General features: G+C 39.6%; 1 protein-coding gene across 1 annotated transcript; it reads left to right on the forward strand.

Moving 5' to 3' along the window:
- Positions 1-41,218: 41,218 nt before the first annotated feature.
- Positions 41,219-121,258, forward strand: ZNF627 (zinc finger protein 627). The gene is given in 7 exon segments (XM_059919168.1): positions 41,219-41,317; positions 47,075-47,200; positions 48,124-48,185; positions 48,723-49,367; positions 49,369-49,540; positions 120,270-120,611; positions 121,235-121,258. Coding segments are annotated over 7 exon segments (1,470 nt in total).
- Positions 121,259-121,896: the final 638 nt, after the last annotated feature.

The raw sequence follows: 121,896 nt of genomic DNA on the forward strand, positions 1-121,896 counted from the left end.
TGTTGGGGTTTAAACAAAACAAAACAAAACTCTCAACCTCACAACTCTTTCTGAGGTCCCTCTCTCCCTCAACTTAGGTCAAGCAGAAAGGCTAGAGGAGACTCAAGTTAGCAATTTCCCCTATTGCCAAAAAAACCTTGGCTCTCTGTGCACTGATACTGAACAGAAATATGGAGACAGAGTTTTTGGAGGAAAAGAAAGATAGCTTTTAATTCTTTGCCAGGCAAAGGGGAAAACACAGCAGGCTAGCGCCTCAAGAACTGTGCCCTCAGTTCCCGAGGAATCAGAGGAGATCTTATAGGTGGGGCTCGAAGTCCGGGGGTGTATGATAAGGATCGAAGTCATGAAGGTCTTGCATTTTTCTTCTTCTTGCATTATTTCAAAACAGTCACATCTGGCGTGTGGCGGCCCAACCCGGTAACTGGGCCTGTTTGTCTCTGGTTTATTGGCCTGTGACCTTCTTTCTGAAACGCAAAAAGCGACAAGGGGTGACTTGTTACAAGGGAGTGCAGGGAGCTTAAACACCAGGTGCAGGATGTAATTTACATCACACAGAGTTAGGGGGTGATAGGTGCAGGATGTAATTCACATAGTGTCAGGTAGTGATAGGTTAGCTTTGTGAAGGACAGATCTAGTTACAGACACTACAGATTAGTAACAGTTAAGATATAGCTAGGAGTGATTAACTCTTTCAGGCCTGTTGGTTTCTTCTCTAGGCTGATCACTGTTCCCTTTACTTTCCTTGTTCTCAGGAGAGGAAAAACTTCATTTCTATTTTTGCTGCAACAAATTCCCCACTGCTAGTTCATTCCCTCCGTATCAGTGGAGGAAGGGAAACGGGCATCATTCTTGTGTGGCTGAGGACAAAACTTCAGTTGACAAACACCAGCTGTCTGGCCCAGGGGCCCATCTATCTCCTACTTCACCCTCCCACCATGTCAGTTAGGCACTGGTAAAACAGAATCTTTTGAGGACAGGCATTGTTAAGAGCAGAATATTGTGGGCATATTTCAAAATTGCTATTTCACTGTCTCTCCAATTTTGGAGACAGCAGTCGGCCCTGTGATGAATGGTTTGGTAGATCCGAGTCGTTAATTTTAAGTTTGTTTGCTTTTTTCTGGTGAGGATTATAGGAATGTCACCTTCTAAGCTCTTTACATGCCAGATGAGAATCTAGAAGTCTGACTCCATTTTTTAATGTTTGACTGCTGACAACTTTTAAAGCCTCATCCTTCCTTCTCCTGGTGCCCCACATCTGTACAAGATGACAAAAGCCCTGGGTGCTTACTTCTTTGGTGCTGGTAAGAGATTAGATCCTTGGTAGCCCCTGCCTTTGTGTGCAAAATCTCACACTAGCCCACCTCGTAATCTCAATTAAAACAAACAAATAAACAAATGAAAAAACCTCAGGCCAAAATTTGCAGCAACATGGATGGACCTAGAGATTCTCATACTGAGTGAAGTAAGTCAGACAGAGAAAGACAAATATATTATATCGCTTATATGTGGAATCTAAAAAAATGGCACAAATGAACTTATTTATAAAACAGAAATAGAGTCACAGATGTGAAGAACAAACACAGTTACTGGGGGGAAAGGGGGGTGGGGAAGGTTAAATTGGGAGATTGGGATTGACATATACACACTAACATATATAAAATAGAGGGACTTCCCTGGTGGTCCAGTGGTGAAGACTCTCCACTTCCAATGCAGGAGGCACAGGTTCAATCCCTGGTCTGGGAACTAAGATCCCATGTGCTGCGTGGTGCGGCCAAAAATTTTTTTTAAATTAAATAAAATAGATAACTAATAGGGACCTACTATATAGCACAGGGAACCCTACTCAGGACTCTGTAATGACCTATATGGGAAAAGAATCTAAAAAAGAGTGGATATATATTTATGTATAATTGATTCACTTTGCTGTACAGCAGAAACTAACACAACATTGTAAATCAACTATATTCCAATAAAAATTTAAAAAACAAAAAACTCAGGCCAGGCTCCTTTCCTTGTTCTGTCAAGGCACTCCCCACCTACTTAAGAGGCCTTCCCTGCCCTCCCCAGACACTTCCATTATGGAAGTAATAAACTCTTTCATACGTTCCTGGCAGTAATGTGTTGTCATTCAAACCTAGGGTAGGGACCCACCTAACACAGTAGGTTACCATAGCAGTTATAGAAGGGGTAAGGTATTGTCAACTGAAAAAAAATATTCACAGCCTGAAAACTGAGAGTTGTGTTTTCTTCAGTGGACATACTGAGGACTTCAAGTCCGGGAGGCAGCATTTCAAGTAACCCTGAGAAAACTGCTCTGAGGAGGCGAGGCGGGGAGCTAGGATATATAGGAGTTTTGCAACAAGGGGCAGGTAGTAGGAACAAAAGATTACTGTTAATAAAAGAAAACTAGGTACAGTAAGTCCCCTACATAAGAATGAGTTCTGATTCTGAGAGCACGTTTATCAGTCCAACTTGTTTGTAAGTCCAACAAAGTTAGTCTAGGTATCCAACTAACACAATCGGCTATAATAGTACTGTACTGTAACAGGTTTATAATACTTTTCACACAAATAATACATAAAAAAACAAAGAATAAATAAAACATTTTTTTTTAAACATCTTTATTGAAGTATAATTGCCTTACAATAGTGTGTTAGCTTCTGCTTTATAACAAAGTGAATCAGTTATACATATACAATATGTTCCCATTTCTCTTCCCTCTTGCATCTCCCTCCCTCCCACCCTCCCCATCCCACCCCTCTAGGTGGTCACAAAGCACCGAGCTGATCTCCCTGTGCTATGCAGCTGCTTCCCACTAGCTATCTATTTTACATTTGGTAGTGTATATATGTCCATGACACTCTCTTACCCTGTCACATCTCCCCCCACCCCCTCCCCATATCCTCAAGTCCATTCTCTAGTAGGTCTGTGTCTTTATTCCCGTCTTGCCACTAGGTTCTTCATGGCCTTTTTTTTTTTTTTTTCCTTAGATTCCGTATATATGTGTTAGCATACTGTATTTGTTTTTCTCTTTCTGACTTACTTCACTCTGTATGACAGACTCTAACTCCATCCACCTCATTACAAATACCTCCATTTCATTTCTTTTTACGGCTGAGTAATATTCCATTGTATATATGTGCCACATCTTCTTTATCCATTCATCTGTCGATGGACATTTAGGTTGCTTCCATGTCCTGGCTATTGTAAATAGAGCTGCAATGAACATTGTGGTACATGACACTTTTTGACCTATGGTTTTCTCAGGGTATATGCCCAGTAGTGGGATTGCTGGGTCGTATGGTAGTTCTATTTGTAGTTTTTTAAGGAACCTCCATACTGTTCTCCATAGTGGCTGTATCAATTTACATTCCCACCAACAGTGCAAGAGTGTTCCCTTTCCTCCACACCCTCTCCAGCATTTATTGTTTCTAGATTTTTTGATGATGGCCATTCTGACCGGTGTGAGATGATATCTCATTGTAGTTTTGAGTTGCATTTCTCTAATGATTAATGATGTTGAGCATTCTTTCATGTGTTTGTTGGCAATCTGTATATCTTCTTTGGAGAAATGTCTATTTAGGTCTTCTGCCCATTTTTGGATTGGGTTGTTTGTTTTTTTGTTATTGAGCTGCATGAGCTGCTTGTAAATCTTGGAGATTAATCCTTTGTCAGTTGCTTTATTTGCAAATATTTTCTCCCATTCTGAGGGTTGTCTTTTCGTCTTGTTTATGGTTTCCTTTGCTGTGCAAAAGCTTTTAAGTTTCATTAGGTCCCATTTGTTTATTTTTGTTTTTATTTCCATTTCTCTAGGAGCTGGGTCAAAAAGGATGTTGCTGTGATTTATGTCATAGAGTGTTCTGCCTCTGTTTTCCTCTAAGAGTTTGATAGTGTCTGACCTTACATTTAGGTCTTTAATCCATTTTAAGTTTATTTTTGTGTATGGTGTTAGGGAGTGTTCTAATTTCATACTTTTACATGTACCTGTCCAGTTTTCCCAGCACCACTTATTGAAGAGGCTGTCTTTTCTCCACCGTATATGCTTGCCTCCTTTATCAAAGATAAGGTGACCATATGTGCGTGGGTTTATCTCTGGGCTTTCTATCCTGTTCCATTGATCTATATTTCTGTTTTTGTGCCAGTACCATACTATCTTGATTACTGTAGCTTTGTAGTATAGTCTGAAGTCAGAGAGTCTGATTCCTCCAGCTCTGTTTTTTCCCCTCATGACTGCTTTGGCTATTTGGGGTCTTTTGTGTCTCCATACAAATTTTAAGATTTTTTTGTTCTAGTTCTGTAAGAAATGCCATTGGTAATTTGATAGGGACTGCCTTGAATCTGTAGATTGCTTTGGGTAGTAGAGTCATTTTCACAATGTTGATTCTTCCAATCCAAGAACATGGTATATCTCTCCATCTATTTGTATCATCTTTAATTTCTTTCATCAGTGTCTTATAATTTTCTGCATACAGGTCTTCTGTCTCCTTAGGTAAGTTTATTCCTAGATATTTTATTCTTTTTGTTGCAGTGGTAAATGGGAGTGTTTTCTTAATTTCACTTTCAGATTTTTCATCATTAGTGTACAGGAATGCAAGAGATTTCTCTGCATTAATTTTGTATCCTGCTACTTTACCAAATTCATTGATTAGCTCTAGTAGTTTTCTGGTAGCATCTTAAGGATTCGCTATGTATAGTATCATGTCATCTACAAACAATGACAGCTTTCCTTCTTCTTTTCTGATTTGGATTCCTTTTATTTCTTTTTCTTCTCTGATTGCTGTGGCTAAAACTTTCAAAAGTATATTGAATAATGGTGGTGTGAGTGGGCAACCTTGTCTTGTTCATGATCTTAGTGGAAATGGTTTCAGTTTTTCACCATTGAGGACAATGTTGGCTGTGGGTTTGTCATATAGGGCCTTTATTATGTTGAGGAAAGTTCCCTCTATGCCTACTTTCTGCAGGGCTTTTATGATAAATGGTGTTGAATTTTGTCAAAAGCTTTCTCTGCATCGATTGAGATGATCATATCGTTTTTCTCCTTCAGTTTGTTAATATGGTGTATCACGTTGATTGATTGGCGTATATTGAAGAATCCTTGCATTCCTGGAATAAACCCCACTTGATCATGGTGTATGATCCTTTTAATGTGCTGTTGGATTCTGTTTGCTAGTATTTTGTTGAGGATTTTTGCATCTATGTTCATCAGTGATATTGGCCTGTAGTTTTCTTTCTTTGTGACATCTTTGTCTGGTTTTGGTATCAGGGTGATGGTGGCTTCGTAGAATGAGTTGGGGAGTGTTCCTCCCTCTGCAATATTTTGGAAGCGTTTGAGAAGGATAGGTGTTAGCTCTTCTCTAAATGTTTGTTAGAATTCACCTGTGAAGCCATCTGGTGCTGGGCTTTTGTTTGTTGGAAGATTTTTAATCAGTTTCAATTTCAGTGCTTGTGATTGGTCTGTTCATATTTTGTATTTCTTCCTGGTTCAGTCTCGGCAGGTTGTGCATTTCTAAGAATTTGTCCATTTCTTCCAGGTTGTCCATTTTATTGGCATAGAGTTGCTTGTGGTAAACTCTCATGATCGTTTGTATTTCTGCAGTGTCAGTTGTTACTTCTCCTTTTTCATTTCTAATTCTATTGATTTGAGTCTTCTCCCTTTTTTTCTTGATGAGTCTGGCTAATGGTTTATCAATTTTGTTTATCTTCTCAAAGAACCAGCTTTTAGTTTCATTGATCTTTGCTATCGTTTCCTTCATTTCTTTTTCATTTTTTTCTGATCTGATCTTTATGATTTCTTTCCTTCTGCTAACTTTGGGGTTTTTTGGTTCTTCTTTCTCTAATTGCTTTAGGTGCAAGGTTAGGTTGTTTATTTGAGATGTTTCTTGTTTCTTAAGGTAGGACTGTATTGCTATAAACTTCCCTCTTAGAACTGCTTTTGCTGCATCCCATAGGTTTTGGGACGTCGTGTCTCCATTGTCATTTGTTTCTAGGTATTTTTTGATTTCCCCTTTGATTTCTTCTGTGATCACTTCGTTATTAAGTAGTGTATTGTTTAGCCTCCATGTGTTTGTATTTTTTACCAATCTTTTCCTGTAATTGATATCTAGTCTCGTAGCGCTGTGGTCAGAAAATATACTTGAATATGATTTCAATATTCTTAAATTTACCAAGGCTTGATTTGTGACCCAAGATAAGATCTATCCTGGAGAATGTTCCATGAGCACTTGAGAAAAATGTGTATTATGTTGTTTTTGGGTGGAATGTCCTATAAATATCAATTAAGTTCATCTTGTTTAAAGTATCATTTAAAGCTTGAGTTCCCTTATTTATTTTCATTTTGGATGATCTGTCCATTGGTGAAAGTGGGGTGTTAAGGTCCCCTACTATGATTGTGTTACTGTCAATTGCCCCTTTTATGGCTGTTAGTATTTGCCTTATGTATTGAGGTGCTCCTATGTTGGGTGCATAAATATTAACAATTGTTAAATCTTCTTCTTGGATCAATCCCTTGATCATTATGTAGTGTCCTTGTTTGTCTCCTGTAACAGTCTTTATTTTAAAGCCTATTTTGTCTGATATGAGAATTGCTACTCCAGATTTCTTTTGATTTCCACTTGCATGGAATATCTTTTTCCATCCCCTCACTTGAAGTCTGTATGTGTCCCTAGGTCTGAAGTGGGTCTCTTGTAGACAGCATATATATCGGTGTTGTTTCTGTATCCATTCAGCCAGTCTGTGTCTTTTGGTGGGAGCATTTAATCCATTTACATTTAAGGTAATTATCGATATGTATGTTCCTATTCTCATTTTCTTAAATGTTTTGGGTTTGTTATTGTAGGTGTTTTCCTTCTCTTGTGTTTCTTGCCTAGAGAAGTTCTTTTAGCATTTGTTGTAAAGCTGGTTTGGTGGTGCTGAACTCTCTCAGCTTTTGCTTGTCTGTAAGGGTTTTAATTTCTCCATCAAATCTGAATGAGATCCTTGCTGGGTAGAGTAATCTTGGTTGTAGGTTTTTCTCCTTCATCACTTTAAATATGTCCTGCCACTCCCTTCTGGCTTGCACAGTTTCTGCTGAAAGAGCAGCTGTTAACCTTATGGAGATTCCCTGGTGTGTTATTTGTTGTTTTTCCCTTGCTGCTTTTAATATGTTTTCTTTATATTTAATTTTTGATAGTTTGATTAATATGTGTCTTGGCATGTTTCTCCTTGGATTTATCCTGTATGGGACTCTCTGTGCTTCCTGGCCTTGATTAACTATTTCCTTTCCCATATTAGGGAAGTTTTCAACTGTAATCTCTTCAAATATTTTCTCAGTCCCTTTCTTTTTCTCTTCTTCTTCTGGGACCCCTATAATTCGAATGTTGGTGCGTTTAATGTTGTCCCAGAGATCTCTGAGACTGTCCTCAGTTCTTTTCATTCTTTTTTCTTTATTCTGCTCTGCAGTAGTTATTTCCACTATTTTATCTTCCAGGTCACTTATCCATTCTTCTGCCTCAGTTATTCTGCTATTGATCCCTTCTAGAGTATTTTAAACTTCATTTATTGTGTTGTTCATCGTTGTTTGGTTCCTCTTTATTTCTTCTAGGTCCTTGTTAAATGTTTCTTGCATTTTGTCTATTCTATTTCCAAGATTTTGGATCATCTTTACTATCATTATTCTGAATTCTTTTTCAGGTAGACTGCCTATTTCCTCTTCATTTGTTAGGTCTGGTGTGTTTTTACCTTGCTCCTTCATCTTCTGTGTGTTTTTCTGTCTTCTCATTTTGCTTATCTTACTGTGTTTGGGGTCTCCTTTTTGCAGGCTGCAGGTTCGTAGTTCCTGTTGTTTTTGGTGTCTGTCCCTAGTGGCTAAGGTTGGTTCAGTGGGTTGTGTAGGCTTCCTGGTGGAGGGGACTAGTGCCTGTGTTCTGGTGGATGGGGCTGGGTCTTGTCTTTCTGGTGGGCAGGTCCACGTCTGGTGGTGTGTTTTGGGGTGGCTGTGGCCTTATTATGATTTTAGGCAGCCTCTCTGCTAACGGATGGGGCTATGTTCCTGTCTTGCTAGTTGTTTGGCATAGAGCCCCCAAAACAGCGGCTCCTTTAACCCTGTCCTGTGTGAGTGAAGAACGGACGCCCTCAGGCGACCTACACACAGAGGTGGGGCCACATCCAAAGCTGAACCCCGGGAGCTGTGCGAGCAAAGAAGAGAAAGGGAAATTTCTCCCAGTAGCCTCAGAAGCAGCAGATTAAAGCTTCACAATCAACTTGATGTACCCTGCATCTGTGGAATACCTGAATAGACAACAAATCATCCCAAATTGCAGAGGTGGACTTTGGGAGCAAGATATATTATTTTTTCCCCTTTTCCTCTTTTTGTGAGTGTGTACGTGTATGCTTCTGTGTGAGATTTTGTCTGTATATCTTTGCTTTCACCATTTGTCCTAGGGTTCTGTCCGTCCATTTTTTGTTTTGTTTTGTTTTGTTTTTTACTTAAAAAAATTTTTTTCTTAATAATTATTTTTTATTTTAATAACTTTATTTTATCCTCTTTCTTTCTTTCTATTTTTTCTCCCTTTTATTCTGAGTCATGTGGATGAAAGGCTCTTGGTGCTCCAGCCAGGCATCAGAGCTGTGCCTCTGAGGTGGGACAGCCAACTTCAGGACACTGGTCCACAAGAGACCTCCCAGCTCCACGTAATACCAAACGGCGAAAATCTCCCAGAGATCTCTATCTCAACACCAAGACCCAGCTTCACTCAGCGACCAGCAAGCTACAGTGCTGGACACACTATGCCAAACAACTTGAAATCATTCCTTTGATATGCATCTCAGCTGTTTGGGGCCAGTATCCTGTGTTTTCACATCCTGAGTTTCCTCCGGGCTCACCAGCTCTCTGTTGCGATGCTGCAATTGCTGATGATTGTGACATCCTTTACTTACTGATATGGCAGGCAATATTTTATTTCTCAGTATCTTTATCAATACACTTTGCTTAATTGTTCTATTGATAAATACTCCAGATTTTTACGTATCAATGCATGCCACCCTTTATTTTTAAAAGGTACATATGATGATGAATTTATGTAATCCATTTTTTCTAAATATTGGGTTGGCCAAAATGTTTGTTTGGGTTTTTCCATAAGGTGGAAAAACCCAAACGAACTTTTTGACTAACCCAATAGATACATGGCTTGTTACTGTGGATGAAAAATGCTGCCTGCCATATCAATAAACAAAGGATGTGCAGCCATCAAGTCATCAGCCATCAAGCCACCCCCAACTGTGCACCCTGAGGGGATTCAGGGTGGAAAAAAGGATACTGGCCCTAGATAGTTAAGGTGCATATCAAAGGAATGTTTTCAGTGAGCCCAGATTCTCGCATCTTCCCACGTGTAGAAAAGCGCCAAATTCATTAACTTGAGATATCTGGTTTTCTTTAATTAACAGTAATCTTTTGATGTTCCACTACCTGGTTTTTATCTCAAAACTCCTGTATATCCTGGCTTCTCCCTTACCTCTTTGGAGCAGTCCCTCAGAGCTACCAGAGAGACAGCCTCCCAAGCTTGAGTCCTCAGAAAGTCCGCCAAATAAAACATAATTCTCAACTTTTATATTGGGCACTTTTTTCAGTCGATATTACTAATTTTTGCTGCCAAAACCATGAATGAAAACTCAGATTGCCACCTTACAGGGCAAACAAACATATACAAATTATGTTATTTTCCAAACTGAATTTCTTCTTCTTCTTCTTTTTTTTAATCAGTCACCAATTTTATACACATCACTGTATACATGTCAATCCCAATCGCCCAATTCAGCACACCACCATCCCCACCCCACCGCAGTTTTCCCCCCTTGGTGTCCACACGTTTGTTCTCTACATCTGTGTCTCAACTTCTGCCCTGCAAACCGGTTCATCTGTATCATTTTTCTAGGTTTCACATACATGCGTTAATATACGATATTTGTTTTTCTCTTTCTGACTTACTTCACTCTGTATGACAGTCTCTAGATCCATCCACATCTCAACAAATGACTCAATTTTGTTCCTTTTTTTGGCTGAGTAATATTCCATTGTATATATGTACCACAACTTCTTTATCCATTCATCTGTCGATGGGCATTTAGGTTGCTTCCATGACCTGGCTATTGTAAATAGTGCTGCAATGAACATTGGGGTGCATGTGTCTTTTTGAATTATGGTTTTCTCTGGGTATATGCCCAGTAGTGGGATTGCTGGGTCATATGGTAATTCTATTTTTAGTTTTTTAAGGAACCTCCATATTGTTCTCCATAGTGGCTGTATCAATTTACATTCCCACCAACAGTGCAAGAGGGTCCCCTTTTCTCCACACCCTCTCCAGCATTTGTTGTTTGGTGATTTTCTGATGATGCCCATTCTAACTGGTGTGAGGTGAAACCTCATTGTAGTTTTGATTTGCATTTCTCTAATAATTAGTGATGTTGAGCATCTTTTCATGTGCTTCTTGGCCATCTATATGTCTTCTTTGGAAAAGTGTCTATTTAGGTCTTCTGCCCATTTTTGGATTGGGTTGTTTGTTTCTTTAATATTGAGCCGAATGAGCTGTTTATATATTTTGGAGATTAATCCTTTGTCCGTTGATTTGTTTGCAAATATATTCTCCCATTCTGAGGGTTGTCTTTTGGTCTTGTTTATGGTTTCCTTTGCTGTGCAAAAGCTTTGAAGTTTCATTAGGTCCCATTTGTTTATTTTTGTTTTTATTTCCATTTCTCTAGGAGGTGGATCAAAAAAGATCTTGCTGTGATTTATGTCAAAGAGTGTTCTTCCTATGTTTTCCTCTAAGAGTTTTATAGTGTCCAGTCTTACATTTAGGTCTCGAATCCATTTTGAGTTTATTTTTGTGTATGGTGTAAGGGAGTATTCTAATTTCATTCTTTTCCATGTAGCTCTCCAGTTTTCCCAGCACCACTTATTGAAGAGACTGTCTTTTCTCCATTGTATATCTTTGCCTCCTTTGTCATAGATTAGTTGACCATAGGTGCGTGGGTTTATCTCTGGGCTTTCTATCTTGTTCCATTGATCTATGTTTCTGTTTTTTGTGCCAGTACTATATTGTCTTGATTACTGTACCTTTGTAGTATAGTCTGAAGTCAGGGAGTCTGATTCCTCCAGCTCCGTTTTTTTCCCTCAAGACTGCTTTGGCTATTCGGGGTCTTTTGTGTCTCCATACAGATTTTAAGATGATTTGTTCTAGTTCTGTAAAAAATGCCATTGGTAATTTGATAGGGATTGCATTGAATCTGTAGATTGCTTTGGGTAGTATAGTCATTTTCACAATGTTGAATCTTCCAATCAAAGAACATGGTATATCTCTCCATCTGTTGGTATCATCTTTAATTTCTTTCATCAGTGTCTTATAGTTTTCTGCATACAGGTCTTTTATCTCCCTAGGTAGGTTTATTCCTAGGTATTTTATTCTTTTTGTTGCATTGGTAAATGGGAGTGTTTCCATAATTTCTCTTTCAGATTTTTCATCATTAGTGTATAGGAATGCAAGAGATTTCTGTGCATTAATTTTGTATCCTGCAACTTTACCAAATTCATTCATTAGCTCTAGTAGTTTTCTGGTGGCATTTTTAGGATTCTCTGTGTATAGTATCATGTCATCTGCAAACAGTGACAGTTTTACTTCTACTTTTCCAATTTGTATTCCTTTTATTTCTTTTTCTTTTCTGATTGCCGTGGCTAGGACTTCCAAAACTATGTTGAATAATAGTGGTGAGAGTGGACATCCTTGTCTCGTTCCCGATCTTAGAGGAAATGCTTTCACTTTTTCACCATTGAGAATGATGTTTGCTGTGGGTTTGTCGTATATGGCCTTTATTATGTTGAGGAAGGTTCCCTCTATGCCCACTTTCTGGAGAGTTTTTATCATAACTGGGTGTTGAATTTTGGGAGAATTGGAAGAATTGAATTTTCTGCATCTATTGAGATGATCATATGGTTTTTATTCTTCAATTTGTTAATATGGTGTATCACATTGACTGATTTGCGTATATTGAAGAATCCTTGCATCCCTGGGATAAATCCCACTTGATCGTGGTGTATGATCGTTTTAATGTGTTGTTGGATTCTGTTTGCTAGTATTTTGTTGAGGATTTTTGCATCTATATTCATGAGTGATATTGGTCTGTAATTTTCTCTTTTTGTAGTATCTTTGTCTGGTTTTGGGATCAGGGTGATGGTGGCCTCATAGAATGAGTTTGGGAGTGTTCCTTCCTCTGCAATTTTTTGGAAGAGTTTGAGAAGGATAGGTGTTAGCTCTTCTCTAAATGTTTGATAGAATTCACCTGTGAAGCCATCTGGTCCTGGACTTTTGTTTGTTGGAAGATTTTTAATCACAGTTTCAATTTCATTACTTGTGATTGGTCTGTTCATATTTTCTATTTCTTCCTGGTTCAGTCTTGGAAGGGTATACCTTTCTAAGAATTTGTCCATTTCTTCCAGGTTGTCCATTTTATTGGCATAGGGTTGCTTGTAGTAGTCTCTTAGGATGCTTTGTATTTCTGTGGTGTCTGTTGTAACTTCTCCTTTTTCATTTCTAATTTTATTGATTTGAGTCCTCTCCCTCTTTTTCTTGATGAGTCTGGCTAATGGCTTATCAATTTTGTTTATCTTCTCAAAGAACCAGCTTTTAGTTTTATTGATCTTTGCTCTTGTTTCCTTTGTTTCTTTTTCATTTATTTCTGATCTGATCTTTATGATTTCTTTCCTTCTGTAAACTTTGTGTTTTGTTTGTTCTTCTTTCTCTAGTTCCTTTAGGTGTAAGGTTAGATTGTTTACTTGAGATTTTTCTTGTTTCTTTATGTAGGCTTGTAGAGCTATAAATGTCCCTCTTAGAACTGCTTTTGCTGCATCCCATAGGTTTTGGGCCGTCGTGTTTTCATTGTCATTCCTCTCTAGGTATTTTTTGATTTCCTCTTTGATTTCTTCAGTGATCTCTTGGTTATTTAGTAACGTATTGTTTAGCCTCCATGTGTTTGTGTTTTTTACATTTTTTTCCCTGTAATTGATTTCTAATCTCATAGCATTGTGGTCAGAAAAGATGCTTGATATGATTTCAATTTTCTTAAATTTACTGAGGCTTGATTTGTGACCCAAGATGTGATCTATCCTGGAGAATGTTCCATGCACACTTGAGAAGAAAGTGTAATCTGCTGTTTTTGGATGGAATGTCCTATAAATATCAATTAAATCTATCTGGTCTATTGTGTCATTTAAAGCTTCTGTTTCCTTATTTATTTTCATTTTGGATGATCTGTCCATTGGTGTAAGTGAGGTGTTAAAGTCCCCCAGTATTATTGTGTTACTGTCAATTTCCTCTTTTATAGCTGTTAGCAGTTACCTTATGTATTGAGGTGCTCCTATGTTGGGTGCATATATATTTATAATTGTTATATCTTCTTCTTGGATTGATCCCTTGATCATTATGTAGTGTCCTTCCTTGTCTCTTGTAACATTCTTTATTTTAAAGTCTATTGTGTCTGATATGAGTATAGCTACTCCAGCTTTCTTTTGATTTCCATTTGCATGGAATATCTTTTTCCATCCCCTCACTTTCAGTCTGTATGTGTTCCTAGGTCTGAAGTGGGTCTCTTGTAGACAGCATATATATGGGTCTTGTTTTTGTATCCATTCAGCAAGCCTGTGTCTCTTTGTTGGAGCATTTAATCCATTCACGTTTAAGGTAATTATTGATATGTATGTTCCTATGACCATTTTCTTAATTGTTTTGGGTTTGTTTTTGTAGGTCCTTTTCTTCTCTTGTGTTTCCCACTTAGAGAAGTTCCTTTAGCATTTGTTGTAGAGCTGGTTTGGTGGTGCTGAATTCTCTTAGATTTTGCTTGTCTGTAAAGCTTTTGATTTCTCCATCAAATCTAAATGAGATCCTTGCTGGGTAGAGTAATCTTGGTTGTAGGTTCTTCCCTTTCATCACTTTAAGTATATCATGCCACTCCCTTCTGGCTTGTAGAGTTTCTGCTGAGAAATCAGCTGTTAACCTTATGGGAGTTCCCTTGTATGTTATTTGTCATTTTTCCCTTGCTGTTTTCAATAATTTTTCTTTGTCTTTAATTTTTGCCAATTTGATTACTATCTGTCTCAACGTGTTTCTCCTTGGGTTTATCCTGTATGGGACTCTCTGCACTTCCTGGACTTGGGTGGCTATTTCCTTTCCCATGTTAGGGAAGTTTTCGACTATTATCTCTTCAGATATTTTCTCTGGTCCTTTCTCTCTCTCTTCTCCTTCTGGGACCCCTATAATGCGAATGTTGTTGCATTTAATGTTGTCCCAGAGGTCTCTTAGGCCGTCTTCATTTCTTTTCTTTTTTTTTCTTTAGTCTGTTCCGCAGCAGTGAATTCCACCATTCTGTCTTCCAGGTCCCTTATCCGTTCTTCTGCCTCAGTTATTCTGCTATTGATTCCTTCTAGTGTAGTTTTCATTTCAGTTATTGTATTGTTCATCTCTGTTTGTTTGTTCTTTAATTCTTCTAGGTCTTTGTTAAACATTTCTTGCATCTTCTCGGTCTTTGTCTCCATTCTTATTCCGAGGTCCTGGATCATCTTCACTATCATTATTCTGAATTATTTTTCTGGAAGGTTGCCTTTCTCCACTTCATTTAGTTGTTTTTCTGGGGTTTTTTCTTGTTCCTTCATCTGGTATATAGCCCTCTGCCTTTTTGTCTTGTCTATCTTTCTGTGAATGTGGTTTTTATTCCACAGGTGGCAGGATTGTAGTTTTTCTTGCTTCTGCTGTCTGCCGTCTGGTGGTTGAGTCTATCTAAGAGGCTTGATGGGAGTCTCTGGTGGTGGGTAGAGCTGACTTTTGTTGTGGTGGTCAGTGCTCAGTAAAACGTTAATCCACTTGACTGTTGATGGGTGGGGCTGGGTTCCCTCCCTGTTGGTTGTTTTGCCTGAGGCAACCCCACACTGGAGCTTACCTGGGCTCTTTGTTGGGGCTAATGACAGACTCTGGGAGGGCTCACGCCAAGGAGTACTTCCCAGAACTTCTGCTGCCAGTGTCCTTGTCCCCACGGTGAAACAGAGCCACCTCCCACCTCTGCAGGAGACCCTCCAACACTAGCAGGTAGGTCTGGTTCAGTCTCCCCTGGGGTCACTGCTCCTTCCCCTGTGTCCCAATGCACACACTATTTTGTGTGTGCCCTCCAAGAGTGGGGTCTCTGTTTCCCCCAGTCCTGTCAAAGTCCTGCAATCAATTCCCACTAGGCTTCAAAGTCTGATTCTCTAGGAATTCCTCCTCCCGTTGCCGGACCCCCAGGTTGGGAAGCCTGACATGGGGCTCAGAACCTTCACTCCAGTGGGTGGACTTCTGTGGTATCAGTGTTTGCCATTCTGTGAGTCACCCACCCACCAGTTATGGGTTTTCATTTTACTCTGATTGCGCCCCTCCTACCATCTCATTGTGGCTTCTCCTTTGTCTTTGGATGTGGGGTATGTTTTTGGTGAGTTCCAGTGTCTTCCTGTTGATGATTGTCCAGCAGCTAGTTGTGATTCTGGTGTTCTCGCAAGAGGGAGTGAGAGCACGTCCTTCTACTCCGCCATCTTGGTCCCTCCGAATTTCTTCTTTTTTAAAAATTAATTAATTTATTTATTTATTTATTTATTTATTTATTTTATTGCTGTGTTGTGTCTTCCTTTCTGTGCGAGGGCTTTCTCTAGTTGCGGCAAGCGGGGGCCACTCTTCATCGCGGTGCGCGGGCCTCTCACTATCGCGACCTCTCTTGTTGCGGAGCACAGGCTCCAGACATGCAGGCTCAATAGTTGTGGCTCTCAGGCCTAGTTGCTCCGCGGCATGTGGAATCTTCCCAGACCAGGGCTCGAACCCATGTCCTCTGCATTGGCAGGCAGATTCTCAACCACTGTGCCACCAGGGAAGCCCCTGAATTTCTTCTTAAAATTTTTATCATAAAACATATTCAGGGAAAAACTGTACAAAATGTTTTGTGGTAAGACTTAGTAATAATATACACATCCTTAGAATCATCCTGAAGATTCTTAAATGGCCTGTGGGCAGTGATGAGAGTGTCCGGACCTTCCCATCCCTGACTCATCTCCATCCTGCCCCATTCATGACCACTGTCCTGATATTTCGTTTATCTACATACCCTTACCATCTAAATATTATTTTTCACTCAGCAGTGTTCTTTCAGTTTTACCTCCTTTGACCTTTCAACAAACGAGTATTAATGGAATTCCACTGAAAAGGTTTTCCGGTGGTTTCTCTGCCTGTGTTTCACACATGCTAGTGTCTGGAGCTTCAGGGCTGGCCTAGGACTGTGGGGTTCATCCTCCCACCAGAGCCAAGTGCCCCTGAGGCAAGGGGACTTTTTAAAGAACCAAATGAGTGGGGGTGGGGAGGGAGGGACAGAATTCTCCTGGAGGAAATGGTGAAAGATGAAAGTGGAACAGTCTTTTTTGGGGGTGGGGTGGGGAGGGTGGGAGCTGCTCTGCGGGGCTTGTGGGACCTTGGTTGCCAGACCAGGGATCCAACCTGTGCTCCCTGCAGTGGAAGCACGGAGCCCTAACCACTGGACGGCCAGGGAATTCCTGGAACAGCCTCATTATTACCGAATAGTGAGGACACAAAAGTGTCCATGTTTGTGAAGGGTCACAATTCTGTGCCAGGCCTCAGTGGCCTTATGGTTTGACGCTGGGTCCTTTGAGAGAACATTTCCCACCCACTGGCAGGACAAGGTCGGCTCAAAGATGTGACTTCCGACCTCCTGTCACTCAGGCATGGGAGGGCGGGGCCCTGTGAACTGTCCAATCAGGGGAGTCGCCGATTATTTTATGTGGCGGCGCTGCTCCAATGACGGCGGAGGCGTGGACTGCATGCTCAGTGCCACTGGCTCTGGCAGTGGCCACATCAGCTCCTGCTGCCCTTTAAGGCTCCAGGTGGTTATGCTGCATTCTGTGTCACTGTGACCGGCACTTGCCGCGGCGGTCATGGGGTGGACAACCGGAAACTCCAGAAACCGAAAAATGGTGAGTGTGCGGGGTCGGTTGTTGGGAGAGGGGGTCGGTGGGACTGATGGAACCGGGCCTCCCACGTGGCCAACTCCAGAGTCTGCAGACCCGAGTCAGCCGGTGGTGCGCCACACAGCCTAGGGGCTGGGTCGACAGCCGGGACCCCCGGGTGTCCTGTCCTGTCCCTGTGAACCTGTGTCACCCCCACATGGCACAGTGGCCATAGGGAGGGACTCGGGGCAATCCTGACTTGGTCTCCAGGGTACACGCGTGGGAACAGCTGTGGTCTGGGGGTGTCTGTTTCCCCCTTTCTCTCCAGGGGAGTCATTTTACTCTCACTTTTTAAAATGTTTGAGGAGCAAGATCTCAAATCCACGACCCTGTCCCCCCAGCCTAGCTCTTCCTAGGGCTGGCAATAAATCCCTAAATTTACAGATGTTTCCCTGCATTCCCAAATGCCATCTTCCCCTCTGCAGTTCATAGTATCACTATTAACTGTTTTTCTCCATGGTGCGTTTCAAACCGATGCAGTACTTTAATTGTTTACTCATTTATCAACAGAGCCATGGATGGCTCTTTAATTTAAAGATTTATTTTTATGGCTATTTTACTTGAGAGGAAAGCAGAGAACCACCACCTGGAATATGTTATATGGAATGCTTGTGCCTCTCCTCTCAAAATCTTTCTTGGTCATGGACAACCTATGGGAAGACCTTTGGGTGAAGGGTCCTCTTGAGAAACTTTCCTGGGTGATCTTTTTTCAGCACTGCCTCTGTTCCTGAGTTTCTCTCTTTGAAAAGATTTATTCACTTATTTGAGACTCAGTTTTTCAATAAATGTAAATTTTATTTATTCAGTAGACCTGGGGAGACAGTATAAAGTTTTTCCAAAGAGGCAAGAAAGGTGAATTTCAGAAAAATATTTCATTATTACATCCTGTGTATTAAAATTTTTGTTTCCCCCCCTTTTTTTTTCACCCTGAGCGGATGTAGTAATATTCTGAAGTCTTTTGGGTGATTTCCAATGGCATATCAGGACTTAGACTTGCAAAATCTAGAAGTGTTCCAATACGATTGTTTACAAATCAGTTTCTTTTTTTGGAAATAAGTCATTGACATCTTCATTTTCCGATAGGAATAGATGTTTGGGGATTTTCCTGTTGAACAAATAAAATTGCCTTACAGTCTTCTCTCTTCCTTTACACATAAACACTGGGTTGAGTGATTTTTCTGGATTATTGAAACACTGGGTTTATGTCATTTAAATTATCAATGGTGATCCAAAGTATTGTGACTGGAGCAGAGGCCTGAGGCCAGTGACTCCAAACTAAAGTTCCCATCTGGAGCCGGCAGTGGGGGGGGTTTCTTTGGCCTAAATGTTTTATGTTTGAGTTCTGCATCCATGATATAGGTGCACTCGGAGTGTATTTTGTGTATTAAAAAAGTCTGTGGTCAGGAGTTCTGTCTCCTGGACAAAAAGTTTACGAATTTGGGAGTTTGAGTCAGATCTTAAACTGAATCTGCCTGAGAGTTTCCTCACTTGTGAGAATGTGAGTAGAGTTCTCTCCAGTGACTGCTCAGGTGTCCCTACCCTCCTTCATCAGGGACTGACCCACCTTAGGGGTTATATCTCAACCTGGGTATCTAGACCCCAAGCTTGGAAATGTGTTTAACTTTCTGAATGTGGGTTTTCTTTCTTTACTGTGGGCAAGCAGGCTTCTTATCTGAGCTGATTTGAATATCTGTGTTTCTTTTCTTTAGATGCCTTTATCTATTGGATATTTCAGTCCTTTAACTCTAGTTTCCCTTAGCAGTTTGAAATTTTATTTCCTTGGTGAGTGTATATAATTTTTGATTTCTTAGGCTTTGAAAAATATAAGTTGATTGAAAAATATGTGTGTAAGGCAAGAAAATCCTGGAACCAAACAGAATTTCTGCTCCTTTTAGCCAACAGAATCTTAAGCTGTGAGATGGGTATGTTTAGGTTCTCAGGCACACTTTTCATTTTTAGATCAGTTTTTGTATGTGCTTGTCCCTAGAGAACTTTGATATTTAAAAGGCTGTACAATTCTTAAGGCAAGTGAATTTCTATTTGTATTGATGAGTGAAAAAAACTATTGAATTTCTGTTTTAATTGATATGATAAAAACTACTCAAACTTAGGGAAATCTTTGAAAATCCTAGTAGGTTTCTTCATGGATTAAATGCAAACCCCTAATGCATTATAATATGGTACTCATTCCTGACCATATCCTGAGTGTGAAATATAGCGGAGGGACAAACTATGATGTCATTTGTCCTTTTAGTTAGAAAGACATTTGAAGTTTTTCACTTTCTACAGTTTGCAGTTTTATACCCAATAGTGTTTAAAGAATTAAATTTAGAATGATTTCCTATGTAGAAAAGTTAAAATTAATTTAAAAATAAATTTAAAGTAGCAAAAGTTAATTAAAAACAGACTACTAGGTAGGAAAGTATGGTGTATATAAATTTCTCTTAATTTTAAATAATGGTTATAAAGGATTTATAAAATTGTAAGATATGAAACAGTGAGATTTCCGGTTTTTTAGAACATTTTAGGCTTACAGAAAAAGTGATCAGAAGGTACAGAGAGTTCCCACTTGACCCCTCTGCATCCACACAGTTTGTACTATTTTTTTTTACATCTCATATTATTATGGTACATTTGTTACAATTGATGGATCAATATCGATGCTATAAAGTCCACTGTTTATATTAGCCTTGACTCTTTGTGTTATACAATGTAGGGGTTTTGGCAAATGTAGAATGACATGTGTCCATCATTTCTATATCATATAGAATAGTTTAACTTTGCTAAGGATACCCTGTGCTTCAACTATCCATTCATCCCTCCCTCAAACCCCCAAATCTTTCCCAAGCAAAGATCGTTTTACTGGCTCATAGTTTTATCTCTTCCAGAATATCCTATACTTGGAATCATACAGTATGTAGCCTTGTCAGAGTGTCTTCTTTCACTTAGCGATATGCTTCTAAGTTTCCTGTTTCGTTCAGGCAAATTATGCTCAGAGACTGAGATTGTCTTTGCCAGTAATTTATTTAACACAGGTTCACTGCGGGAATTATAATTTGTAATATTTCACAAGGCAGTAGCAAATAGGATAATGTCTCTTAATAAGCCAGTAAAGAAATAACATACCCCAAACCAATGATAGTTTAATTACACCGTTGTTCCAGCCAAAGGGAAGATGAAAGAAATAAAGTCCAAATTTAGTTAGTTGCACCTTTATATGAATTGGTTCTTGATAGCGTCAGTCCTTCCAACTAAAAGCTGGGTATCAGATGTCCGCTTAGGTCCCTCCCTGCTGGACAAAGGCACTAGTGTTGGCAGGCAAGGTAGTCTGCTTGGTCTAGGGACCATTTCATGGCTTGCACCACTGCCTATGAGGAGTAGGCTCGCCAAGGCAGAAACAAATATGTCCCTTCTCTTCCTGAGACTGCTGCTTGGTTTAACTCCACTGCTATCCAAGAGTAACCTGGCCACAGCAGGAGCAAGTGTCTCGTGATCTTCTGAGAGCTTTTTAGATTAACAAAGAGTAGCCTTACCCAGACTGAACACTCAAATTAAGTCCTCACAAATTCTTGCTATTTAACGTTTAAATGTCCATCACATGATTGTCACTCCTCCACATGTTCATAATGATAAGCACAATTTTGATGGCATCATCCTGACATGGCCTCCCAAAGTAAACAAATTCACTCTTGGACCAAAACATCTTTACTTGAGCCATAAACAAGTAGATCAAAACAACTTCACTAAAGCCATAAATGCGTAAATTTAAAATTATAACAAACCAATGAACAGCAATTTCCTCCTTGTCTGTTCATGGCTTGATAGCTCATTTCTTTTTATCACTGAACAATATTTCATCATATGGATATACCACTGGTTGTTTATTCATTCTACTATTGAAGGATAGCTTGCTTAACTCTAAGTCTTGACAATTATGCATAAAACACCTATAAACACTGATTTGCATATTTCTGTGTGAAGACAAGTTTTCAACTCATTTGGGTAAATATAAATACACAAGGAGTATAATCTAGGAGCTAGATCCTATGATAAGGGTATGTTTAGTCTTGTGAAAAAACTGCCTGTCTTCCAAAGTAGGCATACCATTTTCCATTCCCATCAGCAATGAGTAAGGATTCCTGTAGCTTTACATCTTCATCAATATTTGGTATTCAGAGTGTTTTGAATTTTACCCATTGTAATAAGCGTTTAGTGGTATCTATTTGTTTTATTTGCAATTTCCTAATGACATTTGATGTTGAGTTTCTTTTCATATGCTTATTTAACATCTGTATATCTTCTTTATTGATGTGTGTGCAAATCTTTTGCCCATTTTTTCCCCCATGTTTGGGACTTTATTTTTTTTCCCCAGGGATTCTTGCTTTATTTTCAATTTTTCCCCTTTTTTGTTTTTGGCTGTGCCACACAGCATGTGGGATCGTAGTTCCCCAACCAGGGATCAAACCCGCGCCCCCTGCATTGGAAGCGTGGAGTCTTAACCACTGGACCACCAGGGAAGTGTCCCGAATTTTGCCCATTTTTTAACTGGATTGTTTGTCATCTTACTGTTGCATTTTAAGAGTTCTTTAGACATGTTGGATACCAGTCCTTCGTCAGATAAGTGTTCTGCAAAAATTTTTTTCCCAATCTGTGACTGTCTTTATATTCTCTTACCACTGTCTTTTGTAGCACAGGGGATTTTAATGAAGTGAAGCTTATTGTTTTCTTTCTTGGATCTTGCTTTTGGTGTTGTATCTTAAAATTCATCAATTAACACAAGGTAACCTTGATTTTCTCCTACGTTATCTTCTAGAAGTTTTTTACTTTTGCATTTTACATTTAGAGCTATGGTCTATTTTAAGTTTTGTGTAAGGTCTGTGTCTAGGTTTACTTCTTTGTTTTTTGCATGTGGATATCCACTATTTCCAGCACTGTTTGTTGAAAAGACTTTCTTTTTTCCATTGAATTGCCTTTTAGTCCTTTATCAAAGATCAGTTGGCTATATTTCTCTGGGTCTATAAGAAAGCAGTTGACTTCTGTATTCTCAGTCTTTCTATACTCTCATTAATTCCTGGAGTGATCTCTGGTGTTATGGTTTCTTTCAGATATTTTACATAGAAAATCATGTCATACACAACAAAGACAGTTTTATTTCTTTCTTCCCAATCTGTATACATTTTATTTCCTTTTCTTGCCTTACTGCATTAGCTAGGTCTTCCAGTACAGTGTTGAATAGGAGTGGTGAGAGACTTCCTTACCTAGTTTCTTATCTTACAAAAAAAAAAAGCATCTAGTTTCTCACTATTGTGATGTTGCCTACAAGTTTCATGAAGATGTTCTATCTCAAGAGCCTGAACTCCCCTCTATTCCTAGTGTGTTATCATAAATGGACGTTAGATTCTATCAAATGCTTTTCCATTTTACTTACACTCCTTTCATTCCTGATATTACTAACTTCTGTCTACCTTCTTTTCTCAGTTAGCTTGACTAGACCTTTATCAATTTTACTGATTATTTCAAAGCACACCAGCTTTTGGTTTTGTTGACAGTCTGTATTCCTGCAATTTTTATGTCTTCCCTAATTATTTCCTTTTTGGTCACTTTACTTATTTTTATTGAGATATAATTGACATATAACATTACTTTCAAGTGTACAACATAACGACTTGATATTTGTATACATTGTGAAGTATTAGCACAATAAGTCTAGTTAACTAGACTAACATCATCACACATAGTTACAGTTTTTTTTTCTTGTGATGAAAAATTTTGAAATTTCCTCTCTTTTCAACTTTCCACTATGCAATAAAGTATTATTAATTATAATCACAATGCTGCACATTATATCCCCTGACTTATTTTATAACTGAAAGTTTGTAACTTTTGATCTGCCTTCACCTATTTCACCCACCCCTTGACACACACACACCCCCCAACACCTTCACGTCCCACCTCTGGCAACCACCAATCTGTTCTCCATTTCTGTGAACTTGGGTTTTTTGGTTTGTTTGTTTTGCTGCGTGGCTTGCAGGATCTTAGTTCCCTGAACAGGGATTGAACCCAGGCCCACGGCCGTGAAAGCACCACGTCCTAATCACTGGACTGCCAGGGAATTCCCAGGGTTTTCTTTCTTTGTTTCAGATTCCATATATAGGTGAGATCATATGGTATTTTTCTCTCTGACTTATTTCACTTAGCATAATACCCTTAAGGTCCATCCATGTCACAAATGGCAAGATTTCCTTTTTTATGACTAATATTCCATTATATGTGTGTGTGTGTACATTTTTAAAATCCATTCGTCCATCATTGGGCACTTAGGTTGTTTCCATGTCTTGGCTATTGTAAATAGTGTTGCAGAGAACATGGGGGTGCAAATATTGGGTTGGCCAAAAAGTTTGTTTGGATTTTTTAATTTTCTGAGGAACCTCCACACTGGTTTCCATAGTGGCTTCATCAATGTACATTCCCACCAACAATGCGCAAGAGTTGCCTTCTCTGCACTTCCTCACCAACACTTGTTAGTTTTTGTCTTTTTGATAATAGTCATTCTAACAGGTGTGAGGTGATATCTCATCGTGGTAGTAGTGTTGAGCACATTTCGTGTACCTACTGGTCATCTGTATGTCTTTGGATAAGTATCAGTTCAGATCCTCTGTTCATTTTTTTAATCAGATTGTGTTTGTGCAGTTGAGTTGTATGAGTTCTTTATATATTTTGGATAGTAATTCCTTATCAGATATGATTGCAAGTATTTTCTCCCACTCAGTAGTTTGCCTTTTCATTTCGTTGATGGTTTCCACTGCTGTGCAGAAGCTTTGTAGTTTGATGTAGTCCCACTTGTTCACTTTTGCTTTTCTTGCCTTTGTTTTTGGTGTCAAAACCAAAAAAATCATCTCCAAGACTGATGTCAAAGAGGTTACTGCCTGTGTTTTCTTCTAGGATTCTTATGGTATCGAGGCTTATGTTCAAGTCTGCCATTTAAAAAATTTTTTTTATTGGAGTATAGTTGATTTACAATGTTGTGTTAGTTTCAGGTGTACAGCAAAGTAAATCAGTTATACACATATCCACTCTTCTTTAGATTCTTTTCCCATATAGGTCATTTCAGAGTATTGAGTAGAGTTGCCTGTGCTATACAGTAGGTCCTTATTATCTTTTTTAAAAAATAAATTTATTTATTTATTTTTGGCTGTGTTGGGTCTTTGTTGATGCACGTGGGCTTTCTCTAGTTGCAGCGAGCAGGGGCTACTCTTCGTTGTGGTGCACAGGCTTCTCATTGCAGTGGCTTCTCCTGTTGTGGAGCATGGGCTCTAGGCGTGCAGGCTTCAGTAGTTGTGGCACGTGGGCTCAGTAGTTGTGGCTCATGGGCTCTAGAGCACAGGCTCAGTAGTTGTGGTGCATAGACTTAGTTGCTCCGTGGCATGTGGGATCTTCCCAGACCAGGGATGGAACCTGTGTCCCCTGCATTGGCAGGTGGATTCTTATCCACTGCACCACCAGAGAAGTCCTCTATTTTTTATACATTATTGTGTGTATGTCTATCCCAGTCTTCCAATTTAGTTAATCCATTTTAAGTTGATTTTTGTGTATGGTGTAAGATAGTCGTCCAGTTTCATTCTTTTGCATGTAGCTGTCCAGTTTTCCCACACTGTTTATTGAAGAAACTGTCCTTTCCCCATTGTAAATTCTGGGTTCCTTTGCCAAAAATTGATTGACCATATAAGCATGGGGTTTTTTCCTTAGACTCTTTATTCTGTTCCACTGATCTATATATGTCTGTTTTATGCCAATACTGTACTGTTTTGATTACTTTAGCTTTGTAATGTAGTTTGAAATCAGGAAGCATTATGCTACCAGATTTGTTCTTTCTCAAGATTGCTTTGGCTATTCAGGGTCTTTGTGGTTCCATACAAGTTTTAGTATTGTTTGTTCTATTTTGTGGAAAGTGCCACTGAAATTTTGATAGGGATTGCATTGAATTGTTCATTGCTTTGGGTAGTATGGACATTTTTCCAATCCATGAGGGCAAAATATCTTTCCATTTATTTGTATCTTCAATTTCTTTCATCAACACCTTATAAATTTCAGTATACAAATCTTTCACGTCCTTGGTTGTATTTATTCTCAGTTATTTTATTCTTTTTAATGCAGTTGTAAATAGGATTGTTTTTTTTTTTGTCACTGAAGTAGAGAATTTTTTGTTTTTTTTGCAAAAGATAAAATTTAAGTTTATACTGATGTTTCCACAGGACTACAGGATTTTAGTCTCTCTAGTAAATGTGTATCTCGTTTCTCTCAGACAGAAATTCCTGGTTTTCAAGAGTTTGATCTAATCAGAATATGATCTGATTTGCTAATTACTAATTTGCTTTTTTAAAAAAATTTAAGTATACTTGATTTACAATGTTGTGTTTCAGGTATACAGCAAAAGTGACTCAATTATATATTATCCTTTTTCAGATTATTTCCCATCATAGGTTATTACAAGATATTGAATATAGCTCCTTGTGCTAAATAATAGGTCCTTATTTATCTATTTTCTATATACTAGTGTGCATCTGTTAATACCAAACTCCTAATTAGTATTGTTTTCTTAATTTCTCTTTTTGATAATTCATTGTTAGTGCATAGAGATAGATTTTTGTATACTGATATTGTATCCTGCAGCTTTACTGAATTCGTTTATTGGTTCCAACAGATATGATGGAGTCTTTAGGGCTTTCTATATATAATGTCATGTCATCTGAAAATAGTGACAGTTTTACTTCTTTCTTTCCAATTTGGATGCCTTTTGTTACTTTTTCTTGCCTAATTGTTGTAGCTTATCATCCAATACTATGTAGTGGGCATCTTTGTCTTGTTCCTAATCTTAGAGGAAAAGCTTTCAGCTTTTCTGTATATTAATTTTGTATCCTGCAACTGTATCAAATTCATTAATGAGCCCTAGTAGTTTTTTGGTGATGTCTGTGGGATTTTCTATGTATAGTGTTATGTCATCTGCAAAAAGTGACAATTTTACTTCTTCCTTTCCAATTTGGATTCTCTCTCTCTCTCTCTCTCTCTGATTGCTGTGGCTAGGACTTCCAATACTATGTTGAATAAAAGTGGCAAGAGTGGGCATCCTTGCCTTGTTCCTGATCTTAGAGGGAATACTTTCAGCTTTTCACTGCTGAGTATGATGTTAACTGTGGTCTTGTAATATATGGTCTTTATTATGTTGAGGTACATTCCCTCTATACCCTATATAGATGTTGGATTTTGTCAAACGCTTTTTCTGCATCTATCGAGATGACCATGTGATTATTATCCTTCATTTTGTTAATGTGGTGTATAACATTGATTGATACACAGCTGTTGAACCATCCTTGCATCCCTGGAATAAATCCCACATGAACATGGTGTGTGATCCCTTTAATTTGTTGTTGAACTTTGTATAATAATAGTTTCTTCAGGATTTTTATATCTATGTTCTTCCTGGCTTGAATTTTCTTGTGGGGTCCTTGTCTGGTTTTGGTACGAGCAGAATGTTGGCCTTGTAAAATGAGTTTGGAAGTGTCCTGTCCTGTTTTTTGGAAGAGTTTGCAAAGGATTGATCATAGTTTTTCTCTAAATGTTTGTTAGAATTCACCAGTAAAGCCAGCTGGCCCTAGACTTTTCTTTGATGGGAGGTTTTAGATTACCGATTGAATCACCTTACTAGTAATTGGCCTGTTCACATTTTCTATTTCTTCATGATTCAGTCTTGATAGGTTGTATGTTTCTAGGAATTTCTTATAGGCTGTCCATTTTGAGGGAGTGTAATTGTTCATAGAAGTCTCTTCTGATCCTTTGTATTTCTGTGGTACCTATTGTAACATCTCTCATTTCTGATTTTATTTATTTGGATCTTCTCTTTTTTGTCTTCGTGAGTCTAGCTAATATATTTTTTAACATCTTTATTGGAGTATAATTGCTTTACAATGTTATGTTAGTTTCTACTGTATAACAAAGTGAATCAGCTATACGTAAACATATATTCCCATATCCCCTCCCTCTTGCGTCTCCCTCCCACCCTCCCTATCCCACCCCTCTTGATGGACACAAAGCATGGAGCTGATCTCCCTGTGCTATGTGGTTGCTTCCCACCAGCTATCTGTTTTACATTTGGTAGTGTATATATGTCGATGCCACTCTCTCACTTCATCCCAGCTTACCCTGCCCCCTCCCCGTGTCCTCAAGTCCATTCTCTGTGTCTGCTCTTTTATTCCTGTCCTGCCCCTAGGTTCATCAGAACCTTTTTTGTTCTTTAGATTCCATACATGTGTGTTAGCATACGGTATTTGTTTTTCTTTTTCTGACTTACTTCACTCTATGACAAACTCTAGGTCCATCCACCTCATGACAAATAACTCAATTTCATTTCTTTTTATGGCTGAGTAATATTCCATTGTATATATGTGCTACATCTTCTTTTTCCATTCATCTGTCGATGACACTTAGGTTGCTTCCATGTCCTGGCTATTGTAAATAGTGCTGCAGTAAACATTGTGCTACATGACTCTTTTTTTTTTTTTAATTTTATTTATTTATTTATTTATTTATGGCTGTGTTGGGTCTTCGTTTCTGTGCGAGGGCTTTCTCTAGTTGTGGCAAGCGGGGGCCACTCTCCATCGCGGTGCGCGGGCCTCTCACTATCGCAGCCTCTCTTGTTGCGGAGCACAGGCTCCAGACGCGCAGGCTCAGCAATTGTGGCTCACGGGCCTAGTCGCTCCGCGGCATGTGGGATCCTCCCAGACCAGGGCTCGAACCCGTGTCCCCTGCATTGGCAGGCAGATTCTCAACCACTGCGCCACCAGGGAAGCCCTACATGACTCTTTTTGAATTGTTTTTCTCAGGGTATATGCCCAGTAGTGGGATTGCTGGGTCATATGGTAGCTCTATTTTTAGTTTTTTAAGGATCTTCCATAGAGTTCTCCATAGTGGCTGTATCAATTTATATTCCCACCAACAGTGCAAGAGGGTTCCCTTTTCTCCACACCCTTTCCAGCATTTATTGTTTGTAGATTTTTTGATGATGGCTATTCTGAACGGTGTGAGGTGATACCTCATTGTAGTTTTGATTTGCATTTCTCTAATGATTAGTGACGTTGAGAATCCTTTCATGTGTTTGTTGGCAATCTGTATATCTTCTTTGGAGAAATGTCTATTTAGGTCTTCTGCCCATTTTTGGATAGGGTTTTTTGTTATTTTGATGTTGAGCTGCATGAGCTGCTTGTATATTTTGGAGATAAATCCTTTGTCCGTTGCTTTGTTTGCAAATATTTTCTCCCATTCTCAGGGTTGTCTTTTCCTCTTGTTTATGGTTTCCTTTGCTGTGCAAAGGCTTTTAAGTTTCATTAGGTCCCATTTGTTTATTTTTGTTTTTATTTCCATTTCTCTAGGAGGTGGGTCAAAAAGGATCTTGCTGTGATTTATGTCATAGAGTGTTCTGCCTATGTTTTCCTCTAAGAGTTTGATAGTGTCTGGCCTTATATTTAGGTCTTTAATCCATTTTGAGTTTATTTTTGTGTATGGTGTTAGGGAGTGTTCTAATTTCATACTTTTACATGTAGCTGTCCAGTTTCCCTAGTTCCACTTATTGAAGAGGGCTGTCTTTTCTCTGTTGTATATTCTTGCTTTATCAAAGATAAGGTGACCATAGGTGTGTGGGTTTATCTCTGGGATTTCTATCCTGTTCCAGTGATCTGTATTTCTGTTTTTGTGCCAGTACCATATTGTCTTGATTACTGTAGCTTTGTAGTATAGTCTGAAGTCAGGGAGCCTGATTCCTCCAGCTCCGTTTTTCTTTCTCAAGATTGCTTTGGCTATTCGGGGTCTTTTGTGTTTCCATAGTAATTGTAAAATTTTTTGTTCTAGTTCTGTGAAAAATGCCAGTGGTAGTTTGATAGGGATTGCATTGAATCTGTAGGTTGCTTTGGGTAGTATAGTCATTTTCACAATGTTGATTCTTCAAATCCAAGAACATGGTATATCTCTCCATCTGTTGGTATCATCTTTAATTTCTTTCATCAGTGTCTTATAATTTTCTGCATACGTGTCTTTTGTCTCCTTAGGTAGGTTTATTCCTAGGTATATTATTCTTTTTGTTGCAGTGGTAAATGGGCGTGTTTCCTTAATTTCTCTTTCACATTTTTCATCGTTTAGTGTATAGGAATGCCAGAGATTTCTGTGCATTAATTTTGCATCCTGGTACTTTACCAAATTCACTGATTAGCTCTAGTAGTTTTTTGGTAGCATCTTTAGGATTCTCTATGTATAGTATCATGTCATCTGCAAGCAGGGACAGTTTTACTTCTTCTTTTCCAATTTGGATTCCTTTTATTTCTTTTACTTCTCCGATTGCTGTGGCTAAAACTTCCAAATCTGTGTTGAATAATAGTGGTGAGAGTGGGCAACCTTGTCTTGTTACTGATCTTAGAGGAAATGGATTCAGTTTTTCACCACTGAGAACGATGTTGGCTGTGGGTTTTTCATATATTGCCTCTATTAGGTTGAGGTAATAAGTTCCCTCTATGCCTATGTTCTGGAGAGATTTTTATCATAAATGGGTATTGAATTTTGTTGAGGCTTTTTCTGAATCTTTTGAGATTATATGGTTTTTATCCTTCAGTTTGTTAATATGGTGTATCACATTGATTGATTTGCATATAGTCAAAAATCCTTGCATTCCTGGGATAAACCGCACTTGATCATGGTGTACGATCCTTTTGAAGTGCTGTTGGATTCTGTTTCCTAGTATTTTGTTGAGGATTTTTGCTTCTGTGTTCATCAGTAATATTGGCCGTAGTTTTCTTTTTCTGTGACATCTTCGTCTGGTTTTTGTATCAGGGGTCCTCCCTCTGCTATGGTTTGGAAGAGTTTGAGAAGGAGAGGTGTTAGCTCTTCTCTAAATATTTGATAGAATTCTCCTGTGAAGCCATCTGGTCCTGGGCTTTTGTTTGTTGGAAGATTTTTAGTCACAATTTCAATTTCAGTGCTTGTGATTGGTCTGTTTATATTTTCTCTTTCTTCCTGGTTCAGTCTCGGAAGGTTGTGCTTTTCTAGGAATTTTTCCATTTCTTCCAGGTTGTCAATTTTATTGGTATATAGTTGCTTGTACTAGTCCCTCATGATCCTTTGTATTTCTGCAGTGTCAGTTGTTACTTCTCCTTTTTCATTTCTAATTCTGTTGAGTCTTCTCCCTTTTTTTCTTGATGAGTCTGGCTAATGGTTTATCAATTTTGTTTATCTTTTCAAAGAACAAGCTTTTAGTTTTATTGATCTTTGCAGTTGTTTCTTTCATTTCTTTTTCATTTATTTCTGATCTGATCTTTATGATTTCCTTCCTTCTGCTAACTTTGGAGGTTTTTTGTTCTTCTTTCTCTAATTGCTTTAGGTGTAAGGTTATGTTGTTTGAGATGTTTCTTGTTTCTTCAGGTACGATTGTATTGCTATAAACTTCCCTCTTAGAATTGCTTTTCTGCATCCCATAGGTTTTGGGTCATTGTGTTTACATTGTCATTTGTTTCTAGGTATTTTTTGATTTCCTCTGATTTCTTCAGTGATCTCTTGGTTATTAAGTAGTGTATTGTTTAGCCTCCATGTGTTTGTATTTTTTACAGATTTTTTTCCTGTAATATCTAGTCTCATAGCATGGTGGTCAGAAAAGAAAATTGATATGATTTCAGTTTTCTTATATTTACCAAGGCTTGATTTGTGACCCAAGATATGCTCTATCTTGGAGAATGTTCCATGAGCACTTGAGAAGAAAGTGTATTCTTTTGTCTTTGGATGGAATGTCCTATAAATATCAATTAAGTCCATCTTGTTTAATGTATCATTTAAAGCTCGTGTTTCCTTATTTATTTTCATTTTGGATGATCTGTCCATCGGTGAAAGTGGCGTGTTAAAGTCCCCTACTATGATTGTTACTGTCGATTTCCCCTTTTATGGCTGTTAGCATTTGCCTTATATATTGAGGTGCTTCTATTTTGGGTGTGTAAATATTTACAATTGTTATATATTCTTCTTGGATTGATCCCTTGATCATTACGTAGTGTCCTTCTTTGTCTCTTGTAATAGTCTTTATTTTAAAGTCTTTTTTGTCTGATATGAGAATTGTTACTCCAGCTTTCTTTTGATTTCCATTTGCATGGAATATCTTTTTCCATCCCCTCACTTTCCATCTGTATGTGTCCTTAAATCTTTGGATTGGGTTGTTTGTTTTTTTAATATTGAGCTGCATGAGTTCCTTGTAAATTTTGGAGATTTATCCTTTGTCTGTTGCTTAATTTGTAAATATTTTCTCCCATTCTGAGAGTTGTCTTTTGGTCTTGTTTATGGTTTCCTTTGCTGTGCAAAAGGTTTTTTTTTTTTATCAGAACATTTTAAACCCCACATTTGTTTTATTTATTTTATTTTTGGCTGTGTTGGGTGTTCGTTTCTCTGCGGGGTCTTTCTCTAGTTGTGGCAAACGGGGCCACCCTTGATCGTGGTGCGCGGGCCTCAGTATCGTGGCCTCTCTTGTTGCGGGGCACAGGCTCCAGAGGCGCAGGCTCAGTAGTTGTGGCTCACAGGCCTAGTTGCTCCACGGCATGTGGGATCTTCCCAGACCAGGGCTCGAACCCGTGTCCCCTGCATTAGCAGGCAGATTCTCAAGCACTGCGCCACCAGGAAAGCCCTGTGCAAAAGCTTTTAAGTTTCATTAGGTCCCATTTGTTTATTTTTGTTTTTATTTCCATTTCTCTAGGAGGTGGGTCAAAAAGGATCTTGCTGTGATTTATGTCATAGAGTGTTCTGCCTATGTTTTCCTCTAAGAGTTTGATAGTGTCTGACCTTACATTTAGGTCTTTAATCCATTTTGAGTTTATTTTTGTGTATGGTGTTAGGGAGTGTTCTAAGTTCATAGTTTTACATGTACCTGTCCAGTTTTCCCAGCACCACTTATTGAAGAGGCTGTCTTTTCTCCACTGTATATGCTTGCCTCCTTTATCAAAGATAAGGTGACCATATGTGCATGGGTTTATCTCTGGGCTTTCTATCCTGTTCCATTGATCTATATTTCTGTTTTTGTGCCAGTACCATACTCTCTTGATTACGGTAGCTTTGTAGTATAGTCTGCAGTCAGGGAGCCTGATTCCTCCAGCTCCATTTTTCATTCTCAAGATTGCTTTGGCTATTCGGAGTCTTTTGTGTTTCCATACAAATTGTGAAATTTTTGTTCTAGTTCTGTGAAAAATGCCAGTGGTTATTTGTTAGGGATTGCATTAAATCTGTAAATTGCTTTGGGTAGTAGAGTCATTTTCACAATGTTGATTCTTCCAATCCAAGAACATGGTATATCTCTCCATCTATTTGTATCATCTTTAATTTCTTTCATCAGTGTCTTATAATTTTCTGCATACGTGTCTTTTGTCTCCTTAGGTAGGTTTATTCATAGATATTTTATTCTTTTTGTTGCAATGGTAAATGGGAGTGTTTTCTTAATTTCCCTTTCAGATTTTTCATCATTAGTGTATAGGAATGCCAGAGATTTCTGTGCATTAATTTTGTATCCTGCTACTTTACCAAATTCATTGATTAGCTCTAGTAGTTTTCTGGTAGCATCTTTAGGATTCTCTATGTATAGTATCATGTCATCTGCAAACAGTGACAGCTTTACTTCTTTTTTTCCGATTTGGATTCCTTTTATGTCTTTTTCTTCTCTGATTGCTGTGGCTAAAACTTCCAAAACTGTGTTGAATAATAGTGGTGAGAGTGGGCAACCTTGTCTTGTTCGTGATCTTAGTGGAAATGGTTTCAGTTTTGCACCATTGAGGACGATGTTGGCTGTGGGTTTGTCATATATGGCCTTTATTATGTTGAGGAAAGTTCCCTCTATGCCTACTTTCTGCCGGGTTTTTATCATAAATGGGTGTTGAATTTTGTCAAAAGCTTTCTCTGCATCGATTGAGATGATCATATCGTTTTTCTCCAATTTGTTAATATGGTGTATCACATTGATTGGTTTGCGTATATTGAAGAATCCTTGCATTCCTGGAATAAACCCCACTTGATCATGGTGTATGATCCCTTTAATGTGCTGTTGGATTCTGTTTGCTAGTATTTTGTTGAGGATTTTTGCATCTATGTTCATCAGTGATATTGGCCTGTAGTTTTCTTTCTTTGTGACATCTTTGTCTGGTTTTGGTATCAGGGTGACGGTGGCCTCGTAGAATGAGTTGGGGAGTGTTCCTCCCTCTGCAATATTTTGGAAGATTTGAGAAGGATAGGTGTTAGCTCTTCTCTAAATGTTAGATAGAATTCGCCTGTGAAGCCATCTGGTCCTGGGCTTTGTTTGTTCGAAGACTTTTAATCACAGTTTCAATTTCAGTGCTTCTGGTTGGTCTGTTCATATTTTCTATTTCTTCCTGGTTCAGTCTCGGCAGGTTGTGCATTTCTAAGAATTTGTCCATTTCTTCCAGGTTGTCCATTTTATTGGCATAGAGTTGCTTGTAGTAATCTCTCATGGTCCTTTGTATTTCTGCAGTGTCAGTTGTTACTACTCCTTTTTCATTTCTAATTCTATTGATTTGAGTCTTCTCCCTTTTATTCTTGATGAGTCTGGCTAATGGTTTATCAATTTTGTTTATCTTCTCAAAGACCCAGCTTTTAATTTTATTGATCTTTGCTATCGTTTCCTTCATTTCTTTTTGATTTATTTCTGATATAATTTTTATGATTTCTTCTGCTAACTTTGGGGATTTTTTTGTTCTTGTTTCTCTAATTGCTTTAGGTGCCAGGTTATGTTGTTTATTTGAGATGTTTCCTGTTTCTTGAAGTAGGCTTGTATTGCTATAAACTTCCCTCTTAGAACTGCTTTTGCTACATCCCATAGGTTTTGGGTCATCGTATTTTCATTGTCATTTCTTTTTAGGTATTTTCTTTATTTCCTCTTTGATTTCTTCAGTGATCTCTTGGTTATTAAGTAGTGTATTGTTTAGCCTCCATGTGTTTGTATTTTTTACAGATTTTTTCCTGTAATTGATATCTAGTCTCATAGCGTTGTGGTTGGAAAAGATACTTGATACAATTTCCATTTTCTTAAATTTACCAAGGCTTGATTTGTGACCCAAGATATGATCTATCTTGGAGCATATTCCATGAGCACTTGAGAAGAATGTGTATTCTGTTGTTTTTGGATGGCATGTCCTATAAATATCAATTAAGTTCATCTTGTTTAATGTATCATTTAAAGCTTGTGTTTCCTTATTTATTTTCATTTTGGATGATCTGTCCATTGGTGAAAGTGGGGTGTTAAAGTCCCCTACGATGATTGTGTTACTGTCGATTTCCCCTTTTATGGCTGTTAGTATTTGCCTTATGTATTGAGGTGCTCCTATGTTGGGTGCATAAATATTTACAATTGTTAAATCTTCTTCTTGGATCAATCCCTTGATCATTATGTAGTGTCCTTCTCTGTCTCTTATAATAGTCTTTATTTTAAAGTCTATTTTGTCTGACATGAGAATTGCTACTTCAGCTTTCTTTTGATTTCTATTTGCATGGAATATCTTTTTCCATCCCCTCACTTTCAGTCTGTATGTGTCCCTAGGTCTGAAGTGGGTCTCTTGTAGATAGCACATATACGGGTCTTGTTTTTGTATCCATTCAGCCAGCCTATGTCTTTTGGTGGGAGCATTTAATCCATTTACATTTAAGGTAATTATCAATATGTATGTTCCTATTCCCATTTTCTTAATTGTTTTGGGTTTGTTATTGTAGGTCTTTTCCTTCTCTTGTGTTTCCTGCCTAGAAAAGTTCCTTTAGCATTTGTTGTAAAGCTGGTTTGGTGGTGCTGAATTCTCTTAGCTTTTGCTTGTCTGTGAAGGTTTTAACTTCTCCATTAAATCTGAATGAGATCCTTGCTGGGTAGAGTAATCTTGGTTGTAGGTTTTTCTCCTTCATCACTTTAAATATGTCCTGCCACTTCCTTCTGGCTTGCAGAGTTTCTGCTGAAAGATCAGCTGTTAACCTTATGGGGATTCCCTTGTGTGTTATTTGTTGCTTTTCCCTTGCTGCTTTTAATATTTTTTCATTGTATTTAATTTTTGATAGTTTGATTAATATGTGTCTTGGCGTGTTTCGCCTTGGATTTATCCTGTATGGGACTCTCTGTGCTTCCTGGCCTTGATTAACTATTTCCTTTCCCATATTAGGGAAGTTTTCAACTGTAATCTCTTCAAATATTTTCTCAGTCCCTTTCTTTTTCTCTTCTTCTTCTGGGACCCCTATAATTCGAACGTTGGTGCGTTTAAGGTTGTCCTAGAGGTCTCTGAGACTGTCCTAAGTTCTTTTCATTCTTTTTTCTTTATTCTGCCCTGCAGTAGTTATTTCCAGTATTTTATCTTCCAGGTCACTTATCCGTTCTTCTGCCTGAGTTATTCTGCTATTGATCCCTTCTAGAGAATTTTTAATTTCATTTGTTGTGTTGTTCATCATTGTTTGGTTGCTCTTTAGTTCTTCTAAGTCCTTGTTAAAAGTTTCTTGTGTTTTCTCTATTCTACTTCCAAGATTTTGGATCATCTTTACTATCATTATTCTGAATTCTTTCTCATGTATACTGCCTATTTCCTCTTCATTTGTTCGGTCTCTTGGGTTTTTACCTTGCTCCTTCATCTGCTGTGTGTTTCTCTGTCTTCTCATTTTGCTTAACTTACTGTGTTTGGGGTCTCCTTTTCCCAGGCTGCAGGTTCATAGTTCCCGTTGTTTTTGGTGTCTGTCCCCAGTGGCTAAGGTTGGTTCAGTGGGTTGAGTAGGCTTCCTAGTGGAGGGGACTAGTGCCTGTGTTCTGGTGGATGAGGCTGGATCTTGTCTTTCTGGTGGCAGTTCCACATCTGGTGGTGTGTTTTGGGGTGGCTGTGGCCTTATTATGATTTTAGGCAGCCTCTCTGCTAATGGAAGGGGTTGTGTTCTTGTCTTGCTAGTTGTTTGGCATAGGGTGTCCAGCACTGTAGCTTGCTGGTCGCTGAGTGAAGCTGGGTCTTGGCGTTGAGATGGAGATCTCTGGGAGATTTTCGCCATTTGACATTACGTGGAGTTGGGAGGTCTCTTGTGGACCAGTGTCCTGAAGTTGGCTCTCCCACCTCAGAGGCACAGCCCTGACTCCTGGCTTGAGCACCTAGAGCCTTTCATCCACATGGCTCAGAATAAAAGGGAGAAAAAATAAGAAAGAAAAAAAGGAAGAGGAAAAGAAAGAAGGAAAGAAGAAAACAAGGAAAGAAAGAAGATAAAATAAATTTATTAAAGTAAAAAATAAGTTTATTATTAAGAAAAAATTTTTAAAAAGTAAAAAAAAAAACAAAATGGACGGACAGAACCCTAGGACAAATGGTAAAAGCAAAGCTATACAGACAAAATCACACACAGAAGCATACACATACACACTCACAAAAAGAGAAAAAGGGGAAAAATGTAAATATCTTTGCTCCCAAAGTCCACCTCCTCAATTTGGGATGATTCGTTGTCTATTCAGGTATTCCACAGATGCAGGGTACATCAAGTTGATTGTGGAGATTTAATCCGCTGCTCCTGAGGCTGCTGGGAGAGATTTCCCTTTCTCTTCTTTGTTTGCACAGCTCCCGGGGTTCAGCTTTGGATTTGGACCCGCCTCTGCGTGTAGGTCGCCTGAAGGCATCTGTTCTTCGCTCAGACAGGACGGGGTTAAAGGACCACCTAATTCGGGGGCTCTGGCTCACTCAGGCCAGGGGGAGGGAGGGGCATGGAATGCGGGGCTAGCCTGCATTGGCAGAGGCCAGCGTGACGCTGCAACAGCCTGAGGCACGCTCTGCGTTCTCCCGTGTAAGTTGTCCCTGGATCACGGGACCCTGGCAGTGGCGGGCTACACAGGCTCCCGGGAGGGGCGGTGTGGAGAGTGACCTGTGCTCGCACACAGGCTTCTTGGTGGCGGCAGCAGCAGCCTTAGCATCCCATGCCCGTCTCTGCGGTCCGTGGTGATAGCCGCGGCTCATGCCCGTCTCTGGAGCTCCTTTAGGCGGCGCTCTTAATCCCCTCTTCTTGCGAACCAGGAAACAGAGGGAAGAAAAAGTCTCTTGCCTCTTTGGCAGGTCCAGAATTTTTCCCAGACTCCCTCCTGGCTAACTGTGGCACACTAGTCCCTTCAGGCTGTGTTCACACAGCCAACCCTAGTCCTCTCCCTGGGATCTGACCGGAGCCTGAGCCTCAGCTCCCAGCCCCCGCCAGCCCCAGCGGATGAGCAGACAAGCCTCTGGGGCTGCTGAGTGCTGGTCAGCACCGATCCTCTGTGCGGGAATCTCTCCTTTGCCCTCCACACCCCTGTTACTGCGCTCTCCTCCATGGCAACGAAGCTTCTCCCCTCCACCACCTGCAGTCTCTGCCTGCAAAGGGGCTTCCTAGTGTGTGGAAACCTTTCCTCCTTCACAGCTCCCTCCCACTGGTGCAAGTCCCGTACCTATTCTTTTGTCTCTGTTTTTTCTTTTTTCTTTTGGCCTACCCAGGTACGTGGGGAGTTTCTTGCCTTTTGGGAGGTCTGAGGTCTTCTGCCAGCGTTCAGTAGGTGTTCTATAGGAGCCGTTCTACATGTAGATGTATTTCTGATGTATCTGTGGGGAGGAAGGAGATCCCCACGTCTTACTCTTCTGCCATCTTGAAGCTCCTCCCTTTCTTTTTTCCTTGTTCTTCTGGGACCTCTATAATTCAAATGTTGGTACATTTGATGTTGTCCCAGCATTCTCTGAGACTGTCCTCAATTCTTTTCATTCTTTTTTCTTTATTCTGCTCTGCAGCAGTTATTTCCACTATTTTATCTTCCAGGTCATTTATCCTTTTTTCTGCCTCATTTATTCTGCTATTGATTCTTTCTAGGGAATTTTTAATTTCATTTATTGTGTTGTTCATCGTTTGTTTGCTGTTTAGTCCTTCTACGTCCTTGTTAAACATTTCTTGTATTTTCTCTGTTCTGTTTACAAGATTTTTGGATCATCTTTTCTATCATTACTCTGAATTCTTTTTCAGGTAGGCTGCCTATTTCCTCTTCATTTGTTTGGACTGGTGGATTTTTACCTTGCTCCTTCATCTGCTGCATATTTCTCTGTCTTCTCATTTTATTTAACTTACTGTGTTTGGTGTCTCTTTTTCGCAGGCTACAGGTTCGTAGTTCCCGTTGTTTTTGGTGTCTGCCCCCGGTGGGTAAGGTTGGTTAAGGGTCTTGTGTAGGCTGCCTGGTAGAGAGGACTGGTGCCTGTGTTCTGGTGGGTGGGGCTGGATCTTGTCTTTCTGGCGGGCAGGACCATGTCCAGTGGTGTGATTTGGGGTGTCTGTGAACTTAGTATGATTTTAGGCAGTCTCTCTGCTAATGGGTCGGGTTGTGTTCCTGTCTTGCTAGTTGTTTGGCATGGGATGTCCAGCACTGGAGCTTGCTGGCAGTTGAGTGGAGCTGGGTCTTAGGGTTGAGACAGAGCTCTCTGGGAGAGCCCTCGCCAATTGATATTACATGGGGCCGGGAAGTCTCTGGTGGTCCAGTGTACTGATCTCAGCTCTCCCACCTCAGAGACTCAGGCCTGACACCAGGCCAGAGCACCAAGACCCTGTCAGCCACACGGCCGGGTACATGGGGAGTTTCTTGCCCTCTGGGAAGTCTGAGGTCTTCTGCCAGTGTTTAGTAGGTGTTCTGTAGTTGTTCCACATGTAGATGTATTTGCAGTGTATTTGTGCAGAGGAAGGTGATCTCCACGTCTTATTCCTCCGCCATCTCTACTGGATATCTATCTTATATTTTAAAAGCTCTTAGTTTCATTGATTTTTTTCTACTCCCTTTTTAGTCTTTTTCATTTATTTCCACTGTGATCTTTGTTATTTCCTTCATTTTACTAACTTTGGCATTTGCTTTTTCTTCTTTTTCTACTTCCTTGATATGTAAAGTTAGGTTTTTTGAGATCATTTTTGTTTCTTGATTTATCACTATCAATATGAACTTCCCTCTTGGAAATGCTTTTGCTGCCTCCTGTAAGTTTCAGTATGTTGCACAATAGTCCCCCTTTATCTGCAGTTTTGCTTTCTACAGTTTCAGTTACCTGCAGTCAACTGTGGTCTGAAAATATTAAATGGAAAATTATAGAAATAAACATTTAAAAAATACTTTAAACATTTTTTAAAATAAAGTTTTGAATTGTGCATTGTCCTGAGGAGTGTGATAAAACTTTGTGCCATCCTGCTCCATCTTACCTGGGATATGAATCTTCCCTTTGTTCGTTGTATACACACTGTGTGTGCATGTGTATGTATAGGAAAAAACATAATATCTGTGGGGTTAATTACTATTTATGGTTTCAGGCATCCACGCAGTGTCTTGGAATGTATCCCTCACAGATAATGCGGTTCTACTATATTTCCATTTCATTTGTCTCAAGGTACTTTTTAAAATTTCTCTTTTGATTTTTTTAACCTATTGGTTGTTCAGTATCATTTTTTTTAATTATTTATTTATTTACTTACTTACTTATTTATTTTTGGTTGTGTTGGGTCTTTGTTTCTGTGCGAGGGCTTTCTCTAGTTGCGGCAAGCAGGGGCCACTCTTCATCGCGGTGCACGGGCCTCTCACTATCGTGGCCTCTCTTGTTGCTGAGCACAGGCTCCAGACGCACAGGCTCAGTAGTTGTTGCTCACGGGCCTAGTTGCTCCGCGGCATGTGGGATCTTCCCAGACCAGGGCTCGAACCCGTGTCCCCTGCATTAGCAGGCAGATTCTCAACCACTGCGCCACCAGGGAAGCCTTCAGTATCATTTTTAATCTCCACATGTGAATTTTCCAGTTATCTTCTCATAATCGATTTCTAGTTGTATTGCATTGTGGTCGGGAAAGATGCTTAATATGACTTTAATCTTCTTAAATTTATTAAGACTTGTTTTGTGGCCTAACATATGCTCTTCTCCTGGAGAATGTTCTATGTGCCCTTGAGAAGATTGTGTATTCTGTTGCTTTTGGATGGAATGACTGGCCTTATGTGTCACTGAAGACCAGTGTTTCTTTATTGATTTTCTTTCTGAATGATGTATCCACTGATGAAATTGGGGTATTAAAGTTCCTTTCTGTTATTGTCTGGCTTTCTACTTCCCCCTTTAGATCTGTTAAATTTTGTTTTATATATTCAGATGTTCCTATTTTGAGTGCATAAATGTTTAGAAATGTTATATTCTCTTTTTGGATTTACTCCTTTATCATTATATAATGACCTTTTTTGTCCCTTATAACAGTCTTTGTCTTAAGTCTATTTTGATTGTTACAAGTATAGCTGCCCCAGCTTTCTTCTGGTTTCCATTTGCATGGAATATTTTTTTCCCATCCTTTCAGTCTGTGTGTGCACTTGTACCTCAGGTGACGTTTTTGTAAGCAGTATATAGGTGAGTCTTTTTTTTTTTTAATCCATACAGCCACTCTGTGTTTTGATGGGAGAATTTATTATTTCTTTTACATTTAAAGTAATTATTGATAGGTATGTCCTTATTGCTATTTTGTTCACTGTTTTCTGGCTGTTTTGTAATTCCTATTTTCCTGTCTTCTTTGCTTGCTTAGATTCCTGTCTTTTTTGGTATGCTTAGATTCCTTTACCTTTATCTTTTGTGTATCTACCACAGGTATACCTCAGAGATATTGCAGGTTCAGTCCACTGCAATAAAGCAGTTATCACAATGAAGCAATTATCACATGAATTTTGGTTTCCTAGTGTATATAAATCTATGTTTACCCTGTATTATGGTCTATTACGTGTATAACAGCATTATGTATAAAAAGTGTACATACCTTACTTTTAAAATACTTTAGAGCTAAAAAATACCAACCATCATCTGAGCCTTCAATGAGTCATTGTAGTAACATCAAAGATCATTGATCACAGATCACCAAAACAAATAGTATAATAACTTAATAATTTGAAAGGAGAAAGGGGAATCAAGATGACAGGGTAGGAGGATGTGGAACTCACCTACCCGTACAACACATCAAAAATATTTCTACAATTCTCACAGAAAATTAACTGGAACCTGGCAGAAGAACTATTTTTTTTTTTTTTTGGGGGGCCCACACCGCACAGCTTGCAGGATCTCAGTTCCCCAACCAGGAATCGAACCCATGCCCCTACAGTGGCAGTGCAGAGTCTTAACCACTGGACCACCAGGGAGGTCCCCAGAAGAACTTCTGTACGACCAAAGCCGCATGAAAGATCTCCACGTAAGTGGGTAGGACAGAAAAAAAGACATCAGGTTGGGATCTGTGCCCTTGGGAGGGATCTGAAAGGAAGAGAAGGTCCACATGGGCAGCCCCTCACCTTGGGTACCAAGCAGGTGGAGCCACAATCTGTGCCTCCCAGTCCTGGCATCCTGCAGAGAGGAGACTAGCCCCCTTGGCTGCTTGGAGAACCACTGGGACAGTCAGAAGGGCTGGAGAAGCCAAGACGCTACTCGCAAGGAGTGTGCACATGCTGGCTTGTCAACAATCAGGGCAGAGAGAGCCTGGCACTGGCAGCTGCTGCCTCGCCACTCCCCAGTCTGAATTGGGCAAACACCCTGGCCCTGTACACTCCACGCCACAGCCTGGTGGGAGATCTGGGCCAACTGGGCCCTGGGAAAAGACTCGGTCTGGACACAAAGACAGACCAAGGGTCTTGGGTGTGATCTTGGTGAGGCAGCTGGAAGCAACCATTGTCCTTGCACACACAGGACAGCACCCCAGGAATCCCGGGCAGACAGGCCCTGGGAGAGGACTCAGTCTAGCTATGCAGAGACAGCCCAGAGAGCCCGGGGTGTGATCCGGCAGGGCAGCAGCAGACATTGTCATGCGTACAGGAACATGCAGCAGCTCATCTCTCGTTGCCCATAACTGGTGATTCCCTATGCATGGGCAAATGAGAACACCCACATGAAAGTGGGTAGAAGCTGAGGCACAGTCTTACCATAACCAACCCCCCCCACATGGCACCCCACCTTCAGGAAGGGACTCAAAACTCCAAGCTTCTCCTTGAGGAGCAAAGGGTTTAGACCCCACACTTGGCACCCCAGCTTTTTTTTTTTTTTCATTTTCACCAAGAACTTTATTGAACAACGTATTCACCATTTTGTTCCACTACCTTCTGCCATTTTTCAGGCAACTTCATAATTCCATCTTCCCAAAACTTTTTTTTTTAAACATCTTTATTGGAGTATAATTGCTTTACAATGGTGTGTTTCTGCTTTATAACAAAGTGAATCAGTTATACATATACATATGTTCCCATATCTCTTCCCTCTTGCGTCTCCCTCCCTCCCACCCTCCCTATCCCACCCCTCTAGGTGGTCACAAAGCACCGAGCTGATCTCCCTGTGCTATGCGGCTGCTTCCCACTAGCTATCTATTTTACATTTGGTAGTGTATATATGTCCATGCCACTCTCTCACCCTGTCACATCTTACCCCTCCCCCTCCCCATATCCTCAAGTCCATTCTCTAGTAGGTCTGTCTTTATTCCCGTCTTGCCACTAGGTTCTTCATTACCTTTTTTTTTTTTCCCTTAGATTCCATATATATGTGTTAGCATACTGTATTTGGTTTTCTCTTTCTGACTTACTTCACTCTGTATGACAGACTCTAACTCCATCCACCTCACTACAAACACCTCCATTTCATTTCTTTTTATGGCTAAGTAATATTCCATTGTATATATGTGCCACATCTTCTTTATCCATTCATCCAATGATGGACACTTAGGTTGCTTCCATGTCCTGGCTATTGTAAATAGAGCTGCAATGAACATTTTGGTACATGACTCTTTTTGAATTATGGTTTTCTCAGGGTATATGCCCAGTAGTGGGATTGCTGGGTCGTATGGTAGTGCTATTTGTAGTTTTTTAAGGAACCTCCATACTGTTCTCCATAGTGGCTGTATCAATTTACATTCCCACCAACAGTGCAAGAGTGTTCCCTTTTCTCCACACCCTCTCCAGCATTTATTGTTTCTAGATTTTTTGGTGATGGCTGTTCTGGCTGGTGTGAGATGATATCTCATTGTAGTTTTTTTTTTTTTTAAACATCTTTATTGAAGTATAATTGCTTTACAATGGTGTGTTAGTTTCTACTTTGTAGTTTTGATTTGCATTTCTCTAATGATTAATGATGTTGAGCATTCTTTCATGTGTCTGTTGGCAATCTGTATATCTTCTTTGGAGAAATGTCTATTTAGGTCTTCTGCCCATTTTTGGATTGGGTTGTTTGTTTTTTTGTTATTGAGCTGCATGAGCTGCTTGTAAATCTTGGAGATTAATCCTTTGTCAATTGCTTCATTTGCAAATATTTTCTCCCATTCTGAGGGTGGTCTTTTGGTCTTGTTTATGGTTTGCTTTGCTGTGCAAAAGCTTTTAAGTTTCATTATGTCCCATTTGTTTATTTTTGTTTTTATTTCCATTTCTCTAGGAGCTGGGTCAAAAAGGATCTTGCTGTGATTTATGTCATAGAGTGTTCTGCCTATGTTTTCCTCTAAGAGGCACCCCAGCTTTTAAGAGTCACACATGAAGACAAGCCCCCCAAACATCTAGCCTTTCAGGGGTGGGGGGCACAACCACACAGCATGTGGGATCCTAGTTCCCTGATCAGGGATGGAACCCACACCCCCTGCAGTGGAAGGGCAGAATCTTATAACCACTGGACCACCAGGGAAGTCCCAAAACATCTAGCTTTGAAAACCAGTGGGGCTTGTGTCCATGAGACCAACAAGGCTATAGTGAACTGAGAACAGTTCTTAAAGGGTCCTCTTTTCTAATGTTCCACCTGTTTATATCATTTTCAGACATACATTATTTTATTGCGATTCACTTTATTGCACTTTACAGATAATGCATTTTTTGCAAGTTGAAGGTTGGTTGTAACCCTGTGTGAAGCAAATCTATTGGCACCTTTTTTTCAATAGCATTTGCTCACTTTGTGTGTCTGTCACACTTTGGTAATTCTCACCGTATTTCAAATTTTTGTTACATTTGTTATGGTGGTCTGTGATCAGTAATCTTTGATGTTACTGCCATCACTTGCTGAAGGCTCTGATGATGGTTAGCATTTTTAGCAATGTTGCATTTTTATACATAATGCTAGTGCACACTTAATAGAGTACAGAATAGTATAAATATAACTTTTACATGCACTGGCAAACCAAAAAATTCATGTGATTTGCTTTATTGTGGTAGTCTGGAACTGAACCCTCATTGTCTCCAAGGTATGCCTGTACCTTCTAACGAACTTCTTTTACTGTTTCTTGTAAAACCAGGTGTATTGATGTCAGAGTCCCTCAATTCTTCTCAGAAAGTATTTCTCCGTCACTTTTTTTCCTGAGATGCAGCAGTCCTAGAGATTTTTTTTATTACAAAGACTTATCTGCTTTTTTATATTTTTTTATTGAAGTATAATTGATTTATAGTGTGTGTTCATTTCAGGTATACAGCAAAGGTATTCAGTTATTATATATATATTCAGTTATTTATATATATGTATTATTTTCCAGATTCTTTTCCCATATAGGTTATTACAAAATATTCTCCCTCACTTTTGAAGAATAATTTTGCTTGACACAAAGTTTTAGGATGGTGTTTTTTTACCTTCTGCACTTTAAATATTTCATTCCACTCTCTTCTTGCTTGCATAGTTGGGGTTTGTTGTTGTTGTTGTTGTTGTTGTTTCTGGGATGTGAATGTTTACAGCAGCTTTATTCATAATCACCAAAACCTGGAAACAACTCAAATATCATTTGGTGAATGAATAAATTATAGTACATCTGTACAATGCAATCCTACTCAGCAATAAAAAGTAATGAACTGTTAATATGTGCAACAACATGGATAAATCTTATATATATATATATATTTATTGCTAAGTGAAAGAACCCAGATTCCAAAGGATAAATACAGTGTGATTCCAGTTATATTTCTTGCTTGCATAGTTTTTGAAAAGAGGTCTGATTTAATTCTTATCCTTGTTTACGTAAAACTAAGGTTTGTTTTTTCCCTCTGGCTTCTTTCAGAATGTTCCCTTTGTCTTTGATTTTTCTCCAGTTGAAAATGATGTGCTTGGCAGTGCAGTTTTTGGTGTTTTGTTTTGTTTTTTTTTTAATGTTTTGTGTTTTTCTTAGCTTCCTGGATCTGCAGTTTGCTGTCTATCACTAATGTTAGGAAAATCTCAGTGATGATTGCTTCACTTATTTTTTTTGTTCCTTTCTGCTTTTCTATCAGGTATTCTCATTGTGTGTATTTTACACCTGCTATAATTGTCCCAAAGTTCTTAGATGTTGTATTCTTTGTTGTCTTTGCATTAGGCCCTGCTGAAACAGTCTCTTTTGAGGATAGGCCTTGTTAAGAATAGCTATTTCAAAATAGCTTCTTTCTGTCTTTCCAATTTTGGAAACAGTGGTTTGCTCTGTGTCTTCAGTTCTTTGCTTTTTTTCTTGTGAGGTTAGGAAGGATGGTTTCCAAGTTCATTATACAAAGAACAAGAAAAGAGAAGTCTCTGACTCCAGTTTTTTATGTTTGACTGCTGACAGCTTTGAAGCCTCATCCCTCCTTCCTCCTCTTGTGACCCACATGTATCCACGATGATAGGAAAGCCTTAGTTTCCTTCCTTTGGCAGTGACAAGAGATTCAATTCATGCCTGCTCCTGCCCTTGTATGTGAACTCTCTCTTCAGTCCACCCACAACCTCAGCTAAAAAATAAGTCCATGTACTTTTCCTTGCACTCTCAAGCCATTTCATGCCTTCTTGAGAGGCCTGCCTTACTCCCCAGAGACCTCAGTTATGGAAGTAATAAACCCTTTTGTACACTATTGGCAGTGTGTGGTGTCATCAACTTACATATTCCTATACTTGGGCCTGGGCTGTTATGCTTCTGTGCACCATATTGGAGCTCAGAAGTGAGAGATGTTGGGAGGATTGCCTCTGGAGTGGCTGGCCAGGAAACTTCCACCTGAAATTAGAGAATGGAGGTTTTACATTCTTTGGAGGAAAGCGCTGTGAATCCTTTATGTATTATATAATCATGGGCAGATTCAGCATCAGACCTTTGTGGAGTGTTGTGAATTCCTGTGCAATATGCAGCTCTTACCCTGTTCCTCAAGGTTATTTAGCAAGGGCTTTGACCAAAAAGAAATGTTTTAGTACTTTATCATTTCATTATATGTGCCTATGTGTGCTAAAAACTAGTGAGAAGCAGCCCTGAGGCTCATTGTGTATAGGGTTTTGTGGAGGTCTAAGTAGTTGTGTCTTTTTAGCATGTCATATCATGCAAAGTTGTCTGAGCCTTAACTTCTGAATAACTAACTAGCTCCATGAATGGGACAGAGAGAGAATGGAGAAACTGAGTCTGCAATAAATTTTACACAAGCTAAAAGTACTACTTCTTTACAAGAATATTTTAATCTATTTCTAATCACCTGGAGTAATTCTCAGGCCAGTATGGCAAACTGATCCTTGTCACAAGTTGGATTTCCACAGGCCTCCTGGACTCTCATGTTTGGTGATGAGAATAGAAGAAAAAGCTTCCAGTTCTTCACTGTGTTTTATTCATTAAAAGCTCCTGCAGATTTGACCTCATGCATCATGGAGTGTACTGAGTTAAATGGTGTGTAATAACAAAGGAGATGAGTTTTTCTCACAAGAGACTGGTGTGTTTAAAATGATATTTGATTCATTTGCGTAGCATTTCTCTCATTTCTCCAAGGTGCTCTAGACCCTGACATCAGAGAGCAGTAACATTTAAAGTGATCACAGTGAAAATGAATAAATAATTTGCATGTGTTCATTATGCTGTTAAATTCATGAAGAAGTAAGTAAGGACATAGGGTCAGTTTCTGATGACCAAGACATAAAATAAATGTTTGAAGGTGACAGAATCATATGTAATCTTCCTGTAAATTGAGTATAAATCCCCAGTTCTGTCAGACTCACACATCTTACTGGAAACATATTTGGTCTGCTTTAGGACCCAGTGACCTTTGAGGATGTGGCTGTGAACTTCACCCAGGAGGAGTGGTCTTTACTGAATCCTCTGCAGAAGAAACTTTACAGAGATGTGATGCAGGAAACCTTGAGGAACCTGGCCTCAATAGGTAAGCATGACAACATTCCTTCACTTCTTCAGTTAGAGAACAAGTATTTCTTGCCCATCAACACTGTTCCAAGATGTGGAATATGGAAAAGTAATACAGTAATCCCCCCTTATCTGCAGGGGATACATTCCAAGACCACCAGTGGATGCCTGAAACTGCAGACAGTACTGAATCCTATACATACATACCTATGATAAGTTTAATTTAGAAGTTCGGTGCACAGTAAGAGATTGATAACAATAACTAAGAATAGAACACGTATAATAGACATGAACTTAACGTGTAAGTGTTAAGTGTCCATAACTTTTGCAGTTTGAGATGAGACAGCAAAACTAAGATCAATTTCTTTTTCCTTCTTCACAATTTCACAATAGAAGATTCATTTTTCCTACAGATCTTAGCAACATCAGTGTATGATTTTTTTCTTCCTTTAAATCAAGAACTTTCATCTTTTCACTGAAAGGAAGCACTTTATAACTTCTCTTTGGCATATCCTAATTACCAACATCACTATTCTTACGCTTTGGGGCCATCATTAATTAAAATAAGGATTACTTGAACACAAGCACTGCAATACCACCACAGTGATCTGAAAACTGAGATGGCTACTAAGTGACTGATGGGCAGGTAGCATATACAGCATGGATACACTGAACAAAGGGATGATTCACATCCTGCACAGAGCGGGACATTGCAAGATTTCATCGTACTACTCGAAAGAGTGCACAGTGTAAATTAATATTTTCAGACTGCAATTGACCGTAGGTAACTGACACCACAGAAAGTGAAACTGTGGGTAAGGGGGGACTGCTGTACATTGGTAAATAAACTAAGCATGGTCACAGCTCATCGTGGACCTAGAATCTAATATTTTTCTATAATTTCTAATAATTTGCATTATTTTTCTGGGTCTGCATTTTAGGAAAAAAAATGGGACAATCATAACATTGAAGATTGGTACAAAACCCAAGGGAGAAAACTAAGGTGAGTCATACACACAGTAGATAGCAGTGTGCCACATGAGAATCCCGGTATGTCATAAACTTTTTAAAATAAGCAAATAAAACAACCCCAGCTTCAAAGTTATCCTTAAATTTTTTTCACCGAAAACATTTACTTAAACGTGACATAGATGTCCAGTGTTTTTGGAAACAATATTAAGAAACCCAATATATTAACATTACTGTTTTCATAATAGGTATGTCAAGTCCTCTTATAGAGCTTTCAGTATAAATCATCCTCAAAAAATTCAGAAAGGACAAAAAATCTTCACTTTTGCTATAAAATATAAAAATGTAATTCTAATACCCTACTAATAAATGTGAAATTGTTAAAGAAATCATTAATAATTTCTCATTTTTTACAGAAGTCATATGGTAGAAAAACTCTGTGAAAGCGAAGAAGGTAATCAAGATGGAGAAACTGTCAGCCAGATTCCAAATCCTAATCTGAACCAGAAAACTCTTTCTGGAGTAAAACCATGTGAATGTAATGTGTGTGAAAGTCTTCATTCCTTAATAGGCACATCAGATCTCACAGTGGACACAAACCATATGAGTATCATGAATATGAGGAGAAGCCATAGAAATGCAAGGAATGTGGGGAAGCCTTCAGTTACCGCAAATCTGTTCACAGACATGAAAGGACTCACACTGGAGAGCGATCCTATGAATGTAAGGAATGTGGCAAAGCCTTCACATGGCTCACAACCTTTCAAAGACACATGATAACACACACTGGAGAAGGACCCTATAAATGGAAGGAATGTGGGAAAGCCTTTAGTTGTTCCACTTCATTTCAAGCACATGAAAGAACTCACACTGGAGAGAAACCCTTCATATGTAAAAAGTGTGGTAAATCCCTCAGGTCTCCTCTAGGTTTGCGAATACATGAAAGAAATCACACTGGAGAAAAACCCTATGAATGTAAGCACTGTGGTAAAGCCCTCAGTTGTCCCAGTTCCTTTCGAAGACATGAAAGGATTCACACTGCAGAGAAACAATACGAATGTAAACAATGTGAGAAAACCTTCAGTTCTCCTCTAGGTTTGCGAATACATGAAATAATTCACACTGGAGAGAAACCCTATGAATGTACAGAATGTGGGAAAACCTTCATTTATCGCACCACCTTTCAAGGACACATAAGAAACCACACTGGAGAGAAACTATAAATGTAAAGAATGTGGGAAAGCCTTCATTTCTCCCTCAAGTGTTCGAACACACATGATAACACGCACTGGAGATGGACCTTGTAAGTGTAAGGAATGTGAGAAAGCAGTTTTCCCAGTTCATTTCGAATACTTCAAAGAACTCACACAGGATAGAAACCCTACGAATGTAAACAATGTGGCAGAGCCTTCAGTTGTTACACATACTTTCAAACACATGAAAAAACTCACTGGAGAGAAACCTTATGAATGTACAGAATGTGGGAAAGCCTTCATTTATTGCACTACCTTTCAAGGGCACATGAGAATACACACTGGCAAGAAACCCTACAAATGTAGAGAAGGTGGGAAAGCCTTCAGTTGACCCAGTTCCTTTCAAAGGCATGAAAGATCTCATACTTAATAGAAACCTCTTGAATGTAAGCAATGTGGGGAAAACATCAGTTGGCCTTCATTCTTACATGTGAAAATTCCCACTGGAAAGAAACCCTATATGTGTAAGAAATCTGAGAAAGCCTGATACAAATTAATCCATGTATAATGTTCCAGAAAAAAATAACATGAAAGAATAATTTTTAGAGTTATATCGTCTTTATCAGTGCCTCATTCTTAAAGGGGATCTCTCGACTGGATATTTACTACTTACGTTCAAAAATGAACACTGAAGTGAGATAATTCTGTAAGTACTCTGTAAGCAATACTACATAATGATTAACAGGTACTGTTTTGCCCTTAAATCAATTAACACTTTTCTCTTTTCATTTTGGAGCTTGTTTGATCCATGGTTGAATTGACATGTATTTCTAATATGCAGGTTGGTTTAATTTTTATGTTTTGATCGTTTTGTGTGGGGCTACTGATAAATGACATTTTGGTATTTGTTGGGATTTTCCTACTGGCCTCCTGTAGTGCCAGGTATTGGATATTCCTTACCCATTATATAGTCCATCCTTCTTATGAGAAAATCTACTCTTGTTTTGGCCAGAAGAGCCTTATTTCATTTTCCTTGCTAGTAAAAGATGGCATAAATTTGTAAATATCATAGTGTATATAGTCTCGTGTGAATTATTTCTATGTTTTGCCCTTTGCTCTTTGTCATTCCTTCTGGCTAGGATTTGAATAATAAAGAGTTTGCATTAACACATTATTGACCAGGGGATTTTTGCAGAAACTAACACCTGTGGCCAGTGATTTGTTATGTAAATGAATATTGAAACACCCATGTTTGAGTAAATATCAACAACTTTTTTTGCACTTAATGTGTTTATTTGAAACTTTGTACATGTCTTACTAAAGCATTCTAATATTTCTTTATAGTGTGATAGGCAGTATAGCAAGCACCTCTGTGCAGGGGAACAGAACATCTATTACAAACATACCGTGTTTCACCACACTTTCCCCTGGAAAAGCAGACTTTCTGGCGGCATTTTTTTTTTTTTTTTGGTCCTGTGGGTATTATTTCCTCTAGAGTATGTTCGTTTATTTTACCTGATAGTCGACAAGGTGGATCTTTGCAGGGGACTCTTTTAAAAACACCACAAGGAGGACCAGGTGCGGGACTACATTCATCAGAATGCTCAGTTACCCATTCTCTAGCTACTGCTAACAAAAATTGCTTGTAAGTCATTTTATTCTGTGCATTAAGGCTACAATAAATTTTAAATGCATTGAATAAACTGCAATTACTCAAATGGAAACCCATTTTCTCATACCATTTTCAAGTTTTCCAGAGGATATTGAAGTTTGCCAGATACTGATCAGATCGATCAACTACTTTCATGTATTTATTATACTCTAATATACAAGTGGGCTTAGTTATCTGATGGCCAGTCCTCCTGTCTTCCTTTCCTGTAGATGCTATGGAGGCGTCATGAATAGTTGTCACCCTGCGGACTAGCCTCTTGTCTTTCCATATAAGAAGAATCACTTCTCCCTTCCATGAGAATGTTATTTCTTCCCCCTGTAGATTTTTAGATTTCTCCTTTAATTGGTTTGGTAGACCATGATTCTCTTATAGTCCCACAAACTCTGGTTTTATTTTTCAACAGTATTTCAGATGTGGACACACTGTTTTATTTTTCAATAGTATTTCAGATGTGGACACACTGTTGTAATAATTGTCTTGGTAAATATGGTGCCATGAACCAAGATAAGGTTGTAGGACTGATAATATTGTTTCTTGCAGTTTCTTTACTTCACCTGTGTAAATCTCAAGGTTGCATATATACCCAGTTTCACTTTCGCTAACAATCCTGACCAAAATTCCTTATTTCGTAAGTTTTCCAGGATTTGAATCTGAGTTGTCCTCTCCACTTTATCATTCTCTCGTCAAGTGATAGCTCTTGTTTGGGTATACAGATTGATTGAAATTTTGGTAGAAAATAATCCAAAAGAGGTTTAACTTCTGAAATTCTGCAGGAAGTGGAGTTTTCTGAGTTATCATTAAAGTGAAGAAATGTCTATTTGTTCGAACCTTCTTCTCGTCATAATCTTTCAAAAGATAGGTGTTTCAATTAAGGGATCAGTCGACCAATATTCTTTCCAGTGTGACTTTCTTATTTGTCCCATCAAAAGTATTAACCCAAGAAACTTCTTCGTGTCACTACTGGTTACATCAGTCCATTTTAAAGCCTTACCATACTTTTTATATGATTTTTCATTCTGTTGGTGATACAAGTTTGTTTGAGAAGGAACCAACTCAAGAAAGTTGTTACCAAAAATTGTTATTTCACTAACACTTTGTGGGTTATTTGCACCTGGCACACTGTAAAGTCTTCTGATTTTCATGAAATGTTGTCTTCAGTCCACTCTTCTGTAGAAGCAAAGGAGCATTCTCCAGCACTGTGAGTTTCATTTTCATTTCCTGTATCAGAATCAATCACTAAGGTTTTTTGTCTTTTTGTTGGTCTAATATTCACATCGTCTGAATCAGAACTATATTCTGAGACACTAGTATATACGTCACGTGGACAATCAGAGAAAGTATCTGCATAAAATTCACCAAAAAATTCTTCTTCACTCAAAATTGCACGATGCATCATTTTTGAAAATTGTATGGTCATAAACTTGCGTTTATAATAGATACAAGGTTGGAACAAAAACCTAACGGAGCAAAATGTGAATGATAATGACAATCACAAGTTGTATAATGAACCTTGATCAATTTTAAGCTCTAACAACTTTGCACAGTGATGTTAATTGTATCACTCTCTAAAAACGTATTGGTACATCTCTGGTCAATAACATTGAGGTAACAAAAGATGTATTAATACATCTCCTGTCAATAATGTGTTAAGAGGGACTTCCCTGGTGATCCAGTGGCCAAGACTCCGCACTCCCAATGCCGGGGGGCCGGGTTCGATACCTGGTCAGGGAACTAGATCCCACATGCTGCAACTAAGAGTTCACATGCTACAACTAAAAAAAAAAAATTCCACATGCTGCAACTAAGACCCAATGCAGCCAAATAAATAAATTACTAAAAAAAAATAATTGTTAGGACAAACCTGTCACTGAACAATAAAATGTAGAATTGGAGTTGGCTCTCCTACATTGTTTTGTCACCTGGGTAATGTGACATTTTCTATAATCCATTTCTCTTATGGTTCCATGTGAGAATTCACATGTAGCCTCACTCGCATGAGATTTGGAATTCAGAAGTACAGGAGGCATTAGTCAGATTTCAGCACCATGCAGGGAGACAGACATGTGTAGGAACTTTGAGGACACTTGTTCTAGCCTGTTGTCCTGATTCCTTACCCTGTCAATCCAGAGTATCCTGGAAACCACAATCAGCTGGTTGACTTCCATTGGAAGACGTGTAGGTTTCTACACATCTTCACAAGTTCCACATCAAAGATCCATCATATTTTGGATTTTCCTGCAAGTTTCCATGAGTCCACCAGGCAACTAATTCTAACTTTCATGGTTTAGAGTATTCTCTGATGCTTGGACTTCCATCTTCTCTAGATCATATTCATATAAGGTCTAATTTGTGTAGTAAACACCTAATTCTGGTAATACTGCTAGTGACCATGTGTTCCTGATTCCACTATGACAGCTATGGTTGCACAGTCCAAAAGAACCACATTGGAGTTTGTTCCTCTGCTGCACTGTTCAGTGACTGCCCTGGCCCCGTCCCTCCAAGTGAGAATTGGCACCTTCCTCATATCAGGCAGACTGTGGGTGCTTCCCGTTGCTCACAGCTGTACACAATTCCTCAGTACATTTTCAATTATGTTTCATTGTGATTACAAACATTTTTGTTGAACAAAATCTTCTGTTGTTTCTTAGAAATATTTTCATTAACTGTTTTCATACAATTTGCATACTAATACATGTGTTTTTCATTTCCTGAACACGTATATTAAAATATTCTGTTGTGACTATGGATTTTCAGGTGAATTTTGTAATTCGGTCAGGTTAATTGCTACACATTCTCATTCAATAATCCCTTGTGTATACATGTTCGGGTATTTCTTTCCTTGGGTAAATTTTATTTTTATTTCTACATAGTTATGATTTTTGTCTTGAAACGAATTTCTCATTTGTTTCTTCAGCGTCATGTGGCCAGAACCCACTGGGATCACACCAGCAGTCAACAAGAGTGGTGTCATAAATTGTAGTACTCAGAATGACCACAAACCCTAAATGACTGGATTTATCAGTAAGAGGTGCTCAAAAGGATTTACGATTTGGGCTTTTGCTAGGTGATTTGATTACTCTTCAGGGAAGCAAGATGTTTCTGGATGTACTGGATGCTGCAAGAAGGTGAACTTAATTCTATCATAGGTAATCACAATCAATGTTTTCTAGAAGACAAAAACAGTGTAGTGAAGCTAAATCTAATTCACAGGAAGCTCCACAGTCAGTCATATTATTAAGAAGAGCAGAATCTTGGTCATTTTTATGATTTGGAATTGTCTCATCATTTTTAGTGATATGGTTACAAAATACCCTTATTTTTGTCTTGATCCATTTGTGATCACTGAACAGCTTTGTCTGATGATGGAAGTGTTTGACATTTTTCTCTTCAAAATGATAAAAGAACACAAGGCGGGCTTCCCTGGTGGCGCAGTGGTTGAGAATCTGCCTGCCAATGCAGGGGACACAGGTTCGAGCCCTGGTCTGGGAAGATCCCACATGCCGCGGAGCAGCTAGGCCCGTGAGCCACAACTACTGAGCCTGCGCGTCTGGAGCCTGTGCTCCGCAACAAGAGAGGCCGCGATAGTGAGAGGCCCGCGCATCGCGATGAAGAGTGGCCCCCGCTTGCCACAACTAGAGAAAGCCCTCGCACAGAAACGAAGACCCAACACAGCCAAAAAAATAAATAATAAACAAATAATAAATAAAAATTAAAAAAAAAAAAAAAAGAACACAAGGCCAGCATCCAGTCCCCTGGTGTTGCTTTTTGCCTTTCCTACCCGTTATCTAAACACTCTTATACTTCCTGTGGTATACTGGATGGATAGTGTTTACCATAAAGTACCTCAGTGAAAATATATAAATTCACTTCTTAGTAAAGTATACGATACCTTTTAATATCTCCTTTATAACTCAGCTGAGACCTATATGTTCAGGTAAATTGTGAGAGAACACAAACCTAGCAAGAGAGAGAGACAGGATCACTGTTCCAGTTAAGCATTCCTTGCTCAGAGGGACTATACTCTTGATGCTGTTTCAACATGCCTGGCACTAGATTCAACACATACCCAGTTTAGCACAAATAAGGCACTCTAGGATTTGGATATAGAGGCATGAAACAAGTTCTTACAGTCCTGGTGCTCATATTTTTGTGGGAAAAGGGAGATGATAGTTAACAAATGATAAAGCTTTGGTTTATAAGATGGAAATGAGAGCTTTGAAGGAAAGTAAATTATGACATGTCAGATAATAGAGAGGCTGGGAGTGTGTGTATATCTTTCTTACGAGGGTAGGAGCCTCAAGTGAGTGAGGATGTCATTACTGATCACTTGCATTTCTATTAACTTACAGGAACTGCTTGGGTGTGGAAGTAAATAGAGGGCAGCAGTGTAGAAAGTCTTGCTTTCTTTGATTAACAGTAAAGATTCCCCATAAAGGTAAAGATATAGATATGGTTCATCTTCATTTTTGCAGTTTCCTGTATACAACATGTGATCATGAGTTTGGACATAGGTTTCTGGGACTTGAGACTTTCCTTTGATCTGGCCACAAATATTTGTGGCATCTTTTTGTTTAACATCCTTTAAGAAACTATTCACTTTAACTATTTCAGGTTTTATATTTGGCATTTTCATTTTTCTTGTATACTGACTGACACAGTATATACTCTGTTAAACCCTGGAGTTCCCCCCAGTCTGAGAAAAGGTTATGTTCATCTGCACTGTTCTAGCCCATCCTGAGTTTATACTGTGAGTAGAGTGATATTTATTTAAGTCTACTGTGATTTCCTGGTGGAAACAACAAAAAGAGCTATGTATGTTTAGAAGGCAATTATCCAAGGAATAACTGAGGTGAGCTACAGAGAGAGGGTATCATTTTGAGTAATATCCTAATTTAATGTGAAAGGAGATAGTGGAAAATTTTAATGCCTTTCTATAAGAGAATTAGTTGAAAGCTTTTTTTTTTCAGTGACCCACAAAGCCTCGTATCCCATCTTACTGTTCACAGGTATCATTTCTATATGCTTAGACTTCAAGCACATATTCTAGAGTAGGAGGATACAAAAGTAACAGCTCTGAGTTTTATTAAAGAGCAAAGGAAAGCCAAATTCTGTCCATTTTTAGTGCTAACTTACATTTTCTTAGCACTGTAAAGATTGTCATTTCATAATTATTAGTCTCCCTTTTGACATCCCTGCAAATCATTCCTTCCATCATTCCTAACATCTTAACGAGAAGGTTAACCATGGTAGAAGAGGTTATTACCCAAACGTACAGAGCTCACAGTAATGGAATCTCAGTTTTGAAAGCCTAGCATATGCCACCAACTTAACACTTGTCAAAATTTTAAACTCAGAAGAACACTGCCAGGGACTTCCCTGGTGGTCCAGTGACTAAGACTCTGCGCTCCTAATGCAAGGGGCCCAGGTTCAATCCCTGGTCAGGGAACTAGATCCCACGTGCCACAACTAAAGATCCTGCATGCTGCAACTGAAAAGCCCATATGCTGCAACTAAGACCTGACACAGCCAAATAAATAAATTTTTTAAAAAAGAAGAATAACACTGCAAGAAATTACTCACTATGAAAGAAAATATGGCATCAAATTTCACAGATGACTCAAGTGGCAATATGTTCTATTTATGTTACATTCTGGAAAGGCATACATAGGGACCTAAAACATCAGTCAGTGGTGAAGGGGTCTGGTAGAAAGGGGCATCACAAAAATGTTCTTTTGGGGGTGATGGAGTATAACTCATCTTTTGGTGGTAGCGTTACTGTACATTTGTGAAAACTCACAACTACACTTAAAATATGGTATATATACATATTTAAAATAATTAACAAAAAACAATGCTTTCACATGCTAGGAAAATGTTAATCTTTGCTGAATCTTGATTTTCACGTGTGCAACAGTTATTTCCACCATCTTTTGGTACTACTTACAAAGAATTGAAGGACCAGGAGGAAGGACTCAGTCCTCAACAAGCCTCTCTTGAAATCTCATCTTAATTTAGAAAACACCCTCTAGGGCTGCACTGGCCCTCATCTCATAACAGGAGTGGAGTAAGAGGGTTCCAAGATCTTTTGAGTTTAAGTTAGGTTCCATGGTCAGATCTTTGGAAGTACTATGGTTCTGAAACATAAAGGTGTATCCCATAGTCTCCCCAAGTGGAACCTGCCTGGGAACATCCTAATTCATGATCATCAGCATCATATCTTTTCCAGGGTCATCTTAAGGCCATTTCCAGCTCTACATTTCCCAGCTCAAGCCTACTCTGTATCTCCTACTGGCAAACATCTTTAGAAATCCACACCTGCCCCACTCTGGAAAATTTCTCTGTGGCAACACCAGGGGGCTGTGAGCTGAGATGGTGGAAGAAACAGTGGTCAAACCCATGTCATGGGTACATACCTCTCAGCTGCAACAATCCCAGGTGTCCCATAATTATCATCTCTACTTGCTTACTTACAAAATACTTAAACATCTGCAGATTTTGAACAAGAAAACAAAAGGATCTAGACTCTGACCAAATAACAGGCACTACGTTAGCGTTGCCCTCCCCACACTCCTACACCACAAAGGCCCTAGCAGCCACCCCTCATGCCTCTCAAGTCTCTAAACCACCCAAGATGGCCATAAACCAGGACATTCTGGTGTAAGAAACTATTCTCAGCCTAGTGCTAAACACAGAACAGCCACTGTTGGTAATGGACACAGTCTGGAAATGGAGGATCTCAGAGGCCCTGAGCTGATGATTCAGTGTAGCCAGCTTTCCATTTTGTCTTGGGTCATGAAGCCAGGATCCCTCAGGCTTTTTTCACCACAGAGGCTTCCTCATTGAAAAGACAATGGTACCTACAGGATAAAGCCAAAAATGGGACCTCTGGCACATCTCAACTACAGGAGGAAGTGTGTTCCCTTCTGAGTAATGCAGTTGTTCTGGAGGAGGTCACCCCTTTTCTAGACTCATTGGCCATTTGGGGAGTCGCTTAGGATCACATGAAGGACCATGAGAGTTCATATACTTTATAGACCATGTGCTACCACCACACTTGATGGAGTCCACTGGAGAGAACGGCAGGTTCTGCCCCCGATCAAACAAGATATCCCTGATAAAAACTGCACCCAAGCATCCGCTCAAATTCCAGCAAGCACGCTAGCACTACAGGATGCCCTGGCCAATAGTCAAACTCATCTGCACATTTTCACAGACCCTTTGACCGTTGCCAATGATCTTGCTATCCAGTCCCACCAATAGTGACAAGAACTTATCTAACTCCTTATCACCGCTCTGGAATAAAGAACTCTGGGAATGTCTTGCTTCACAGTTACCCAATCAAGGTCACTCCTAACTCTGCACATATGAAACCTCTCAGACCTGATGATATTAATCTTGGCCCTGTGGGCCCATGATGTGTGAAACCATTGAGAGACCTCTACCCTAAAGCTCTAGGCAGAATGCAAGGGACTTCCCTCCTCTGCCATGGCTAACTTACTAACTGCCAAGCTTACCTGATAAGGAAAGAAATGCTCCTAGTAGTATAATCAATGGACATAATTTCCAGGCTGAGGAAGGGGTCCCTATAGCTGATGGAAAATAGACTTAATAGGACCCTTCATCCAATCAGCAGGACTACTTGCTATGCTCTGACCATGGTATATACTTATATTCCTCACTTATCCTATTAGACACGCCACTGATGAAGCCAAAACGGAAGGACTCACCAAGACACTGATGTGACCTACTCATTTCTCAAAAACAAACAAACAAAAAAAAACCTCAAGACACTGGGCTCTAAAAAAAGGCATTCGGCGGCACTTTTACTTCTTATGACCCCAGGATACAGCCCTCATAGAAGCTAGAATGGCTTCTTTAGACAAACCGTGTTAACTTCTAAATGAGTCTCTTCCTACTGTTTGAGGCATTAGTTAGACCCTCCCACCCCCCACCCCCCCCCCCCACCACGGTATATGAGCCCATTACTTTGTTCTGATCCTCAGGCTTAGTGACACCTTATAAACAGAGGCCTTTCTGCACGAGACATTTCTGTCAAATGGTCATTCTCAACAATCCTTTTGTTTACCGTAAGAGTTTCCAGTAGCAAACACTCATATCCCACCACCGGACCTTCCTCCTAACACCACCTATACTCTGTACCCTGGATGTCAATATTTTATTTTAGGGCATCCTCCTTCATAACACGGTGTGGCCCTTCCCAACACAAAGGTGCTGTTTTCCTACCAATTTCACTCACTGTCCTGAGAGTCACTGGCATTGCCCAGGGTACACACGATGCCATTCAACAAACTCACATCACTGATCCCAGTCAAGAAATGCCTGAAACATTCTAAACACATGCAGCAGGCAACTAACGTTTTAGAGGCTTTCCATGAAGGGGTGGCTGACTTGTTGGCTTTAGACTATTTATTGGCCACCCAGGGAAAGTTCTGTTCCCCTAAAGGATTGCTTGCTGCCTGTGGGTAAACAACGTGGCAAGGGGCCACCAAGAACTCAACACATGAGAAAACAAATGAAAATAACGAATAACATTACCAAGGTAATTGAATTGAGTTCTGGAACCCCACTGACATATTTTCCTGGATTTCTCCAACACCTTAGGATGACTGGAATTGGAATGCTTTTTTCAAGACTTCCTCATCTTAATTATAACACATTGCTTGTGCTTTTCACATGGCTATTCAAATTCTTGTGAGATGTGGCATAATTTAGTCAACAGTCGTCAGGAGTGAACTTTTAATGAAGACACTGATTCCATTTTTGATGTGTGACTGTTCATTGGTTTTAGATACCCACTCACCCTGCCTGGTCTGCAATAGGCAATCAAGTTACAAAGGTAGACACGTGCCTCTTTTCTCTTTGTGCCAGTGGATAGGAGGGTCAAACCTTGAATACCCAAACTCAACTCCTTGATACATTAAAGGCCCAACCCACTCTCCTCTTTGCTGCAGCCACCTGCACCCACTTAACACTTGCCCTACTCTCCTAAAAATTGCCTTTGTGGAATAAACCAAGACCAGAAGCCACTCGAGCCAGTAAACTGTAGGAACACATGAATTGCTGGAGACACAGTGTAAACTCGCTTGAGAATTAAAAGGTCTGCAGAACCCAGTCTTAGAGGGCCACCCACAATTCACGAATTCTTCCTGCAGGAGCCAAACCATGTTCTTACCATAAAGATTTTTCTTTAAAAAATTGCCTCATGCTTCATGCAGCAAACAGGGAAATATTTTGATATATACACAATGCATTCTGTTCTTTGTATCTTAGGCTATTTCTCAAAGGAAACTAGCTTGCCAACGCTTTATCTGATTAGAGAAAGAGCAATTATGCAACTCCAGCCCTTTTCAGCTTTCCTCTATGATTAAAAGAAAAAAAGAAAGGCTGAGAACTTTCTCTGATTTTCATAGTCCAGTCCATAGAAACAGTCCTATGCACAGTCTGTTCCACCAAAACTTTGCAGGCTTAATCATAATATAATAGAACATATTCCATCCCAAATACCTTACCACCATATATCATCAGGGTCCCAATACAGTAACAGTGGATTAAAACAGAGAGCTGCAAGACATAGACTCTACTCAAGAATGAGCTTCTGGGACTACTCAAACACCAGGAAGAAAAATTCAAGGGCACTAGAGGATATTGAAGCTCCTTATACTTACAGCTATGTCAAGCATTAAACATACTCTAACCTCCTGTTCAAGAACACATAAAACCTCACACTAAAGACCTATTTGCCTCAAATTACCTGATACATCTGGTTTTCAACCAAAAATTAGAAGGCATACTAAAAGGTAAGAGAAAACACATTGTGAAGAGAGAAAGCAATCATCAAAACAATACTCAAGTACAGGAGAGATTTTTGAATGACCAGGCTATTAATTTAAAATAACTATTAATTTCACACAAAGCTGATTTCAGAACAAGGAAAATTATCAGGGAGAAAGAGGGGCATTACATACAGATAAAAAGTGCCAACTCTCCAGGAAGACATAAGAAGCCTTTATTATACATGTGCTGAAACATACTGACAGAATAAGTGATGCAAAAATGTACAAAACTGGAATATGAGGTAGACAAATCTACAATTCTAACTGAACATTTCAATGTCACTGTCAGTAAATGACCAATCCTGCAGGCAGAAAGTCAGTAAACGTATTTTTGAAGAGAACAGTACCATCAATCAACTGGTTTTATTTGATATTTATAGAATACGTCATCCAACAACAGCAGACTAGCCATTCTTCTCAAGATAACATGGAACATTTACCAGATAGATCACATTCTGGGCCATAAAACACGCCTGAAAAGTAAAGAATATAAATCCTACAAATAGGGAGAGACGGAGGGAGAGGGAGGGAGAGGGAGAAAGGGAGAGGGAGGGAGGGAGGGTTTATTATATCCTATAATATGGTTTATTATAGGATATTGAATATAGTTCCCTGTGCTATACAATAGGACCCTGTTGTTTATCTATTTTATATATAGTATTTTGTATCTCCTAATCCCAAACTCCTAATTTATCCCTCCCCTATCCCCTTTCCCCTTTGGTAACCGTAAGTTTGTTTTCTATATCTGTGAATCTGTTTTTGTTTCCTAAGTTCATTTGTATCACAGTTTAGATTCCACATGTAAGTGATATCTTATGGTATTTGTCTTTCTCTTTCTTCACTTAGTATGATAATCTCTAGGTCCATCCATGCTGCTGCAAATCCTAATGACCTCATTTTAATTCAATCACTTCTTTAAAGACTCTATCTCCAAATACACTCACATTCGGAGGTACTGGGGGTTAGGGCTTCAACATATGAATTTTGGGGGGACACAGTTCAGGTCATAACACAACTCAAAAGTCCATCAACAAATGGATGGACAAAAAACTGTCTTCCATCTCTACAATGGAGTACCACGTAGCAATAAAGAGGAGCAAATGACATTGATGCACGGTGACACGGATGCATGTCACAGACACAAAACAATAGATACCATATGATTCCATTGGTGTGAAGTTCTCAAACAGGCGAGACTAATGCTTAGTAACAGAAATCAGAACTGTGACCATCTCTTAATGGGGATGGGACCCACTTGCGAGGGGTGCCAGGCAGGTGATGGGAATTTTCTCCATCTTGATCTGGGCGGTTGATGACACAGACAAATACACACGTAAAACATCCAGCTACCCTTAAAAAAAAGGCGTCAGACCCTTAAAAAAATCCAGCTACACATATAAGATCTGTGTATTTTAATAATAAAATCTGGAGAGGAACAAAGCAAAGGTCAAAGTCACTCCATCCCAATTCTCTGCTTTATTTTGATTGTAGCAGTTCTCACTCTTTCAAATCCCCTTGTTCATTGTGGAGTTTGCCTGCCTGCCTTGTTCTTGAGACAGGCAGGGGCGGCATTGGTCTGTCTTATTGCTACGTGCATGCCCAGCCCCAGAACCAGGACTGCAATAGTCAGCGGTAGATCAGTGGTTGTGTGACGATGTCTGTGTAAGTTTTTGATTAGTAGTTGCAAATGACTGCATGTCAGTGTGGACAAAGCTGACAGGCACATTACACATGTGCGTGATTATGGTCACTGTGGTGATGATGGGGTGTTAGAAAGGCTTCCTCATGACACAAAAAGAGGAAACAAGTGCTGACCATTCGTTTTGACTGTCTTGGGATTCAGTGTCTTTTTTTCTATAGCTTGCTTTTTAAAAACTGCAAACATGCTTGAGGGAGCAAAGCAGGCTGCAGATAGATATGTGTGGTAGAATAGATTAACCTAATGTTTTTAAAGACACAGAATAACTGAGTTTAGGGACATGAGATAACTGTGGGAAAACCTGGACAGGAAGGAGACAGACCAACACTTTCATAGTGGTTGTGTCTGGGGAAGCAGCAGACGGGGATCCGAGAGGCACACAAATGGGCTTCCGCTGTGCCTTGAATATTTATTTCATTAAATAAAGACCAAAAAAAAAAAAACCCTGCTGTTGTGGAAAACAGTATGACAGGTCCACAAAAAATTAGAAATAGAATTACTGTAGAATAGAAATATGACCCAGCAATTCTACTGGGAATTGAAAGTGTGGTCTCGGGACTTCCCTGGCAGTCCAGTGGTTAAGACTCCACGCTTCCATTGCAGGGGGCACGGGTTCGATCCCTGGTCAGGGAACTAAGATCCCACATGCCATGCGGCATGGCCAAAAGATTAAAGAAAAGGGGGGTGGGTCTCAAACAGATATTTGTACATCCACATTCACAGCAGCATGATTCACACTAGCCAAAAGGTGGAAAAAACCACAGTGTCCATCAACGGATGAATGAACAAAATGTGGTCCATTCATACAACGGAATATTATTCAGTCTTAAAAACGAGGGACTTTCCTGGTGGTGCAGTGGTTAAGAATCCGGCTGCCAATGCAGGGGACACAGGTTCGAGCTCTGGTCCGGGAAGATCCCACATGCCGCGGAGCAACTAAGCCCGTGCACCACAACTACTGAGCCTGCACTCTAGAGCCCGCAAGCCACAACTACTGAGCCCACATGCCACAACTACTGAAGCCCGCGTGCCTAGAGCCTGTGCTCTGCAACAAGAGAAGCCACCACAGTGAGAAGCCCACTCACCTCAACGAAGAGTAACCCCTGCTCGTCACAACTAGAGAAAGCCTGTGCACAGCAAAGAAGACCAAAAATAAATAAATTTATTTTTAAAATAATTTTTAAAACTATTAAAAAAAAAAAAAAAGGAAGGAACTTCTGAGAATTCCCTGGCGGTCTAGTGGTTAGGACTCTGTGCTCTCACCACTAAGGGCCCAGGTTCAATCCCTGGTCAGGAAACTAAGATCCCACAAGCTGTGCGGTGTAGCCAAAAAAAAAAAAAAAGGCTAAAGAGAATATTTTAAAAAAAGAGAGAGGAGGAACTTCTGACACTTGCTACAATGTGGATGCACCTTGAGGACATCATGCTCAGTGAAATAAGTCAGTCACAAAGAGCAAATACTGTGTGATTCCACTCGTATGAGGTCTCTAAAGGAGTCAAATCCAGAGAGACAGAAAGCAGAATGGTGGGTGCCAGGGGCTGAGGTTGGGGAGGGATGAGGAGTTAGTGGGGGTTTTTTTTGTTTTTTGTTCTTAATTGAAGTATAGTTCATTTGCAATGTTGTGTTAATTTCTACCATACTGCAAAGTGACTCAGTTATACATATACATATTCATTTTCATAGTCTTTTCCATTATGGTTTATCACAGGATACTGAATACAGTTCCCTGTTCTATACAGTAGGACCTTGTTGTTTACCCATCCTATATATCACAGCTTGCATCTGCTAATCCCAAACTCCCATTCCTTCCCTCCCCCACCCCCCCTCCTCCCTGGAGACCACAAGTCTGTTCTCTATGTCTGTGAGTCTGTTTCTGTTTCTTCGGTAAGTTCATTTGTGTCATATTTTAGATTCCACACGTAAGTGATATCATATGGTATTTGTCTTTCTCAGTCTGACTGACTTTGCTTAGTATGATAATCTCTAGGTCCATCCATGTTGCTGGAAATGGCATTATTTCACTCTTTTTTATGGCTGAGTAATATTCCATTGTATATACATAGCACATATTTTTTTTAAATTTTATTTTATTGAAGTATAGTTGATTTACAATGATGTATTAATTTCTGCTGTACAAAGTGATTCAGTTATACATATATATACATTCTTTTTCATATTCTTTTCCCTTATGGTTTATCACAGGATATTGACTATAGTTCCCTGTGCTATATAGTAGGACCTTGTTGTTTATCCATTCTCTATATAGTAGTTTGCATCTGTTAATACCAAACTCCCAATCCATTCCTCCTCCACCACCCTAGGAGTTGGTGTTTAATAGGGACAGAGTTTCAGTTTCACAAGATGAAGAGAGTTCTGGAGATGGAAGCTACTGATAGTTCCACAATGTGAAATTACTTAATGCCATTGAACTGTACGCTTAAAAATGGTTAAGATGGCTTAAAATTTTTTTTAAATCTCAGTCATGATTCTTGACTGAATAAATTAGATCATTAAGGGTTACAAAATGATTACCTCAGTCTATTCTTTCACCTACATTTATTAATTGCCATTCTATTGGAAATAGAGCTTTCTTCTGATCAGCAGGCACGATCTGGTTATCATGAAACACAGTCCCTGCTGGAAAGACAGAAAAGGCTTCAATGATTTAAAAATGTGGCATTTGTAGGAATTCCCTGGCGGTCCAGTGATTAGGACTCAGTGCTTTCACTGCTGGGGCCCGGGTTTGATCCCTGGTCAGTGATCTAAGATCCCACAAGCCGCGCTGTGCGGCTGGAAAAAAAAAAAAAGCGGCATTTGTGAATAGTCACTTCAAATGGTAATGAGGTTTTTTTGTGTGTGTTTGTCTGTTTGTTCATTTTATTTATTTATTTTTGGCTGCATTGGGTCTTCGTTGCTGTGCACGGGCTTTCTCCAGTTGTGGCGAGCGGGGGCTACTCTTCATTGCGGTGCATGCGCTTCTCATTGCGTGGCCTCTCATTGCGGAGCACAGGCTCTAGGTACGCAGGCTTCAGTAGTTGTGGCACGTGGGCTCAGTAGTTGTGGCTTGTGGGCTCTAGAGCGTAGGCTCAGTAGTTGTGGCACACGGCCTTAGTTGCTCCATGGCATGTGGGATCTTCCCAGACCAGGGCTTGAACCCATGTACCCTGCACTGGCAGACGGATTCTTAACCACTGCACAACCAGGGAAGTCCGGTAATGAGGTTTTGAGCACCAGTGCATTTCCACTGATTAAATGTACGCCAATCTGCAGCCACTGTGGAAAACAGTATGGCGGTTCCTCAGAAAACTAAAAATAGAATTACCTCGGGGGTTACTTACAATTTGGGACTTCCCTGGAGGTACAGTGATTAAGACTTCACCTTCCAATGCAGGGGGTGTGGGTTCGTTCCCTGGTCAGGGAGCTAAGATCCCACATGCCTTGTGGCCAAAAAACCAAAACATAAAACAAAAGCAATATTGTAACAAATTCAGTAAAGACTTTAAAAATGGTCCACATCAAAAAAAATCTTAAAAAAAAAACAATTATCTTATGAGCCAGCAATCCTGGGCATATATCCAGAAAAAACTCTAATTCAAAAAGATACATCCACCCCTATGTTCATTGCAGGACTATTCACAATAGCCAAGACATGGAAACAACCTAAATGTCCATCAACAGATGAATGGATAAAGAAGATGTGGTACATATATATACAATGGAATATTACTCAGCCATTAAAAAAAAGAATGAGGGGCTTCCCTGGTGGCGCAGTGGTTGAGAATCTGCCTGCTGATGCAGGGGACACGGGTTCAAGCCCTGGTCTGGGAGGGTCCCACATGCCGCGGAGCAACTAGGCCCATGAGCCACAACTACTGAGCCTGCGCGTCTGGAGCCTGTGCTCTGCAACAAGAGAGGCCCGCGCACCGTGATGAAGAGTGGCCCCTGCTTGCTGCAACTAGAGAAAGCCCTCACACAGAAACGAAGACCCAACGCAGCCAAAAAGTAAAAATATATAAAAATAAATAAATAAATTTAAATAGCATATATTGACATAAAAAAAAGAATGAAATAATGCCATTTGCAGCAACATGGATGCAGCTGGGATTATCATACTAGTGAAGTAAGTCAGAAAGAGAAAGACAAATACCATATGTTATCACTTATATGTGGAATCTAAAATATGGCACAAATGTACCTATCTACGAAACAGAAACAGACAGACACAGAGAACAGACTTATGGTTGCCGAGGGGGAGGGGGAATGGGGGAGGGATGGACTGGAAGTTTGGGGTTAGTAGATGCAATCTATTACATATAGAATGGATAAACAAGGTCCTACTGTATAGCACAGGGAACTATAGTCAACATCCTGGAATAAACCATAATGGAAAAGAATATTTAAAAAATATGTATATGTGTATAACTGAGTACAGCAGTACTTTGCTGTACAGCAGAAATTAACATAGCATTGTAAATCAACTATACTTCAATTAAAAATTAATTTAAAATAAATAAACAACATTCTTAAATAAAAACCCAACAAGGGTTTAAAATCAAGATTGAAAGTTACTTCACCACAGTGGAGTTAAAAAAAAGAAAAAAGGACAATGCAGAATATCACAATATATTGGTACCTCACCTTCACAACAAAAATATTTTTCTATCTTTCACTACATTACAGATTTCATATGCATTCATTTAAGTTTATTTCCTGTCTTTCCTATCTGATGTAACAGATGCATCTAATGATAATGATGATAATGAGTGTCTGTGTTCCCAGGATGCATGTAGAAAAGAGGATGTACCTAAGTAGTTTTAACCCTCCACTATGGTTTAGGGGGTGAAAGAGAAAATCAGCTTTGCAATGGAAATAGTCTATATTAATTTTTAATTGGATATTTTTCTAATAAACATCTGGAGTTAGGCTGTTATAAAATTATAAAAGACTCACAACTGTGACATTTAGTATTCTGGACCTAGGCCTGGCCTGCTCCTGAGGCTTTGTTCTTGTGCATTACACCTACTGGTTGACACTTGGTGTGGTACTTCTCCAGGAAGGGAAGGCTCACAGACAGTTAATTCCCCGAGATTCAGAAGCAGCCACAACGTAGATAAATGCTCATGATTTGTTTGATTGAGGGATTTCTACAAAAAAAAAATGTGCTTTTAATAAAATAATAGCTTAGGGGACCTCCCTGGTGGCGCACTGGATAAGACTCTGTGCTCCCAATGCAGGGGGCCCGGGTTTGATCCCTGGTCAGGGAACTAGATCCCACGTGCATGCCGCAGCTAAGAGTTCACATGCCACCACTAAGGAGCCCACGAGCTGCAACTAAGGAGCCTGCCTGCCTCAACTAAGGAGCCCATGTGCTGCAACTAAGGAGCCCGCAAGTGCAACTAAGACCCAGCGCAACCAAATAAATAAATAAATAAATATTTTAAAAATAAATAAATAAAATAATAGCATAAATATAGTAGATTTTAAAATACTTTCAGGCCAGAAGATTTAAAGAAAAAAGCTACATAGACACTATTGAGCAGACTGATGTGAAACTGCCAGTGCCTATTTAAATAACTATTGTTTTGTAAGCTTAAAAAAAAATACATTCACCCCTATGCTCATAGCAGCACTATTCACAATAGCCAAGACATGGAAACAACCTAAATGTCTGTCAGCGAATGAATGGATAAAGAAAATGTGGTACAAATGTACAATGGAATACTACTCAGACATAAAAAAGAATGAAATAACGCATTTGCAGCAACATGGGTGCAACTAGAAATTATCATACTAAGTGAGGTAAGTCAGAAAGAGAAAGACAAATACCATGTGATATCGCTTATATGTGGAATCTAAAATATGACACAAATGGACTTATCCACAAAACAGAAACAGACTCACAGACATTGAGAACAGACTTGCAGTTGCCAAGGGAGGGGCCGGGGGGGAGGAATGGAGTGGGAGTTTGGGGTTAGCAGATACAAACTATTATATACAGAATGAATAAACAAACAAGGTCCTACTATACTGAGCCTGCGCGTCTGGAGCCTGTGCTCCGCAACAAGAGAGGACGCGATAGTGAGAGGCCCGCGCACCGTGATGAAGACTGGCCCCCACTTGCCACAACTAGAGAAAGCCCTCGCACAGAAATGAAGACCCAACACAGCCATAAATAAATAAATAAATAAATATTTAAATTTTAAAAAAAAGGTCCTACTATATAGCATGGGGAACTATACTCAATATCCTGTGATAAACCATAATGGAAACAAATATGAAAAAGAATGTATAGGGAATTCGCTGGTGGTCCAGTGGTTAGGACTCCATGCTTCCACTGCAGGGTCCCTGGTCAGGGAACAATGATCCTGCATGCTGTGTGGTGCGGCCAAAAAAAAAAAGAATCCTGTGTGTGTGTGTGTGTATACACACACACACACACATATGTGTAACTGAATCACTTTGCTGTGCAGCAGAAATTAACACAACATTGTAAATCAACTCTACTTCAATTTAAAAAAAAAGAATGGCTGTCATCAAAAAGTCTACAAATAATAAATGCTAAAGAGGATGTGGAGAAAAGGGAACCCTCATATACCATTAGTGGGAATATAAGTTGGTGCAGCCACTATGGAAAACAGTATGGAGGTTCCTTAAAAAACTAAAAATAGAACTACCATATGATCCAGCAATTCCATTCCTGGGCATATCTGGAAAAAATGAAAACTCTAATTTGAAAAGATATATGCACCCCATGTTCATAGTAGCACTATTTACAATAGCCAAAATATGGATGCAACCCAAGTGCCCATCAACAGACAGATGGATAAAGAAGATGTGGTAGGTATATACAATGGAATATTACTCAGCCATAAAAAAGAATGAGATATTGCCATTTGCAGCAACATAGATGGACCTAGAGAATATCATGCTAAGTGAAATAAGTCAGACACAGAAAGAGAAATACTATATGATATCACTTATATGTGGAATCTAAAACATAGTACAAATGAATCTATATACAATACAGAAACAGACTCACAGACACAGAAAACAAACTTACTGTTACCAAAGGGAGCAGGGAGGAAGGGAGGGAGAAATTAGGAATATGGGATTAACAGATAAAAAACTACTATATGTAAAAATAGATAAGCAACAAGAATTTACTGTATAGCACAGGGATCTGTATTATTACCAATATCTTGTAATAAGCCATAATGGAATATAGTCTGAAAAAAACTTGAATCACTATACTGTACACCTGAAACTAAAACAACCTTGTAAATCGACTATACTTCAATAAAAAACAAAATTAAAATTAAAAAATAATAGAAATGAATGTATATGCAAAACAAAAACAGACTCACAGATATAGAAAACAAACCAGTGGTTATCAGTAGGTAGAGGGAAGCAGGGAGGGGCAGTTAGGGGTATGGAATCAAGAGGTACAAACTGCTATATATAAAATTGATATGCAACAAGGATACATTGTATAGCACAAGGAATTATAGCTATTATCTTGTAATAACTTTTAATGGAGTATAATCTTTAAAAATACTGAATCACTATGCTGTATACATAAAACTAATATTGTAAATCAACTATACTTCAATTAAAAAGAGAAAGAAAATCAATAATGTAATCTTCCACTCTAGGAAACTGGAGTAAGACAAATTAGAAGAAATAAGATGATCAGAACATAAATCAATGAAATTAAAATAACAGGGAGTTTTTAATAGAGAAAAACAATAAAAACCAAAGCTGATTCTTTGGAAAGATCAATGAAATTGATAAACTTCTAACCAGGCTAGCCAAGAAAAAAAGACAAGACACAAATTATTAATATCATAAATGAAAGTGAGGCCATCACAAATGATCTCATTGGCAGTAAGGGATAACAAAGGAGTATTATGAACAATTCTATGCCCACAAATTTGATAATGTAGATCCACTGAACCAATTTATTGAAAGACACAATCTACTAAAACCCCTGAAAAGAAACAGGTAATCTGAATAGACCTATATCTATTAAAGTAATTGAATCAATAATTGATGACCTTCTAAAAATAAGAAAGCACCAGGCCCAGATGAATTCACTGGTGAATTCTACCAAACATTTAAGGAAGAATTATATCAATTCTCTTCATTCTTTTATACAAAACAGATACAGAGGGAATACTCCCTAAGTCATTCTATAAGGCCACCATTACCTTAATACCAAAACCAGAAAAAGACATAAAAAAGGAGAAATTCAGATTATTATCTCTCTGAACATAGACGCAAAATCCTCAACAATAATAGCAAATTGAATCTAACAATGTATAAATAGAACTATAGACCATGACCAACTATAGACCATGACCAACTGGAGTTTATTCCAGGTATGCAAGGGTAGATCAACATTCAAAAATCAATTAAAGTAATCCATCACATCAACAGGCTAAAAGAGAAGTCATAGAATCATATCAATAGATGAAGAACAAGCATTTGACAAAATCCAACACCCATTCCTGATTTAAAAACAAAACTAGGGCTTCCCTGGTGGTGCAGTGGTTGAGAATCTGCCTGCCAATGCAGGGGACACGGGTTCGAGCCCTGGTCTAGGAAGATCCCACATGCCGCGGAGCAACTAGGCCCGTGAGCCACAACTACTGAGCCTGCGCGTCTGGAGCTTGTGCTCCGCAACAAGGGAGGCCGCGACAGTGAGAGGCCCGCGCACCGCGACAAAGAGTGGCCCCCACTCGCCGCAACTAGAGAAAGCCCATGCACAGAAACGAAGACACAACACAGCCAAAAATAAATAAATAAATAAATAAATAAAAATTAAAAACAAAACAAAACTATCAGCCTTCTAGGAACAGAATGGAAATTCCTCAACTTCACAATGAACACGTAAGAAACCTTTCAGCTAATATCATACTTAATAGTGAGAAACTAAACCCTTCCTCCCCCCACCCCCAAAATTGGGAACAAGATAAGGATGTCCTCTCTCACCACTCTTATTCATACTAGAAATCCTAGCTAATAAGACAAGAAAAGGAAACATACTCCTTCCCCCTTGCTTACAGTTTTCTCTATTTTTAACATTTTGCATTAGTGTGCATTTGTAAAAATGGATGAACCAATATTGGAACATTAACTAACGTCTGTAGATAACATTACAGTTCATTCTTTGTTTTGTACACTTCTATGACTTTTGACAAATGCATGATGTCATACATTCACCATTACCATATTTTCCAGATACAGTTCACTGTCCAAAAAATCTCCTGTACTTCCCCTATTCATCCCTATTTACTTACATCACCACACACTCCCATTTTTCAGATCCTTGGCATTGGTGATATTTTATTGTCTCAACAGTTTCGCCCTTTCCAGAATATCATATAGTTGTAATCATACAGATTGTAGCCTTTGGGGGTAGGAGGTTTTTTTCACTTAGCAAAATGTATTTAGGGTTCCCATATATTTTCCTGATAGTTCATTTCTTTTTAGTCCCTGAATAAATATTCCATTGTTTGGATATACCACGATTTGTTTATCCATTCATCTATTGGGCCTCTAGATTGCTTCTAGTTTTTGGTATATACGAATAAAGCTTCTATACATGTGTGTGTGCATGTTTTTGTGTGGCCATAGGTTTTCAAGTCATTTGGGTAACTATGTAGAGGCACAATTGCTGGATCATATATATGGTAAGACTTAGGTGTAGTTTTGCAAGAAACTATCAGACTGTCTTCCAAAGTGAACTTCTCAGGCCCAAGAAATATAGTTAGAATAGATGTACTTATTAACCTTTATTGGTTTCTAACACTTTTGTTGAGGCATATTCTGGTAGGAAAGGCCAAATGGATGCTTCTTGATCTGTTCCCCAACCAAGATAATAACTCAGAAGTGACACCTTATCCATGGAAGAATTACATAGATAAGTTCTGTCATCAAAGACCTGAAAGATACAGGAGCATTTTTTTTTTTACCACCTTCTTTTTTAATTCACATGTTTGTTACAATACAAAACTATGGAGAGTGAGTTTATAATATTACATACATAAATAGTTTGGGATGTTAATCACAGCTGTTTTCTAACTATGGTATCATTACTGGAGCATAGGAACAAGCTTTGTGGCATCTGGTATACAGCTTCTGCTTTTTGCCCATCTCGGCCAGTAGAGTTCATCAGAATCAATTTTCCCTTTCTTGGCAATCACAATAGTGTATATTTTTACTGTCTTGTCTTAGGGCTAGGTCGTAAGTCCTTACCTTTATCAAAATAGAGTACAGACACGCATATCAGATATCAGGGTATAAATGCCATGAACATACATGGCCATGTATGTTTGTGGATTTTCTAGGGTTTCAGTTGTCTGAGAACAGGATGAAATATGACCTGAAGTATGGGAGATAAACTGGTGCACCTTGTACTGTCCTCCATCAGGTAGGTAGCAAGGTCAGTGGGAATGTTTAGATTATGGAGACCATATACATATTTGAGTTTGCCACTCAGATTCATCTACTGGTCACACATAAGAGTGCCAGTTTTGCACAGGAACCAGAACAGGAAAAGTTCTGCATCATGTCCTTGATGAAACTGCCTATTTAGGTCTTATTACACAGATCTGATTGGAATATGCTGTGTGGAACTGATGGAAATCCCAAATAGTAGAATCACAGAGTAGATCCCTGACACTGACAGTCTAGTCATACCCTCTTCTCCTGAAAACATTTCAACCTTTGAAAACTAACCTTAGCTTCCTACTGGGTCCTGGTACAGACTAAATTTCTGACCTCAAGGGACTATATAATGTTGACCTTTAATGCCCATCATCACTGGGCACTGAACCATAAAACTGCGTTAAGAATAGCATTCATTATAATATGGGAAAGGTATACATAAACGACTGGGCCTGAGCATGTTTCAGAACACAGGTTCCAGGACTCCCCTGGCAGTCCAGTGATTAAGACTTTGCCTTCCAATGCAGAGGCTGGGGGTTCGATCCCTGGTCAGGGAGCTGAGATCCCGCATGCCTCGAGGTCAAAAAACCAAAACATAAAAGAAGCAATATTGTAACAAATTCAATAAAGACTTTAAACATGGTCCATATCAAAAAAATAAAATAACACAAGTTCCTTTTTTAAAAAATTAAGATATAATTGGTATATAACATTGTGGAGGCTTAAGGTGTACAATGGGTTGATTTGATACATTTATATACTGTAATATGTTTACCACTGTAACTTTAGCTAACACCTCTAACATGTCACGTAATTATTACTTCTTTTGTGGTGAAAACATTTAAGGTCTCATCTCTTAGCAATTTTGAAGTATATAATACAGTGTTATTAACTATAATTACTGTGCTGTGCATTAGATCTCCAGAACTTTTCATCTTCTAGTTGCAAGTCTGCACCTTTGTAAAACATCTCCCCAATTCCCCCACCCCCTGGTAACCACCATTCTGCTGTTTCTATAAGTTTGACTTTTAATTAGCAGGTAGTTCAGACTCCCTTATGTACTTGTGCCTAGTAATATCCTATCATCTTCATCCTTAGCCCACATCTCTGCTCTCCTGGGTGTCTTGAGTTAGATTCTTTCAATGTATATTACCCAAGGATATTTAATGGGAAGTTTTGTACATTTCCAGGTGGAAGAGCCTTCTTGTCTTTTGTTTTTGTTAATTTCTATTTTTAAATGTGTTATTTTGCCTTGTCTTCTGAGACCATCTTAGTCATATTTCTGCATTATGGACACACTGATATTTTGTTATGCTTTAATGTATATTTTGGTGAATGCCTTGTCACCTAAGACAAACGTACATTCTTATTATTAGAATGTTGTCTTCCATATATATCCATTGGATACATCCTATTCAGAAGTGTTATATTTTCATCATGAACTGTGGCTTTTAGCATCAAAAAAGTGTTCTTCAAAATAAATAAACAATAGAAACCAAGAAAAAGAAAAAAAAATTTTAATTAAAAAAGTGTCCGGGCTTCCCTGGTGGCGCAGTGGTTGAGAATCTGTCTGCCAATGCAGGGCACACGGGTTCGAACCCTGGTCTGGGAAGATCCCACATGCCACGGAGCAACTAGGCCCGTGAGCCACAATTACTGAGCCTGCGCGTCTGGAGCCTGTGCTCCGCAACAAGAGAGGCCGCGATAGTGAGAGGCCCGCGCACCGCGATGAAGAGTGGCCCCCGCTCGCCGCAACTAGAGAAAGCCCTCGCACAGAAATGAAGACCCAACACAGCCGAAAATAAATAAATAAATAAATGATTAAAAACTTAAAAAAAAACAAAAGTGTCCATTATCACCTTTAAGGCTTCAGGCTTCACTTCTACTTTGTCGGATACTGGAACATTACCCCTGCTCTCTTTTTGTTTACATTTGCCCAGTGTACCTTGTCTATCCCCTTGGGTTTTTTTGTTTGTTTGTTTGTTTGTTGGGTTTTGGGTTTTTTTGGCCATACTGACTGCTTTCATTTTTTTTTTTAACATCTTTATTGGAGTATAATTGTTTTACATTGTTGTGTTAGTTGCTGCTGTATAACAAAGTGAATCAGCTATACATATACATATATCCCCATACCCCCTCCCTCTTGTGTCTCCCTCCCACCCTCCTTATCCCTCCCCTCTAGGTGGTCACAAAGCACCGAGCTGATCTCCCTGTGCTATGAGGCTGCTTCCCACTAGCTATCTATTTTACATTTGGTATTGTATATATGTCAATGCCACCCTCTCACTTCGTCCCAGCTTACCCTTCCCCCTCCCCGTGTCCTCAACCCCATTCTCTACATCTGTCTTTATTCCTGTCCTGCATGTCTTCTGAATACAGTATACACTTGCATCTTGTTTTGTAAACTAAATCAAAAATATTTTTAATACGTTTATATTCGTATATGAATGGTATGTTTGGTCTCAACCCTGTCATAATAATTTTCATAAAACTTGCCATTTTCTAACAATTTTAGATTTAGAAAAAAATTTCAAAGATAGTAAAGGGAGTTCTTATTTACTTGTGCTCAATTTCTCCTACTATTAACATCTTAACATTAGTATGGGAAATTTGTTACACTTAATGGACCAGTATCCACAATTATTAATAATTTCCATATATTTTTCAGTTTTGTTTTTCCTTGATGTCATTTTTCTGTTCCAGGAGAAGATTCAGGATATCACATTACATTTGGTCATTCATCCGCTCAGGTTCTTCTTCACTGTGTCCATATGTCACTTTCCTTGTTTTTTATTAACTTGAGAGTTTTGAGGAGTACTGATCAGATATTTTTGAAATTGTCTCACTTTGGAATTTTTCTGAAGTTCTTTCTCATCATTAGACTAGGATCATGGGTTTTGGGGAGGATAAACCCATAGGTAAAGTGCCATTTTTATTATGTCATATCAAAGGTACGTACCCTCAACATGACTTACCACTGTTCATGTTGACCTTGATCACCAGACATAGGCTGTGTTTCTTGAGTACCTACATTATAAAGTTTTTCTCATCCCAGTTGCATACTGTACTCTTTGCAAAGTATTCATTATGCAGAGGTCACACAGAGTGGGGAGTTACCTCCTCGAGGGAAGAGTATCTAAGTACATTATTTGGAATTCTTCTGCATGGGAGATATACTCTTCTCTGCATTCATTCATTCATATCAATAAGGATCATGGATATTTATTTTAAACTTTGGGTCCTATCCTAATATGACATTATCTACTTTGTTGCTCAAATTGTTCCAGCTTTGGCCACTGGGAGCTCTTTCAGTTGGCTCTGTGTCTTTTTGTCGTACTGTTTTAAAAGCATTTGCTGGTATTATACGATGCTCCAGGCTCATCTGTTATATTTCCTTCCCAGTCCTAAAATCAGCAATTTCTCCAAGAAGCTTTGGTTTCTTTTATTCAATAATAGTCTTAGTAACCAAGACATGGGTATAGGTAAGCTTTTTGCTATTAGGGTATCCTTTTTTTCTAAGTATCATAAGGTTTTACAATTACGCATATTTTGTTTTCTATGCTGTTTCTTTATGACATACGTATTCTTCGCTCCTTTTGCAGTTTAAGGCTTGAATTTTTGTTCTATAGATAATTGTTATCTTTGTACTTATTCCTTTTTAATACCTCTATTTCTGTTTGCTTATTTAACTGTTCACTGTCTGGGTAATTGTCAGGTTTGCTTTTATATCCTTTAATGCCCTCCTATTGCCTATACATCAATGAGCTTTACTCTGCTTCATTTTTGTATCTCCCTTTTCCTCTCATTTACAGTTACATTATTTCTACCTTGTCAGAATGTGAATATTTGTACCTTTGTCTTCCACCCTCATTCCCATGTTTGGTTTAGTCTGCAACTTATATTTACATATTTTAAGTGCTCATCATCAGTCCTTTTGCTGCAGTTTCCCAATTGTCACTTCGGTGGAAAATGTTCATCATCAAGTAGACTCAAGAAGCTGATGGTAGCTGAATACTCTATGTTCTTATCTGTTGCAAGCTGTCTTTACATAGCCCTGATACTTGACGGAAAGCATGTAAAATCCTTGGTTCATAATTACATTGTCTTTTTTAAAACACTGCTCCACTGTTGACTTTTTTGTACAAGAAACTAATAAAATTATTACCTAGGTACTTTGGGGTAAGGAGACAGAAGTGTGAGTTGACATACTAAGAGTAAGTCCTCAGGTATACTGTTAAAATGTCAGGCTGATTGTTTGAAACTTGACATTTGCTATTAATTCATAACAAACAAAAATTTGTATTAATCATATGTGATGTTTAATTTTACAAGTCACGTTGGCTGGGACATGGTGCTCAGATATTTGGTCAAAGGTGTTTTGGGGGTGAAAGGTGTTTTGGGGATGAAATTAACATTTAAATCAGCTGATGTTGAGTAAAGCAAAGTACCCTCCACAGTGTATATACCTCATCCAATAAATTAAAGGCATTAATAGAGCAAAGACGGACCTACCCTGAGCAAGAAGGAATATTGCCAGCAGACTGCCTTTGGAACGGAACCACAAGTCTTCCCTGGGTTTCCAGCCTGCCTGCCTACACTGCATGTTTTTGACTTTTCAAACCTTCAGCATCACATGACCTCATTCCTTAAATTAATTATTCTCTGTCTCTCCATCTCCATATATATATATGCATACACATGTTCTTGGTTCTGGTTCTCTGGAGTACACAGACTAATACAAATTTTGGTAACAAGAGTAGTTTTGGAGGAATATAAGCTTAAGGGTTAGTTTTCTACAATGGTTTTGGAGTCTCTGGAATTGGCTAATATGATTAGATTTAAAGACACTAATGACTCTATTTCCAGTAGGAAAGAGAGCACTGATGGTGCATAATGTGATGTGGCAACAGAGATATACAAAATACCACCACTGCATATTCCTAATCAAACAAGCATAAGAGGCAAAGTTCTGTATGCTCATGTATATGATACCTTTGAACATTTTTGTGAAACTAATGAGCATAAAGAGATTGGCTGGTTGCTCCTAATATGATTCATCAAAGCAGGGGAAGAAGAGGACAGGCTCAGAGATAGGAAGTCCCAGATCAAGTGCTGCATAAATGATATGAAAGTTGACAAATCTGCCCTGAAAAAGACCCATTATCTCCTGTAGCTGCAGAGCTGAGACTTCTAAAAACCAAAACGTAGAATCTCATGCTTCGAATGGCTGAATTACAAGATAAATTGAATTCCCAATTCATAAGACATCTACTGTTAAAGTGAGGGTGGGTATTGTCTGGGAAGGAGCGGGATCCTGAAAATTGGAGTGGGGATGTATGGAAAGACCCTGATGAAGCAGGGGCCCTTGAACCCCTAAATTGTGAGGAGTCTTCTTTGCCAGAAGCAGCAGCCTCTCCACCCCCACGTAAGGAAATTAACCCTGCATTTATTCAGGAAACTATAATAACACAAGACACTGCTGATTCTCCTCAGGAACTACCCCTATTAGCCCTCTTTTCTTCTAGACTTATAACTAGACTCAATTCCCAGCAAGCCCCTAAGGGTGAAGTACGAAGTGTGACCCATGAAGATAAGCATTACACTCCAAAAGAAATACTTATTTTTTCTAATTTATAGAGAAAGAAATCCAGAGTATATGCATGGGAATGGATATCAAACATGTAAGATAATGGTGAAAGGAACCGAATGTTGCTTCAGGCTGAATTTATTAATATGGGCCTACTTAGCAGAGATTCCGCATTTAATGTTGCACCTTAGGGAACTGAGTAGCTATCTGCCAGCTTTGTTGGTTAGGTAGGTGAAACACAGACCAAAAGGCAACTAAAAGTAAATGAGCCTGCAATGCCAAGACTCTCTTGGTTTACTGTAGCAGAAGGGATTCAAAAACTTATGGAGGATGGAATTAAAGTAGATTTGTCACCAAAGACCTACTCGCTCACAGGCTGGACACACCTTTTATCACAACTGTGAGAAACCAGTTTATGAGGGGAGCTTCAGCCTCCTTGATGAGCTCTGTGATAACTGTTTTCCTTAGGCCAGAACTTACACTGGGAAATCCTGACACTGAGTTGGGAAATCTAAATGGAATAGGAGTCATTAGATCCTGGGATAACAAGGGCCAAGTGGTAGCATGGAATTCGGCAAAGGCAAGATGGACATGGTTACCGTCATGGACATAAGAGTCAAAGCAGGAATCAGAAAAGTTTGTCTCAGGGAGACCTACAGCATTGTCTGGTTGATAATGTTGTTCCTAGAAGTGATATACATAGGAAGCTTAATAAATTCTTACTTGATCTGTATAAGCAGAAAGGTTCTAGGTTAGTGAACAAAATTCTAACTTGAATCATCAAAAGAGAGTCATAGTTCCTCAATCAATTCCCAGACTTGAGTCACTTTACAGTTCCAGAACCCCTTGAATTAAGACGAGGATAATTCCCCATGAGGAAGGACCCAGGTACACTGCCAAATGTATATATTTAATCTTTTTCCCAGCCTTCCCAACAGGACCTTATAGTCAGGGCGACAGTACATGGGGAAAAGGAAATAATCAGACCTACTGGAGATTAATTACATTAATTCCAGGAGACCCAAAATGTCACTATGATCCACTACTCAGAGGGGCTTAAGAAGGTCAGGTGATCTATGGAGATTTAGCTCAGATCCATCTCAGAGTGGGCCCAGTGATTCCCTGGACTTATCCTTTGGTTACTTCCATAGTTCTGGAATTCATAATTGGAATAGACATAGTCAGCAACTGGCAGAATCTCCCATTGGTTTCATGACCTGTGGAGTGAGGGCTATTATGGTGGGCAAAGCCAAGTGAAAGCCACTAGAATGGCCTCTACTTAGAAAAATAGTAAACCCAAACCAATTCAGCATTCCTGGAGGGATGCAGAATTAATGCCACTATCAAGGACTTGAAAGATGCAGGCAAGGTTATGGCCAACATATCCCCATTCAACTCACCTATTTCTCCTATGCAGAAAACAGATGGAACATGAAGAATGACAGTGGATTACCATAAGCTTGACCAGGTGCTAACTCTAATTGCAGCTGTTTTACCAGATGTGGTTTCATTGCTTGAACAAATTAACACAACCCCTGGTGCCAGCTATGCAGCTGTTGATCTAGCAAATGCTTTTTTCTCCATTACTCTTAATAAAAACCACCAAAAGTAATTTGCTTTCACATGGCAAGGCTAGCAATTCACCTTCCCTTCCTACCTAAGGAGTATATCAATTCTCCAGCCTTAAGCCATAATATAGTTTTCCAGCCTTGATCACCTCTTCATTCCAAAAGATATCACATTACATTGATGATACTCTGCTGACTGGAACTAGTGAGCAAGTAGTAGCAACTATTCTAGACTTCTTGAGAAGACATTTGCATGTCAGAGGATGAGAAATGAATGCAACAAAAATTCAGGGGCCTTCTACCTCGGTGAAATTTCTAGGGGTCTGATGGTGTGGAACATACCAAAATATTCTTTCTAAGGTGAAGGGTATATTATTGCATCTGGCCCCTCATATACCAAAGAGAGGAAAACGCCTAGTGGGCCTCTCTGGATTTTGGTAGCCAACATAAACCTCATCTGTGTGTGCCACTCCAGCCTATTTACCAGGTGATCCAAAAAGCTGCTAGTTTTGAGTGGGGCCTGGAACAAGAAAAGACTTTTTAACAGATCCAGGCTGCCTACAAGCTGCCCTTCACTTAGGCCATGTGATCCAGAAGGTCCAATGTTGCTTGAAGTGTTAATGGCAGATAGGATACTCTTTGCAGCCTTGGGCAGGCCCATATTGGTGAAACATGACAAAGACCTGTAGGATTTTGGACCAAAGCCCTGATATCCTCTGCCGATGATTCACCTCCTTTTGAGAAAAGGTTTGCTAGTGATCCTTAGTAGAAACTAAACATTTAACCAGGGGCTCCCAGGTTGCCAGGCTAACTGAGCCACCCGTCATGAACTGGGTGTTATCTGACAGACCAAGACATGAAGTTCGGTATGCAGAGCAGCACTGTAGCATCAAAAGGAAGTAGTATAGGGGACTTCCCTGATGGTCCAGTGGTTAAGACTCCGCGCTCCCAATGCAGGGGGCCTGGGTTCGATCCCTGGTCGGGGAACTAGATCCCGCATGCTGCAACTAAAATAAGATCCTGCACGCAGCAACAAAGATCCCGTGTGCCATAACTAAGACCTGGTGCAGCCAAATAAATAAATAATTTGTTTAAAAAAAAAAAGGAAGTAGTATATACAAGAAGATGTACAGACCGTGAAGGTGCAAGTAAATAAGTGGATCAAATGCCCATTGTCTCCACTTCTGCTACACTACATTCTCCCTCCCAACCTGTACCTACGGCACCTATGGGGAGTTCCCTGCAATCAGTTGACAGAGAAAAGGAGACTAGGGCCTGGTTAACAGAAAGTTCTGATGCAGGCACCACCTGAAATGGACAGCTGCAGCAGTACAGCCCCTTTCTGGGACCTCCCTAAAGGAGATGGTGAAGGGCAATACTCTTCAGCAGGCAAAACCGCAAGCAGTGCACCTGCTTGTTCACTTTCCTTGGACGGAGAAATGGCCACAAGTATGATTATACACTGAATCATGGGCTGTGACCAAAGGTATTGGCTGGATGGTCATGGACAAGGAAGAAACATGATTGGAAAATGGATGACAAGAGAGTTGGTGAAAGTGTTATGTGGATAGATATCTCTGAATGGTTGAAAAAAGTGAAGATATTTGTGTCCCATGTGAATGCTCACCGAAGGATGACTGCAACAGAAGAGGATTTTAATCATCAAGATACATAGGATGACCCATTCTGTGGATAACAGTCAGCCCTTTTCCACAGCCAACCCTGTCTTCACCCAATGGGATCATGAACAAGTGACTATGGGGCAGGAATAGACGTTATTCATGGGCTCAGCAACATGGACTTTCGCTCACCAGGGATGACCTAGCTGTACACACTGAGTGCCCAATCTGCTATCAGCAGAGACCAACACTGAATTCCCGATAAGGCACCATTCTCTAGGATAATCAGCCAGCCACTCAGTGGCAAGTTGATTTCATTGAACTGTTTCCATCATGTAAGGGGCAGCATTTTGTTCTTTCTGGAATAGACATTTATTCTGGATACAGATTTACACACATGCACTCATATGCAATGCTCTTGCATAAACTACCATCCATGGACTTACACAATGCCTTATGCACCACTATGGTATTCCAGACAGTATTTCGTCTGATCAAGGAACTCACTTCACAGCAAATGAAGTGCAGCAACAGACAAATGCTCATGGAATTCACTGGTCTAACCATGCTCCCCACCATCCTAAAGCAGCTGGCTTGACAGAACTGTAGAATGGCCATTTGAAGACTGAGTTATAGCACCAGCTGGGTGACAATAACTTTTAGGGCTGGGACAAGGTTTTCCAGGAGGCTGCATATGCTCTAACTTAGCATCCAATATATAGTAATGTTTGTCCTGTAGGATGCACAGGTCAAGGAATCAAAGGGTGAAAATGGGATGGCACTATTTCTCCTGATGACCCCCAGCAAAATTTTTGCTTCCTGCCACTATGACCTTATGCTCTACCATCCCGGAGGTCTTTGTTCCAAACAGAGTGATGAATTCATCAGGACATACAACAATGATTCCACTGAACTGGAAGTTAAGACAGCCATCTGGCCACCTTAGGAGCCTCATGCCTCTGAATCAACAAAGAAGGGAGTTATTGTGATGGCTAGGGTTACTGATCCTGCCTACCAAGTGGAAATTGGTCTGCTATTCCACAAATGAGGCAAGGAAGAGTATGTCTGATCTACCGGACATCCGTTAGGGCATCTCTTATTATGACCATGCCCTGTGATTGAAGACAATGGAAAACTATCAAGACAACAACCAAGTCAGGCAGGATGACAATTTTGGTGAAAATAACAAGCCCCAGAGTGAAAGGAACCAGTCTACAGAGTCGCTACAATGTATCATCTAAAATGTCCCTTTGCAGGACTTCCCTGGCGGTCCAGTGGTTAAGACTCTGTGCTCCCAGGGCAGGGGGCCCAGGTTCCATCCCTGTTCAGGGAACTAGATCCCGCATGCCACAACTAAAGATCCCTCATGCCGCAACTAAAAGATCCCACATGCCACAACTAAAAAAGGATCCCACACGCCTGCAACAAAGATCCCATGTGCCGCAATGAAGAACCGATGCAGCCAAATAAATAAATAACATGCCTTTGCAATAAAATTAGGAGACATACAAAGAAATAGGAAAGTGTGAATCATACAACAACAAAAAAAAGAAGCAGGCAATCAAAACTGCATGTGTGAGCAATCAGATGTCAGATTTAACAGAAAAAGACTTCAAAGTAGCCATTATAAATATGTTCACGGAATAAGAAAAAAGCATGATTAAAGAAGTATGTTGAGGGACTTCCCTGGTGGCGCAGTGGTTAAGAATACGCCTGCCAATGCAAGGGACACAGGTTCGAGCCCTGGTCCAGGAAGATCCCACATGCCACAGAGCAGCTGAGCCCGTGCGCCACAACTACTGAGTCTGCGCTCTAGAGTCCGCGTGCCACAACTACTGAAGCCCACATGCCTAGAGCACATGCTCCACAACAAAAGAAGCCACCGCGATGAGAAGCCTGCCCCCCACAACAAAGAGTCCCCCCACTCACCACAACTAGAGAAAGCCTGCGCGCAGCAACCAAGACCCCACGCAGCCAAAAATAAATAAATAAATTTATTTTTTTAAAAAAGATGTTGAAAATGTTTGATCAAATAAAATTACCAATCAAGACATAGAAATTATGAATTGAATCAAAAGGAAATTCTGGAGTTGAGAAGTACATCAACTGAAATGAAAATTTCACTGGGGGTCTCAACTGTAGATTTGAACTGCAGAAGAATGATCAGACTTGAAGATAGACTGACGGGGAATTCCCTGGTGGTCCAGTGGTTAGGACTCTGCACTTTCACTGCCAAGGGCCCAGGTTCTATCCCTGGTCAGGAAACTAAGATCCCGGGAAAAAAAGAAGATAGACCAATGGAGATTATGTAATCCAAAAAGAGATAAAAAAGAATGCAGAAAAATGAACAGAACCTCAGAATTATGTGGAATACCACTAAGTACACCAATATATTATAATGGCAGTATCAATAGGAGAAGAGAGGAGGAAATGAGAAAAGATATGTGAAGAAATAATAGCTGAACTTTTCCAGAATGTATGGAAACACTAACCTACACATCCAGGAGCTCATCAAACTCCAAGCAGGAGAAACACAGAGAGCCACAAAGAGACACATCATAATAAAAATGCTGAAAGTCAGTCGATGACAAAATCTTCAAAACATCAATAGTAACTGGAAGAAGAATCAAGGTTTACAAGGAAACCTCAGTAAAATTAACAGCAGACATCTCAGCAGAAAAAAGAGGGGCCAAAATGCAGAGTGATGACATATTCAAAGTGCATTAAGAAAAAAAATGTCAACCAAGACATTTGGTCAACCTATATTCAGTGAAGCTACCTTTTAAAAATGAAGGCAAAGACTTTGCCAAATAAACAAAAACTGAGAAAATGTACTGATAGCCAATCCAACTTACAAGATATACTGAAGGAGGTTCTTCAGGCTGAAAGTGAGTGACCCTAGATGGTAATGCATAGCAACATGAAAAAATAAAGAGTGCTAGTATAAGTAATTATGTATTTATGAAAGAATAAGTACACATTTAATCCTTTATTTTCTTAACTGATATCAAATGAATTACATAAAGTAATTATGTATATAATGTGATGTTGGGTCTATAGCATAAAGAAATATAATATATGTTTGTAATATGTTTGCCAATGAATCCTACAAAGGCAGAAGCAAAACTGTATTGGGCTGACAAAATGAGCACAAGTGGTAAAGTAATAAGCATAACAGTGTATTATTGGGTTATACCATTAATAGGTATAACCTGTATGATAATAATACTACAAAATGGCAAAAGGGAATAGAGCTGTATAGGAGTAACCTTTCTATATGTCATTTGAATTAAACTAGAATATACCTGAAGCTGCTTCTAATAAGAAGACTACTATAAACAGTAGAGCATCCAATAAAAAATAACATCAAAAATATGGTAAGAAATTCATTCAAAAAATTAAAATGCAACATTACAAAATATTCACCTAATGCAAAATAAAGAAATGAAGGAAGAATAAAAGAACTAAAAATGACATGAGAACTGTAGAAAACAAAAGGTACAATGGCAGATGTAATTGCAACTATATTAATAATACCAAATATGAATGGAATACATAATCCAATGAAGGGGCAGAGATTGTCACCCTAGATTTTTTTAAATTTTTTAAATCTAAATACATGCTATCAACAGGAGATGCAGGTTAAATTTAAAATACAAATATATTGAAAGTAAAAGAATGGGAAAATATACATCTGTAAACATCACCCACTAGAAAGCTACAGAGACTACACAAATAACAGGCAAAACAGACTTTAAAACAAAAAATATTACTAAAGATAAAAAGGAACATTATATCATGATAAAAGGATTAATCCATCAAGAAGCTATAACAATTATGAAAATATATGTATCCAATAACAGTGTGCCAAAACACAGGAAGCAAAAAAATGACACAAATAAAGGGAGAAAGAAATCAATCAACGATAATTGGAAACTTCAATATCCCACCTTGTATAATATATGCAACAACTAAATTGAAGATCAGTAAGGAAATAAGACTTGAAAAACATTATAAACCAGGTACACCTAAATATATCTACAGAACACTGGGCCCAACAAAAACAGAATATTCTTCTCAAATGCACAGGAAACTTTCTCTAGGGTAGAACAAATGCTGGACATAAGACAATCCTCATTAAATTTAAAATCTATGGCCTGTGATGAGAATGGAATGAAATTAGAAATCAGTAACTTGAAGAAAATTGGGGAAATTTACAAATACAAGTAAATTAATGCATCCCTAAATAACCAATGTATCAAAGAAGAAATTAACACAAAAATGAGAAAATAGTGTGTGTTGAATGAAAGTCAGGGCAAAGTTACTGGGCTGCCTCTGAAATACTACTCAGAGAAACATTTATAGATGTAACTATACTAATATTATGATTTTGCTAAATTAACATTTGTTAAGTGGAACCCCAGGTGGGAGACATATGGTGAGCCACAGTTCAACAAAGGCCACAAGGGGAAGTGAAATAGAGAAGTTTATTACTCACAGATCCTGGAGGAGGTACACGGGAAGTCAAGGCAGGGTGCAGGCACACTAAGAGCACCATGACCTGGGGCATAAGACTTTATTAGGGTCCATGGGTTGGATGTTTCTGGGGTTCCCAGGCTGAAGACGGGGATTGGTCGCTTCAAGCCAAAAGGAGCAGGGGTTTCTGGTAGGCTCAACAAGGGTCTTATCTAAGGAGCACAGACGGGACGGAGCTGGGAAGCAGGAGAGATTTTGCCCCCACATTGTTGGAGAAGTCCTATCAGGAACTTATATTTGCCCTACCACATCCTACCTATAGGAGGCCCTCTCACATTTCAGGTGCATACATCACAAGGCTCAAGTTCTGCAAAGTCCACTCAGATGTTCTGCGGCGCATGAGCTGACCCTGCCCCCAACCCCTTGCCTCAGAGCCTGCCTCACTCACACTCATCCAGGGTGGGCCTGGACCCTACCCGCTGAGACCAATACCTACTTCTTCCTGGAATGGGACCACTCCTCCACCCACCCCACCCCGCAAGCGCTCCAGCTCTGTGGCCTGCTGGAAATGGTGACCTTGGAGGCCCTGCAAGGGCCCCTCGCTTCACGTGCACCCCAGAATGCAAAGTACACTCATCTCCTGGAAACAAAAGAGTTTCCCGTTCCCCTGAAGTGCGCAGTCGCAGGAGGTGGCAACTCCTTTGTCCGAAGTGAGCCCACGGTTTTTCGGACAACTATATATACAGTGCGGGGGAGGGAAGCGGCAGAAATAAGGGAGGCCACATTCCCAAGCGCACTAGCAACAGCTTCCAGCCCATTCCTGGGTCCCAGAAGCAATTTTTGTGGCTGGAAACTTGTTGTCTGAGCTCAGGAGGCCTCCTCCCTCCCCCAACAGCAGCAGATGTGACTACAGAGCGCAGTCGCCATGCTTGGACCCTGCAGGACTGATGGGAGCAACCTCTGTGGACAGATGAGACCCCCGTGGGAGTGCTGTCCACTGAAGAGACCACATGGAGGATGCGGCGGCCGGGCGGGGAGATGCAAACCTTTACAGACCTTTACTACCCTTACTGGTAGTGTTTGGAAAACCAAAATGAACAAAGGGTCAAGTCAACTATGGTCCGTTTCTGGAGGTGAGTCTGGAGCATGAGGGGTTGGAATTATGTTCTGGCCCTGACTCTCACCTCTTCAACTCCTGTTTTGCATTTCTGTAGATACGATCGATGTTTTTGTATAGTGAGCTGAGGAAGTGTGAGATCCCTTCCTCATCAGGAGGGGCAGATGGACCCTCCTTTGGGGATTGCTTTGGGGGCCAGGACACACCCTTCTACCATGTGGCCTGGGGGTGAGAACAGTTCACTCTGTGAAGATCAGGTGGCTGTAGGCCTGAGATTTGTGTAAAACCCCTGTGTGTGGGGAGGGGGGGAGTGTACATGGGAGTGAGAGTGCTCAATTATTCAGTAAGTGTCAATTCTCTCCTATGTAGTAACAGGCCTTCTAGTAGGTGCTGAAGTGAACAAAGCCGAACAAATATCCCTGTCCCCTTGAAGCTGACATTCCAGGAGATAAGAAACGAGAGATACAAGTAAAATACATAATGTATCTGGTAGTGGTTATTCAGAAGGAGAGAAATAGAGCAGGGGAGGAGTCTGGGGGACTGGGCCGGTGCCTTTGTGTAATTTTGTATGTCTGTCTGGGGGACTATGTGTGCATGTCCTTTAAAATTTGGAATGCTTTTATATCATTTTCTTGCCTAATTGCTATGGTAGCCCCTCCCTTACCATGTTGAATAGAACTGGCAAGAGTTGAATATCCTTGCTCTGTGTCTGATCTTAGGGAGAAAGCAGTCAGAGTTTCACCATCAAATATGATGTTAGCTGTTGGTTTTTCTAGATGCCTTATATCAGGTTGAAGAGGTTCCCTTTAGTTTATTGAGAGTTTTCCATGTAAAGTGTTGTTGAGCTTTGTCAAATGCTTTTTCTCCATCTATTGAGATGATCCTTTGGTTCTTGAGTTCAGCATGATTATAGGAGGCAAGATCAATATATAAAAATCAATTGTATTTTGATATACTTGCAGTGAATGGTGGGAAAGTAAAATTAAGACAATTTCATTTACAATAACATCAAGAAGTATAGGGCTTCCCTGGTGGCACAGTGGTTGAGGGTCTGCCTGCCAATGCAGGGGACACGGGTTCGAGCCCTGGTCTGGGAAGATCCCACATGCCGTGGAGCAACAAAGCCCGTGAGCCACAACTACTGAGCCTGCGCGTCTGGAGCCTGTGGTCTGCAACAAGAGAGGCCACGACACTGAGAGGCCCGCGCACCGCGATGAAGAGTGGCCCCTGCTTGCTGCAACTAGAGAGCCCTCGCACAGAAACGAAGACCCAACACAGCCAAAAATAAAAATAATTAATTAATTTTTTTAAAAAGTATAAAATACTTAGGAATTTAACAAAAGAGGTACAAAACACATTGAAAACAACAAAAAAAGTTGAAAGAAATTAATAATATTATAAATAAATGGAAAAATACCCCATATTCATGGATTTGAAGACTTAATATACTTGAGATAGCAGTACTCCCCCAAATTATCTACAGATTCATTGCGATTCCTATCAGAATCCTGGCTGATTTCTCTGTAGATAATGAAAAGCTGTTTCAAAAATTCATATGGAATTGCAAGGGACACAGAAAAACAAAACCAATCTTGAAAGAGAAGAACAAAGGAACCACATTTCCCAATTTCAAAACTTACTGCAAAGCAATGGTAATCAAGACAGTAGACAGGGTGGTGCTGGCACTATCAAAGGAATAAAATTTTGATTTCAGAAATAAACCCATACAAATATGTCAAATGATTTTCAACAATGGTGCCAAGAGCATTCAATGGTAAATAATATTCGTGTCAACAAATGGTGCTAGGACAACTGGATAATCACATGTAAAAGAATGAAGTTTGGCTCTGACCTCACACCATCCACAAAAACTACTCAAAACTGGATCAAAGACCTAAATGTTAGAGGTAAGACTATAATACTCTTAGAAGAAAACACCGAGTAAAATCTTCATGACCTTAGATTTGGGAAAGGATTCTTAGAAGTCACACCAAAAGCATGAGCAACAAAGAAAAAGGATAAGTTGGACTTCATCAAAACTGAAAACTTTTGTGTTTCAAAGGACACATGAAGTGAAAAGACAGCCCATAAAATGGAAGAAAAATTAGCAAATCATATATCTGGCAAGGGACTTCTATTTAGAATATATAAAGAACTCTTACAACTCAATAATTTTAAGAAACACAATTTTTTAATGGACAAGGAATCTGAATAGACATTTGTCCAAGCAAGACATGTCCAAGTGGGTAAAAAGCACATGAAAAGATGCTCAACATCACTAGTCATCAGAGAAATGCAAGTCAAAACCACAAAGAGATACCACTTCATACCCACTAGGATAGCTAGAATTTTTAAATGTTGGTGAGGATGTGGAGACACTGGAACCCTTATACACTGCTGATGGGAATGTGAAATGATGCAACCACCTTGGAAAACAGTGTGACAGCTCCTCAAATGATTAAACATAGACTTAACATGTGACTCAACAATTCCACTCCTCGGTGAAGAATACCATTCCCAAAACAAATTAAAACATATGTCCATATAAAATCTGTGTATGAATGTTTATAGCAATGTTATTCATAATACTCAAAAAGTAGAAACAAACCAAATGTCCATCAGTGGATAAATGGATAAATCTAGCACCCAACGTGCTAGATCCATACAATGGAATATTACTGGGCCGCAAAAAAGAATGAAATACTGATTCATGCTACAACATGGGTACCCCTTGAAAACATTATGCTATTGTAAATGGAATTGTTTTCTTAATTTATTTTTCAGATTATTCACTGTTAGTGTTAGAAATGCAGTCAATTTTTGCACATTAATTTTGTATCCTGCACCTTGGCTGAATAACTTTATGAATACTAATGGGGTGTGTGTGTGAGTGTGTGTGGGTGTGTGTGATATTTAGTATTTTCTACATGTAAGATCATGTCATCTGCAAACAGAAGTAATTTTATTTTCTCCTTGCTAATTTGGATGTCTTTTATTTCTTTTTCTTGCCTATTTGCTCTGGCTAGATTTCCCAATATTATGTTGAATACAAGTGTTAAAAGCAGGCGTCCTGTTTTATTCCTGATGTGAGAAGAAAAGCTTTCAGTCTTTCATCATAGAGTATGAGGTTAGCTGTGGGTTTTTCATATATGGCCTTTATATTATGTTGAGATAGTTTCCTTCTATTCCTAGTTTGTTGAGTGCTGTTATCATAAAAAGGTGTTAAATTTTGTCAAATGCTTTTTCTTCATCAATTAAATGATCATGATTTTGTGTGTGTGTGATTCTAATATGGTATATTACGTTATTTGATTTTCATATGTTGAAAATTCTGCATTCCAGGAATAACTCTCATTTAGCTGTGGTTTCTAATCCTTTAAGGTGCTGCTGAATATGGTTTGCTGGCATATTTTGAGGATTTTTCCATCAATGTTCATAAGCAAAATTTGTCTGAGTTTTCTTGTACTGTCTTTGGCTTTGAAAGCAGAGTTTATGCACACCTCATGGAATGAGTTCTGAAGTGTTTCCCCCTCTACACTTTTTCAAAAGACTTTGAGGAGGACAGTTGCAGTTCTTTCAATGGTGGAATTCATCAGGGAAGTAACCTGGTTTTAGACTTTTCTTTGTTGGGAGGGATTTGTGGGGTTTTTTGTTTTCATACTGCAGCAATCTCCTTACTAGTTATAGGTCTGATCAGATTTTCTCTTTCTTCATGAATCAGGCTTGGTAGTTTGTGTGTTTATAGAACTTGTCCATTTCATCTAGGTATTTGTTGCTGTACCCCTAGAAACCTCTTAAATAAGGTCTGAGGCGTGCAGTTCCTTCAGTTGTGTTCCCCTGTTATTTTACAGGAGCCCTCTTATGTGGAGGAAGGGAGGAGCATTCTATAGTCTATACCCTGTGTCCCTGGGCTGTGATTTTCACAAGCGCTTTTCCGTACCCCGCCCCCCAATTTGGTTGAGGCAGAAAGGCTAGAGAATGATGGAGTTGGTTGTTTCCCTTTCTCCAGGTCAGTTAGGCTCTAGTAAAATCCTAGTTGGTTAGGCTTTGTGAAATAGTTTCTTTTGAGGGCAGGCCTTCTTAAGAAGTACAGAATACTTGGGACATATTTCAAGATGGATACTTTTCCCCTCCTTGTGCTGGAAGCACAAAGAGATTTTTCTCAGATTTTCTAAGAACCTGGTAGGGATTTCTGGATGTAAAATTCACAAATTGGTGGGGACACCCTAAGACTGTGTCCTGTGGGGTTTTTAACACTAAAACTTGTCCACACGTGACCTCCAGCAATTTGTCAATTACGGTTCAGGTTTTCCTACCTGAGTACATGTGCGTGAAAACTATCACCCTGACCCCACACTGACCACAATAAAAAACCAGGCAGTCTCCTTTCCTTGCTTTCTCAAGCCATTTCCCACCTGCTTGAGAAGCGTGCCCTCCTCCCCCTAGAGCCCTCAATTATTTGAGTAATTAATATTTTCATACCCTCTTGGTCTGTATGTGCAGTCCTCAGTCTCAACACTGGGACCAAACTTTGGGTGGATTTCTCCCAGTTTGTGTATCTTTTAACTCCCTTAAATTTTTTTCATTGAAGTATAGTTGATTTACAATGTTGTGTTAGTTTCAGGTGTATGGCAAAGTGATTCACTTTACATATATATATATATATATATATATATATATATATATATATATATATAAAAAATTATATACCTGCATCATCAGTTGACCACAACAGTTACAGAAAAGGTAAGATAGTTTATACATTGCAGTACTTTATTTGTTCTATTGATAAATCTTCTAAGATCTTTTCATATCAATACATGCCACCTCTCATTTTAATTACAGGTATATATGATGATGACCTTATGTAATCAATTCTTTCTAAATAGACACTGAGCTTGTTTCTAAACTTTTGTTACCAAAATTGTTCATTAAAACTCATATTGTCGGGACTTCCCTGGTGGTGCAGTGGTTAAGAATCCACCTGCCAATGCAGGGGACACGGGTTCGAGCCCTGGTCCGGGAAGATCCCACATGCCGCGGAGCAACTAAGCCCGTGCACCACAACTACTGAGCCTGCACTCTAGAGCCTGCAAGCCACAACTATTGAGCCCGTGTGGCATAACTACTGAAGCCCGCACACCTAGAGCCCGTGCTCTGCAACAAGAGAAGCCACTGCAATGAGAAACCCACACACCACAACGAAGAGTAGCCCCCGCTCGCCGCAACTAGAGAAAGCCCGTGTGCAGCAACGAAGACCCAACGAAGCCAAAAATATTAATTAATTAATTTTTTAAAAACCTCATATTGTGGGAATTCCCTGGTGGTCCATTGGTTAGGACTCTACACTTCCACTGCTGAGGTCCCAGGTTCAATCCCTGGTCAGGGAACTGAGATCCTACAAGCCACACAGCAAGGCAAAAACAAAAAAACAAACAAACAAAAACTCATGTTGTTATGTTACAAGGCAAACAAGTATATTAAAATTCTCTTCTGTTCCAAATTTAAATAGTGCTTTGAAGTTTTATTTTGAAACATATTCCGGAAAGAATACATAAAATGTCTTGTGGTAAGTTTTGGTAATAATAACAATATAAACATTCCAGGACTCATCAAGATTCATAAATGGGCCTTGGGCACTTGTTAGGGTCCTCCGACGTTCCCCTCACTGAACCCAGCTCTGACATGGCACATAGATGACCACCGCTATAATTCTTCATTTATTCTTCATATCTTTACCATGTATTCTTTTTCACTAAGCAGTTTTCATTTAGTTGTGCCTGTTTGGGACTTTCCATAAATGAATATTAAAGCAATTACACTGAAAGGGGTTTTTTGTTGTTTCTTTGCCTTGGTAGTTTCACTTGGTGGCATCTGAGGCTGCAGTCATCCAATTTGTTCATCCCTTCCAATGCTTTTGGTGTCTGGGTTTTATCAAAATTATTTTTTACTGTTGAGAAAAATACCACTGCTGTCTTTCTTTTTCAGACTCACGTGTAAATGTACAAGAAATTCTTTGCATATTAGAGAAAGGCTGTTGGGGTGTAGACCATGGTCAAGGCTACATTTACAGGAAGTAGCAATGGATGTATCAGCTGACCCTCCTACCACTCTTTGTCTAACTATTTACTCAATATGGTCATCAACACTTGGGATTGTTTTATTTACGAATTCTTGCCCCTCTAATAAATGTGAAATGGGACTACTTGAGATTGTATTTGGATACTTTTTCATTACCAAGGAGGTTCACACCTTTTTTTGATATGTGATCTTTCACCCTTTGTGAAATATGTTCTGGTCATATTCTCCTTTTTAAATTACTCGCTCATTCATTTTTACTCTCTGCACTAATCCTTTTATATTGCATGCAATGCAGAAAAGTTTCTCCCAGTTTGTGTATCTTTTAACTCCCTTAAATTTTTTTCATTGAAGTATAGTTGATTTACAATGTTGTGTTAGTTTCAGGTGTATGGCAAAGTGATTCAGTTTACATATATATATATATATATATATAAAATTATAGAATACTATATAGAATATAGAATATTCTATAATATAAAATATATTCTTTTTTCACATTCTTTACCATCATAGGTTATTACAAGACATTAAATATAGTTCCCTGTGCTATACAGTATGTCTTTGTTGTTTATCTTTTTAACTCCCTTAATTTTAATGTATTTGATGTATTTGAATCCTTTATGGCTTACTCGTTTTTTTCTTGTATAAGAAAATTCTTCCCTATTCCTGTGTCAAAAGAATATTTGCCTGGGGACTTACCGGGTGGTGCAGTGGTTAAGACTCCATGGTCCCAATGCAGGGGGCCCAGGTTCGGTCCCTGGCCAGGGAACTAGATCCGACATACATGCCACAACTAAGAGTCCGCATGGTGCAACTAAGGAGCCCGTGTGCCGCAACTAAGGAGCCGGTGAGCAGCAGCTAAGACCTGGCACAACCAAATAGATATTAAAAAAGAAAAAAAAATTGCCTGTGGCTTCTGAAGTATTTAGTTTTGTCTTTCACATCGAAATCTACAATAAATTGATCACCGTCCATAGTACGGAGGGGAATGCCATGTATTTTTCCAACATAGATAACAGTTTGTCCCTGCCCCATGTATTAAAATGTTCACAATTTTTGCCACTACTCTGTAATGCCTTCTCTATCTAATCAGATTTCCGTAACGTGCCGGCCCACTGAAGACTGTTTTCCTTTCCCTTGGGGTGTATTTGTCAACTCTCTGCTAATATACTGTCTGTAATACTATAGTATTAAAATCCTTGATATATATTATGCCAGTCCTCACGTTGTGATTCAGAAAATTTTGACCAATTGTAGACATCTGTTCTTCCTATTAGGTTTGCAGTAGTTTTTGTTAGTTCCTTCAAAGGAAGTGAAATGGACAGACAAGTCACAGACAGCTAAGTCTTAGAATCAATGTTTGAAGACCACAGAATCATGTGACTTTCTTAGGAACTGAGTGTAGATACCCAGTGCCCTTAGCCTCACCCATCCTCCTATACTCATACATGGGAAGTTTCAGAACTCAGTGGCCTTTGACAATGTGGCTGCGAACTTCACTCTGGAGGAGTAGGCACTGCTGGATCCTTCTCAGAAGAAACTCTACAGAGATGTGATGCTGGAAACCCTCAGGAACATGGTCTCAGTCAACAAGGTGACATCACACCTCCACTTAGTGAATTAGAGGACAGCCCTCATCAAATGCCATAATGACTTATTTAGACAAACCTTGCTAAGATTACAAAATATCTTTTTTTTAAATAAATTTATTTATTTATTTATTTTTTGGCTGCGTTGGGTCTTCGTTGCTACGCGTGGGCTTTCTCTAGTTGCATCGTGCAGGGGTCCTCTTTGTTGCGGTGTGCAGGCTTCTCATTGCGGTGGCTTCTCTTGTTGCGGAGCACGGGCTCTAGGCACACGGGCTTCCATAGTTGTGGCACGTGGGCTCAGTAGTTGTGGCTCACGAGCTCTAGAGCGCAGGCTCTGTAGTTGTGGCACACGGGCTTAGTTGCTCCGCGGCACGTGGGATCTTCCCAGACCAGGGCTCGAACCCGTGTCCCCTGCATTGGCAGGCGGATTCTTAACCACTGTGCCACCAGGGAAGTCCCACAAAATATCTTTTAAACATGTTCTTCTAAATGAGTATCCCTCCTGTTTGAGGGCTCAACCCCCAGCCTGTAGGGCCTTAATCATCAGGAGCACGGACAGCTTACAAATAAAGTCATTCCTATACCAGACGCTTCTATCAGAATGGTCACTCCCACAGGCCTTTGATTTGTTGTTTTGTGCTCACTAGCCACCATTCATGTCCTACACCTGGGCCTTCCTCAAGGTGCCAGTATTTCCTTTTGGATACCTACCCTCAGGCCCATCTCAACACAAATGTGCTGTTTTCCTACCAATTGCACTCATGCACTCACTGTTGTGGGAATCTCCAGGACTGCCCTGGGCATACATGACACCACTCAACAAACTCACATCATTGACACCAGTCAGGAAATATCAAAAAGGCTCCTAACTCATGCAGCAGACAGCTAATGCCTTAGATGCTTTCCGTGAAGGAAAACTCTCTCTGGCAGCCATGGTAGCTGGTGAAACTGTGGCTCTGGATTATTCATTGATCAGTCAGAGAGAGCTCTGTTCCCTTAAAAGAGGTTTTGTGCTGCGTGTGGGCAGACAACAATGACAAAGCACCACCAATAATTCAACAAATGAGACAACAGATTGAAAGAACCAAAAACATGACTAACATAACTGAACACAGCTCGAGCCCCACTAACATATTTTCCTGGGTTTCTCCAACATTGGGATGACTAGATTCAAGTGCTTTTTCAAACCTTCCTTGTCTTACTTACAATGTTGTCTGTGCTTTTCACTTGGCTTTTAAAATTCATATTCAAAACCAAATTCATGTAAATGAGATATAGCATATTTCAGTCAACATCAAACATCAGAAGTAAACTTTAATAAAGACACTGACTCCATTTTTGATGTTTGACTATTAACAGATTTTATATACTTATCCATCCTCCCTGCCTGGCCCAACACAGATAACCAAGTTAAAAATGCTCACAATGTCCCTTTTCTTTTTGTGCCAGTAGCTAGATTTGTCAAACCTTGAACAACTCTAGCTTCAACCTACAGACACAATAAAGATCCAGCTGACCCTGTCTGCTTTACTTGAGCCATCTTGCACTTGCCCTCCTTTCCTTAGAAGGTCACACTGAGTAATAAACATTTTTGTATTCACTTGCTGTGTGTGATATCATCAGTTTTGACACTCAAACCCATTTTGGGTAGGGGGTTGATCCTTCCCCAAAAGGGGGCAAAGATTAAACCAAAGGTCACCTGTGGGAAATGTTTTTGCGGTGAGGAACAGGAGCTTAGGGTGGGAGATTCTGAAAGGAATATGAGGATAAACATCCAAATGCAGAGTTCCCCATATGATAAGCTTTTTAGACCCACTGGTTTTTATAGAAAAACTCTGAAACTACACAAATGGTCACTAGCCATAAAATCAACAAGTGAAAATCCTATGGTCTCACAAGGGAAAAACGCACAGCAACGGAAGTGAATAAATGGTTTCTGCTCTGACATGAAAAGAGCTTGGAGTCATCAGTTACATCATAAGAAAAAAGGTGAACAAAATGAAAATCAACAATTGTTCTTAAATCCATCAGAGAATTCAGATTATAGGGTAAACCACTGCCCTAAAAACTGGAAAGGGGTGGGGGACTTCCCTGGTGGTTCAGTGGCTAAGGCTCCACGATCCCAATGCAGGGGGCCCGGGTTCGATCCCTAGTCAGGGAATTAGATCCCACGTGCCACAACTAAAGATCCCACATGCCACAACTAAAAGATCCCCCCATGCTGCAACTAAAAGAGAACCCGCATGCTGCAACAAAGATCCCTCCTGCCGCAACTAAGACCCGGTGCAGCCCAATAAATAAATAAATAAATATTTTTAAAAAACTGGAGGGATGTGTGAATATAGAGAATTACCAGTCGCTGGGAGCAGAAACCACTGGAGCAAGCAAACTGTGGTAACACGTGAACTACTATAGACGGACTGCTGGAGACACAGTATGGACTAGCTTGAAAGTATCCTGGGGGGGCCCAGTCATAGGGTACCCCCCCACAATGAATTTTACCTCCAAGAGCCCAAGCCTTGTGCTTCATACAGTTAAAGAAGAAAAAGATTTTTAAATACACTCAGAGCATTCTGTTCTCTGTAATTTATGCCACCCTTCAAAGAAAACTAATTCACCAAAGCCTTATCTGACCTGAGGAAGGGCAATTAGCCAACTATAGCCACTTCCAGCTTTCCTGTATGACAAAAGGGGAGGAAAAATAGAGGCAAAGAAACTGTTCTGAAGGTCACAGCCCCAAGAATCTGTCACACCAAATCATCACAGGCTTAATCATATTGTTATAGAACACCCTTGCCTTCCCAAATACCTATCACCGTATTAATAGGACTTCAGTTTAATAGTAAGAGTAGATTACAACTGAGAGAGCGGTAAGACATAGGCTCTACTAAGGGATGAGTTTCTAGGGAAACGCAAGCACAACAGGGGAGAAAAATACAAGGACCCTAAAGGATACTGATGCCTGTAACACCCATAGCTACAGCATGCAGGAATTGAACTCCTGTTCAAGAAAACATAAAGTCTGACACTAAAAGCCTATCTAACTCAAATCTTATTACCTGATCTATCATGTCCAGTTTTCACAAGAAATTACAAGACATGCAAAAAGGAAAGGGAAACAATTTGAAGAGATAAAGTAAGTATTAAAACAAAACTCAGATATGGCAGAGATTTTTGAAGGACCAGACCAAGAATTTAACTCCACAGAAAGCAGACTTCAGAACAAAGAAAATCAGCAGGGATAAACATGGACATAACATAGTGATAAAAAGGCCAATTCTCCAAGAAGACATAACAATCAATCTATATGCTCCTCACAAAAGATTCCCGAATTTGCTATTCCCTAAGGACATTAATGATACTGTTGATCAACTTTTCATATGTTGGATTTGCCATCAGTATATCTTCTTGGGTGAGATGTCTGTTCAGATCTCTTACATATTTTTTAAACATTTATTTTCTCTAATTTTAATATATCTTTTTCTTTTTTTTTTTGGCCGCACAATGTGGCTTGCGGGATCTTAGTTCCCCAACCAGGAATTGTACCCCGGCCATGGCAGTGAAAGCACTGAGTCCTAACCACTGGACCACCAGGGAAATCCGCTGCATATTTTTTTAATTGGATTGTTTGTTTCATTACTGTTTAGCTTTAAGAGTTCTTTTTATATTCTGGATACAAGTCCTTTATCCGACATTTTCTTCTAGGGTGTGGCTTAACTTTCCATTCTCTTAACAGTATCTTTTTCAATTTGGAAGTTTTTCATTTTAATGAAGTTCACCTTATCAATTTTTCTTTCTTAGATCTTGCTTCTGTTCAATATCTAAAAGCCTCATCATCAAAACCAATGTTTCATAGATTTTCTCCTATGTTATATTTTAGAAGTTCAATAGTTCTGCATTTTACATTTAGGTCTATGACACATTTTGAGGTACTTCTTGTGAAAACTGTAAAGTCTATATCTAATGTACAACAGTGTTCATTGCAGCACTGTTTACAACAGCCAGGACATGGAAGCAACCTAAATGTCCATCGACAGATGAATGGATAGAGAAGATGTGGCATGTGTATACAATGGAATATTAGCTATAAAAAGAAATGAAATTGAGTTATTTGTAGAGAGGTGGATGGACCTAGAGTCTGTCATACAGAGTGAAGTCAGGAAGAGAAAAACAAATACCGTATGCTAACGCATATATATGGAATCTTAAAAAAGTGGTACTGGCAGGAATACAGACGCAGACATAGAGAATGGACTTGAGGACACAGTGGGGCAGGGGAAGCTGGGGCGAAGTGAGAGTAGCATTGACATATATACACTACCATGTGTAAAATAGATAGCTAGTGGGAAGCAGCAGCATAGCACAGGGAGATCAGATCGGTGCTCTGTGACTGCTTGGAGGTGGGGGATAGGGAGGGTGGGAGGGAGGCTCAAGAGGGAGGGGATATGGGGATATATGTATGCATATGGCTGATTCACTTTGTTGTACAACAGAAAGTAACACAGCATTGTGAAGCAATTATACTCCAATAAAGATGTATTTTTAAAAGTCTATGTCTAGATTCATTTCTTTGCATGTGGATGTCCAATTTTTCCAGCACCAATTGTTGAAAAGACTATCCTTTCTCCATTGAATTGCCTTTGCTCCATTTTCAAAGATCAGTTGACTATATTTGTAGGGTCTATTTCTAGGCTCTCTATCCTGGTTCCACTGATGTATGTTATGTCTCTTCTTTTGGCAACACCCCCACTGTCTTGATTACCATAGCTTTATAGTTCATATAGAAGTCAATTGGTGTCAATCCTCTGATTGTTCTTCTTCTACAGTATTGTGCTGGCTATGCTAGGTATTTTGCCATATAAACCTTAAAATCAATTTGTTGGTATCTACAAAATAGTCATCTGTAGATCAAATTGGAGACAACTGACATCTTAACAATATTGAGCCTTCCTACCTATGATCACAGAATATCCACACTTATTTGGATCTACTTTGATTTGATTTTTTCATCAGTTTTGTCATTTCCTCATATAGATTTTATACATATTTTGTTAGATTTACATCTAAGTAGTTCTCTTTTTTTGGTACTACTATAAATTGTATTGTGTTTTTAATATCAAAATCCAATTGTAGGGACTTCCCTGGTGGCACAGTGGTTAGGAGTCTGCCGGTCAATTCAGGGGACACAGGTTCGATCCCTGGTCCAGGAAGATTCCACGTGCCGCAGAGCAACTAAGACCACGAGCCACAACTATTGAGCCTGCACTCTAGAGCCCGCAAGCCACAACTACTGAAGCCCACGTGCCTAGAGCCCATGCTCCGACAAGAGAAGCCACTGCAATGAGAAGTCTGCGCACTGCAACGAAGAGTAGCCCCTGCTCGCTGCAGCTAGAGAAAGCCTGTGTGCAGCAATGAAGTCCCAACACAGCCAAAAATAAAAATAAATAAATTTATTTTTAAAAATCCAACTGTATATTGCCAGTATATAAAAAAGTAATTGATATTTGTATATTTCCCTCATATTCTGTGATCTTCCTCTGATTGCTCATTAGTGCCAGGAGCTTTTTAAATAAACTTGGAGGGGATTTTCTACATAGACAATCATATTAGAAAAGATTTATTTCTTCCTTTCCAATCTCAATACGTTCTATTTCCTTTTCTTGTTCTATTCCATTAGCTAGGACTTCTAGTACAATGATGAATTGAAACAGTGAGAAGGGACATTCTTGCCTTGTTCCTGATCTTAGTGGAGAAGCATCTAGTTTCTCAGAATGAAGCATGATATTTGCTGTGTGTTCTTTTTAGAAGTTCTGTATCAAGTTGAGGACTTGGCCTAGGCCAAGCCGTTCTGGGGTTTCCATAGGAGTGGTAAGATGGGGCAGAATAAACATCTTATGATTGCCTAGTTTCAATAATTACAGAAGGCTTTAAAGCATGGGGGCTGTCACAAGTTGTCTAGCACCTGACCCTGGATTGGTTTAGGACAGAACATATACTGGTTTGGGTGTGGGAAACATAAGGAGGTGGGTGGAGATATGGCACTGGATTAGGCATTCTGTACAGGAAAGGCAGGCTCCTGGCAAGCTGTCCACTACCACCACCCCTTGGAATTAGGTACCTCTGGGAGGAGCAATCACTCCCCAGGTCTAAAAGACCTCCAAATGTCAAAACATCTTAAGACACAGAAAATATAAAACATGATTAATACAACCAGAAACCAGACAGTGATGTCTGCTATCGCCAGTTCTATTCAACATGGTATGGGAGGTGCAACCAAGGACAATGAAATAATATAAAGCGTTCAAGATTTTGAAGAGTACACACACATATCCCCTCTACTCAGACATATAAAACCACACAGACCTTGTCACTGCACATACAGGTAGACACACCCTGACATAGATATGAACACTCATAAGCCCTCAGAGATGATGCAAAGACACACAGAGCCCAGGTCCTCAGACTCCTCCCCTGCTCTCTCCCCTCCTTTTGAGTCATCGCCATCAGATACACTGTATATTTTACCTGTATCTCCTTACTTATCTCCTAGAATGTCAGCTTCAAGGAGACACAGGTGTTTGTTCTGCTTTGTTCACTGCAGCACCTACTAGAAGGCCAGTTACACAAGAGGGAATTGACATTTATTGAATAACTGGACACACACACACATACACACACACAGGGTTTTTACACAAATCTCACCACAGGCCTACAGCCACCTGATCTTCACAGAGTGAATTGTTCTCACCCCCAGGCCACATGGCAGAAGGGTGTGTCCTGGCCCCCAAAGCAATCCCCAAAGGAGGGTCCATCTGTCCCTCCTGGGGAGGAAGGGATCTCACATTTCCTCAGCTCACACTGTGTAAAAAGATTATGTCTACAGACCTGCAAAACAGGAATTGAAGAGGTGAGAGGACCCAAAACGGCTGCAATTACGTTCCAGCCCCCTCACACTGCTATAATCACCTCCAGAAAGGCACCCTTGTTAACTTGACCCTTTATTCACTTTGGTTTTCCAAACACTATCAGTAAGGGTAGAAAAGGTTTGCATCTCCCCGCCCAGCCACCACATCCTCCACATGCTCTCCTCAGTGGACATCACCTCCACTGAGGTCTCATCTGCCCACAGAAGTTGCTCCCATCAGCCCTGCAGGGTCCAAGCGTCCTGAATGCAGCCTGTAGTCACATCTGCTGTTGGGGGAAGGAGGAGGCCTCCTGAGCTCAGACAAGTTTCCAGCTACAGATATTGCTTCTGGGACTCAGGAATGGGCTGGAAGCAGTTGCGAGTGCACTTGGGCACACAGCCTCCCCACCAGGGCAATGTATACAGTCCTCCAAGAAACTGTGGGCCCACTTCCAACAAGGGAGGGGTCACCACCTCCTGCACCTGCACACTTCAGGGAAAGCGTGACTCCCAAAAGGCTCCAGGACACAGTCTATTTGGAGACGGCTGTACTTTGCATTCCGGGGTGCATGTGAAGTGAGGGGGCCCCAGGGGCTGCAGAGCCTCCAAGATCATCATTTCCAGCAGGCCACAGAGCTGGAGTGGGCGGGGGGGGAAGGATCCCATTCCAGAAAGAAGTAGATAGTGGTTCCAAACCCACCTTGGATGAGCGTCGGGGAGGAAGGCTCTTACGTAAGGGGCTGGGGCATAGCCAGCACATGTGCTGCAGAACCTCTCAGAAGGGAATGCGCAAAATAATTTGGGTCATGTGATTCGTGGACCATGAGGTGTGAGAGGTCCTCCTATAACTGGGACATGCCAGCGCGTCTTTTGGCAGGTTGGAGACTGTTATGTGACTTTGCAGGTGGGTGTGGAACAGATGATCACGGGAGAGCAAGGGTTATTGTGGCTGAGGGGGGTGTGCCCTGTGACATGGGTTTTGGCACTAAGTCTCCTCTTTTACCTTAGAGCCACTGGAGGTTGCCACAGAGAAAAATCCCCACTTTGGGACAGGTGTGGCTATTTAAAGATGTTTCCCAGAAATAAAGCACAGAAGAGGCTTGAGATGGGAAACTTAGAGCTGAAAATGGCCTCAAGATGGCCTTGGAAAGACATGACGCTGATGCCCGTGAATCAGCATGTCCCAGGAGGATGTTACTTGAGAAGATCTGTGGGGTGCACTTTTATGTTCCAGAACCACAGTATTTCCGAAGATACAACCCAAGGAACCTGGTGTCCGTGCAGACAGATCTTGGCAGCTCCCTCATCTGTCTCCAGTATGTGTGTGAGGTGAAGGCAGGTGAAGCACTAAAAAGTGTTTCCTAACTTCACACTGGGTTCCAAAATGGCCTGGTGGGGAACCCAAGTCCTTATTCCACAGTCCTTAAATTCTTCCAAAGAAGGATATCAAGGTGATAGAAAGAAGCACTGAACACATAAAAATCAAGATTCAGGGGAGTTTAACATTCTCCTGGCATATGAAAGCATGTTTTTTTTTTTTGTTTTCTATTGTTTTTAGTGCAAACACATATGATTTTAATTGTAACTGCAACTTCTCACAAATGTATAGTTATACCACCACCAAGATAACACTATCATAAAAGACAGCCAAAGCAATCTTGAGAAAGAACAATGGAGCTGGAGGAATCAGGCTCCCTGACTTAAGACTACACTAAAAAGCTACAGTTATCAAAACAGTATGGTTCTGGCACAAAAACAGGCACACAGATCAATGGAACAGGATAGAAAGCCCAGAAATAAACCCATGCACTTATGGTCAATTGATCTACAACAAAGGAGGAAAGAATGTACAATGGAGAAGTCTCTTCAACAAGTGGTGTTGGGAAAACTGGACAGCTCCACGCAAAAGAATGAAATTAGAACATTCTCTAACACCATATAAAAAAGTAAACTCAAAATGGATTAAAGACCTACATGTAAGACCAGATACTATAAAACTCCTAGAGGAAAACATAGGCAGACACATTTTGACATAAATTGCAACAATATTTTTTTGGATCCATCTCCTGGAGTAATGGAAATAAAAGCAAAAATAAACAAATGGGACCTCATTAAGCTTAAAGCTTTTGCACATCAAAGGAAACCATAAACAAAATGAGAAGACAACCTACAGATTAGGAGAAAATTTTGCAAATGATGCAACCGACAAGGGATTAATCTCCAAAATACACAAACAGCTCATGCAGTTCAATATCAAAAAAAAACAAAAAACCCAATCAAAAAATGGGCAGAAGATCTAAATAGACATTTCTCCAAAGAAGACATACAGATGGCCAAGAGGCACATGAAAAGATGCCCAACATCACTAATTATCAGAGAAATGCAAATCAAAACTACAATGAGGTATCATCTCACACCAGTCAGAACGGCCATCATCAAAAAATCTACAAACAATAAATGCTAGAGAGGGTGTGTAGAAAAGGGAGCCCTCCTACACTGTTGGTGGGAATGTAAACTGGTACAGCCACTATGGAGAACAGTATGGAGGTTCCTTAAAAAACTAAAAACAGAACTACCATATGATCCAGCAGTCCCACTCCTGGGCATATATCCAGAGAAAACCATAATTTGAAAAGATACATGTACCTCAATGTTCACTGCAGCACTATCTACATTAGCCAGGACATGGAAGCAACCTAAATGTCTATCAACAGAGGAATGGGTAAAGAAGATGTGGTTTATCTATCTATAGATAGATAGATAGATACACACACACACAATGCAATATTACTCAGCCATAAAAAACAACAAAATAATGCCATTTGCAGTGACATGGATGGACATAGAGATTGTCATACTAAGTGAAGTCAGACAGAGAAAGACAAATATTATATGATATCGTTTATATGTGGAATCTTAAAAGATGGTACAAATGAACCCATTTACAAAGCAGAAATAGAGTCACAGATGTAGAAAATCTTACGGTTACCAAGGTGGAAGGGGAGGAGGGATAAACTGGGAGATTAAGATTGACATATACACGCTATATATAAAATAGGTAACTAATGAGGACCTACTGTATAGCACAGGGAACTCTACTCGATACTCTGTAATGACCTATATGGGAACAGAATCTTAAAAAGAGTGGATATGTGTATATGTATAACTGATTCACTTTGCTGTACACCTGAAACTAACACAACATTGTAAATCAACTGTACTCCAATAAAAAATTAATTTAAAAAAAAATTTTTAAATAAATAAATTTTAAAAAGCAAAAAAAAAAAGAATATACAATGGAGAAAAGACAGTCTCTTCAGTAAAGGGTTTTGGGAAAGCTGGACAGCTACATGTAAATCAATGAAATTAGAACACTCCCTCATACCATATACAAAAGTAAATTCAAAATGGTTTAAAGACCTAAATGTAAGACATGACACTATTAAACTCCTAGAAGAGAACATAGGCAAAACATTCTCAGACATAAACTGTAGCAGCATTTTCTCAGATCAGCCTCCCAAGGCAAAAGAAATAAACAAATGGGACCTAATTAAACTTAAAAGCTTTTGCACAGCAAAGGAAATCATCAACCAAGTGAAAAGACAACCTATGGAATGGGAGAAAATATTTGCAAATGATACAACCGAAAAAGAGTTAATATCCAAAATATACACACAGGTCATACAACTCAATAGCAAAACAAAACCAAACAACCTAATCAAAAAATGGGCAGAAGACCTAAATAGACAGATATCTCTCCAAAGAAAATATACAGATGGCCAGCAGGCACATGAAAAGATGCTCAACATCACTAATTATTAGAGAAATGCAAGTCAAAATCACAGTGAGGTATCAACTCACACCAGTCAGAATGGCCATCATTTAAAAGTCTACCAATAATAAATGCTGGAGAGGGTGTACAGAAAAGGGGACCATCCTACACTGTTGGTAGGGATGTAAATTTGTGTAGCCACTATGGAGAACAGTATGGAGGTTCCTTAAACAACTAAAAATAGAGTTGCCATATGATCCAGCAATCCCACTCCTGGGCATATATCTGGACATAACTCTAATTCAAAAAGCTACACACACCCCAATGTTCACAGCAGCACTATTTACAATAGCCAAGACATGGAAGCACCCTAAATGTCCATTGAGAGAAGAATGGAAAAAGAAGATGTGGTATATCTATATATATAATGGAATACTACTCAGCCATAAAAAAGAATGAAATAATGCCATTTTCAGCAACATGGATGGACCTAGAGATTATCATACTAAGTGAACTAAGTCAGACAAAGACATATACCGTATGATGTCACTTACATATTGAATCTAAAATAAAATACAAATAAACTTACGGAACAGAAACACACTCACGGACATAGAAAACAAGTTTATGATTACCAAAAGGTAAAGGAGGGAGGAGAGGAAAATTAGGAGTATGGGATTAACAGACACAAACTACTCTTTATAAAATAAAAAACAAGGTCCTACTGTAGAGCACAGAGAAATATATTCAATACCTTATAATAACCTATAATGGAAAATAATCTGGAAAAAAAAATATATATATATAACTGATTCACTTTGCTGTATACCTGAAACTAACACAATATTGTAAATCCACTATACTTCAGTTTAAAAAATGAAGTCAGAGACCTCTGGCTTCTGGTCTGGCATGTAAGGAGCATAGATGCCGGTCATGCTGTCCTCACAGGAAAAAAAAAGAGTGAACACACTTAAACCAACACCACTTCTAGGAATTCCCTGGTGGTCCAGTGGTTAGGACTCTGCACTTTCACTGCCAAGGGTGTGGGTTCCATCACTGGTCAGGGAACTAAGATCCCACAAGCCGCGCATTGTGGCAAATAAATAAATAAATAAATAACAAAAAACAACAACAATACTTCCATCAGAGAACTGTGGTCAGAAGGTAAACTGCTGTCTCCAAAATTGGAACAAGGGACAGGGAAGTAACCATTCTGAAATATGCCCAGAACATTCTGTTCTTAACAAGGACTGTCCTCAAAAGATTCTGTTTCAGCAGAGCCTAACTGACTGGGACGCTACCGACTGCCCTGGGCAGAGAGAAATACTCAACTTGAGTCTCCTCTAGCCTTCCTGCCTCCGCTAAGGTAGGGGTAGGGGGCTGAGAAGCAATTCTAAAGGTGATAGCTTTTTTCCCTCTTGACACCAAATACGTGGTGTCTTTTTCAATACCACGTCTCCACCTCTCCAACATCAACACAAATGTGTCCTACGCTTCAATTCAATTCTAAAACTACCTACCTGGAGTTAGCATCAGACTCCACAGGTTAAGGGCTCAATTCCACAAGACTGTCCCACTGCAGGTGCCAGTCACAAATGGCATGCCCAGGCTACCCACATTTCTGCTCAGCCAGCTACAGATTTGGAGGCTCCCTCCACACTGCCTCAGGTTAGATACGTCATTAGAACGACTCTCAGAACTCAGAAAAGCACTTTACTTACAATCACCAGTCTTTTGAAGGACACCATTAAGAAACTGTCAAATGGAAGAAATGAATAGAATGAAGTTTGGGGGATGTGCAGGGCATAAAGCTTCCACATCTCCACTAGGCATGCCACCCAGAACCTCGATGCATGCACCAACCCAGAAGCTCTCTGAACCCCGATGCTTAAGAGTTGTTTATGGAGGTTTCATTATGTAAGAATGATTGATTAAATCATTGCCATTCATGATTAGCTCAGTCTCCTGCCCCTCTCAATTCTCTGAAGACTGGGGCTGAAAATTCCAAGTTTCTAATAAAGGCTGCATCTTACTGGTGACCAACCCCCATCCTGAAACTTAAATCTACGGAGCTGCCAAGAGTTGCTTCATTAGAAGAAAAGATGTTCTATCACCCTTTTCACTCAAGAAATTCCAAGGGCTTTAGGAGGTCTAGGAACCAGAGACAAAGAACAAATATCTTTCTTATTACACAACAGAAGGTCAGAGCCCAGGGACACAAGCTCACTAACAGACTGAGACCAAATCACCAACTACAGAAGGCTTCCCCTCCACCCACACTTACCTCTACGTTGGGAGGGATCCTGTTTAATAACGGTGGAATATGCTGAAGGAAATGCACTTTTCAGACCTTATTTAAGAAGCCTCTAGAGCAGGGGTCCCCAACCCCCGGGCCAACGACCACTAACGGTCCGTGGCCTGTTAGGAACCAGGCTGCACAGCAGGAGGTGAGTGGTGGGCAAGCACGTGAAGCTTCATCTGTATTTAGAGCTGCTCCCCATCACTCGCATTACCGCCTGAGCTCCGCCTCCTGTCAGATCAGCAGCAACATTAGATTCTCATAGGAGCGCAAATCCTACTGTGAACTGCACATGCAAGAGATATAGGTTGAGGCAGTGTGGAGGGAGCCTCCAAATCTGTAGTTGGCTGAAACTACAGATTATCATTAGCAGAGAGGTTTGACTGCACAGAGACCATAATAAATCAATTGCTTGCAGACTCATATCAAAACGCTATCAGTGGGGCTTCCTTGGTGGCACAGTGGTCAAGAATCCACCTGCCAATGCAGGGGACATGGGTTCGAGCCCTGGTCCGGGAAGATCCCACATGCCGCAGAGCAACTAAGCCCATGTGCCAAAACTACTGAGCCTATTCTCTAGAGCCCACAAGCCACAACTACTGAGCCCACGCACCACAACTACTGAAGCCCACATGCCTAGAGCCTGTACTCCACAACAAGAGAAGCCACCACAATGAGAAGCCCATGCACCATAATGAAGAGTAGCCCCCGCTCACCACAACTAGAGAAAGCCCGCATGCAGCAACGAAGACCTGACACAGCCAAAAATAAAATAAATAAAAAATAAATAAATTTATTTTAAAAAAAACAAAAAAAACCCTATCAGTGAGTGGCAAGTGAAAACAAGCTCAGGGCTCCCACTGATTCTGCATTATGGTGAGTTGTATAATTATTCCATTATATACTACAATGTAATAATAATAGAAATAAAGTACACAATAAATGTAATGTGCTTGAATCATCCCCAAACTATCCCCCTCTCCCCCACCCCCATCCACGGAAAAATTGTCTTCTACGAAACTGGTCCCTGGTGCCAAAAAGGTTGGGGACCACTGCTCAAGTGAACCCCAAAGATGACAGAGGAAACAAAAGGAAGGACACCAGAGAAAAGTTCAACCTCTGACACTTGCAGGTACAGCAAACAGTAAACAAAGACTAGTCAGATAAACTGAAAATATCACACTAAAGGCCCATTTATCTTAGTTACTCTGTCTCAGCACATCATGTCTGGCTTCCAACAAAAAATTACAAGGCATACTAAGACACTTAATCTTGAAAGAAATCAGAAGAGAAATAAAACACCTTAGTTATGGAGAAAGAAAGATAAAAATTAAATCAGACTTCTTTTCAGAAATCATACAAAAAGAAGTTTGTGTTGAAGATTAGAAAAAAAAAAAAACCACCCACAAAGAGGTCTGTGTTGAGCAAAATTATCTTTCAAAAGTGAGAGAGAAATAAAGACTTCCTGAGACAAACAAAAGTTGAAGGAATTTGTCACCAGTACACCTGCTTTGCAAGAAATGTTAATAAATTAATCGCAAACAAGGAAAATGAAAAAGAAAGGTAGAGCATTAGAGAATGAATAACTGAAGGGAAAATGAAATAATTTGTTTTTCGTACTCTTAATTAATCTCACAAATAACAGTATGTTGAAAATAATAGCAACATTGTTTTCAGTAATTATAGCTTATGGATAATTGAAATGAATGAAAGCAATGTTATAAGGGCAGGGAAGGGGTAATTGAGAACTCTGTTATGAGGAAGTTATAAAACCAGTAAAGTATTATAGTGTTCCCTGAAAGAGTACATAGGTTAACTGTAAATATACACTGTAAATTCAAGGGTAACCACTAAAAAAGGGTTTTTTTAAAAAACATAATTGATATTCCAAAAGAGGAGGAAAAAAAAAAACGGAATCAGGTAAGATGCTCAATTAAAGCCAGAATGCAGGAAAAAAAGGTGGAAGACAAAAGAGAAACAAAGAACAAGCACAACAAATACAAAACAGTAAGAGGGACTTTGCTGGTGGTCCAGTGGTTAAGACTCCACACTCGCAATGCAGGAGGCCTGGGTTTGATCCCTGGTCAGGGAACTGGATCCCACATGCATGCTGCAACTAAAAGGAGCCCACATGCCGCAACTAAAGGAGCCCATATGCCACAACTAAAGAAGCCCACATGCCGCAACTAAAGAAGCCCACATGCCGCAACTAAAGAAGCCCACATGCCACAACTAAAGATCCCACGTGCCACAACTAAGACCCGGTACGGCCAAATAAATAAATAAATATTTTTTAAAAAAAGGAAATAGTAAGAGTATAGTAAATATTAATCCAGCTATATCAATAATTATTTTAAATGTCAATGGTCTAAATATAAGAACTGAAAGACAGATACCATCATAGGGTTTTAAAAAATAACAGCTTATTGAATGTTGTCCATAAAAAAGCCACTTTAGGAGAAACTGAAAGTAAAACAGTAATAGTCAGGAACTTTAACATCCCACTTACATCAAGGGACAGATCATCCAGACAGAAAATCATTAAGGAAACACTGGCCTTAAATGACACATTAGACCAGATAGCCTTAATTGATATATAGAAAGCATTCCACCTGAAAACAGCAGAATACACATTCTTTTCAAGTGCAAGTGGAAAAGATAATTCCAGGATAGATCACATGCTAGGCCACAAAACAAGCCTCAGTAAATTTAAGAAAACTGAAATCATATCAAGCATCTTTTCCAACCACAATGCTGTGAGACTAGAAATCAACTACAAGGAAAAAACTGCAGAAAACACAAACAAGTGGAGGCTAAACAATATGTTACTAAACAACCAATGGATCACCAAAAAAATCAAAGAGGAAATCAAAAAATACCCAGAAACAAATGAAAATGAAAACAGGATGATCCAAAACCTATGGGATGCAGGAAAAGCAGTCCTAAGAGAGTTTACAGCAATACAAGATTACCTCAGGAAACAAGAAAAATCTCAAAAAAACAATCTAATCTTACACCTAAAGAAACTAGAGAAAGAAAAACAAAACCCAAAGTTAGTAGAAGGAAAGAAATAATAAAGATCAGAGCAGAAATAAATGAAATAGAGACCAAACAACAACAAAAACAGAAAAGGTCAATGAAACTAAAACCTGGTTCTTTGAAAATATAAGCAAAACTTCAGTCAGGCTCATGAGGAGAAAATGGGAGAAGGCCCAAAATAATAAAATCAGAAATGAAAAAGACGTTACAACCAGCACCACAGAAATACAAAGGATCAAAACAGACTACTATGAACAACGATACGCCAATAAAATGGACAACCTGTAAGAAATGGATGAATTTTTGGAACAGTACAATCTCGCAAGACTGAATCAGGAAGAAATAGAAAATATGAACAGACAAATTACCAGTAATGAAATTGAATCAGTAATAATAATTTTTTAAAAACTCCCAGCAAACAGAAGTCCAGGACCAGATGGCTTCACAGGTGAATTCTACCAAACATTTAGAGCCCAGTTAATAACTATCCTTCTCAAACTATTCAAAAGTGCAGAGGGAAGAACACTCCTGAACTCACTCTATGAGGCCACCATCACCCTGATACCAAAACCAGACAATGATATCACACAAAAAGAAAATTACAGGCCAATTTCACTGATGAACTAGATGCAAAAATCCTCAACAAAATACTAGCAAGCCAAATTCAACAATACATTAAAAGGATCATACACCATGATCAAGTGGGATTTATCACAGGGATGCAAGGATGCTTCAATATATGCAAATCAGTCAATGTGATACACCACATTAACTGAAGAATAAAAACCATATGATCATCTCAATAGATGCAGAAAAACCTTTTGACAAAATTCAACACCAATTTATGATAAAAACTCTCCAGAAAGTGGGCCTAGAGAGAACCTATCTCAACATAATAAAAGCCAAATAAGACAAATCCACAGCTAACATCATTCTCAATGGTGAAAAGCTAAAAGCATTTCATCTAAGATCAGGAACAAGACAAAAACCACTCTCCTCACTTCTATTCAACATGGTTTTGGAAGTCCTAGCCACGGCAATCAGAGAAGAAACAGAAATAAAAAGAATCCAAACTAGAAAAAAAGTAGTAAAACTTTCACTGTTTGCAGATGACATGATACTATACATAGAAAATCCTAAAGATGCTACCAGAAAACTACTAGAGCTCATCAATGATTTTGGTAAATTTGCAGGACACAAAATTAACATACAGAAATCTCTTGCATTCCTATACACTAACCACGAAATATCAGAAAGAGAAAGTAAGGAAACAATCCCGTCTACCATCACATCAAAAAGAATAAAATACCTTGGAATAAACCTACCTAAGGAGGCAAAAGACCTGTACCCTGAAAACTATAAGATGCTGATGAAAGAAATCAAAGATGACACAAACAGATGGAGAGATATACCATGTTCTTGGATTGGAAGAATCAATACTGTGAAAATGACTATACTACCCCAAGCAATCTACAGATTCAATGCAACTAAGAAGCTCACATGCTGCAACTATGAGGCTGTATGCCACAACTAAAAGATTCCACATGCCACAGTGAAGATCCTGCATGCTGCAATGAAGACCTGGAACAGCCAAAATAAATAAATAAATAAGATAAATATTTTTTAAATAACTTAATTAAATTAAAGTTTCTAAAAAAAAAAAAAACATGAGCAGAAGAACTGAATAGACATATTTCCAAAGAGGACATGCAGATGGCCAACAGGCACATGAAAAGATGCTCATCATTGCTAATCATCAGAGAAATGCAAATCAAAACCACAGTGAGCTATCACCTCACACCATCAGAATGGCTATCATCATGAAGAACACAAACAACAAATGTGGCGAGGATGAGGAGAAAAGGGAACCCTTCTACACTGTTAATAGGAATGTAAATTGGTGCACCCACTGTGGAAAACAGTATGGAAGTGTCTCAAAACACTAAAAATAGAACTACCATATGACCCAGCAATTCCATTCCTGGGTACATATCCCAAAAAAACAAAAACACTAATTCAAAAAGACACATGCACCTCAACGTTCATAGCATTATTTACAATTGCTAAGATATGGAAGCAACTTAAGTGTCCATCATCAGATGAATGAATGAAGAAGATGTTGTATATATATACAATGAAATACTACTCTGCCATAAAAAGAAAACAAAACGAAATTTTGCCATTAGCAGCAACATGGATGGACTTGGAGGGCATTACACTAAGTGAAATAAGTCAGACAGAAAAAGACAAATACCATATTATATCACTTATATGTGGAACCTAAAAAATACAACAAACTAGTGAATAAAACAAAAAAGAAGTTAAACTCACAGATACAGAGAACAAACTAATGGTTACCAGTGGGGAGAGAGAAGAGGGGAGGGGCAACATAGGGGTAGGGAATTAAGAAGTACAAACTATTCTACATAAAATAAGCTACAAGGATATATTGTACAACATGGGGAATATAGCCAATATTTTATAATAACTATAAATGAAGTATAATCTTTAAATATTGTGAATCACTATATTGTACAACTGTAATTTATATAATATCATACTCAACTATACTTCAATTTTTAAAACTCAGCACTAAGACAACCACCCCAATTAAAAATGGGCAAAAGTTCTAAACACACATTTCACCAAAAAAGGTATGTAGGTTGCAAATACACATACAAATGATGTTCAACATCACATACCATTAAGGAATTGCAACTAAAACAAAATGAAATACCAGCAGACACTTATTAGAATGGCTGAAATTCAAAACACTGAGAACGCCATATGATGGAGCTGTGAAGCAAGAGGAAATCTCATTCATTACTGGTGAGAATGGAGTATGACATGTCTTAGGTGGAAAACAGGCAGTCTCTTTCAAAACTAAACATACTTTTAATATTCTAAATGTTTATATAAGCTTTATTTCTATCTGGCAAGACTTAGAGGTAACAAAGATATCCTTCAATAGGCAAACAGATAAACAATTAGTCGTGAAAATATCCATATGATGAAATATTATTCTGTGATAAAAAGAAATGAGTGATAAAAAGGCATGATAAGACAAAGGAAACTTAAAACCATATTGTTGAGTGAAAGAAGCCAATCTGACAAGGCTACAAAATTCCAAGTATATGACAATCTGGAAAAGACAAAAATATAGACCATAAAAAGATCTTTGGTTGCCAGGAATTTAGGGATGGGGTGGACAAATGAATGAATAGGTAGAGCACAGGGGATTTTTAGGGCAGAGAAAGTATTCTGTATGTTACTGAAGTGATGAACACATGTCATTGTACATTTGCCAAGAACCATACATTATATAACGCAAAGAATCAACTCTAAGGTAAGTGTGGACATCAATGCATCAATATCGTTGAATCAATTATTACATGCATACACAGTAATACAAGATATAAAAAATAAGGTTAACTGCATGAAGGCAGAGGAATTATATGTGAACTCTGTATTTTCTCAAGTTTTCTGGAAAATAAAAACTCCTCTTTAAAAAGTAGTCTAGGGAATTCCCTAGAAGTCCAGTGGTTGGGACTCTGCCACTGCCAAGGGCCCAAGTTAAATCCCTGGCCGGGGAACTAAGATCCCACAGGCCACACGGCGCAGCCAAAAAAATAATAGAATAATAAATAAATAAAAAGTAGTCTATTAGAAAAAAGAAAAAATTAAAACTTAACCTTTTCTTAATTCAAAAAGATACATGCACCCCAATGTTCATAGCAGCATTATTTACAATAGCCAAGACATGGAAGCAGCCTAAGTGGCCATCGACAGATGAATGTATAAAGAAGATGTCATACATATGGAATATTACTCAGCCATAAATAAGAATGAACTAATGCCATTTGCAGCAACATGTATGGACCTAGAGATTATCATACTAAGTAAGCCAGACAAAGACAAATATCATATGATATCACTTACATGCGGAATCTAAAAAAAGTGATACAAATGAACTTATTTACAAAACAGAAATAGACTCACAGACATAGAAAACAAACTTCTGGTTACCAAGGGGGAAAGGGGAGGGGGATAAATTAGGAGTTTGGGATTAAAATATACACACTACTGTATATAAAAGATAATTAACAAGGACCTAGTGAATAGCACAGGGAACTATACTCAATATCTTGTAATAACCTATAATGGAAGAAAATGTAAAAAAAAGAATATATAACTGAATCACTTTGCTGTATACCTGAAACTAACACAACATTGTAAATCAACTATACTTCAATAAAAATTTTAAGTAGTCTATTAGCAAAAAAGAAAAGACTAAAACAGACACATTAATATCCACCAGTGATCACTGATGATTGAAACAGGCCATAGTTCATTTAATTGATTTGAACTTTAGCCATCATGGTGTGCTATGAGGCCTGCAGGCCAAGACTGGGAAGGGAGGTGAAAGTTCCGTTGAATGTCTTTTCCGAGAGCCCAGCCCTGTGTGTCCTGAGAAGTGAAATGAGTTCCTTGGTTATTGTCATCCGTGTCTAGAACTCCAGCATGGATGAGGAGTGTGCCGGTGGGTGAAGCCTTGTATTGCAGACTCAGTATACATGCAGACAAGTGTTATACCTTGATTTATATGGTGGGTATCTGCGAAGCAAGAGATTCCCAGAGTTCTTTTATCACAAAGGGGGAACTCTTAGACAATCATCTAGGAATCTGTAAATGTGTCCAGATGGGCCAACTGTTGGCCAGTGCTCAGATGACAGCCTGATGTTTGGTCAGCTGCGTGACCCTTGGGTCCAGTCCTTTATCAGGGACGTCCCAGTTAAGGGATGAAAAGCAGCAGCTCTTCATCCCTACTGAGCTCCATCATGTAGGACTGTGGCCATGTCACCCACAAAGTATACAAAGTCCTCATTGCTTTTCTTTATTTTTTCACAGATATATTTTTTTAATTTTTATTGGAGTATAGTTGCTTTACAATGTTGTGTTAGTTTCTGCTGTACAGCAAAAAGTGAATCAGTTATACATATACATATATCCCCTCTTTTTTAGATTTCCTTCCCATTTATGTCACCACAGAGCATTGAGTAGGGTTCCCTGTGCTATACAGTAGGTTCTTATTAGTTATCTATTTTATACATAGTAGTGTATATATGTCAATCCCAATCTCCCAATTCATCCCAAACCCCCCCCCTTCCCCCCTTGGTAACCATAAGTTTGTTCTCTACATCTGTGACTCTATTTCTGCTTTGCCAATAAGTTCATCTGTACCATTTTTCTGGATTCCACATATAAGCGATATTATACGGTATTTGTTTTTCTCTTTCTGACTTACTTCACTCTGTATGACAATCTGTAGGTCCATCCACATCTCTGCAAACGGCACTATTTCATTCCTTTTTATAGCTGAGTAATATTCCATTGTATATATGTACCACATCTTCTTTATCCATTCCTCTGTCGATGGCCATTAGGTTGCTTCCACGTCCTGGCTATTGCAAATCTGCTGCACCTCACTGCTTTTCATTCAGTTAATCCCAAGGAGCTCCCCAGGGAGCCTAGCAGTCTGGGGAAGGGGTGACCTCCTTCAGCATCACGGTACCTGGCAAGGGACTGAGGAGAGGGGAGGCCAGCCGCTCTTGCAGGGAGGAATATGGAGGGCCCAGGTTTGGCTCTATTATGTTGCAAGGAGGTGTCGGTAGCCGTGCTGAGCTCATGGGATGCTGTTTCCAGATCCCAAGGCATAATGAGCAGCCGGGTGGAGGGTCACATGCTCAGGGCCTGGGAGAGCCTCTGTTTTCAGGAAAGCACAGTACCTGGTAGAAATGCAGCTCTAATGACATATAGTGTGGGGTAGAGGAGGGCAATTCTTTGCATCAAAAACCTATGGACAGGTCTTCCCTGGTGGCACAGACCGCCTGCCAATGCACAGGACATGGGTTCGATCCCTGGTCCAGGAAGATCCCACATGCCACGGAGCAACAAAGCCAGTGCACCACAACTGCTGAGCCCACGTGCTGCAACTACTGAAGCTTGTGCACCTAGAGCCCATGCTCCACAACAGGAGAGGCCAACGCAATGAGAAGCCTACGCACAACGAAGAGTAGCCCCCGCTCGCCACAACTAGAGAGAGCCTGCATGCAGCAACAAAGACCTAATGCAGCCAAAAATAAATTTAATTAATTAAAAAAAAAAAAAACCTACAGACAGGGGAATTTCCCTGGTGGTGCAGTGGTTAAGACTCCACGCTCCCAATGCAGGAAGCCTGGGTTCAATCCCTGGTCAGGAAACTAGATCCCACATGCATGCTGCAACTAAGAGTTCACATGGCACAACAAAGGAGCCAGCAAGCCACAACTAAGGAGCCTGCCTGCCACAACTAAGACCCGGCGCAACCAACCAAATAAAGAAATAAATAAAACCTATGGACAGGGACTTCCCTGGAGATTCAGTGATTAAGACTTCGCCTTCCAATGCAGGGGGTGCGGGTTCAATCCCTGGTCAGGGAGCTAAGATCCCACATGCCTAGCAGCCAAAACACCAAAACAGAAAACAGAAGTAATATTGTAACAAATTCAATAAAGACTTTAAAAATGGTCCACATCAAAAAAAGAAAAATCTTTAAAAAAAAAAGCCTATGGACAACTTAAGGCCACGATGTGTAACTCAAGGAGGCGTGAGAGAAGTTGCTACACCCTCTACAGTGAGTGCCTGCTGTGTGGCAATTTAAACACAGTAAAGACCCTTCTATGGTAGGGGTGCCCATTCAAGGTGGGCCAATTTGCAAGTAACAGCATAAACGGACTCAAGTAAAGTTTGTAAACAAGAAATACGTTGCCTCTGAACATCAAAAGAACCAAGTAGATGCGTTGGATGCTGAGAGGGATAAGAGCTATTTCTTACAGTGTGAGGGAGGGAGAAGCCGTCTCATTAGCAAAGAATTTCCAGGAACTTAACCAGTGTTAGGGCCTCACATTATGTGTGGGGCAATGACCCATCCATTTTGGGAGGTACTCCTTTTTTCATTATTTCTCTTCCTGAATGAATGTCAAACCAGTGTCCTCAGAGGAGGATATCATTGGCGTCATGTCAGACCTGTGCTCCTGGAGCCAGGTAAGTGTGGTTCAGATCCTGCCTGCAGAGACCGTGTGCAGTGGTAACTGTGCTGAGGTTCCCTGAGGATAACCAGGTAAAGGTGTATCATGTCCCTTCAGAGGTGGGACCAACTGCAGCTGAGAGGCTATTCAAACAGGCACTGAATAGCCAAATAGACAAATCTGGGAGAGCAGGATATTTACCAGTTGCTGAGTGGATGGAGTCAGTAATTCCCGTAATGCTGGGGACTGGGAATAGGTGGTGAGACCACAGCCTCCAGGTTGCAGTAATGCACTGTGAGGTGTCATTCATTCTTTCCAGGTTTAAGAACAGGCCAAATTCCACTATTAAAGGAGAAGAACAGTGGATAATCACTTCTTCATTAAACAGGTGTTATACAATGGTTTTCAATCCTTCAAAGTCCGGTTTACTTTGGGACAGATTAAGTAATTTAATTGGGGGGGGCGTGGTGGGGGTAGGTCTGTGGAATCCCATTTTTGTCAAGACAATTTGGAAGTGCCAAAGACTTCATTTAAATGTAATTCATGTTGGTACAGCCACTATGGAGAACAGTATGGAGGTTCCTTTAAAAACTAAAAGCAGAGCTACCATATGATCCAGCAATCCCACTCCTGGGCATATACCCTGAGAAAGCCATGGTCCAAAAGGATACATGCACTCCAGTGTTCATTGCAGCACTGTTTACAATAGCCAAGACATGGAAGCAACCTAAATGCCCATCAACAGATGAATGGATAAAGAAGATGTGGTACATATATACAGTAGACTATTAGCCATAAAAAAGAATGAAATAATGCCATTTGCAGCGACATGGATGGACCTGGAGATTATCATACTAAGTGAAGTAAGTCAGACAGAGAAAGACAAATATCGTATGATACTGCTTATATGTGGAATCTAAAAAAAATGATACCAATGAACTTATTTACAAAACAGAAATAGACTCACAGACATAGAAAACAAACTTATGGTTATCAAAGGGGAAAGGCGGGGGGGAGGGATAAACTGGGAGTTTGGGATTGACATATACAGTGTACTATATATAAAATAGACAACCAACAAGAACCTACTGTATAGCACAGGGAACACTGCTCAATATTCTGTAGTCATCTAAATGGGAAAAGAATTTGAGAAAGAATAGATATATGTATACGTATAAGTGAATCACTTTGCTGTACACCTGAAACTAACACAACGTTGTAAATCAACTATAGTCCAATATAAAATAAAATTTTTTTAATTTTTAAATAGAAATAAAATATAATAGCAGAAATTTAAAATTTTTTAATAAATTTAATTCATGACTCATTAGTATAGAGTTTCCCTGCTTGGTATGGGATATTTTAGGACACTGGGTATTATGACCATGGGGAATTTAGGCAAGACAGTAGTTTTCTGATGATTAAGGTGAGGCATACCTATTTGTCCCCTATAGTATATTCAGTAACTCCCCTAAGATGATCATGAGTACCTTGCTTAAATTTAGTGGGACCCCCATATGACTCTACTTTGAGACCTAGTATTGATTAATTGCTTGAAGATTTCTGAATTAGTACGTTACACCAGATGGCAAAATTAATTCAGAACCTATGTTGTAGAGGGCAAAAGCCAAGCAGTGTCCTTTTACCTTTTTTGTTGCATAAAATCTTTTAGTATATGTTGGATTGCCAATTGGTCAAATTGTTTCAGCTTTTTTTTTTGCTTTTGCTTTCTCCCTCCTTTCCTCCCCTGTTGTATTTTCATCACTGGATATACTTCAGGGGAAGAGGTGTCCTATCTACCCTGGTGCTTATCATTTTTTTCCTCCAGAGAGCCTCACACCAGTGCCATTAGGGTTAGGGGTCTCCCCCATGACAACTGGTTGCTTTGTAGGGTTTAAGGACCCAGGGCTTAGTTTGAGTTTGAACTAGTACCTTTGCTGGCCACAGGGGTGCCATGGTGTTGTCCCCTATAAGCCCAAGAGTAGGATCTTTGTTGCAGTAGAGACAGGGACCACAGCAGCAGAGGCACCCAAGGGTCCTGGTGAGCCCCTAGAATTAGGAGGGTGAACTCAGCTGCCATCTACTGGCTGCCGTTCCCCCCTCTCTTCTCTTTCTCCCTATTTAAATGGCAGATGTTTCAGGAGTGGCTATCTGATGGACCCACCCCTTTTCCAGGGTACAGTCCCCCTCTGCCATCCAAACCCCGGGGTGTGTCAGGGCCAAACCAGCCTCTGTCATCGCTTCACTCTAACACTCAGATAAATCCAGCAAAGACATCAACCCAGGACTACTTTAAGGAGGGCCCCAATCCCATACTCCTGCTCCTAAAAGCTTTAGGAATTCTCAAAACTGCCATCTCTGGTCGGCTGAACACAGAACTGAGTCCTGGTACGGTCAACAATGCAACAAAAGGCAGCACAGCTCCCCAGCACCCAGCAGCCCACAGCGCCGGCCCCCATCAGACAGCAGAGCAGGTGAGCAAGTCAGAGCAAGAGAAGACAGACTCCCGGGGCGGGGGGGGGGGGGGGGGGGTGGTCATGTCCAGACGTGCTGCTCACGGTGCCAACTGCTGTGGTCACCTGCAGAGGTAGGGTTCCCTTGTTGAGACTGATGCTGATGTGCACACACATGCACACATACCAAAAGGGTAGGAAAAGGCTTACAACTCACACAATTGAGGTCTCAGGAAAGGGCAGGGCTGGCCTCTGAAGCAGCTCAGAAACGGCTTCAGGAAACAGAGAGAGGAGCCTGGGCTGGGTGTTCATTGTGGTTGAGGAGTGAGGCTAGGGCAAGTGTTTTGCACACAGGGGCCTGTGCGAGTGGAATCTCCTGATCTAAGGAAGAGACCACCCAGGCTTTCTCATCAGCTTGTCCAGGTGGGGGCGCGAGAGGCTTAAGCTGTGAGCTGTCAAACATCCAAAAATGGGGAGTCCAGTCCACACCGCCACTGCAGGGGGCCGGGGTTCGATCCCTGGTCGGGGAACTAGGATCCCACAAGCCACGCAGCCGAAAACAGAAAAAAATGGGGAGTCTGCTCATTACACGCGCAAACGTGTAAGAAAAAAATGCGTTTTCAATTGCTTGTCTTTATATAAAGAAACACAAGAAGCTCAAGAAATGATCAACACAGGTATTGGGGTGGCTGAAGCAAGAGCACTAGAGGCAACCAGGATATGCTGGTGGGGAATCTTCTTAAGTTAGATTCTTATCTTACAGAGTTATTTTAACCTTAACATGCATTATTAAAATAAACAGAGTACTTAATTTATTACCTACTTGACTATCTGTTAGCCTGTATTTTTAACTTACTTTTGCTTTTTTAAATTCATTAATTTTAACTTTTCTTCGCAGGAAACCATTCTAAGATATAGTCCTTTAAACCTTAATGGTTATAAAAGCTTAAGCCATAAAAAATGAAATTTTTCACATCTCTTCCTAACTAAACAAGAGGCTATTTTAAGTCACCTTAAACCCTTTCTGGAACAAGGTTGGGTATAAACAGTGAACTTTAAAAATGAAAGAAAATAATAGGCATCAGAATTTGTCCTTATATATCAAACTGGGGGGTCTTTGGGGGAATGGGTTGCATATTATAATGCACTAAAGGTTTGGGCCTAATCCCATAAACATAGCATGGTTCTCAAAGATTTAAGTAAGCTTTAAGTAGTTTTCCTCCCATCAATTAAAATGGAAATTCATTTGGCTTGGCAATAGTATAGCCTTTTAAATATCAAAATTCTCAGGGATATGCACATAGAA

Source organism: Balaenoptera ricei, chromosome 3, assembly GCF_028023285.1.
Source record: "Balaenoptera ricei isolate mBalRic1 chromosome 3, mBalRic1.hap2, whole genome shotgun sequence".
In the NCBI taxonomy this organism is placed as follows: Eukaryota; Metazoa; Chordata; class Mammalia; order Artiodactyla; family Balaenopteridae; genus Balaenoptera; species Balaenoptera ricei.